Source organism: Aphelocoma coerulescens, chromosome 2, assembly GCF_041296385.1.
Source record: "Aphelocoma coerulescens isolate FSJ_1873_10779 chromosome 2, UR_Acoe_1.0, whole genome shotgun sequence".
NCBI classification, from domain to species: domain Eukaryota; kingdom Metazoa; phylum Chordata; class Aves; order Passeriformes; family Corvidae; genus Aphelocoma; species Aphelocoma coerulescens.
The window spans coordinates 77,114,032-77,243,811 of record NC_091015.1 but is presented as its reverse complement, the minus strand read 5'-3'; the positions used below and the strand labels follow the sequence as shown (position 1 = coordinate 77,243,811).

Genomic DNA, 129,780 nt, shown 5'->3' with positions numbered 1-129,780 from the left:
TTGATTAGTCTGGATCCCATACAGAACAGAACTTGATTCTTTGGTGGACCACTAAAAGGTCATATTTCTTGATTGCTCCATAGCTTCTAAAATACAAGAAATATTGAACCAAAACTGCTTTCAATTATACTCATGTTATCTGAGGCCTGGGAATGTAACCAAGGGCAGCATTTGGCCCATTCTGTTAAAAAATGGGGCGATACTCAGCATTTCATTTCATTATTAGCAGAGACGAACACAGCTCTGCCTACTCTAATTGATGTCATGCCCTAAAGTTAATTCCAAGGTAAGCAGGTGCAAATCTGTTTGATCCAAGGGCTTAATTTTTGATGGATCTGACATAGAGTGCTTAGTGTTATCTGAAAACTGTGGTTTGGTTTACGTATTCATACATATTTCTACAGAATGATATTTACAACTGTTTATATACCTCAGATCTCCAAATTCCTCACTTGACCTGACTTTCACAGAGAATTTGGAAAGTCAGAAAACAACTTCTGCAGTGCATATTTATTCTAATTAGTAGACCAATTCTGAAAAAAATTACGTTTATTTTTATGTATTTATAGTGTTATTTATTTATTCCTATTTCCAATCCATATTGCAATGCTTCATGCAGAATGCAATCCCTTTGTTACCCCTGATCTGCTTTGAAAGTTGTATGGATTTGATAATTTCTCTTTTCTAATGTTTTCTTCTCCTCACAGGATGAATACTTGAAAGTAAGAGAAATTTTTTCTCATCATTTTTCATTTTCCCAACTTTCTGAATACTGGGCTGGGTTTCTTATGAGATGTGCTCAGAAAAGGATTTAAGGACCAGCATTTAAAAGTCCATATTCTCAGAAGTTGCCTGTGATTTTTGGAGACTTGGCTGTTTGTGAATCCAGTTTAGATTTTCAAATACTACTTGATTTTGAAGTATTCAGACCATCCAAAAAGCCTTTTGGAGCACAAACAAGGCTTTCAGTGTACTTTAGGCTTATTCTCCTCATTAACTCCAAACTGATATACGTGGGAACACTCTCATTTTTTTAAAGCTATGTCCTTTGAAGAAAGTCAGTGGAAAGACTGGATTAAGCCCAGACTTCAAGATTTCCTGATCCATTCAGAACTTCCTGTCTGTTGGACAGTTCTCAGAAATCACAGCCATCTATAAAATTCAATCAACAGTGAAAATCAATATAGCAACATTATATATTATAGTAATGTTTATAATAATATTTTATATTACTATATATAATGGAATGCCATCAAAAATGTTTTGTCTGGTTTTTTAAAAGACGAATAATGTCTTATTTAGACTATATGTATATATATGCTTTTCTTTTACTTTGTGAAAAGGATGTATTATAAAAAGAAGGTTTGTAAGACAGAAAATTCTGTCTAAATGTATAAAATTCCAGAATAGAATGAAGAGTGTAGAGAAATATTTGCAAAAGATTACAGATCCACTGACACTATCTTGTTCACAGAAACACATCAAGTAATTTCATAGACGAAAGCTTTCAGCTTGTTAGTGTAAAATGTTCTAATGCAACATTTAGCTTGCAATATTACTGTATCATATAAGGGCTTTCATGTGCTTTCCAATATAGCTTCTGACTGGAAGCATTAGCTGATGCAGCAGCATAAATAAAGAAATGTCTAGATTTCTATGGTTCCCAAAGGTCATTTTTATGAAAAGATCAGGAAATATGTTTCATTGAAATTAAAAAGAAAACTATATCAAGTTTAATAACATTGTTACTATAGTGACATAAAATTCAGTGAGATGGTGTACTGTTTAATATTTGACTGTCAAGTTTCCACAGTGGGCCTGTGAGGTGTGGAAACATTTAAACTTTTTAAACTGAAATCATTCTCAATTTTATTTCTGTTTCACTACCTGATCCATCGTTTTTCTTCCTTGGTATAACACAGCTTTTTTTTGGTTGAACCTGATGTTTTCTGTGAAGTACAATGAAAATTCACAAAGGGCTTTACCTCTACACCCAGGGAGACTCGTTGTGAAAATGCACACCCAGATAGACAAAAGCTTTCTACTCCATTTCCTCAGTTGAGATAGAACCCCAGCAGTGATATAGGGCATGGCAAGGGGGCCACTGTAAGGACACAGCTGCCTTCTGGGATTTCTTAGTGATGGCATCATCTGAGATAGACTGATATCAGAAGCTATACCAACCCTCAGCCATTCTGGAAAGGCAGAGGGTCTAGCTGGCATAATGCCTTTACTCCCAGGCCTGCACTCACCTAAACAACTGTAAAGACAACCAGAGCCACCACCTTCAAAGTCAGAGCAGTCTCTGGCTACACACAGCCTTTCATTGGACATGATGTTGAGTGCTAGGATTAGAGAAACGAAAAGTTTATAGCTTGGCACAAATCTGAAAAATCTGGGTTTTCAGATAACTAAACAAACCAACCCCTGTCCCCACTACTGGGACAGAAATGAGTTAATGCACATAAACAACATGTAACATTTTGAGATCAAACGATCTCGTTTAATTTTTTTAAAATGCAAGCTTGGTTTAGCACATTTCCCCAGGATGGATTTTAACAGATTAGCTTAAGAGTTGTTTGGATTCATGAGTGTAAAAAACAGATAGCTGCATATGTACTTGAAACATTTATTCACATTCCTGACAAAGCAAAAGTCTGAAAGAGCACACAAAAGGGGACACAACAGCTACCAACATCCATCTCCATGTGCTTACATCCTTACTTACAGGGCTGTCTAGATGGCAGGTGAGAGTTGTCAGCAAAGGCTCTATGTGATATCTACCCAAGGCCATCTGTCAGGGTACACAACACAGGTGTATAGGGCATCCTTCCTTTCCCCTCACCCCTCTTCAATGCTTCCTCAGGACTCATCTCACCAGCCAGGCAGACCTCCATTCCTTAAAAGGAGAAGTTTTTTTTTAATTACTGCAATAATGGGCTTTCAGGAAAGGTTACTCAGATAATGGGCTCAAGGAACCTCTGCAAAGGAGGTTTCAGAGATGAGAAAACAGGCAGAAAAGTTACTGTCTCAGGATAGCTACACAGAGCCTTGGTCACAGATAGCATAAAGCTACCTATGTTAGAGGCAGCTATCACCCTGTTAAATTCTGCTCTCTCTTTTCCATAGGTGCATATGTAGTCAGATGTGTGTCCACAACACTTGTGAGGGCAAAATTAACTGATTTGAAGAAAGATAGGCGTCCAGGGGCAAAGGGAAGGTATGACTGTTTGGTGAGGTCAGACGGAAGGGCCTATAGCAAGGGACCATGACTTGATGAAAGTTTGTGGAATGGTGTAAATTCACCAGTTCAACCCAAACACAGGAATTTCTATTGGAAATAGAGGGTCATGAAATGAAGTATTTGGTTTTCAGGGAGAAAAATGGAGCTACTAAGTAGTCATACAAACAAACTATTTGTTTGTCACGACAAATTACCAGGTTTTAATATTACAGAACAAAGAACACTGCACAGCTATGTAATGGTTTCTTTAGCACTGATCTCTTTTTTGGATGGAGTATTCTCTGTTATGACATGATGAAAGCCACTGTGTTTTGGGAAAGAGGTGGCTCAGGGGAACAGAAATATAAAGAGTGGGGAAAGGACTTATAATAGGGTGCCCTGATTAGCCCCTACCTCCTCCTGTAGACCATCAGACTGTGGTGCACTAAGCCAGAAGGTGAAAAAAAGGCCAAACCTCACATTAACAATGAGTCCCCTGGCTGCTAAAGGTACAAGTCATCCTGGGTGAGGTCAGTTTTCTGTGGTGACTCAAAAGGATGATGTTGCTTGTGTCAGCAGAAGCTTAGCTATGGTCACAGCCACACAGGTGTGGACACTGCTCCTCTTAGGGAACCACCTGGAGAATAGACAGGTTGCTGCACGTAGGGAAAGAGTTCAAGAAATCTGGGAAGGTAGATGGAGTTTGGGGCATCAGCAGGAACAGTGACTGCTTCCAGCCCAAGGTTACAAGTGAAGGGGAAGCTGCAGTCCACACTTGGCAAGGACAGGCATGCTCTGGAATAATCTGGGCAGCATCACGTCTTTTTTTTTCCTAGTTCAAAGGCCTAACCAAAGCATTCTGGGCACCACCAGAATTAACAGGGAGAGCCCAACAAGTCACTGCCAGCGCTCCACTGCTCTGAACCGTGGCTGCTTTTTGCTTACAGGCACTCTGTTGTTTCATGTTTTTATGACACCAGAGTACCCAGCCCTTGACAGGTGCTCCTGGGAACTATTATAAAGAAAATAAAAATGCTTCAGCTTTCAAAACTTCTGAGAAAACTCTTGGGGAAAACATACAGAAGTTTTGGGTTTCAGTGGGCTATCACACAAAGTCTGAAAATTAAAAATAATGAAGAAAAAGTTGGGATTTGAGTCCTTGAAAACAAGTAATTTTAGAGTGGTCTTAGTGATTAAGTCACTGGCGGCTATTTCTTCACAGCAATGGATGTGCCAGGTACCATGCCAAAAGCTCATTTACAGAACTGCTACACCATGGGCAGCTGAGTGTTGAATGGTCCTTAGGATTCCCTCAAAAAAAAAAAAAATTAGGATTCAGAGTCATACCACAGAAAATGTGTCTGGGTCTGTTTTAGTGAGGAAACAAATTCGTAAAAATAAAGCATAAAGCAATGGATGTTAAGACACCACTGAATGGTGTCTCCTAAGAATAAGACACCAGGTAATGCAGACCCTTGATACTGAACGAACCTCAAAGCTCTGTAGTGGCACTTGCTTGTTGGGATTGTTTTTCAAAATATAAATGAAGCTGGTAATCCCAAGAGGAAGCTACAGAGAAGTGGCAGCCTAGCTGCCCTTCCATATACACTGCTCACCAATACCTACCACGGTATTGCTTGCTGGATTTATTGCACAGACAGAATCCAAAGACAGGCAAGACTGCCAGCATGCTGCACATTGGCTGGATACCTGATTTTCCTGTGTCACTACTCATCCAAGACCTGAAGATAGATTATCAAGAAAAACTGAGGGCTTAAACAGAGTGTTAGAAACACATTAAAATACATGCACTCTGTTGTTACTTACCATGCCATGTCTTTAAGGAGTGGTGTGTTGGAAACAGCCTTCTTTGCTGCATGGTAGAGAGGTCCAACTTCAGCACCCAGGATAGGAAGAGGAGTCACACTCTTTGACCATTTAAGCTATTTCATATTTCAAGTGTTGTCAAGTGTTGGTGGCATTTGCTGGCCAGAATTTCTTCTGCTTATTGGAGAGACTGGTTTTGTAGTACACAGGTGGGTGATGCCAAGGTAAATTCTGGAACTAAAAAGTCAAAGTTGACTTGACCTATCTGTGAGGTGGGACTTCCACTGCTGGTGTCACAGGAGTGGAAAAATAATAGAAGCTATCAGAGGAACATCACCCAGTGTGCCAGGTCATGTTACTGCAAAACCAGAGCGCTCCTCTTCTCCATCTCACTGTAGTCCTTTCTTTAATGAGGAGTGAGTTATAGTCAATTAAAGGTGAGTGATAGGAACTATAGGGAATATATTCCTGATCAAATATGAAAAATTACTATATACCTTGTATACATCATGAACAGAAAGTAGCTATGGTTGATTGGAGCAATTAAATGTTTTCTTTAAGAAAAAAAAAAAAACCTCCAGTGAGAATATTTTAGAAAATGACTTTTTAATCATCTGTAGAACTGCTAAAATTACCCTCTCCTAATAGTTTTAAAGTGTTCCTTAGTTAGAATTAACTGCAATCCCTTTGCAGAACAGACAAATACTTCCCCAGGAACCTGTTTAGAGGAAACTTTATTTTTAATCACAAGATCACATCCATATGCTTTTACATAGTTTGAATAAGACTACAGCAGCTCTAAGCATGCTTCCCTGCTGTGCAAACACCCACAGATTTGGGAACCATTGCATGGGAAAGAACACGTTCTAGAACCAGTCAGGAGGACATGGCACACAATAAGATTCACCCCTCCAGCAAGAAACATTAATACTGATTGAAAAATCAGTTTTTCAGCGCTATCTGATGTATAATATACAGCATCCTGCCACATTAATAAACCAACTAACACCTTCAGTCTTGCCTGTCTCCTCATCTACGATTATCCCTGCAGATACTGCTGGTTCTGCATGGGTAAGGAAAGATTTGGGGAGGGGAAGGGCTGTGGTCACCTCGCTGCAGATGAGCAGTCTCTGCTCAGCAGCATGATGAGAAGGACATGTGCCCTGTGGGCAAATGATAGGGAACTGCTTGGAGTAAAAAAAACCAAAACCTCCTGGGTGTGACATGCCCCAGTGTTCCACTTGTGCCTGCCCTTGCATAGGAATGCTGCCTGTTTGCACAGCCTGGGCACAGGGACAGGCATGGGCAGCCAGGGACTGGCCCCTGCCGGCAGTGCCAGCCTGTACCTGATGTGGTGTGAAAAAGCACACCAAATGAAAGCAAGGGGACCAGAATCAGACTCTTAGAAGTGGCAGACCTAACAGTCCTATCCGAACTGAAGGAACACATGCTCTAACAATTGTCGAAATTAACATCGAGAATGTTGCCAAGACTGCTGTGAGAGTTCAAACCTCATCTCAAGGAGGCTGGGAGAACTAAAAGAAAGGGTAAAAAATGCTGAACACAGCCTATTTGGGCAAAGAAACAGTGCAGTTTTCATATAAATGTGATCATTTTTAAACTTGGTGGAAAATTCACAGTATTACTCCTTTTTCTGCCAACTTCAACCATACCTTCCCTTTGTGCCTGCAAAACAAAGATAATTATTTTTTACTCACCTGCATAAAATGCTTGAAGAACTCCAGATGATTGAAGATACAAAAATGGAAAGGAAATGTGTGTATATGCATGTTTATATATAATTGTTATTATTGTTACAGTCTGGCAAGAAAACAAAGATTATTTCTAGCAAAGCTTTGGGATTTTTTTATAGCGTTAGAAGCTGTTGAATAACTAGTGATCAGATGAAACCCAACTGCTTTTGAAATCAATGAGAACTGGATTATACATCGGAGAGAAGGAAGCATTAGCAGAAAATGTTTATATTACATAGTATTTGTTATCTTAGATAATCACCATTTCTGCCTACATCTTCCAAGAAACTCATTCTGTTGCTCTGAAAAATATGTAGTGATTTCAGGATAATTTCAGAGGCCAACTCCTCTGAAAATCTAAAGCCATAATTGAAATACTTCCAGTGTGTCAGATCAGTAAAACCAGGCTGAGGAGGAGAAGGGGAGAAGCCATTTAATCATCTGACTCAAGGATTGCGGTATATTTTTTCTGTTTTCTTCTCCCACTTTTCATCTTCTTTAGATTTAGGATTTCAAATTACTTCTTTTTTTCATGCATATTATATAAATCAGTCAATGTTAATAGAATGTCTCCTAAACATAGCTTAATTGTTTGCCTTTCAGTTTCCTCCACTATAAAAGTTAGCAGCAACTACAGCAATTCCCTCCATGGACTAAATCCTGGCTACTGCCCATTTCCAGGAAGGCTGGAACAGTGTGTGTGTTTCATGTAGAGACAGTAAAACAGACATACCATTGAAGTGAACATTGGGATATTTATATAGTCATACAGTTTGGCTCCGAGCTCACTCATGACATGAACCATATCCCTGCAGCCAAATTTTTCTGTGATTCAGTTCTTCTGTGACAGATCTACTGTGCCCATCAATGCTGCATTGGAGATGTTAAGAGCTGAGCTGGTCCTTACCACTCCACAGCTTCCTGAACTCCCTCTACTTCTCTACAACAAGGAGAAAAGGAGATGTTGCCTTACACCACCATCTCTATTTTTAACTATCTACCTTCTGAATCAAATGGAATCACCCAGCATTTCTCAGCAGCATTTCTCAAGTGCATGAGACTTTCAATCCACACAGCACAAACTCATCTGCACTGTGCGGGGGACTAGGCTTGTTCAGCTCTTGTTCTTCATGCCTCTTAGGTCGTGGTGATGTAAATTATTTTAGCCCACCAGTTTCAGTGCTAGACCTTTCCAGACTGTAAGGGCATAGTCACTAACACTGTGGGAAAGATTTGATTTCAGAAGACTGCAGTAAAACTCTCAGAAGGAAAGCATTGGGCTAATACTGAGGCATAAGAATCTGGAAGAGTGCCTCAGTTCAGAAGAAAAAATATAGTTTCCACTACAACTTGTCAATGAATATTGAAAAAAGATGAGTGATGATTAAGAGTTTAAAATAATCTCCTTTCCACCCTTTCACCTGCCTCCAGTCAAACCATAAAGCCAGCCATGCCCCTGGCTTACATTATAATGGAATTATTGTTTATGGAGGTTTGGCCAGTCAGCAGTCAGTAGTGAAGAAATGACAAACGTGTGTACAAGGGAGAGACTTTGGAAAAAAAAGAGAAAGGAAAGAAGAAAATTTATTATTGCCAGTCTACTGATGAATGCAGGCATTAGAATAGCAGATGTAGAGCCTATAAGGGTCTGGAGAGTGAAAAGCTAAGTGTTGCCTTAGAGCACCAGGAAATGGAGCCAGGGTTGTGAAAGCCATCAAGCTGCCTGCGCTCTGCATTCCTTAACGTACAATGAAATGCTTTGATAACCGAAACCAAAAACCCTAAAATGGCAAGCCCTTCCTGCAAGGGCCCTTGAAATAAAGTTTGCTGCTAATGTGGGGTAGTTGTCAGTGTAAGGGAGAAAGATGGGGGAATTGGACCTCTGCATGCTGGAATGGGGACATTTGCTTCAGCAGGTGGGACTGTTGCTTGGGATACACTGAACAGCAAGAAAAGTACTAGGAAGGATGCAGCCTTAGCTCCAAGGTAATGGATAATCCAGAAATAGCTGTTTCTCTTCCTCAACCTTTTTAAACTGCCACAGGAGACCTCTTTCCACTCAGAGCTCAGTTATTCTTCAGCATCGACTTCTCAACACACCACTTTGGCTTTCAGAAGTAATCTGTTGGACAGGCTAGAAAACCTGTGCTGAATTCCCTCGCCTCCAATGTTTGGCTTCGGTTAGGAGAAGATTTGCCCCAAGACTAAACATGTGTAATATTAAGCGTAACCTTTTCTTAGCTTTATTGTTCTTGCTCCTAAATCTGAATTATGTATACCTTGGGTGTGTTTATGTGTATTTGAGTGAGGGAGAGAAACTCAAATGGGCATGGAAAATGTGGACTCCATTCACCCTACATATGCTGTAATATGAACAGACTCACAGAGGTGTGTGGGCATATATAGACTTAACCACATCTACTGTAAAGAGGAAAAAAATGCTGAGAAGCATTTTGTCATGTTTTCCACTTGGAATGTGTGAGCTGTGGAAACTCAAAGTGATCACATTAATGTTTCTTCTGGTAGGTTTTTTTCTGATGCTATTTATTTTTCTTGTGCTATTTGCTTGTTATCGTGTTTTGTTGGGAGCTAGACAAGTTTGTGAGGTGGGTTTTTCTCCCCTTTCCCCATATCTTGAATATATGCACACATTTGAATTATGACTTTCCTACAGGAACTAACAGCTGTATGTGCAAATCATGCATATAAATCAATTACCGAGGCCTATGTACTATAAATGCACCCATTAATTAAGCAATGTCAGATGCTATGAACCATGAAGTTCATTACATCTTTAGCATTCAAACCAAGGATTATTTGAAGAAGCAATACTACGTTTACCTAATAGTTAATGAAATTAAGCCGGGTTGTTGCCAACATTCTTATTTTATACCTAATTCAGTGTTTAAATGTTTATGAATAAAACACTAACTGCTGAAAGCAGAAATGTTGAAATGTAATTACTGGTAAGTTATAACGCACTTGAGGACTCATTATACCAGACTTGGGAGTTTTAAGATCACCAGTGTAACACAGTCTCCAAAAACACAGATTTTTTATGGGCTAAAAGCTGGAAAGACATAAATGCTGTTGAATTTGTACTGGCTGAGTGGAAATTTTGATGATCGTGGTAGTATGATTTATGGGTATAACATTTTCCAGTCATTACGTGGTTGCATTTCACCATTGTGACATGATTTGCATATGTGAATATCTCTGCAAATTAACTTCTGATGGGAGCTACATCTGCCTGGATTAAGAAGCTCCTATCTGAAAACCAATCCAGCTGCTACCCTGAAGGACCTACTTGATAAAAGGCAATCTGCAATGTCATCGTATACAGTTTTTCCATATGTATGTCCTGGTTTAGATTTAAATGTAAATATTGCATGACAGTATTGGTTACTTTGTTGGGGTTTATTCTGCCAACTACGAAGCACTCAGTGATGTCAATGTGAGGATTACTTCTGCTGTGCAGCACTCTTACTTTCCTCCATGTCAATAGCCTATCCACAGACAGCTACATATCAAGAGCTAGGCTGGTATCCATCACTATTGTTCAAAGCCATTCTTAGCCAGATGCATAAAAAAAAATCAAATTTATAAGGAAGCAATGCAAAGGAAAGAAACAAAACCCTAAGACTCTCCAGAAAAAACCACAAGACACAAGAGATAAAGTCAGACAGTCAGACAGACGGGGGAGCATGGAGGGAAAATGAAATAATATTTTTTTGCAGAATAATAGTAAATTATTATCAGACGCTTCCCGAGCACTTGGCAGAGGCCAGTAATTTTTTTGCAGCACAGTAAAATAGGAGCTTGAAGGAGGAATTTAAAGGAGAATCATGAGGCAGGGTTAAGTAGGAATTGTGAAAAAAAGCAATAGTGTTTTTGAGCACTGCAAAAAAAAAAAAGGCAGGGGAGAATAGGGGTGTGTAGAAGCCAACATAATCACTCGGTGTAGAAGACTGAGGGGGAGTGTGGAAGAGATACTTGGAGAGTAGTAAAGCAACTAACAAACAGACTTCTCCTTGGGGTGGCCTTCCAGCTGTTTACCAAAGCAGTTGGATTGCTTTGAACAGGCTTGGAGAAAGCAGCACCTTCTCCAGGATGTAGAGTTGTGTATCTGCAAGGCTCAGGAGGGAGCAACACCATGCTTTGGAGGGTGGGCAGCAGTGGTGAGAAGCACAGGGATATGCTGCACATGGAAAATGAAGAGAATGAGAGCCTTGTGGACTTCAGAGCAGATCTGAGACACTTCAGAGACAGAAGAGAGGGAGAGGAGCTGGTATTTTTGAGTAGAAGGAAACAGGTCCAGAGGTGAGGTAACAATGGGAGTCAGTAGCAGAGCAAAAGGAGATGCTTTTGTGTTCTTGCTGACAGCACTCAGAAGAGAGAGAATCAAGAACTGGAGCCTTTAGTGAATAAAAAGAAAGGTAAGAGAAGAACCAGAGAAAGGAAGCAACATTGACCTTAGAGAAAAAAAATTTAACATGGGATTTGTGTGCTTTTTTAGGAATAGAAGAAATCAGATATTTTTATTTTGTAGGAAGCATTTTGATTTTTACTAATACCAAGATTTTAAGATATATTGCAGTTATTGCACTGAATGTATGAGCTTATCCTTTCTTCTCTCCCAGAAATCTACTAACACTGTTGCTGCTTGAACACACTGCTTTTGTTAAAACAATTCCAATTAAATTTTAAAATTATGACAATATAGATAAATTTATAATGAATTTTACTTTTCACATGAGTTGAAAGCTTGAAATACAGAAGCAAACAGGCAAACCCCAAGTAGTAACTGGAAACTGTTCCAGCAGTTCATATGGATAGTCTTAACTAAAGCTTAACTATGTAGAAACCAAAGCCACACAGTAATACACATACCACAGTTGTAAGTGCATTTGGTCCCAGTGTTGTAAACTAAAATGTTAGTGGAAGCACAGTTCAAAAATGGTTAAAAACAGGAAAAGTGTTCTCCCACTATCATTCAATAAGAGGCAGTAAACCGCAGTGTGTTAAACAACATGAAGTCTAAATGCTAGAATAAATTCACACACATACACACAAAAAAAAGTTAACAAAATATCTGCAGGCAAAGGCATAAATAAGCCATGCCCCAGCAATTAAACACGTGCAAGTGTATGAACCCACCCATTCTTAGACTGAGCAGTGACTTACCAAGTCTTCATGTGAATGTAGCACTAAACAAGAAAAGGATGGCAGAGTCAATGCCACAATATATTTGTATATGCCATTTATATATGTGTTCTCAGACTGGAGCTGGATTGCTCCTGCAAGGGCATGGAGGCAGAGATATTGCCCTGCCTTCAATCCCCTGTATAAATCTAAGTCTGTTGCTTGAAGCCTCAGAACCTGCAGCTGATCATTGCCCAGTACAGCAAGTTACTTCCTCAATGGGTTACATCCAAGGATGTTCAGCACTGCTGAATGCAATCACATGTGAAAAGATTAACAAGTGAAAGACATATACTTAATCTAACCAGTTCATGAACAGCAGTGAGATTCATTCCAGTGCTGGTAATTCTTAAATCAAGACCTCTGATAGCATATATGAATGCAGACTAAGGGAAGGCAGAAAGGATTCTCTCTCTAAAGCACATCTGGTCTCTCAAGTTAAGGAGGGGTAGAGAGCAGCATGGGGAAGACTGTGCAATTTTTATCTAGTCCAGGCTTTGTTTCCTCATAAAGCAGCCGCTTTCAGATCCCACAAATTAGAAATGCAGAGTCAGCAGCACTGAGTGAACACATTGCCTAATTATAAGTTCCTCCTTATCAGAAAACATTGGTTTTATTACATTTTGAGATGACTAGAGGTAAAATTCCAGATATTGTGTGTGTATGTTGCCAAGGAAGTTTCATGTACTGATTGTGTGCAATAAGAAATGTAAGAGATTTCTCGCAGTAAGCAAAGTTCGCAGTGGCCATATTCACATATCCATCCCAGTGTAATTCCCAAATGGCTTTGTGAAGGTCTGAAGAAGAAAAGGAGTAAATAAACTCATTCTCTGTCAGATTTACAGCTGTGTCTTCAAGAAGGTCTGCCTTGATTGCTGTCTGTCTCTGTCATTCCCAGGTGGGTTCACACAGAAATCCTTAAATGATGTCAAGAGCAGAGGGAGCTAGAGCAGTGACATATATTGGCTCTCAAATTATTGGGAGATATCTTGATTTTATTTCATCTGGCACCAGGAGTCACTCTTCTGTTCAGCACAGAGAAACACAGCACAATATGTCCTCACAAGGGAAAGGTGAAAAGAAATTTTATTATCTTGGAGCATCAGGTGCTCATTATAGCCAGCAATTAGAAAATCTCAGGTGTTAACAATGCTTATTCAAGCCTTCTGATACTCCACGCTGTTACATAGGAAATACAGCAAATATCAGGTGTGACAACGCCAAGATTTGTGTTTGTCAACTGAGCTCAAATTAAAAAATCAAAAACAAACAAAAAACCTCAAAGCAAACAAACAAAACCAAAACCCACAAGCAAACGAAACAAAGGGCAACGACAACAAAAAAACAATCCACACCAAAAAAAAGCAACTCTTCCCCTATCACTTGGCACATCCAGGTTAGGAAAGAAAAAAGTATGAACCAAGCATACATATTTACTTTTAGAAAGGTTAATTCAGTGGATTTAAGTGCATGTGATCTTAATGTTTTGCTTGCAATCCCTATGTAACAAGTTGGCAAGACATTTTTCACCATTTTAAGTAGACTTTGAGCCTTAGAAGGCACTTTCCATGTTTACAAATATGGACTAATGTTTTGCATATTGTATAGTTTAGATAGGTTTTGAGCACAATAAATCCCTGTAGCACAGGGATTTAGTTACAGTTTTGCCACTCAAGTGTCTGTGGAACAATTTTAGGTAGTTGCTTCAGAAGGAACACAACTATTGCAGCACAGATACACGTTTTGTTGGTTTTGGTTGATAAAACCTAGCCCAAGAGCACAAAGGGCCCAGCTGAAGCTAATGGAAATATTCCCTCTGTCTTCTGTGGTCACTGTGTTAGGCTCTGTGTGCTTTTACTGTTTCATGATTACCTACTAGTCAATGATACTGGTCAAAAATACTGGTATTTTAGTCTCATTCCCCAAAATTAGGACACTCAGTCCTTCTCCCATTTAGTATTTTGGTCCAGAGTGGTCTAGGAAAAAAGAATGAATTATCATCCTACCTTTAGGGATGCATAGAATAGTAGGACAAGACAGAAAAGCCTGCACTGGCAATATTTCAGCTGTACTTGCATGGTGGATAAAGAGAGCCCTTTTATTTTTGCTTATGTTCATAAGAGGCCAGAAAAAACAATGCAATCTTTGGCATTACAGTGTAAGTCCTTCAGCAAGTGCTCTAGATATGCCCAGATGGGTATGCGGACTTGCTTTAAAATTAGATACACTGATCTTTTCATGGTCCTGTTTAAGGTCAGAATAAATTTCTTTTTCATTGTTTTTAAACAACGGAAGAACATTTTCATTTATCTCTTCACTGCACTGACTTCCTCTAAGACCATTATTGAATAAACAAAAAAAATTGCCTTGTATTCCTTCAGTTCCTGCTCAGTAAGCTCAAGAAGTTTCAACTATCAGGATCCCATTTTTCATCTAGGAACCCACACATCCAGAGAATTGTTAGCCTCTGTCTCTTCTTTTTTTTCATTTTCATGGGATCTGGAGAAAAAATGGCTTTTCTCAGAATATTACACCAGCAGCCCTATCTTATTTGTCTTAATCACCAAAGAAGTTTATCTCTGCCTCAGTTGCTTGAGTAATAACTGATTATTTTCCTGAGTGAGGTGAAGGGGATCACATCCTACAATATTGTCATACCCCTTTTCTTTGGTTGCCATGCAGCACTTGTGACAGCTCCCTGGTGTAGATGGTCAAAGTTCCAGCTGATTTTAGAGGGAGCAGTGTTTCATCCAAGGTTGTACAGTGAAATGCACATCCAGGTGTCAGGCACTGTGGGCATTCACTACTCCACAGTTTGAAATAACTCTTTCTATACTTTGCACTCTGTAAACTTCAGCCTGATCAAAGGCAACTTTGGCCCTAAGGCCCTGAACCCACTTACTCATGTCTCTCTAGATCTCACTTCTCTTGGCCTTGCTTCCCTTGTATTTAAGTTCTTGGTGTTGTAGTCAGGGTTGCATTGCATTTTTTCTGTCAGGTCCAATGTCTGGGCAGAAAGCTGATCTGGGACTGGTGAAGGAAGGATTTGGCAACTCTTTCTGTAAAGCACTGGGGTATCTGGAGGGTTTTTGATGGAAAATTAAATTCTGTTCAATGGCATTCTGGGGTAGCAGATAAAATATAATTTGTTCCTGGGATACCTAAAGTATAGAAGAACCTAAAAAAAACTGTGAGCATTTCAATGATAGAAAAAGTATAATATTTTGACAGAAATTGTTCTTGTACTGTCATGAACAGCCTCATTAGTTTTTCTTTGATAATTAGCTGTAACTGTTTAAAAATTATTAGCCATACTGAAACAAAGACTTTTGAAAGAGAACCAGCATGAATACTTATTGTTAGTGAATTAATTCAGAAAAGCCTTGATTAAGCAATATACACCTAATTTCACATAAAAATGCTGATTTTTTTCCCTGAAGATTAACTGTGAATTCCATTATTATGAAGAAAGTTATGTCTGAATATCAATTAGAGCTTTCAGAAAGTATACTCTTGTGCTGTGTTAGAGACAGTCTGAGTCACATATGCAGAGGACCCAAAAAGAGTGGAGTTAATGGCTTCAGCTTGTCTTTGTTTAGGTAGGACCTATGTTAAGGCTCAGGAGTGTCTGTGATCCCCAGTTACCTCTGTATTTTCCCCTGGTTTTGGCAGGTCACTTTGTGCTTGACTTCTGGAGCACAGAAGGACCAGTAGCTGAAAAGCTCCTGCCAAAGGCAGCTGCACCAATAGGTTGATTTTTCTCAGGTCTTGCCCATTTTGTGGTCACTTGTACCCCAGATGCTACAGAATTAGTACAGTCCCTTTGTGTGGCCAGCACATGTTCCTCCACAGCCTCAGGGAGTCAGCAAGCACGGCAGCATGGGAGGATGAGGATGGGCTAGCCCCAAAAGCAGGAAGGCACCTGCCCAGCTGCACGCCAAGTTCCCCTAGATGAGAGATTCTGTGACTCTGTGCAGCATTGTCACTGCTGGAGCCTCCACCACTGCCATGAACACTCAACCACTGCCATCACCCCCCATGACAGCAGCCAGGCAGTCTGTGGTGCACCACCAGAACCCCAGGACACGTCCCATATGGCACCACCCCTGCTGGCTGTCCCTTGCTCTCCTTGCACCCTGGCATCAAGTTGGCTGTGTCTCTGGGTGCCCTTTGCGAGGCTTTCTCACAACCAATGTGCATGAGAAGGGCAACAAAGTGAGGACTTTCATGGGTTAATTGCTCAGCTGTCTGTGTTTCACAGCAAAGGCTAGGGTTATTGTGTCTGAGTCTCTTACCCAGGTAAAATAACACTCAAACATTTCTTCCAAAGCAACCCTTGGCTGCCTAATGAATCAGGATATTCAAAAGACATAGGTTCAATTTTATTATAAAAACAAAATAATATAAAATTGTGAAAAGGATATGATACAAAAGTGTGCAAGACAGATTTGCAATTAATTCTCCTTTTTCTTCCCTGGAATTCAAACATACCTCTTAGAACAAATGGGCTGAGGCTTGGGACAGTAATAAATCTTTGATTTTAATATAATTTTGAAAGAATCACACATCTCTAAAAGATTAGGGAAATATAACTTTATTTTAATGCGAGTAGTATTTTACTGGACCCTGGCAGGGTATAAGAGAAATTATCATTTTCTCATTAGTCTAACTGCCAGCTAGCTCTTCTTACTTTCCTTTTCTTCACAATGGAGGGTGTCTCAGATAAAATGCTACTTAATCAAATTAATTAAGAGGGAGTAGATTTCTAAAGAATGAGTTTCAGAAGGAATCAGGCCAGAAACTTAGCCTGTTCAACACTTCAAATGCTTTTTCAAGTTCCAGGCTTCAGTGGTATTTAATTGTTTTCTTGGGTCAGGTCGTAATAGTTTGGCTTTCAGATTAAAGCAGGGAAAATTTTTATTAGACAAAAAGGTGCCATCAAATGGATTTATGAAAATATAGACAAGTTGTTGAACTTCTTGTCAAAATAATTTCTTTCAAGAAATACAGCGCTGTCAGTGCATTCATTTTGTAATTAAATGTTTTGACAATTCAGGTTGAAAGAATCATTTGTTTGAAAATTCCTTTTTGCTATACAGTTGTGAAGTGTGAAATCAAAACCACATCTGACTTGATTCTTTTCTAATCAATTGTTCAAAATAACTGAGTTTCATGCCAAACTGAAATAATTCTTTTTTGAGCTGTCAGAACTGCTGATGAACGCAAAAAAGGAAGGAGCTGGAATAAAAGCAGTTTGTGTACACAGCTCAAAATCTGTGGGCTACAAATAGAACATCCTTCATGGATAGTCTATTATTAGTTTGGTTATTCAATTGTAATCTGCAGTTATGTTAACTGCTGTGAATCCAGAGTAACTATACAGTCCATTTTAGTATGTATATTGAAAACAATAATTACTTCAACCAGGACACATTCATCTTCTAGAAAGAACTGTCTAGTTGTTAGTCACTTGTGACTAATCCTTCATTTTTGTATGATGCTCACTGTAAAAACTCACACAGGGACCACCTGTTGCATCAGGCTCTGTACAAATCAGGATTGTGAGATATCACAGCCCGGTCCAGATCTGCTGGCTGCTTTGTTGCAATGGGATCCCACTGCAGTGTCTAGCATGTTACAAAAGACTGGAATAGGAACTAGGTCCAGACCATTCAGAAACCCTCTCCACAGGCAGACCCTTCTTTCCCTCCTTTTCCTCAACAAAAACCTCTCTTTGTGGTAGGCTCCTGGTAATGATCTACCACAAAGTTCTCAGCCCAAAGCTTTAGAAGGCATGACAACATTTGGGCCTCAGGACAGCAACTGAACACAGGCTGAATTCCAGGGTGGAGGAGATGCCTTCTTGTAGGGCATCTCAAATGTGAGATTCTCAGTGTCGATCTCCAAGGATTGGTAACCATCCTGATTTGGTAACACCAAACCTTGGAAGAGATATGGCAATACTGCTCCGTACTTATGCTGCTGCAGAAAAACCTCAGGCTAGACACAGATGCACAGGTCTCAGACTGTCTATATCAGATATGACAGATCTGCCATACCAGAATCCTGCCCATCCACTTGCTTGTTTGAACAACCATCCATCTTTGTCCCCCAGGTATGTTTTTTAGGGACAGAATGATAGTAAAATGCAGAGATGAAGGTGTATCACACACCCTCCTGTCTCTTCAAGGGTAGAACAACTGTGTAGACCTCTGGTAAACATCATGAGGCTTAGAGCAGTTCCCCTTAGACTGATCTCACCTTCCATGTTCAAGTCCTTTGTGGAGACTCAAGGTCTCACCTCTCACTTTCAAGTCCTTTAAGGAGAGCAGGTTCCATTTGCACTTACTCAGAGTGATTTGATTCTGGCAAAAAAGACAACTTTCTCGTATGAAGAAGCACATCTGTTTGAAATGGTTCCTAACCCTTCTTTGGGAAACAGGTCAGCTAGGGAAAACGTTGTCTGCTCTCTGGTGGGACATTGAGGTGAGGGCATGGGGAAGGAGGCATTAAGGGGAAGAGGTATATCCACAGTTAACAGTCCTTTTCTCAAGCTGAGTTCCTGAAGAGAAAGACAGCAAAATTAATGAGAATAGAGCTTTGCTTTGCTCTTTCACAGATCTGTGATTCAGAGGGTGTAATATGAAAATGTGTGATTTTCTTCTGAAGGGACAGCTATGGCATATGTGATAGACATGAAAACCACTAGAATCTTGCAACAACCTCTGAAAGCTCATCCATCTCCATTTACCAATTTTCTCCCTTCTTCTGCCCCATATAGCATAATCAGATTGCCAAGTGTCTAAGGGGAGGTGCCAAATACGTTGGAATAAGTACTTCCATAGGGAAAGAAGTTGTGTTTTTAAAGCATTTCAAGAGATTGCTTTATTCCTTTGTTTTTTTCCTTAAGTAATATCAATTCAGTAATGACCATGAAGTGGAATTAGCTGAGATAAATGTGATACAGACCAAAAAAAAAAATTGAACAGAAAATTGGACAGAAGGGTTTCTGAAACTAGCCATACAGAAATGAAGAAAGTCATGTAACCAAGGGCAACATACTGCAGATTTTTGTTCTAATTGTTAAAAAATGTTCCCTCCCACTCTTGGAACTTCCAGTCCAAGTTTAAGCCTGAAGCAAATTTTTACAGTAAAGTTATAAATCCATAAAACCAGAGGTTTATAATGGAAACACTGGCACAATTCTAACTAAAGTGTTGTGCCATGGGGTGCCTCTATAATAAAAAAAGAGTCTCTGAGCTTGTATGCCAGCCAGAAATCTAGCAACACCCAGAAAAAAATGGACAGAAGTAGAAGAGACATCAGCAATACCATTTCTGAGATAAAGAAAGCACACAAAGTCCTATGGAGTAAAGGGTTACAAACAAACAATTTGTCACAGCTTTGAATAAATACAGAATGGGAACCACGCTTTGAGAAAATGATGGGTTATTAAGGTATGGAATTTAATATCATTGTCAATCTATAAAACTTTTACAACCTAGTCTTATTTGCACAGAGATTACATCCCCAAAGCTCAGTGCCAAAGACACATGTTAATAAGCTCACAACTTTTAATTAAGCAATATGTATAAGTAGATTCCCATTAAGCCGTGATTTGTGGGCTAGTTCATTACAGTGGGTTCCAGCCACCAGACACATATTCAATACAAATCAAGCAGCCTGCATATTATCCAGCTTAATGTGAGCCTACTTGGGATATTTTATCACCAGTTCAGATTGGTGGTTCAGAGAACTATATTTTTTTCTAAGACTTGGGGCAGCGACCAGAACCTTATAATGACCCCATGTTGTTTTCTTAATGAAACTATCCATCTGAATTGTTTAGTTGCAACTGGTAATTAATCACACAGTTAATCATAGTTCTGTTATATATAACATGTATATGACATTCAACCAGAACACATTTTCTCTCATTTAAATTAAATGTGTAAACTAAGGCACAAAAGAAGGAAATATGGACACTAACAAATGCAACAATAAAAAAAATTCACACATTTTACTCCAAAGAGAGTGATGACATTTTCCAGGTCTTGCAATAACTCTCTTTTGAGTTCCTGAATTATGCTAAAATTTCTGCCCCCAGTTTGTGACACGGTGTCAAGTGGAATTTTTTCAATCAGCTTTACTCATGACAGTGTGGCATGCCATTTCACATTTTTCTTGCTTAGATGGATTTCCCATTGATTACATCAGCAGTGAGGATTGTACAGCAATTTGATGCAACAGTCTTAAAAATAAGATGGATATTCTGCAATATTTAACACTTTTTTATTTTTTTGCAGGAGTTATTAGTTCATGGATCATTGGATCATCATCTAGGAGAAATTACTACAGTCAGATATTTGGAAAATAATACTTTATCATAGCATTTTCTTTTGGTATTCCTTCCATAACAATAAGTGGATGAATTAACTTTGCTACACATTTACAGTTATCAAGAGTGACAATTGTTTTTAACAGCCCTTTGAGTAAGGATTCTACTGTATTTCACTGTAAGGAAATACGCATTTTATTTACCGACTGACCTTTTCTCTGTAACCTCTCTTTAGCCCCCATAAAATATACACAACATATTTAGGGTTGATTTTTTTTTTTAATTTATATTTTCTATATTGCTACTGAAATATTCTCTAAACGACCAATCTTAGATAACGTAATGATACTACCAAGAGCTTTCCAGTATTTATTTAGAAAGCAGAATTTGCCATTGAGCCCCAGGTTCCTCTTATTCAGTATCTTTCTAACACCAGCAGCTTAGCCATGAGGTTTTATGAAACCAGGGAGGGAATAAGACCCAGCAGAGGAGACTCCAGGATGAAAGAGAAAAGAGTGAGCTCCTGAAAAGATGTGAACTACAAATCAAGAAGACAGGGAGAAGAGAAAGATCATAATTAGCCATAGCTCTAAATGTAACAAGAAGAATTTTTCAATCAATATGGTAAGCTGCTTGTAGCCAATTAAAAGACTGTAAAGAAGGGACAATGCCATATGTAGATTAGGCTAGTCTCGTAAAAAGAGCCTTGAAGCAGTGTTGCATAGTTCATGAATTGATTTTCCTCAAAGGCTGGAGAAAAAGGAGCTGCAATAACCCAGTACTATAGTAACAAAAGTGGTACCTCAGAAAACACATTTCAGTGGCAAATGAGTCAGAGGAGTTTTACACATCCTTTTCATACCAAACTTTTGCCTCACCTAACCATCTTTCCTAAGATGATGCTCGTGCAAAACTATAATGGAGAGGACTTGGGGTTTGGGTTTTTTTTTTATGATTACACTATTTCTGAATAAACTAAAGCAATGCAGACCTGGGAAAACCTGTGCCTCTGCTTTCAGCTTTAATTCACCCCTGAATCCTAGCACTTTGCCTTTGCCAACTCTATGGGGTATTGCAGCATACGGAGGAGTGAGGAAACTACTACATTTGCCAGAAGCTAAAGTGTTAAAAACAGTCTCCTGCAGAGGAAGCATGGAGTCAAGGAAAACACCCAGACATATAGCTGTTGAGACAGGAGCAACATTACAGCCATTAAAATCAAATGTCAAAGAAGGAACAATGCCTATTAGTTTTTAGAAACCAAAAATGAACAGTTCAGCTTTATCAAACAAATGGGTTGCACTATCCAATTACTAACTTCTGATAAGCACCATGTCAATTTTGAAATTGTACTGCTGAGTCCATGGAGAAAAAAAAATAAGTCTGAGTTATCCACATAACAAGGATAAAAGGAAGCCAAACTGCTACAATCCTGACCTAATTACCCAGGCAAATCACTCCCCTTTCTGGAACCTTGTAGAGCCGGTAGAAACACTGCAGCATTAGCTGACAGAGCTCTGACCTTGCATGAAGCCCCTTTTCTCTCCTCTTCATGTCCCATCTGATCAGAAGCCTTGAGAACTCCTCTGACTGGGTCCCTCACCCAAAGCAGTATCTATCTCAGCATCTTTGTATTGCATCCTACCCAGGAGCATAAAATCTGGGACTGTGTATGGCTCTGTTGAGTGGGCTTTGGAAGTCTGCGGCCTGCAGAGTGAACGTGACTCCTTATCCAGCACACAGAATTTTGCACAGCTTCACAGAGCAGCTGGCACATGTACTAGAGGAAACCACTACCCTATTTGCTTCTTAAGGCTGGAGTCCATTGTGTTCAGGGAACATACAGAGGCTTCCATTCCTTCTTCAGCGTTGTTAAGTCTGAAGCTGGTTGGCAACTCCCGTTTTAGTGCTATTTTTTACCCCAAGGTATGTGAGTGGTAAATTAGGCATGGGTTGAGTTTCTCAGCAGCAGAGTATATAACTGAAAGGATAATGAGAATAATAATAAAAAACCCTCATAAATTATATTTTATGTAATGTAATATGCACACACTTCCTGCTTTCTTTTTCATCTCAGTCTAAAATGAGCATTAAAGTCCATGTTTCATCCTCAGCCAGTGGGCTGTCTGTAACGACTCCTAATTCAAGGTCTGTCTTATCACTCACAACATTCATAATCAAATAAGAAACACAGGATTTCCAAACAAACCTTTAAACCAGACACACACACAGCGGGCAGAAATCCACTTCAGTCACAGTTGCGTTGGATGAGGGAATGACAGCATCACTCCCACCTGTCCTCACCACCCTTCTCTCAGAGATGACTGCACTCAGAACTGCTGGTAGAGTTGCTTGTGTGAATGCTCTCACACCTGCTTTGGCTAAACGTGGCCCTGTGAGGCTTGAGCAGCTGGAGCAGAAGGTATTTGCTACTCAATCTGAAATGGGTGAGGGAAAGCTCCCACGGGAGCTTCTCCTGCATGAAAAAGCAGCTGTAGATGATCTCTTCAGGTGGCACAGCTGTGCTCAAAGGAGAGCATGTGTCCACAACAATAGCAAGGGTAGAAGAGGAAAGCTAGAAATTACTAACCTGAATGTAACATTTCTCAATCTGTGCTCACTATTTTCTTTTGGACCAAGCCATGCCTGTATTGGCTCTTTTGACACCATTTCTAAAATCCCTCAGGCTGTCAGAGGGGCAGAGACAAGCCTTCACCTTATACATTCAGCCCCAGACTCAGGTAAAATGTTGCATTCCTGATAAGGTAGATACATGTGCATAAGGCCATTGGTTCATAGAGAAAAGTCAGCATTTAAGTGTTCTTGGTATGCCAATGTAACATGGTAAGATTTTCAGTGCTTGAAAAAGAGCAGGGGGGAGAAGGGGGAGCAGAGGAGAATAGGGGGCTGCAACCCATTCCTGTCCACCACTTGTTAATGAAAAAAAATCATGTGTTGAGACAATTTAAAAATTTAGCCTTTTTCCTCTCTAATTTGAAAGACATTATGAAAAAAGTAATGCATGTTGCCTGATAGTTCAGAGACTCTCTAATATATTCACAGATAATATCTGTGGAAAAAAGACAAAAGCCTTTTAACAGTGATTTTTTATTCCAAGATAGAAAATAAAGACTTCAACAGCATCAACAACAGACTAAACTTTTGAAAGGTTTAAAATACAGAGCCCTTGCCACTGAAATCTGTCCTCCTCTCATTCTGTACACGAGCACACACATACATGCATATTCTTGCACAGATTTTAGACACAATCACAGCTGTCTGCTGCTCCAAATTCACTGTGAATGGTGAATTTCTAAAATTCATCTGAAACAAGAAGAGAAAAAAAAAAATCCTTTCTTTTTTCATTTCTCTTATTTTATTATGTAAGGACTCCTTGCCTTTGAAGTAGGAGGCCATTATAAATATATGTCGTAGTGCAGATGAAGAAGTTTTCCAATTTCATTAACAAGTAGCAAGATCTGTGCATATATCTCCCACACAATGTTTTAGAAATATGCCCTATTAGGTCTAGTTAAGTCAACCTTGTGTCATTATTTCGTATTAGTGTATATGACAGGATTGGCATACCCAGGAAAGATGCATCAGAACCATTACGTGCCAGCCAGGAAAATGCAAAAAGAAATTCTATGTTTCAAAAACTACGTTAATTATAATGTCCTCAAATATTTTGAGAAGGAAAGGTTCTTATGGTAAAAAAAAAAAAAAAAAAAAAAAAAGGTCTGTTGTTTTAAGGTTTAAGGAAGTACTTTGAATAAAGTTCTAGTAAAACAGAAAAAAAATAAAGGGCCAATTTTGGAGTGTATATTTAAGTAGAAAGACAGGGAAATGAGAATGAAAAATCTACTGCATAAAGAGAAGAAAGCATTGCTTAAATGCCTTGTTTTTTTAACATATATTTTTAAAAAAAGATACATTTTATTTTTCACAAGGAAACGTTTTGAAACACTACTTTCAGGTCTAATACCATTATCCTACACTATTAATGGAAAGACTTCTGCTGTATAACGCTACTTTGTTTTCACTAAAATGTTAAGCACACATTAAGCAAAAGTGGAAAGAGTACCTGTTTTGGGAAGATCACATAATTTCCACAGAACCCCAGAAATGTAGGGCCAGAAGAAAACTCAAAACACCTCCACCCAGCATTTCTACTAAAAATATATTAACTACATCACTTTCTATATGTTTCTCTTTATTGCTGAGTTGACCTTGACTGGACATCAGTTGCCCACCAAGCTGCTCCATAGCAGGATGGGGGGGAGAAAATAAGATGGAAAAAAAACCCTCATGGGTCAAGATAAAGGTAGTTTAATAAATTGGAAGCAAAGGGAAACAAAAGATTTTATTCCCATCAGCAGGCAATGTCTGGCCACTTCTCAGGAAGCAGAGCTTCAGTACTTGCAGCAGTTGCTCCGGAACACAAATGTCATAAATAATGAATGCCACCCTGTTGTCCTCCTTTCTCTTAGCTGTTATTGCTGAGCAGGTGCCATATGGTATGGAATACCCTTTTGGTCTGTTTTAGTCAGCTGTCTTGGCTGTGTCCCCTCCCAACTCGTTGCCCATCCCCAGCCTACTGGTGAGGGGGAGAATGTTGGAGAGAGAATGTGAGCGTGTCCCAGCAATGGCCATAACCCTGGCATGGCAGCAGCATCTTTCCAGCTGCCAATAAAAAGGACAGCACTGTGAGGACTGCCATGGCAAAATGAACTCCATGCCAGCCAAACTCAATACACTTTACAAAGAAAACAGCTTTCAAACGTAGTCATAAGAGAAAACTCAAAACTGAATTCCCCAAAGAATGACACTACATGGAAAATGAAGGTCTCAAAATAGCTTCATGCATAGGCTCATTGATCTTGTAATTTTTATATGTGAAATGTAATTTTCTCTCCTTCTAACATTTGATCTGGATAGTGAAGATGCATCTGTTGTTCAGACTTTGGACCATCTCCTGCATGTGTCATTTCCAAGAATTTTGTTGTGTAGCTCCTGACAAGTGACTCCTGTTTAGGAGGAGGCAGTGGCTTAGGAATGGTTTGAGACTCAGAAATGTTTATGACTTCTCACATCTTCCACCTCTTCAGACAACAGATTTGATTGTTTTCCAACACCCATTGCCATGGAGGAAAAAATGTTGCTATGTGATACAAAGGTAGTCTTCAATGTCAAAACCTCTTGTGCTGTAAATTCTCACATCTCCATTGTCTTTGAGCAGCCAAGAAGTACCTTTGCTGAAGATCAGGCTCCCCATCTTTAGATTACTGGATAATAATATCCTATCAAGGAGATATAAGAGGGAATCAGAAAAGCTCATCAAAATGTTCGGTGACATGGCACCAGATTTATGAGAAAAAAAAGATGTCATTATAAAGAAGAAAAAAAAAGGAAAGGTCATATTCATTAGTAAGAAAGGAAGACCTAAAGAAAGTACAGGAAATTATAGATCTACCAGTACTTTGGAGTTTTGTTGTTAAGAGAGAGGGAGGATTTCTTAGCACGTTTATTAAAATGAGGTACTACTTCTCTTTACTTTTACATTTTCAATCTTTTTATTATCATAGCAATACATCTTCTACTGCTTCCTTAAGCATTACAGTGGATTTATTTAATAAAACTGAGGACTGAGCATCACTGAAAATACTGTTTCCAATGGAATACTCTCATGCTGTGATTGGTGAAGTGCTAAGTAATTTGCATTTAATGCTAGCACATACCACTTAGCACTATATTTAACTAAATGATGAAAATCACTCATTTTTCATCCCCTTGCTTAACTGGTGCTCAGTGTAATCTATCTACTGTACTGTGAGCCTAGCGCCAGATATATTCTAATAGACCCTGCTCTCCAATCTACAACAAGCATTTTAATTTTTAATTCATAGTTATGTCTTTATCCTTTAATAGAACAGAACTACAGATGGGGAGTATGTTTTAGATAATAAGAGCACAGTAGGTACCCAGGGAAACTACACCACTAAAAGGATTCTTTATTTACACTTTTCAGTAATGACTACATATATATAGCTACACAGGAGAAAATTGTTGCAAAGGAACACTGCGTAGACAGGCAATTACTATCCAGCTATAACTGAGCATTATGGATGATGCTGCTGATAAGAGCACTTCAGAAAACAATTTCAAAGCCAATACCACCCACTGCATATTGACCAACAAACATGGGAACTCATAGGATGCAAGTAATCAATATTAATAGCTAGGATGCTACATTTAAAAAAAAATTTAGGTAAATTTACCTAATATTTAAACATAGTTTAAATTCAGCTTTCACAAATATGTAATGTACAGAATTGTACATCCTAGATCAAATGAAAGTCAGTTGAGACATTCTAATATAACTGGAGGAATAAAAGTAGTCAGTCAAGTCCTTCATGCTGAACAAAGTTTCAGTACTAGATCCCCATTTGTTAGAAAAATCAACACACTCCTATCAGAATCAAGCTATGGTGGTTCCATGGTTCCACACATAAAGTCAGTCCTACCAATCAGACTAAATTCTGACACTGTATTACCAACACTGAAGTCAAAATCTCACAGAACCAGACTGGGATATCTTAACTCAGTGGTGAGAAATCCGGGGTATAATATAGCCCAAAGAGATTTTTACCATTATAGTCAGTCATGTTGAAAGGCAAAACTGAGGCCAAGGAGATGCACATTGTAAGATGCTGCCCACAGCATCTTGGTACTGTTGCTCAGAAACTGCAATAGGTTACAGGGTGGCTTCTCTTCAGTTAGTTTCTTTTCCAACGTTATGTAGAAAAGTTTAAACAGACAAAGCAAACATTAAAAGGCAATTTTATTCCTGTTATGAGAGAGGGAAGTCATCCATGTAATATCTTATGCAATAAAAGCCACAAAAATCACATCAATTTTTGTAGATATTCAGAAGATTTTTAACACCACTTCTATCTGGGTGTAAGTCATAAAATAATCACGCACATGCACATGCACACAAATAAACTGGAAAAAAAACAACACAAAGTGGAAACCAAACCATGCACATCCAAATTAAAACTGTGCTCAGGAGTGACATTTAAACCTTTAGATTACTACCTAAGGTCATTTAATATTTATTCAGGTGGATGAGAACTATAGATAAAAGTAATACTATTAATCAACAGTGCTCAAGATATTGGGTAAGATCTTACAAAGGTAAATGCATTTGAAAAAGTTTTACCATACCAATGTGAACAAAGGGACAACAGAAAATCATAACATGCTAGAAAAATGTCACTGATTGGTATGTTAATTGATTACAGAATACTACATAAATGATTCAAAATAGCAGTAAGGTAAATTTCTTCCCATTTCCAGCTTCATTTTCAGGACAAAAAGGGAAGACTGAATCAGGATGCTGACAGTCTGCCCTGTATTTCTCTCTTTGACTTTGATGGCCTTGAATGAATGATTTCGCTTTCTTGCCTGTGTTCCCCTTCCCACCTTCTTCTGTTATCTCTCATAGTTCCTGCCTTTGGGACATGGACAGTTTCTGATACATTTGTATGGAGCCAAATAGAATAGGCACTGATTGATTCTAAATAAATAGAACTGCCTGGTTCTAACTTTAATACTACTAAGAAAGCATGAACCTAACCTCCAGGTTGCTTTAAGCTGCTGTAGCTCACAGGGAAGCAGGTATGGCCACCACGAAAACCTCAGCAAAAACGGTCTCTCGGATCTTGTAAATTTTGCAGCATGTTGGGACTTGGCTACAGAACTGGTAGATGAAGCCATCATTGCTCCTCTTCTGGGCATTCTCACAGTCTTGCAATTACAACAGCATTGTGCTTTGAACAATTACTGAAAACACTGTCAATGTTTTAGTCATGAAACTTGAAAAACAAATCAGCAACATTTTCTCCACCACAGCTAACAGGTACAAGCAAAGCTGAAAAAGCAGAAACAAGTAAAGCTGAGAAATCTAGGAACGTCCCATAGCTGGGAAGGGGAAAAAAAGTCATATGAAATAATTATGTTTGCATGATCCAATCTGTGATCTGATCCCGTGAGTTCACCACACTGCACAACTTGTTGAAGCCACAGAGGAGCTACGAAGGGAGCATTCACAGGACAACACTGCACGGGCGGAGATGTGGCCATCAGAAACGTAAATCCTATCAGGCAGTAGCCATACCAGGGATGTGGATCATGATGTAAACAACTCCACGGACCATGTGTTACTGCAGGAACTAGCTCTTGTCAGAGACAATGGGATTTCCTGAAGATTAGAAAAAAGGATGTATAGAAAGACATGATGCAAAGACACCAACGACAGGGTATGACCTCCCTCCCCCAGTAAAAGGGATATAGGAGCAAGAGCCCATACACTAAATTTACCAGTTTTCCTCAAAAAAAGTGTCTTTTGTGCTCATGTGAACTTTCCAAGGTTTCTCTGTTAGCAAACAAGATTATTGTGAATTTAAGAGTAACATAAGGTGCTTTTAACTGAAATTTACTTCTTAGAGGGCATTAGAAAACTGACAGTGATAGGACTCAGCTGAGTGCAGATCTTGTGCAGCCAGGTACAACAAGCCTGGATAAAGAGCAAGAGGAAATTGATATCTCACAATAACAGTGATGCCTAAGGACACCCAGCGTGTTCTGTAGCACTCTGTTATCAAAGACCCTGATACTACCTTTGGTCAGGAGCAACTTCGCTGAAAACTTGACATAGATGTTCCACTCTGCATGTACTTCTCTAGGCACTGTGAGGGGCCAGTGGCTCTCACTACACAGTAGAAAACACAATAAATGTCTGAGAGATTGGGACTTTTGCACTTAGACCAATATGTCTGGAAACATACCTAAATATATATACAATAACTGATTTAAGCCTGCCCCTAGCATACTTTAAATGCTGGTCCTTGTCTAAGTTAGATCACTCTGGATTGCATTACTGTGTTGAGATTCTGAATGGAAAGCGTGAGACTGTTTGGGTAAAGGACAGCACTTCAGCCTTCAGGACTTTTGCAACTACCCAGGGATGAAGACACATTGGAAAACACAGGTGTGAAATTTCAGCTCTCCCTGATAGCACCCTAGCCTTCCCAAAAGAAGCTATGTTTTAAAATTATTTTCTTTTTTTATCCCTCCTATCATTTTATATTTAGGTATCAGGATTGTTTTTCAGCCAGGCACAAAAACTGAAAATAGTACCTTGCCACCTTGCTGTACTCTTCTTCCTCTCCCTCAGCTCGATACGTGTAGATGTACGCAGCACACTGTCCTTCCCCCTTATGCTCTCCTGGTCTGTGCTCACTTCATTACACAAAAGACTTTCCTCGCTAATATCACCAAATGCCTGAAAAACAGAACAGACAAAACCAACATATTATTATGGCATCGTTCAGTGAAATATCAGAGGGAACACAGATGACTTTGAGTACCCTTCCCCACCCCTCTCTTCTTGCTTTCAAAATATTAGAGCTTAGAAGTTTTCGTGTGTGTGAAATTTTATTCTGTCATACTAATAACTCAGCTTTGCAGCAGCTTACAGTTTAGCTTTCATGGTTCAGTTCCACTCCTGGGCTTGTAACAATTTTTCTAACAGTTCTGCCAAAATATTATAAAGTAAAACTTACTGTAAATGTATTCACTAACACAGATAGAGCAGTAAGATTAACAATTTAAACACATGTGAAATGTGAATTCCCCTAATTTTTCTCACTCTAAATGCTTTAGTAAAACAGTCAAATGGGGATTTTTACACCCATTGCTTTTCCTAATTTCTTCTTATGATGTTCTTGACACATGGAGAAGATTTGAGTGAATAAAGAATATACACTCAAAGAGGAAATCATAGCCATGAGGAGGAGATGATGTTATAGGACTGGAAATTGGTTATAAAGCCAAGGCACTGCATCAGATACCACATCACATGTCAGATCCTCAGCTTGTGTCATGTGGGTGGCATTTTGCACAAGAGTGACCTGACTCCAATTGTTTTGATGTTTTGGAATGCCCATATAAGGAAATTTTTCTCAGATGAATTTGAGCAGAAATCAAATTTCAGATGCTGAGAAGTAACTGAGCTCAGCTCTTTCTAGCTGCTGTTACTCAAATGTTAGCATGAAAAAGCAGGTTGATCCAGTAATACAGTAATGTTTTAAAGAATTTTGCTATTCTCAATCTAGTTTAGTACAGCTACAATAAATTTTACAAACACAGGTATGTGTAAGGGAATAACCTCTAATTTCTATTGTATTTTTTTGTGTATTCTTATTATCTGTCTGTTGAAGCATCTTACAATCTTTATTGTATTTCAGGTTTTGATACACTGTGAAGCTAGCAAGTGCTGTTACCTCAGGAACAGAGGGAAACAGGCAACGTAGCAGCTTTTCCCCACCTCACATGAAAAGCTGAGACTAAATATTGGAGTGGTCTTTTGTATCCTACCGCCTAGGCAAGTTTCTCTGTACCAGACTATTCTTTCTTCTCACCTAGATACCACTTACACAGAAGAAGCTGCCACTTTCTTTTTAGTTTTATTCTTTCAAACTAGGAGATAGTCCAGTTTTAGGTTGTCCAAAGCTATTTCTCTCATGGCATAAACAATCATCAGAGCAGGTCAAAAAGAGATACAACATCATGGCAGGACTTCATAGCAACAGTTTTGCATTATAGGAGATATAAAGGGGGCCTACAGCATCAGTGAGCTAATAGAAACAGAATATTTTTCCACTTGCAATAATCTGAGAAAAATTTGTGGAAATATCACCAATGTATACCTGGAGTTGCAGTTTCCAGCTTCCCCAGAGGCTGGAAAACTAATTTCATTTTATAGAATCATTCAGGTAGATTTGGAAAAGACCTTTAAGATCATTAGGTGCAGCCATAAGCCTAATACTGCCAAGTCCACCACTAAACCATGTTCTCCAGTGCCACATCCACATGCCCTTTAAATGCCTCCAGGTATGGTGACTCAACCACTTTTCTGGGCAGCCTGTTCCAGTCCTTGAAAACCCTCTCAGGCTGTCAAGAAATTTTTCCTAACATCCAATCCATTACTTTCCTCTTGTCCTGTTGCTTGTTACCTGGCAGAAGAGACCTGGCTACAACCTCCTTTCAAGCAGTTGTAAAGAATGATAAGATCATCCCTGAGCCTCCTTTTCTCCAGGCTATACAACCCAGCTCCCACCTCTGCTCTTTGTAAGACTTGTTTCCATGCAAAAGAAAAGAGGACATAGGGGACATTTAAGAGTTCACTGTAAAAGCCTTTCCTTTGGTGCTGGTTAACACATACCCAGAGCTCTTTCAAACCTGATCATTCGCATACCCAGCATGTCTGACTGAAGCAATAGCAACCTTTGCTACAATCAACGTGCTATCGTTTACTTGTGTACTTTAAATTGAAGCTTGTATAGATATGTAGGATTTTTAAACTTGATCAGATGTTGTACAGAGTTATGTTCTTAAATTAAAGTCCAAGTTGTTGTTTCTGAGAGTTACTTAATAGCAGTAACCTTATGGTTAATCAACCATGTAGTAAAGTTCACTGCACATTTACTGCAGTGTAATTATAAAGTGAGCAAAAATATAATTGATGCATTTTGTCAATCTGTGTAGCTGCAAGGTACTTTTTCAAAGGTTATTTTTTTATTCAGATAAAATAAGTTAATGCTGTTTTGGCAATTATCCTTTGACTTCAGAGATTTTACTGCTGATTCAGGTAAAACTGTGTGATAGATGAATAAAGATTATAAGCATTTAAAAGTACAAAATACCTTCTGCAACAATCAATGGTTCTGCCCTTGCAGCACAAAATCATCATGAAATCACTGAAAATACAGCAAATCTTGGTGTCTAAAGTGGGTTGAAACTGAAAGATGTATTTTTTAATACAAAATAACACTTTTAAAGTACCCCTTAATTATCATCACTGCTGTTTGTTATACAATATAACTAGAGAGCTATGGCAGCATTTTTCCCTTGAGCGCTGGCTCAGACTGAATGGGTGTGCTTGAACTTGCTTCCATTCCTTCTGTGAACAACTGACAGAAACAGTTCTAACTCTTCAGGACTCCAAGCAAAAATAAATGAAAATTTCCATGAACGTAATGTATTTGAGTATGTGTTGATTAAGTAGATAACCCTTGCTCCTCACCCCATATTCTCTCCAAGTAAAAAAGAAGCAAGTATAATTTAAAATTGAATATTCATATAAAGAACAAGGCTATAATGACATTTCCATAATTTTTCAGTTATCTGAAAGCCAGTGAGTCCTGCTGACAAGGTCCAGTAGTGGACCTGTCTCATTCCTTTCCTAGTTCTCCTATCAGAGCACAGACACCACTATACATAAGTAGGACATGGCCACTTGAAGGAAATAAATCTTTTTCCACATGACTCTGTGACTTTCTGGGGTACAGAGTATATAAAACCTGAGATTTGTAGAACACTAGGGCAGGGGGAAATGGCCACATGCTGCAAGGCTGCCTCCTGCATTTCCATCCTGTTGCAACACAGTCTTGACTGCAGTTGATAATAGATTAACAATTAATAGACATGGCTTCCATTTAAAACTATACCACAATTTACTGAAAAAAGACAAGGACCTAATCTCGTGCTGACAGGGAAAACAACCTGAAACAGAAGATATGGAGAAATAACTTCTGCTCAGCTGAGACACGTTGTGCTCATCCACTTCATCTGCAGCAGATGGATTGGCTTAACCTCCACAAGGGCAAGGAGCAACAGACTGTGTCCATTTCAGGACAGGGTTTACATGTGAGATGAGCTGGATCAATTTAAGAACAAAGCATACAAGCACAAGATTTCTCCAGGAAATCTCTTTTCCTCGTTCTCATCTTTTCAGTGGGATGGAAAGCGCTGCCTGGACAACTAATTTCTTTCTTAAACTAATTATCTTTAATTGAATTACAACATTAAAGGAGAAATATATACTGGTAACAGTAACTTAAAACAGTCTGGTTTACTTCTTATTTGCAGTGAAACTAGCTCTACTGCCATGACACTGAACAAAAGGGCTGTAAGTTTGCAGGCTGTACTGATCCGATTGCCTGTGTCCATGGCAGTATCCCTTAGCTGACTTGGTAAAATATATGATTCCCAACTGAACCTCAATGCATGTTGAGAGAGATCATTCTCCCACTGAATGCAGATGCAAATTGTTTTCAAAGGGACAAGATTAACCCTCTGAATTAGGCAGGCAGCATGTGGTAAAGCCTATTCAGCCCAGGAGTATGTACACACCTGCATGCATTAATCACTCTTCTGTAGGACAAACCTTTGCTATTAATCCTTGCTTTTATAGGGATTTCCAGGAGACCAGCTCATGGTTGGTTTGAACTGGCCATGTTTGTGGTTGACCTGACATGATGCTGCTGAAGCCAGCCAAAGTGGGTCAGTTTACACCAAGTAATTACCTTTGCCCAGCCTCTCCCCCAGCCAAAAAGTCCTCATCCACTCCCTGCAGCTGACCCAGCTTACAGAAAAGCCAGAGCTGTGCTGTTCCTTCCTGGTGTCTGGTGAGATGAGGATGAAGTCATGAAGTAGTGTACCAGCCTCAGGTACTGAGCTGAAGCAATCCTCCCTCTTTCTCTCCTCCATAAACCTCTAATGACCACTGAAGTGAGACTCTTTATGAAAACAGCATGTGGGGCTTTTGCAGTAAACGTGGCCAAATTATTCCCTTAATGAAATTAGAGCCAGAAAAAGCTGCACTCACATATATGCATAAACTGTGCTGGAGTCAACTGCATGGCTTATGCACACATGGGAAAAAAATAGGGCCCAATATTCATAGCAACACTGTGTATATAAAAAAAGAATTTGTGGAATTAAGAATAAAACATGAGGCAATTTGTTGATTTGCCCAGGGAATATATGAGAGCAACAAATGTGTAGATTATTCTAAGGTTGTTTTTTAGTGTCATTATCAGATCCAAGAACTGTATATAAAAGCATGCGGTCCTTCACATGCTAGAAGTATAGTTTGCTCAAACAATTGTAAAATATTCAGTATTCTTAAGATTAAATATCTGAATATTGCTTCTGAAGGAACAGCTGTCAGCTTAAATCTAAAGTCTAGTTTGTTTACTGGCTGTATTTTATATCTGTTAGAAAATGACACCAAATGGCAATAAAATTGTTGTAAGTATTCTACTGGGGAATATAAATGCCCTTTGGTTACAGTGTACATATCTTTATACATAATTCCAGTATATTTTCCCTAGAATTATGTTAAATATGTAAAAAGCCTTTTCTCATAAAGGTAAAAATGCTAGATGTTTCCAAGCTGTAATTTAGCATTAGTGTCAAGATTGCTTCAGAAAATAAGCTATGGTTACTGTTTCATTCTTTTTAAGTGTCACTCAGCATACCATATCTGATCTTGTATTCAAAATAAACTTATATGATTTTATTCACTTTTCCAGAAGTGCAGGAGGGTTTAGACATAATTTATAGCATATGGATTGATGTAAATAGCTTAAACTAAGTAATTGGCTAGTCACCTACGCTGTCTTATCCTATTACTGCTAGGTACTTTTCAAGCAATTAGGGAAAACAGATCTCTTTTATCCAGTGAGTTTAAATTGGATGAATCCTTGACATTTGTGAAGGCTTATTTGATAGATAAAATCATACAAAACTTTCTCTACAATGCTGAGGTTTACTAGGCCTATAATAAGAAACTGATTTTTTGTTGAGTTAAAGTAGCTTATCTTTGCCCTTTTAATAAGAAATCAACTCCAGTCAGCAAAAATCAAGATAAAAATCACCCAGTTGGTGTTATCACCATGTAGACGGCAAACACGTACCACTATCATTAACTTTTCTGTGCATGGATTTCAAATACATTTAAAATGTTAAAATTCAATCATTTCCTGTATATTACAATAACATCAGATTAATGAATACCGAAAAGCATGAAAAGTGATTTATTTTGGGAAGGTCATTCCTTGGTTAGCCAACACTTAAATTGAATTACTATAAAGGGGAAATATATTATAGGTAAAAAGGAAAATGGTTTTTACTGCATGTGAATTCTTTGAGTTTTACAATGCTTATGATAAAAAGACTGCACCTACAAGTTTAACCTCTATAATTTTTATGCTGCACATTTAAAAAAAAATCTTATTATTTAACATTTCTAAGGCAATTTATACATGTCACCTTGTACTTAATGTTCCTTTTAAAACAGTTAGTTTTACCTCATCCCTATGAAACCTATAAAACTACTTTTCATACCAGACGTGAAATTTCTAGTTATACCAGGAAAGCTGAACCTCTAATGGGAATACCACACTTAAAGAAATAAGTATTTTAAAGAAGCTATTGCTTAGAGAGACATTTATTCCTAGCTAGTGTACTTCTACACACAGCACTTAAAAACTGGCCTTGCTTACTGGGAAAAAAAAAAAAAAAAAAAAGAAAAGAAAAGAAAGGTAAGTATTATTAAAGTGAGTTTTGGCTCCTTGAGTAAAATTAGGTTCACACTGAAATGATTTGCTGAATTAGGGCTATGAGAAAATCGTGCTTTCACTGAAATATAAAAGAGTAGGATGAGGCTGTAAATATGAAGTGAATTCCTTACAAGCATACCAGGACTTCACAGCAAGATTATGCAAAATTCCTCTTATGCCTGTCAAAGAATATCTGCAGATACAGAAACATATCTGAAGTTAAAGTCACCAAGAGCTGAACACATGAATCTGAGGTAGAATTCAGCCTGGTGATTTCAGTGCTGTTCTCGTGCTCGTGTGTTTGGCAAGAGAAGCACTGCCCCAGACCTCCCCAGCCTGCACACACACCTCAGTTAGCTGAGTGTTAAGAAGCTACTGCTTGTGCTGGTGGTGCCCTCTGAACAATGCCTATATTTGCACATGCTTTTTCAAAGTTTTTATCATTTCTGTGTTGTTTTCTGCCAAATTGCTAATTTCCTCCTATTATACATATTAACTCTGAAGAACACCCACCAAAACCAGCACCCATCATGCTGTAAATGGCACAAAGCATTAAATATCTGATGGACAGATCTTAGTCCCCAAATGCCTGAATTCATGATGTTCCACTGCAGTATTTAGGAATAAGTGTTATGGCTCTCTCAGGTATGATTCCTGAAACTTACAGAAATTAAAAGTTAAAGTCTTCATTTTGCTATCTTCAGAGTTACACGCCTTCAGAGTTTCTTAATAAAAGTGAACAAACAAATGAAAATTTACACTGAAATAATTACATTTTCACCTTTGGTATGTTACTGTAATAAAAAGCAGGATTGTTTCGCAGGAAGAAGGTGCTTGTAACCCCCACTTCCTCGATGCTGTTGAATACTCCTTGCATTCTGCAGTTGTACAAGAGCACTAGCCCATCCAGAAGAACAAAATAAGTGAAAAGTGTTTGTTTTCTTACTCTGTAGACGCTGCAGACCAGGTACATGTATATACAATGGTAGGACTCATCACAAATGCCACAGACCACCCCTTTTCTTACAGGTTGTGTTCCTACAGTCCCAAGACAACATTTCATATAAATATCCTCTCTCTGGTGAGGAGAAAGAGGCTTGCTGGTCATGGAGAAAGAAGAAAGGCAGCTGTCATTCCTATGACAGGGAGAGAGAATAGATGACACACTCTGCTTTTCCCACTGTGGAAGAAGAGCCTTCCCTCCTTCACCAGTGCTGGAAAGGTGAGGAGAGGAATGAAAAGCAAAACAGGAAGCCACCTTGTTTCTTTTGGTGAGGTGTTGTACCCATTCTGGCATAAAACAGGTAAGATTATGAAGTTATATTATGTAGATAAATTTCCGGTAAAGAGAAATCTTATTTACACTAATGCGTGATCCAATGGAAGCTGATTAAATTTAGAGTAAGAGGAGTCTTCTGACCAAATAGACCATAAGGATCCAGAAAAATCTTTCCATTGTGTCACTGGGAGCAAAATACCTAAAACAGACTAGGGTTAGGCAAACTAAACTACCCGAGTCTTTAGAACTAGCTCTAGATACTCAAACTGAAAAGGCTTATACACAACAAGCTGTCAATAGAGGGAGCAGACTGAAAAGATTATTCCAAGAAGCCCAGGTGCCTTTCATCTTCTACACTCTTAAAAACTATACAGAGATTTGCAATGCACCCTTCAGCTCCAAAACAATTTTCTAACCCCACTCAAGAACCCCTGCTTGTCTAGCTGCAGTAAAGGGGGAAAAAAAATGTTCCTGAGAGGTGTTAACAACAGCCAAGTGGTAAAGCTCAGGTGTATTTTTCCACATGGCAGCAAACTTCTCACTTGTCAGTGTATCGTTTTAAAATTCATTAAATATTTCTAATTTGGAACTGAAGTAGAAAGCCCTGACCTATAAAACACACAAATGTATAATTACATCTGTTATCAGCTAAATGTAAGATCTGTATACGGGCTTTACTGCAATTATTAGTTAAGCACATTTCTTACATGTAATTGTATTTAGATCCACAAGTAAAAACGCTGTAAAGCACGCATTGATCTCCTCAATTAGATGTGCAGCTTTCAAGACAATGAGGTAAGACTCAGTCATGGATTTTAGGGATAGGCTATGCTATGATCTGGTCTGGGAAACTACAGAGAAGTGGCTTGAGCCATCCACATTATGCAGTTCTCACTTTATGGATGCTGGAAGCTTCTCAAAAGCTCACCTGGGAAGACAAAACTACATTGTATGAGAATGCATTTCTTCTCTCTCAGAAGTACAAAACAGATTAATGAGCTGAAACAGAGCACTGGGTTAAGATTGCCTCGGGTGTTCAAAGACCCTCCTTCCAAAGCCTGATGGAAGTTGATTGAAACCTCCCCACTGAAAAGCTGAGAAGAACTTAATTGGGAAACACAACTCTGCAAAGAGCTAAATTTTAACAGGCAGAAAGTAGGAGTTGGGCTGCCTGGTTGACCTCCAACATGGAAAAGGTGTTTTAGCAAAAGTCTAGGCAATTACTCACGTCGGAGTTTCTTCAAGAGACTTGGGCATGGACCTGGATTTGCTAGTTTCTTTGTTCCAGTAATTAAGTTCTACTTCATGTAGGCCACATGCCTTCTCTTGTTTTCTTTGGCCAGCTCGAAGACTCTGGTGTCTTCACCCTGGTGAATCATAAGTTCCCCGGGCAGAAAACTATGTTTGGATTCCTTGAGGACAGTTTCCTTTAAATTAAATTTTCTTTAAAAAGCCAAGTAGGGCAAAGACATTAAGAATAAAATCTTTAATGAAGAAAACAGCCTTGAAACATTAACCAAAGGAGCAGAGGCAATGTTTGCCTCATGCTGGAAAGATGTACTTGAACCTTCACCTTAGAAGTGTGCAGCTGAAAACATTGTGCTTCATCATCATTTGTGCCAGTTTTGGTAAAAAGATCTTAGTGATGATGCTCCCACTCCTTATCTGGGTAGGTAAAGTAATATTCTTTGAGTCTACTTTCTCTCAAATGACAATCTTTTTTTAAGAGTCTCTCAACACAAGACCAAAGGCAAAAAGGAAATGTTCTTCTTCAAAGCACTTAGGAAAAAAAAAACGGTAAAGCAATGAACAAAATGCAGCCCATGAAACAAGTAATGGGTGATACATCTCTTTAATAACATCCTGTATTGAATTTTAGTGCACAAGCTGCTGAAATGCTGACAACATCCAAGATTCAATCTTAAACATGCAAGATGCCAGTAGGTAATCTAACAGTGCCTTAGCTCTGTGTATCTGAGTACAGACTAAGTGAATGACCATACTTGCAGTAATAGCTGTCCATTAAATGTCCACAGCACTCACCCTGTATATTTATATATATAATTCCTGTACAGAATAACCTTATGTGGTTCTAAGTAATATATATTTATAAATAATCTCTATGTGTGTCGTTTCAATGTATATCTTACATAATTGCCTTTAAATGGCTCTATAAACAATCTGAAACTGCCACTTTGCACTGCAAAAGCATTAACTCATTGATTATACACTACTATTTAGGAGTGAGGTCTTCCTATTGAAGCTTCCAATGTGTATTTCGGGCAGGGTCAGGCACGGCCTACTTTCCTCTTTTGACTGTGACCTAGTTCGGAAATGCACCCCTTTGCCTTCAAAATCTGGCAGCGAGGAGCCTGCTCGGACCTACCTCAATGACAGCCCCATCAGGTAGCCTGAGGAAGTGCCTGTAGAGCTCCCGGAAGCCGCTGAGGTGAACCGTGTAGACACAGACGTGAACAGTGGTGCTACCCTTCCAGCTGGCTGCAGCGTCAGGGATTTCATCCTGGTGCTGGAGGTCACAGCTGGAGACACCAGGCTGGCTGGCGTGGTCCTTCCAGATGTAATCAGACACTGCCACCTAGTGAAACACAGCCCCCCCGCCCCCCGGACACACGCACACACACAGAGCCCCCCGCCCCCCACCAAAGGAACATATTTAATTAACTTCTGGCAAGAGCTTAACCGATTTAAAATGATTTTACAATAAATCTGCAAAGCCTGTACCATATGCAGTGCTTGCACACAGTTCTCTACTACATATTTTTTTATGACATAGATCTAAATAGAGGAGATAGACAAATCCCTAGTGTATATTCTATAAAGTTAATTCTACACAGATGAAGCTGTAATTGACTCCCATTTAACCAAAAGTAGGGAGATCAAGCAGGGTAGGTTAAACAATAAAATGGCAATGCTGATTAAAAAAAAAAAAAAAAAGCTTCCCAAGAATTTTGTGAGCGAGTATTTGTATTTCTCTCTCTTTGAGAAGCCTTTGCTCCTGTACCCACAAGCACTTTTTAGTCTCTGATCTCTGTATAATATTAAAATAACCTTGTGCTGCTAACTGAATTGTAGATGAGCAGAGTAAATAAGGTGTATTTTAGTGCATTGTGTAAAGCTAGTTTATTAACAGTTATCTAGCTTCCTAGTTTGCTCTAAACATGTTTGCTTTGGTAGGTTTGGTATCCCCCTACATGAGTCAGAATTTCCATTTAACCTTTTCCATGTTAATTCTTTACACAGACTGAGCAGAATTCAAGACTTTAGACCCAGGATCATGGCACAAGGCTTAAGCACTCTTTATCCTTAACTAGAAATTATGAGAAGCATTATTTTTATACTGTCCCTGTAGTGCAAGCATGAGGTTTTTAACCCTCCACTTTTGCAAGACCTTTTTGTCCCTCATTTTCTCCCATGAGATGCTACTCCTGTTTGTGGAAGGAAGGGATTGGTGATGTTGGTACATCCTTACAGTGCATCAGCGTGTTCTTCCCAAACACTTCTATATAATGTAGACAAAATACCACTTTTGCTGGCCTAGCACATGCTTTTCTTTCAAGGATGTGTATTACCCTGGAAGAAATGATTGGAACTTACTCACAAAGCTAGCTAAAGAAAAGCTCTCATTTAAGATAGGTACCTCAAAACCTTCTTCTGCATAATTTTGTTTTTACTTTTTGCTGAAATGAAGAGCTCAGATTCTTATGAGAGATCTTAAAAACCAGATACAAATTTATCCCCTCACTTGGGAAAAGTTAGATTTAGCTCAGTTAGATTTAGTTAGATTTGCTTGTGTTCCAGTTCACAGTTCCTCAGCTGTTCTTACACATTACGAGGAATCCCATTAACTAGCACAGTGTGTCAATGCCACGATTCTGACGTGCCTTCTGCTATTATGAGCCACTGCCTTAGGAGAGAATTTGTTTTAGGTGAATTAAGAAAGCAAGAACACATATAGGAAATTATCTCCAACTCTTTTCCAGGAATGACAGAACAATAGGATACTTCATTTTAGTGCCAGCTTCCATTTACATCAGTCCTAATCAATTTTTTTACATTTTAAAACAAGGAAAGGTCATCTGAAATTTAAGGTAAAATAAGGACAGTCAGAATTTTCCACACCAAAGTCTCTGGGGTTCAAAGGATTTCATTGAGGACAACCTGTTAGGAACATACAGCAGCCATAAGGACAGGACAAGCCCTGCGTTTTCTTCTGTCTACCACACAAGCATGTTTTACATGTACTTTTCCAGAACAGGGGAGAGCATGGACCTTCCACTACTGTCTCACAAATAAATTACCACCTGTTTTTTCAGTCAGTGCCAGATCTAAGTGTAATTTACAACATAAAATTACTGTGCAGGAAGCCAAAGCCATGTCACTCTCAACTTTGTGCCTGAGCAAACCTTCACCTTACCAGGGCAAAGATCTTCTTTGGAAGTTCTTGACTCTGGGTGCCATGCCTGTGACACCATATCCATATGGGACCAGGTATGGCATCAGAAGTCTCTGTCTTGCCGCCTCCTCAAGAGCAGGCAGTTCTGCAGGATAGTGGGAGTACACAAACCCATCTGACCTGCTGTCACATTTCAAGATCTGATGCACTCCCTCTGAGGACACTTATGTGACTAGCCTACCTTTCCCCCACCAAAAAAAAAGAAATAGCAGAGATTGATCATCTGACAACTGAAAGAGAAAAGGCACCACCAAAACTGATGGTGCTGTGGTGACTTGGGTAGCCTTGGTCTGGGATAGGCAGAAGAAAGGAAGGAAAGGGAACACTTTGCTGGAGCGTCACTCATTAACCCTTCCTCAAAGTCACCTGCTAGTGTGAGTTTGCCTGAAGACACTCTTCAATATGTGGAGGCATATAACACTTGAATAACAGTTCCAGGAGGGAGGAGCAGCTCTGTTTGTGGATGAGGATTTAGAGACCCCAGCACAGAAGGACCTTTCCATTCCCTCCTTGCTAGCACCATCTGAAAGTATTTGGCAGACAGATGTCCACTGCCTTGAAACTCTCAAAACACATTTCTGTGAAGTGATAGGTCACTAGCGAGCTGCTGTGGCCTACATAACCTGAAGTAAGCTCCAAAAGTAAACTCTACTGTCATCTGAAATTTCTATCATTAAGTTAATCAAAACTGTCCATTCATTTCTACAGGAATACAATATGAGTTAATAAATCCACTGAGACAGGCTAGTCAAGAGACTGTGCATATAGGACATGTCAGAGAAACTGAAGTTAGCAATGATCTAGATTCACAAGGGCTGACAAGAAACCACAAAATGCCAGAGCAGGGTACAGTAATCCTTAAATGAAATTCATCTTTCAGCAGAAAAACACATTAAGGATGGTAATTCAATGATAAAAGAGGCAGGCCAGAACAGGTTCAAATGCTGAATATTTCACAGCATAACTTAATTAAAGCCTGAGTGTGAGGCTGTTAATCGCTTTATAATAGTTCAGCTTGAAATGAGGTCTGAGTGCCCTTATAGTTTATTTGTTTATGTTATTATAATCATAAAAGGTTACACTGACCTAATGCAAATGTACAGTTTTCACTGGCCTTTGTTATGTTGGCAGTTTTTTCTCCTTTTGGTCCTCCTATCTTCGCGCAAGTATGTGAAGGGAAGAACTGGGAGGAAGGGTCATGAATTTAGGTCAGATCAGATGATTCAGTAAGTCTCATGTGGGTTTAAGTCTTATTAATAATTTTAATACATTCTTCCTTGACAACAATGATTTCAATCACTGCTCCTTTAACGTACACTGTGATGTAGAAATACACAGGTTTTAAAAGAGTAGAACATGCTTCTCCTACAAAAAAGGTAAATTATGTCAACCCTTTGGAAATTGCAGTGCCTAACCTACAGAAAAACCAAAAAAACTCTTGTAAGTACAAATACAAATGTATTTTGTTGTATAAATGTATTATGCCATACCAAGTGTAGAGAAATATGTTATCGAAGTAGCACACATTTTAAACACAAATATATTGATAAATGTATATTTATAAATATGTTACACAACTGAGGCACAGCCAATTAATATTACCAATATTTCCTAGGTCAGGGTACAGAAAATGCCATGATAGTGTGTAGTGGTACTATGATGTTTTCTATTGTTTGACAGCTTTTGTGAGAGAAGAAAGGAAAAAGTATTTCCTCAGATTTTCTGAGCTGCAGTGGGAATGAGAGGAAGACTGACTTCTAGTGTCTTAAAAAACAGACATCAGCATAAAAAAAGTTCTTTTTAAAAAGTTGAGAAGTATACATGTGTGTCTAAACACTTGATTATGATTAGTTCTGATTCTTAACTGTTTGCAGCAGCATTATTACTAGCAATGTCATGTGAATCAATTCCAGCCTCATGCATTGCACAAAATTGTACAAAAAAAATTGTTTGAAAACAGTATTAAAGGAAAATACATAAAATGAGCAAAGTGGACCAAATCGACCAGTTGAGAATGCGTGGAACTGAGCACTGGTCACGACAAATAATTAGCAAAAGTTACAAGCTGTTAACTTTAGTCATAAGGGCAAAAAAGTGTTGAAATTATAGAAAAAAAAAAGACATCAAAAGTCGAGGGTGCTGTGTTTACTTCAACTTTCATAAACATGGTAAGTTCATTTTCTGTGGTAAGAGTTGTAAATATGGGAATTACTGTCCTGGAGGCAATCTTTGTTAAACCAGCGTAGCTTTACAATTAAAAAAACAAAAGCTGGCTAGTGCTGACTTCTGAGAGAAGCACAGTACCCCTTAAGCATTACAAACCCCATTTCTGACAAACTGTTGCTAAAACCTTGCCAGCAACTCTGGTAAAAGAAGAATTTACATGGAAATATCTAAAACCATCCTTCCAGTCCGTGTCGAGGGCACCTTGGTGGCATCCAGGTTCCAGTGAGACTATCACTGGACCTCATACAGAACTAGATGTGACAGTGGGGAAGGTTTCCAAGCCACTGTAGGAAGGATGGGGTACTTTACAAGTCGTGAAAATGAACTCGGTTTGAATAAATCACGAAATTGGAGAAATGGCAAGCAAAGGCACGAACAAGAAAAGCTATTAGGACTGCCAAAAATCATACCATCATGAGCAAGCCACACCAGTGCTCCTCGTATTTAACCCTTACACACATGAAGCACTCACACACATTTACACACGTGCAGCAAACTTTGGTGGGGCAGCAGCGTGTTCTCGCACTCCTGGGGCAATAATGAGGCATGTGAGTGTCTCAGGTTAGCAAAGGCCTTTGTGGGCTCCTGGCAGATAACCCTTGCCAGGCACACATGGAGTATCAGCCATACCCTGACCTACAGAGCCTTCAAACCAGTGTGATACCCCCACCTCTGACTGCCCACAGTAACTCTGCAGAGATAACTCGTTTCTAGATCATCCTATTTATGAACGTAATGGACCAGCATAATGGACCAGTAGTATCCAGGAATTGTTTGTTTCAGTCAAATTATGAATGCCTGAAGCATTGTTGTTACAGTCTTCCCTGATTTATTTAACAAACAGACATGGACAGACTAAATGATGAAAAAAAGCATATACAGAGGATAACCTCTTTGTAAATGACTAAGGAGAAATCCCAGAATAGATTTACAGAAAGCGGCTTAGCATCATAACACTAGGAAACAGCAGCAGGTCTTTTTGTTTCTGATTTGCAATAACATCATATTTATGGATATGTCCAGTGAACAGCAATGAAGATCTTTTCTAGGGGATGATTTTCATCTCCTGTTTTTAGATATTACAAAGTGCAGCCACATATTCCCTGGCTACTGTGCACCCATTGCTTGTGTAGTCTGCTGCTTACCATCCCATTTTTTCAGATCTAAATCTTTTTCAGCCACCCATAAAAAATACACAAATGTAGAAATAGTCTCTTCCAAACAATAATAAATCTGGGGGGAAAAAGTCATTTGAAGAATTAAGTCAAGGAAAACTGATATTCAATTCAGCAAAAACCTTAGTGAGTAAAAATTAAAGGCCACAGCTTTCTTGCATTTCCTTGTGCATAGCAGTGTCTTTGTCCATTGATTTGCCCTAAGGAAAGGAGGTAAAACACATTTCCTTCCTATTCCAGAGAATCCTGCTATATTCTGAGCCCAGAGTGGGTTTGGTTCAGATGAGCAAGAGAAATCTCTCTCCATGCCTCATTTCCCAAATTTTATAAGGGATGCTGGAATCAGTTACTTAGGAAAGCATCTTCAGTAACTTCCGACAGACGGAATTTTATATACAAAAGTGTTTAGTAAAAGTTATTTTCCCTATGGAAGTCAGGATTTTAATGCATACAAGGGCATATCTGTGTAAATAAGAGGGTCTGCTGTTCATTATCTGTTCATCAACATTTGTTATTCATTACTCATGTGTTTACAAATGTAATGCAGTCAGAAAGCAGAAATAATACTATATGACTTTGGTGACCAAAAATACACCAGAAACAACAAATGGTAAATAGATCCATGGAGCAGTTTGTCCTATGGGATACAATTTGCCCACAGAAGATATTCTGTGAAAAATTTGTGAAAATAACCCTGACAGATCTGTGAGTAACAATGCAGTACAAAAACAATATGTAAACAGAAAACGAAGGAGCTAAGATTGTCGATTAATTGTTTGGCAGTGAGCATTTTATTTTTACTGTTTGGAACTGATTAAATTCAGAGAAAAGATAGTTAAAAGAAACAAGTCTGTGTTCACAGATTTCATTCAATTTGTCCAAGACCATGTGCGTTCAAGATGTATGTCTGGGAATGAGACAGGCTTTTACTCACCTGTGACTTACATCAGATGGACAGATCTGTTCCTGGCAGCTAAATAACATTTTTAAACCTGGATCATTACATGGAGAGTAAATCAGCTGACAACTTAAAACTAAAATACATGGGACTAGTGGCTCCTAGTTGCATCTTCTTCAGCTTCAGAAAATTTCCTGCTGTGCAGGCAGTGGAATAGTGTGTCCTTGTGCTAGTGGGGTTGAGCATTGTGTGAATGGTGCTCTTGTGGAAGGCGCCTTTTGTTGGGTGTCTGACCAAGTCTAAATTTTAATTTCTATTTTTCTTTCTTTTATTCAAACAATAGCAAAACTGCTGTAAGGTTTTACTAAGAATCAAAATTTCCCAGTTTGCCTGTTTAGATCCCTTGTTTCTTTTCAAGCAGATGGAAGGGGGTTAGGAAAATGAGGGTGGAAGAGAAAAGCAAATTTAAACACTTTTAGTAAAACATATCTGAACATCTGTGAAGGGTGATTGTCCTCTTTTAGCAGTACTGTAATTTTGCTCTGATCTTTCAGTAACCCTAATAAGTATCCTGACTACTCCAGCACAGATGTTAATTATTAGCAAACATTTACCACAGAAAGTATCTAGAATCTCTCACTCACACTGCAGCCCCATTGCTCCAGCAGCTGTAGAGACAGGTAGAAATGGGCTGCCTGCAGAACAAGGAGTTAACAGCCTGTGTTGAGATCAGAGGACATTTATGGGGCTATTTGCTTTAACTGTCCATAAATTATCTCATCTGATTTTCCAAATTATCACCAGCAATCAGCTGCTTTCTTGCAGACATCACTGCAGAAATAGGCCATGGAGGAAGACCTGAAAGAAAAAGCTTTCACAGACACCTCCCTGGTAGGGTGGAGAGTAGTGGAAGGGCCTGACATATTTGTGTAAGTTGTGGTGTTAAAGCAAATGCCGATTTCATTATAGAAAAGAAGGGAAGAAAGAAAATGAGGGTGGCAGAGGTTTGGGTATTCCTTTGTGATCAAGGCTGACATTCTCCATTCTCATCTCATCCCCTCTGCCATCTTCACCCCAAGGATGTTTTTTCTGCCTCCACAGGGCCAGCATCCCAATTGCAAGCTTATCAGAAACCAAACCAAAAGTGCCTCAATTGCTAAGGTATTTCCTTATTGTCAGTTCTTTTCCCATGCCAGGGTTTTATTTTTGGCTCTTGCAAACAGTTTAACCATGCTTGGCACTGATGCTTCTCTAGAAATCTAGGAATGTAAGTCCACTGTAGCAAGTAGAAACAAAGAGTCAAAGGTTCAGGGCAGTTTGCATGAGCCTTCAACGGGGTATGCAAACCAGTTGGGTCTGCAAAACTTGCAAAAGATATTTGCAAAAGAGACTTGCAAGATCAGCCTGTCTCCCAGGGCTGTCTGAGTGTACCAAGAGCCTCTCAGCAATGCCTTCTTCCCTGCTTCAGTTAAGAAACCAGATAGCAAGAATTCTTTTCACAAGAATATTTTCCACTTGTAGCACATTATTGCAAAAACGGCCCCTTTGTGGTATTTCAGCAGTTTTGTCTTCAGTTCAAGCAGGAACCATTAAATATAAAAAAAAAATAATTTACAAACAAAGCAAAAATGACTGCTAGGAACTCTAAGAAATGGTTTATGGTACAGCCTAAAGTTTTGTGCAAAGGTGTGGCGTGATTTTATGCATGCAAGAAAGATTCTGTTTGCATTTGATTTTACCTTAACTAGTTTGCTTTTCCTGAATTGGAAGTTACTGTCTGAGATATCCAGAAACAATTGTTGTGTATTACTGAATTTGATGTGGTTTTTTTTGTAGAAAAATGGTTTCGTCTACTGTGACCAATTGTCTATTATAATGAAGCTTATTATTAATGGAGTATACTCTTATATCCTTATTTTTTCCTTCTCAGAAGATAGCAGAGTTCAGCATCCGATAAACATATAAATTGCATTTTTCTTTTCACACAGGACAGATTTCAACTTCTGAACCAGCAGTCAACAAAGATTCCCCCAGCTGCTAGGAAAAAAAAAAAAAAGTAAGTATTTGTGAAGAAAGGCATAATAAGATCAGAGGGAAGCCTGTCATAAAAATGCACATTGCATAATACATGATGGATCAGTTCTATTATTTAACTTTTGCATAGATATAACAATACAGAGATATGCTAACCATCATAGTCAGCATTAATTTACAGTGGGAAAAATAATTAGAATCTCACTTTTTCTGAAGAATGGAGTGAAAATGTAAACAATGCTTCCCTCCAGGCAAGTGCTTTATCAAGTTGACAGGTGCATTTGAATTTCCATGGGTGGGGGACATAATAGGTTATTTATGTGTCATTTTAATAGAAAGGCCCAACCATCAAGATGGACAGGAGACTTTATCAGTACTGCTGTTTGCAACTAATCCACCAATTTAATACCCCATGAAAATACCTGCAACAAAACCTGGACATTTTTCTTTTCCACTCCATTATAGGCAAATCAATATGGGTGCTATTCATCTCAAATCTTTGGCTCAGCAGGTGCCTACTACACACAGCTCCTAACAACACTGGTGCACTGGCACAGCCACATAAACATAGAAACTTTGACCTCTGGTGCCATCAGTGACTCCACAGCAGGATCACAACAGTGCACTTGGATCACTAGTTCACAAACAGATAGAAGTAAGCAAGAAAAAAAATCTTTTTCCTAGGTTGTTTGCTTTTTATTTTCTTGTTTTGGTTTGGTTTTGAGAAGAAAAAATCCAGCACAAATTTTTTAAAGTTTTTGATTGCTATAATTTTATCTGAAGTAGCCACTCCCTAATTTTCACTAACAGTATATTCGTGGCTGGAGAATAGCCACAAGCCAGAAAAACATTATATGTCTCCTAGCTGTAACATGTTTCTTTACACAAATTTGCCATGAAAAAGAAAGATGCTAAAATGTGTACTCCAGTCACACCTTCTTGTGCAGTAGCACAGCTAAAGGCTGCCTTTTTTGTCCTGTATAGGGCTGTGATGTTGAGTGACACATAGCCTCAATGTGACCAAGGGTAAATTTGGTAGCTGTGCTCCAATTTCTTCTTCATCTTCCCTCTTTGATACTGTCACCTGTATGAGCACACAAGTTCCCCCTGTACTTATCTACACAGCTATTGCTGCCACATTTTTAACACACAGCATATGCAGACAGCCCCCCATGTCCTTCACTGGGGTGTGTGTGTCTGCACAGTCAAAATCAGCCTGAAAAAGTACTTTCCATTAGGGAATACTTAAAAAACCCCAACCTTTTTCAAGAGCTGAAGGTTTCCATTATCGTAAGTCCGTCCTCATCTGTGTGCAAAATTTCAGTTTCCAGATTCATGACCCACCAGGGTCTGCATGGACTAGAAAGACAGTCCCCAATGAGCTTGAAAAGCTTTAGAATAGATCTAGGGAGGATAGAGGTAATGAGATCATCCACCATTCCCATGTCCACTCAGAAGTGTGCTCTAGTTCTGTAGAGATAATTCTTCTCTAACTCACACACTATGGCTCCAGAGATGTTTCAAGTATGTAACTGGAAGTATCTTTACACCCCCTGGGTAATTCCTCAAACTAGCTTCTCCTGAAACTTTTTGCAAAAGCAAACAATTCATAAGGACATAAATTTGATTAAAAACAGACCTGAGACATTTCCTATGCTCAGTCTTTCAGTCTGCAGAGCTCATGAATCCCTGTGGTTAATTAGGAAATATTACTCATAGTAAGATCTAGTTATAATAAAATGTATGTTGCCTGAACATAGCATCTTAATAAGTTTCAGAAACAGTTACTCCCCCATTTTCCTCCCACAATTTCTCTCTTGGTGACCATGTTTTCTGGTAGGAGGACAATGCCCCTTCTCCCACTTGCAGAGAAGGACTGCATGCTGCCCTCTCTCCTAGGGGTCATTAAGGTGCTTACAGCCGTGAGGCTGCAGGCCAGATGTAATCCCCTGGGAGCAGTGCCAAGCAGTGCTTACACGTGGGACAAGGGAAGAGAGCCCCAGGAAAACCACAGACTGGGAGGGCATAACTTGAGCCCTCAGTCCACAACTGGGGGAGGTAATAGCTCTTTCCTATGTGAAAGCACCTTATAGTTCACCCATATATTACCACAAGAGGTATATCACAAATTACGAATGGCAAAGTATGGAAAAGAAACCCAAATAAATTAATTCATCTCAATTAATATATTAAAAGGAAGCTCAGACTGGGTAGAAAGTTGCAGTATCAAGGAGACAAAACTGCAGGCTGTTGGGTTGGCAAAAGGAACAAAACTGGAAGTCTAAATTTTAACAAAGAATTTTTACAAGTATCTATTTTTTTATTCTGCTTGGATAGCAACTCCTTCCACAAGTCACGTAAGGAATGTAAGCTGAATGTCACTTCATTACACCAGATAGTGGATACTGAGCAGGAAGATGTCTGTTTGCTCCCTAATAATTTTGCTTCAATTTTGATAGCTTAACATAGGACAGGTTTCTTACCCACTCACAGAACTAATGAGAGATGTTCCTATTTTATACTAGATTTTTATTATGTAGTGAAGATAGAAAAAAAAAGCAAACATTGAAAATTACTGTGGTCTGAATAAAGCTGGCTAAGCTTATGCTACATGGAATACAAAAAATAGCACCTATAACTGACATATTTTCCTTCAAAAGGGCAAATTTTGATAAAATTATTAGTAAAGTTAACAATAGATCTTTAAAAATATAGATCTAATGTCTTTTCTTCATTTTTATCTAAGAAAACTTTATGCCTCTTACAGTGGGATTTGTATCACATTATATAAATCTTAAATTTCAGTGGAAAACATAAACTGCATCATTGTTTAGATAACATGCTGAAGTTATTTAATATCTCATTAAAAATACGTTTTCTGCTGTACATGTGTGCTTGATTCACTGCATCTCTGGTGCTTTTATGCTGGTGTAGCTACTTTGATCAAGCAAAATTTTAGAGTATTGGACAGCAACACAGGAATGTATCATGCCCATACATTTTATGTTATTTAACTGTGACCAGAACATTTCCCCATTGTCATAGAAAAACATATCAATCTGCAGAAAACTAAGCATAGAAAAACATCAATCAAATTAGTGTACTATTCAAGAAGAAAAGTGGCAAGTGCACCCAAGAGTAGTGTAATGCCTTCTGAAGTTGGCAGAGCTAACAAAAACTTGGCTGATACTTCTCAAGGATCGAAAGCACCAAGAGCTGGTTTCTGTGTACTGAAATTGCTTTAGATTGATTTGACTGTTCACACGAGTTTTTTGGTACATGCAGAAGTGTGAGTTTCCAATCAGAGCATAATTTATCAGCTCTTTGCTGGTTCCTTTTCTCAATATGTGGGGTGGGGTTCTTGTATGGTTATGGCTGAACTCCATTCAAAGTAAATCAGAAAACACTCAGCATATCTCTTACTTCAAGCACATTTTGATGGTTTGGTTTTAGGGAAATACTTCCAAGAGGCTGTTGAATTCCAAAGTCTTAGCACATAGAAAATGGGGATGCTCCATCGTTTTCTCAAGTCAAAATATATTTTGAGAAAAAGTAATGAAAAAAAAAGTATTTTGAGACCTTTTTTGGGAGTTAATCTGGGAAAGGGTATTTACAATTTTTTTTCTTAATAAGGACTCACTTCTCATCATTGCAAGAGGATCAGCAGTCTTGCTTGACTCTCCTCTTATTTAAGCAGTTTCCAGCCAACTGTAACTTGCATTTCCAGTTAAGATTACAAATTAAAGATCTGGCTATGTAAGTATGCAATCACCCATTAAAGCACTCTTCTCTTTGCCCATACTATTTGCTTTCTTGAAGCAGGACCAGCTCCAGGCATAACTAAAGCAGGCAGATACCTGGGACATGAGTTTTTCTTCTCCGTCTCTTTTGCCTGCAGCAGTGGCCCAGGAGCCAGACTGATGCCTGCTATTGCAGCCAGGGAAGATCACTGTACTGGACTGCTCCTCTAGAGACAGCAAGACCAGAGGCAGCTTGGGAGTCTCCATCATAACTGTGATGCAGCAGCTGAAACCACTCTGTCCCTGTGGTAGCAGCATCCCATTTTACCTGTGCTGCAAAGAAATCTTGAATTTGGCATGGACTGATGACAATAAGGTTTGTTCTTCTGGATGTAGCTTAAAGCAGACAAGTGCTGTAGTGTCCTGTCTGGCAAAAGCCATTTCAACAGAATGCTAATTTGACTCCCAGAATTCGATTGTGTGTGGTCCCTTGGAACCTGAGCTATCTTAAACCCTAAAGTGTGATGTTTAATAACCAATTTCACAATCCCATTTCTATTTCCTGGGATAACACTAGTATTTGTGAAACAAATGGCCTCTCCAACTTCCAGCGTAAATGGATTTATATATACAATAATTCATCAAAATAGAATGGCTGGAAGAACTACTTTCATCTTCTCTGCCTTGAGATGTTGCAGCTCCATTTTCTAGTGTTTTCCTCACAGTTTGTTCATACCCCACAGATATATATATGACTCTTTACTGATCCATTTATCCTCCTGTAACTCTCAGAGATAATTTTATCTATTTCCCTTCAATTTTTCATCTGCACATCAGTATCTTCTGCTTTTTGTACTCAGGAAGATGACAAAAGAAAAACCACAGAATCACAGAATGGTTAGGGTTGGAAGGGACCTTAAAGGTTACCTAGTTCCAACCCCCTCTGCCATGGAAAGGGACACCTTCCACTATACCAGATTTCTCAAAGCCCCATCCAACCTGGCCCTGAACACTTCTAAGGATGGGGCCTCCACAACTTCTCTGGAAAACCTGTTCCAGTGCCTCACCATCCTCACAGTAAAGAATTACTTCCTAAAATGTTCTCAAAAGTTCCTGAACAGATAGCATCTAAGGGAGAAGCAACTCAATTAGGTTCTGGTGCACCATGCAACTGCATGTCCTCACATTCTTGTTGGTGGTTTGGAAATTTCAAGACTGCTAATAGAGTCAGCCACTATGTGGGAAGGAAAAAGAAACCAAAATAGGCATTGGGCATTGTTACAGTCCAGTTGGTCTCAGGCAGGAGGGAAAACTTACAGTGGGTTGAAACCTCAAAGATGTTGTACAAGAGACTATATCCAAACTAAGAGCTATGTTATACAGCAGGAGGGTATCAGGTGATAAAACTGCATCTGCACAGCAGAAGAAAGATGCCTGAACTTAAATGTTTTGAGATAATTATTATCTTTAATGTTGTAAGTTTATTTTTGCCAATACCTGATGGAAAAAAGAGAACATGCTTCTTTCATGCCTAACTTCTACGCTGTTTTAAGTTCCACTTCTATACTGGTTATATATGTAAAAAAAAGAAAAGGTAAATACCATAAATTTACTACAAATTTTATAGAGAGTTTAGACAGCATTAGCTGCTCAGCTACCTAACAAATTACTTGATCTTTGTATCTTGTTCAGATAAAGGATTTAGAAGTGGCAAAGAATAAGGAAAAAGCAATTGAAGTGGTATGAAAAAACTATGTTGATTTAGAAACCAAGACAAATAAAAAACATTACAATAGAGTTTCAAAAAGTTATGTTTGCAATTTAAAATACCCATAGGGCAGATCTGACTTACATGACCAACACTTAATGTATAGTACATGATAAGATGACACATGCAGTTTTGAAACTTGGCAGTAATTCAGAAAAAGAATACTTTGCTGGCCATTAACAATTTCTGAGCAATGTATTCATTTGTTATATACGCCTGTAGTTGAGTCCCTGAGTGATTATAGTTATAACAGGGTCTTCTTGTGTAATCTTAGGACACCAAAAGCTGTACTGCAAAATGAAACTAAGGATTAATAAATGAGCTGTCTCCTTGCTCATGCTAACAGTACACTAAATTCACATCCTGAGTTTGCTTTCTGCTATTAAATGCAAATGAAGAGAAGCTGCCACAGATCTACAGGGGTGCAAATGGTAAAAGAACTGGGCTTGCATTTTTGTAAAGGGCCTTGAGGGGTGTGTGGGTGTAGGCGTGTATGGGGGAGCAGGGAGGAGAAGCAGTATGAGCATTGTACTGAAATATTTTAGCATGCTTTAATGCACCTAAATAGTCTCATACAGGGAACTCAAACTAAAATAGTAGGCAACAATGAGAAATCATAGTTTCAGTTTAACACTGGCAAAGTTTAAATAATAATTCAAGAATCAGGGTTGTTGGCTTTTGTGTTTTTGTTTGGGGAGGGCTTTTTGGAAATGCATGCGTATTTTTCAATGGAGCTGGTACTGACTTGCAGCTGTTTGATATTAGACACAAGACCTACCAGCCTTCAAACCTCACATTAGAAACAGACCTTAGGCCAAGTTGTGTCTTCATTTAGACCTTGGCAACCCTGCTTACATCAGTAGGGGTAATTTGACCTCTCATTTGAATAACACAGTGCAGTGATATGGTTCTGGTTTATATTTTCTGTGATTGTTTCAGTTTAAATGCAACAACTCCCTGGACTGTGTGCAAGATGAAAATGCCTTCCGGAGGTAACAGAGGCACAGATACGGGAATCATGTCTGATCGGACAAATCATGTGGCAGGCACAGGTGACAGCACCTTGCTAGTCTGGCAACAAACCTACCTGCTAGAGCCACTCCTTGCAGGGAAAGGATCAGAAAAGGTACTGTGGGTGATGGCAAGGCAGCAGGAACTCAGAGCAGAGGGATCAGCTTCCTGGCACAAGTGAATTATGTGTGTGTACATGATCTTTACAACGAAGAAATATCCCTTCTGTCTCTTCCCCAGACACAGTAAAGTTCTAGAGTAAGCAAAATTCAGCCCAGACTAGAGAAGAAAACTTTCAGTTGAAAGAACTGCATTAGAACAGGATTACTGTGATAGTAAATATGCTTTAGTAATCCACTGAAGACATATCCTAGTTGATTGTATCATTATTTCTCTGAATTTAGGGAAGTTATGAAAATGGTTGTTTGTGCTCTAAAACAACTTTTACTCCCTTATGGAAATGGAGTAATAGAATCCTTCAGGAAATAAGCAAAAGTCTATGACCTATGGTAGCTTTCAACATCACATGCTTAATACAGATATGTAAAACAAAATGTCATGGGGTTGCAAACATGAAAAAAATACAGTGAGCTCTCTGTTTATTTTTGTTGTTTTGTTTATTCCATAAAATATCTCCTTGTTCAATTGCAGTGATAATGATTCTCCAAAAAAAGCCTCGGCTGAGAGTCTGAATCCTAAGCTTTTAAGTTAGAATCTCTGCCTGACTACACATCAATCAGAAAAAAAACCAACAAACTCTAGTCATGATGATGCCACATCACCATGAAAACACAATGAACAGATTTGAACTGCAGTATCTTTGCCTTTTTCAAGAATTTTCATTAGATTTTGTTTAAACTGTTCTACCTTTCTTGTGCAAGCAGAAAAGAGGCTTGTTCCATGAAACTAAAGAAAAACAAAACAAAACAAACTTTTAAAGCCAAAACATTTAGCTTAATCCATCTCTAAATCCTATCACACATTCAACAAATTACAATAGTAACCCTTACTGGCCAGAGATGAGGCAATATGTGGCAGACCAAGCAGAGTTCCTCCACAATTAGCTTAAAGGGCACTGTCAGGTTTGAAAATCATAAATCCCTTTCTCTTTGTACACTACTTAGGCCTTTTCACGCAGCTCTGGCACACCATTAGGCCCAAGCTACAGCTTTTCTGAGATGCCAGAACAACATGAGCAAGAGTCAGACTCCAGTGCAAAAGCAGAGTTTTTATTTTCTGGCAAGTCTGACTTACATGTTTTTATGGTGTTTTGCATTCAGCTTGGACAATAAGTAAAAATTTAACAGGCATTTATAGTAAATAATAATGATGGAAGTATTGTCTCACCCTTGATCTCTTACCCTCTCCAGTACCCCAGCATCTGGAGTGTAAACACTGCAGAAGAATTTTGTATTTACAAAAAGATGCCAGTGTTGTGATTTGGTTTTAAGGCATTTTGCTTCTTATTTGCCATTTTTGGTTTTTTTCTCCTCCCTCCCTGTCACCTCCCAAAAGTCCATTCCATTTGCCTTTAGTTTTCATCACAAAGTACTCATTTGGAAGCTACGCAAAGGGTTGATTTCAAGTATTTAATATCACGTACAAATAAATTAACACCAATGAGACATTGAAATCAATGCAAAAACTGCTCTTAAAATGTCTAAAAGCTGTTTATAGCTTCTCAAGCTGGATGTATACGAGTGGTATGAATCCTGGTCCACATGCATGCTTTTTATAGTGTAAATGCAGCCAGAGGAAATTGAGGGTAAAGACTCAAAAACAGTCATAATCCGTTGTCATTCTTGTTCATGCACATGTGTTTATACTTTTACTTACAAAAACTGATCAAGAAAATATTTTGGATACTTTATTATTGCTGGGCCTCCTTTTCTTTTAGTCACTTTGTACAACATCTAACTGCATGCTTCGAGTTTCTTTGTAAGACCCTCCATGGCCCGGCGTTCTCCAGCCATGAAACATTCCGTACAGGGAGCCATGGCACCTTGGTCCCTGACCCAGCACAGCCAACGATCTCTGTCCTTAGATGAAGAGTGATGAAAAGTGATGAACAGGGGCCATTTCAACCTGCTAGAAAGCTCTGCAATAGGTTTCTGCTCTCCCCATGCAGGCTAAAACACCCTTTCAGTCACTGGCGGCATATCTGGTCAGTTTAAAGACATCATGAAAACTTGCAGTGCTTTTCTGATGAGCAGTATGCCTGTGCCACAGTGGGTGCTCATCATCCTTCAGATATGTGATTACACATCTATTTTCTTTCAAGAATGCTTCTCAAATCCTAAAATTGCCTTCCTCTGCACACCCATGCTGAGCTGGCACCACCACAGTGGTCAGACTCACTTGTTCAGGTAAGAACAAAAAGGTTATCCTGGCGCCTACTTGTCGCAGAGGTAGGGGGCCAAGAGATGGCAGAAATGGTCAGGCAAGCACAAGGAAGCTGTGATACTGAGAAAGAAAAAGAGAGAAAGAAAACCCTGGGTTAGCCAACCATGTTCTGGGGAGCATCAAGCACAGCATGGCCAGCTAGTCAAGGGAGAGGATTGCCCCACTCTGCGCTGCACTGAGGTGGCCTCACCTCGAGTACTGAGGGCAGCATTGGGCACTGCAATATAAGAAAGATAAGCTCTTAAAGAGTGTCCAAAGGAGGGTGACGAAGATGATGAAAGGCCTTGAGGGGAAGCAATATGAGGAGTGGCTGAGGTCACTTGGTCTATTCAGCCTGGAGAAGAGGAGACTGAGGGGAAACCTCATTGCAGCCTGCAACTTCCTTGTTAGGGGAAGAGGAGGGGCAGACGCTGATCCCTTCTCTGTGGTGACCAGTGACAGGACATGGAGGAATGTCCTGAAGTTGTGTCAGGAGAGGTTTAGGCTGGATATTAGAAAAAAGTTCTTCAGCCAGAGGGTGGTTGGGCACTGGAATAGGCTCCCCAGGGAAGTGGTCACAGCACCAAGCCTGACAGTTCAAGAAGATTTGTGCTCTTGGGCACGTGGTGTGATTCTTGGGGCTGCTCTGTGCAGGGTGAGGAGTTGGACTCAATGATCTTTGTGGGTCTCTTCCAAATCAGCATATTCTTTGATTCTCTGATTCTGTGAAGTTTGGAATGGAAGAAAACAAGAATGGATGGGGCTATGACAGAAAGAACAGAGCTTTTGAGAAGGCGCTTTTAAAGTCAGACATCCCAGATCTTTTCCCATTCCAAAGATCTCTTTCTCTGCCACTGGAACAAGCAATTTGGTGTTGTGGATACCACAGACTCAGATATTCTGAAATGGGGGATGCTGACAATACCAAAAACCATAAGAGCACCTCATCGAGGAGGGCACTGAGGCTGAACCAGGCTGTGTACAAATACATTGCTCCAATCCTGGCACTGCTCTTTGAAGGGAGGAGTGATCCAGAGAGGTCTGCTGCATGCTGATGGAGGTTCTGGCTCCCTCATCCTGTGGAAGGGCCTGATGAATTATGCCGGGTTATGTCAGCATCACACCTACCTACCGAGCCAAGGGCACCCTGTGCTATCTGTAGCCCTGAAGGCTTGCATACATCCAATGGATGCTGCCCAGACTTAAGCATGAGGTGGGATAACTTTTGCTGATAAAATATTTCCCATCTGTCTTAAATACTAACAATTACCTGAACCCCACAAAAACCACTTGAAAAGACATGAGTTCTCAAACAGCAGATTAACTAACATCCTCCAAGTTGTTATTCAAGCTGCAGTACACACTGCTTCAAACAATGCCATTTATAAAGCGATAATGAAAGGAACTAGTCTATAAACCTTTCCCTAGCGGCAGGAGGGCTTAGGCTCCCAGGTTCACAAGCCTTCAGTTTATTTGAAGCCCATCAGACTTCAGCAAAGAGGAAACAATCAAGGTAAAGAGAAGAGTAATCCTGAAAAGCTTAACAAGGCACTACCGTGTATGTTTTTTTCTCTGCCTATATTGACTTTGAGACAGAAACCAGCTTTCTACCTTTACTACATTATTTCCCACTTGTTAAATGGCAGTGCATAGCCCAAGTGTGTTCAATAAGGCTAAAATAAGCATCCTTCTTTGTGAACTAGTGAGGTAAGGATCCAGTTGGCAGGCTTGCTCTCTCAGGCAAGACTCATTAATACAAAAGGGGGTTTATCTGAGAAAAGTCTAAATTACGAGTTCGAAATGGATAATCTCAGCTGCAAAAGAAAACAAGACTGGGGAGGTTTTTATGCTGTGACTGAGCTTAAGCTTCAAGCCTGCAGGCTAGCGCTACTCAGAGTGTTTCTGATGGGATAATTTTCTATGCAAAAAGACTGATTCATTGAAGAATTACTCATGTCATGGCCAACGTGCCAATTTCAATGGCCGTTCATCTGACAGGCGCAACAACCCCTTCTGAAATGTTTTAAATGACCAGGTGCAATTTTCCCATTTTTAAATAACCTTTCATGGTTACTCTAGCCAGACAAATGCCCTGCAAAACCAGATGAGCTACTCCCACTGCTGTAGTCTAGGCAGGGTTCGGGAGGAGCACAGCTCCCTAAGGCACTGACTAGCTTTGCCCTTTCCCTTTTCCTCTCTCATTTTGAGGAAACAGGAATTCAGTCCTAGTGCCTGACTATAGCACAGAAATGTTATATCAATAAGTTGATCCTAGTCACTGGGTAAATTATGCACTTTTGGGCTATAGTCAGGGATCCTGATGTGCAAATAAGTCCCTGCACCCAGTCACTGGAGGAGTAAACACCTCAGAAGAACTGTCAAGGTGATCCCTAAGCCTTAGGTTAGGAACAGTGAGAAGTATTCAAAACCAACAGGAGAGGAAGCCCTAGGATTCATGTGGAAAGTAGATTGTCTGAACAGTGCCCATTACGATCAAGGTGTTATGAAGCTCAAAATTTTGCTCCATCTTCATCAGAACATACCAAAGTTAGGAGCTGCCAACTTTTTCTCTTGATCATTTCTTGATATTCCTCTCCAGAATGGTAGTATTTTATTCAAAAAATGTAGATTTTTTAAAAGTCTATTCTGTTTTGGACAAAACTAAGTTTCAAAACAATAAATCTGTAAAACCTGCTGTATTTACATGTCACCTGAATGGCACGATTATTCCTCTCTGGCCACCCCACCTGTCAGATTTTCCATTAATATTAATACACAAACCCTTGCAAATGCAACTCCCATTTAACTGTTTAGGCTAATATTTTGCAAGATGAAAAGAACAGCTTTCAAAATACAGGAAAAATCCAGAGCACGCGACCACATTTCACAGGTCAGTGGCTGGGATAGCAGGAGCTGCTGAAGGAGAGCTGAAGGAACAAACTCGCTCTGGGGCATTTTAGCACTCTTGTGATACGATACCCGTATTCATCAGCATGCAACAATCCCCTCTCCAGATGAAAAACGGTACAGATCATGTTCCTAATAAAACAGCCAATTTGCCTCCTTCTCTTTTTTGTTGTTGGAAGGAATTCCTTACAACCTCACCTCCCTGGGGCATGTCTTCCTCTCCCTCTTTGTCAATCAGGAGAAAACAAGGCTCTGTGCCACAACAAAGTCTTGCTGGCTGGCCTCAGAGACACTCACACCAGGTTTCAGACAGACCCAGGAAATTACTGTTGGTTTAGATGCCCTGATTTTTGCTAAGATAGGAAAAATGATGTAGATGGGAAGCATGGTGAGAGCACATTTGTGCCCTGACAAACACGTCAGGGTGAAAATTGTGACCCCCTTCAGGAAACTTCAGCATATAAGCTCTGGACAGTGCTTTCAGGCTTCAGCAGACAAAGGCTAATCCTTCCCCTATATTTCTAAGCTTCAAAGGGTAGCTCTTTCAAATCTTGTGCCAGAGCTGGGGTTTGTAGCCTGCTGAGACCACAGGTTTTAGCACATCTATAGCAGGAAGGACAGGTATCCTCGCTGAGTCCTATGACCCACATTCATTCTGCTTGCACTTGGCTTTAGCTAAGACAAAACTCATCTGTAGGCTCAGGCACAGTTTACTTTGCCTTCTGAGCTCAGGTTAAGACAGAAAACAGAATGGACCTGTTTAGGCTTGAGATCAAGTGTGTATCTTTGCTAAACTCACTGCTTAGCAAAACCTCAGCCTTTCCATTAAGTCTCCTGGAGCTGTTACACACAGCCAGACCACAGCTTTCTATATGCCACCAGCCCCATTCAGTGGGCAAAGAGATTTTGCTCTGCCCTGTGCGGGTGTCTTCAGTAGTCTCTGCTGTGTGGAATTTTGCATTTAAATATCATTAGTTCCCAGAATATTTAAAGGTCTTTACTAGAAAGCTTCTGAGGCTTCAGTTTTGTAACGTTGCTTGAGTGTTCTCTAATGCATCTAAAGTAATTCAGTCTTTGTCAGCAGCCTTATGTGTGAAAATCACAAAATGGTAGTAAATTTAATTTCCTTAAAAAGAAGTAATAAAGAGCCCTTGTGATGTGATAACTGCAAAACCATGCTTGCAGTTGCGTACACAATTGATAATATGAACTTCATGCATTTGCATATGCAAGCTCACACCTACATGGTAATTTAGATGCTAAGAATTTCACTTATCCCTAACCTGACCAAGTCAATGGGCATTGACAGTACCCTGCCCAAGATCAGAGGATGTCTGATGCCAGAGTTGTAATAAGATGAATTACATCTTAATTAGAGAATTTAGTAATTAGAAAAGACTGAGATCTTTTAAAACCATATCCTTGGAACAAAAGAAATTTGTTTAACACTGAGGAGGATAAATCAGATATAAGCAATATAACAATTAGCAGATAAAACAAATACTAGTTTTTAAACAGCTACACAAACCCATAATGGACAACACAATAATTTTTCCATAATGTGAGTTTCTTCCTAAGCCCCATATGTTAGCGATTATGTCTTTAAATCATGAGTGTTGATATTTTATATAACATTTTTACTCACTATTGTAACATTGAATGTTCTCATTATTCAGATATATTGCTAATTCTTTTCAGAATCCTGCTAAGTTACTGGTCTTGAGATCTTGTATGTGCCAAATGAGTTACCTGTATTAAACACTCCAAGAGAACAAATGAGTGCAGGGAGTAACCTTGTTTACAGCACTAATGTAATCATGTTTACAGCACTACCTGACAACCATATGAGAGACCTATTGGCTAATTCTGTTTTGTGCAAAAAATGAAGAGTCAGCTGATTTTTGTTACAAAGAGTAGGAATCACCATTGTTAAATAAGTGACTGTCCTGGGGGTTTTCAGAACTGCTCACATCATACTTCAACCTACCAAGGGGAGGAGGGAGTCATTGTATGAATTACTCCTGCAATATTTCATGAGCTAGTAAATTTTCTATGGAAATTATCCAGCTTGATGAAAATGTCTGTATTTCAAACCTCACAAGAGTCTGATTTAGAAGAGAAATAGTGCTCGTTTACTGCAGCTTCATTGAAGACAAAGATGGAGAGAATCTGAAGTGTTGAAATGTTAACATTCCAAGAAAACTAATTATCATATTTTCACTTGCAAACTTCAAGCCTGCTGCTAATTAATCTCTGTGGAAAGGCTGTGTATGAATCAAATTATAATGTAAGTCAGATTATACAGGATGAGATGTATAACATACCCTGCCACTGAGGAGAAACAAAATGGATTGCTTGCACAGAAATGACAAAAAACCCAAAGAGCTTGCTCTTCATTAGTGCACCGATCTGTACCAGCCGGCTGATGACAGATTCACCCCAACGGAGTGTTGCAAACCACCTTGGATTTTCAAAAGTTTGCCTGTGGTCACAAATTATCTAGATGCAAGGAGAAAAAACTGTTTGACTGAGCAAACCTTGATGTGGCACTCACAGAGTTCTGTTGTGAAAACATCTTGAGGGCAATCAAGTGCCATTAGCACATGTCAATGAGGCTTCCCATGAATTACTACAAAAATTACAGTTAAGTGTACTCCTCCTCCATCACTGTCCAACCTCCCTGACAAAACAGTTTGGATGTCTGTTGAAGTATTACAGAAATTAACACCTTTCTGCCAGTGTATAATCAGAAGGATGTCAGCAGACTATTAGTTTGGTTCATCTGCATTAATGCCTTTATATAATTCATTTATTGATTATAGGATTAAAACTATTTGTTACCATTTACTCTGGAAATACTATATTGTGCATGTAATGGGGATAGTAAAGGAGACTTGAATTAATCAGTTCTCATTTAAAAGGGAAACAAAATGCATGTTGAAAGGGGAAATAAAATACATGTTTTCTAAACAAAATATAATGTTTACTACCTCTCTACTTAAATTCCATGGAGTTTGACTAAATAATTGTGTTTTCAATTTATAGACTTACCATGAACATGCCAACCAAAAAAAAAGAAATGTTATAAGTAGCTCATAGCACTTGCATCCACATAGTTTGCATGGTTTGCTTTTCTTTTTATCTGTTATTCTATCAACTTATTGTCATACAACTTTCAGATTGAGAGAAGCTTGCATAGATGTGGGGGTTTAAATCCCTTTTTTCTCTTTTTCTTTTTGTTCATTTGTTTTTGGTTTTGGTTTTGGTTTTGTTTTTCTCTTTAAGATGGGATACAACATGGAATCAAGCAAGTTCTGTGCAGTGTTACTCTACCATCGCCATTTCTAATGCTGTTTCCATTAGTTTACTTGTTGATTATATCTGTTCTACCATTTTTATAATTTATTACAAGGCCTCTTTTTGTGTGCACATCTGTTTAAGCAGTTCCACTCGTTAGACCTATCCACACAGGCAAAAGAAAGCTTTCCTTTACCTAGACAGCATTACCTTGTTTTCCACAGCTTGCACATACACACTTTCTGATGAATTACTAATCAACAGTTGTGAGGTTTAATGGCATGCCTGGGTATGGTCAGCATAGCTGGCTATTCCAGATGCTTCCAAACATCCACACTTTCCCCCTTTTTCTTTTCACCCAACACTCCCTGTGGACTAAATACTCTAAAAGAATAGTAAGAAAAGTGTTTCAGAACCATATGGCCAATTCAACCCTACACAGTTCAAGGCCTTGTCTTTTCATACAGAAATAATTTTGGTTTAAATCTAGGAGTCAACAGAGTGCTACCCTCTTTTCTGACCTCACATTTTGCTCTGTTTTCTGTAACATCCCATTACTGGGCTGAGCCTTCCCTCTGCTCATCTCTGACTTTCAATCTCCATTTAATCTTAAAAAAAAAATACAGGCTCTGCCTTCAATAATATATCCCAGATGAGAATCTGACCTTATGCACACAGATCATGAAGAAGTTCAGTGAGACATGGCCCTATTTCCTCCCCTCTCCTTTGCTTACACATATAGATGGAAATTCTGGCCCTAATAAAGTCAGTGCGAGTTTTGCTGTTGACTGCAAGGGGTCGAAGTTTCCCTCCTACAATTTCTGTAGCAGATAGGTGATTACATGTCACCTTAACATGCTGAGCTAAATTGTTCTGGACTAGCAGGGTAGCTTGGTTGTACTGACTGAAACAATTGTGCATTAACCCAGAAAACACAGGGATTTATTCATGCTGGCACGTAAGGAATTCAATTCTATATTACTCCTAATTTTTCTAGATATGCTCACAGTCAGCTTTGCTACTGCTTTCTACTCTCCTACGTTACTCTTACAGCACAGATCCTTCATGCAATCTCAGTTGCTGGAGACACTGTACTGAGAGTTCCAGTGAGCAACTTCAAAAATTTTTGCAGTAGGGGTTAAGGTTAGGAAGAAGAAACCTAATTGTGAACTTGCAAAATGCTAGGTTTCTAAAAGATCACTGAAACTAGTTTAGTGAAATCGACTGAAATTATAAAACCTTATCAGCAGCAGCTTGAGAGATGGCAGCCATTTGTTATTTCTAAAAGATATAATACAGTGTATATGAGGTAGAGTTTATATGCATAAGGTATAGCTCATAGTCACAAAAAGTTTGCGAACAGAAGAGTGAATGAGTAAAAAAGAAATGTACATTTTGTATACTTTTGCTTTCTCAACATGATTTTCTATCTTCATTTGCACATCAGTGATACCTAAATCAGCAATTTGAGAAGAGTTATTCTATGGAATCATGATTGTAAAGTTATCTTGTATAGCTGTCCTTTTCCATCAGCTTCTAGTACCTTGCATTTCTTTCAGTTTCCTTCTATTTTCTTTGGCATGGTTGTGTCTTCTGCCCAAATTTCTGAACCACTTTTGCTTCTTTTCTCCTATTACCACCTTGTGCTTTCTGACTTTTTCTTTAGGCTTCCACAATCTGTACCATGATATTATACCTTTCAGCTCATTTCCTCAATCTTTTTTATATTTTTTCTATTTTAAGTCAAATTATGCCTACCACTTTTCTCCTGTCTTTTGGAAATTGGTCTTCCTGAAAGGCAACATCAAAATTTCTGTTTGTGTTCATGGGAAAAATTCACCCTACAACTTCAAAAAGACCAAATTTAAGATGATCAGATCCATTAGATTCAAAGAAACAGGCTGGTGTTCTTGTTCAAAATTTGTCCTAGTCTCACCATTTTTTTCACCAAAAAGAGGCAAGAAATCACACTCAGAATAGTGCTAAACCTTCAAAGAGAAAATGTACCAATTATGCTGTCAGTATATTCTTCTTCAGCCTTTTTTGATCTACACTACAGTCACGTTACACAAGGGGATCTGGAGAGCATGAATCTGGGGTTTTTAATTAGAGCACAGTCAGGGATTCTGCTTTTTCTGTTTCCAATATCCAACAGCAAGAAAGCAGCGTACCTATTTCCATTTCTCACTACACACTATGTGCCACACTTTCCTTGGTCTAGCACTGGCTTTCAGATTACTTCAGTTTTTTGCCCTTCACTTCCCTCTATCCATTGTCCTGTATGTGCAAGCAAGCTCCAAACTCCAGTGTTCAAGCAAGACCGGGGCCATAAGAAGAGACAAATGGCAGCAATCTCAGGTGTGGTACCACCTGCCTTCATCAGCCTCCACCCATGGTCCAGCAGCTTTGCTGCAGCACAGACTAACTGGAGGCTCATGAAGCTTCCTCTAAGACAAGATCAAAAGTTAACCCCCTTGTGCTAAATGAGTTAAATTATTTGCTCTCCAGCAGCCCTTGTAACGCTGCCACGTCCAACATCAGTTTGCTCTCCTGCCACTGCTGATTCCACTAGCAAGGGCAGGATTTTGCCCTCAACAATTCACAAGTAATTAATGCATTATTGAACAGGAATAAATAGATAGCAATTAAATAACAAGTATTAATGACTTATTTATTAACATATTAATAGTTGGCCTGAGAGTAATAAATGCAAATTAGTGTAAAGTGGTACCAAAAATTGTGTCGATAATAGGCCCTGAAGTAATCTTGTGTGTTCAAGATAATTACAAATATATTTTCCTTTCAAAAATCTACTGCCGGGTAATTTTTTATGGTTTGCTATAATATAATTTTAAAATTAGAAAATTAGCCCTAGTCTCATTAAAATAATTTTGCAGTGCATCAGGCTTTATTTCAAGTGTAAGTTTCACATTATCTTCTTGCCTACAGACCTTGCAATTTTTTTCCACAGAACCTCCTCATGTGCCAGTGTTTTTGGCCTATGCTTGGTATACTAACAATTTTGTTTCAGGTTATGTGTTGCACAACTTTTCTCATTGTTAGTGTTACTACATAAAAGTAGTAATACTAACAATGCAAGCAGGGGTGGTACTTTGAGGGCTAAGTCCAGTAAAAATCTCTAAGTGCCATATTTTTTGCTTTTCATTCCTGCTAATAGCAATTAATCTGATAAATAGTTCAGAGGCTTTAGACATGACCAAAGTGATGAGAACATAACACCTAACAACCAATGCAGTCGCAAAGAGCCATTTTTGATCTGCAGTTTTACTAGAAATATTTCCCCCCCCCTCTTTTTTTTTAATTCTTATTTGTTTAGACAAAAGAAAACCCCACTTCATACCTTGGCTCTAAACTGTTGCTTGACATTGGAAAAGTGATTACTTGGTGAGGACAGAAAGACACTGTCGTTTTTATCAGTTCTAGAAAAAAAGAAAAAGGCTTGGCTACAATCCAGGGTCCTGACCTCATCACTGGTCTGCTAACAGTAGCAGATTAAAATATTCCAGTCTGCCACCAGTCCTGATTTTACCAATTCTAGAATCTGACACACATTTAACATGTGAGTGTCTCTAATAAAAGATCAGCAAATATTCAGCTCTGTCTCCATGTTTGTAACAGGTTGAGGAATGGAGGCCCAGTCTTCCTCCTAGCAGTGGTGCACAGAACAGTGCTTCAGCACGTTTGCTTCTAGGAATGTTTCTGCCTGCCTCTGTAGGTGGCATTTTTACTTCTTTGCAGCTTTCCTCGTTAAAGGCATTGTAAATGGCTTCTTCCAAAATAATCGAGTGCATTTCTGTAAGGTACAGGGCAATGGTGGCTCTCCCCCCACGGTGCCTTCCGAACCACTACGTAAATGTGATTGGGGCCGTGTAATCTGTGTACCTGGAAATATAATTCGTTTTGTTGCTAATGAAGGTCCTACGGCACAAATTTATTAAAGGTATACTTTTCCATGGGATAATAATTGGGTCGATAATATTAAACTCATAGGCTCATTATTTAATTGCAAGGGCAGATTATGAATACAGCTTCTAAAATGTATTTTAATGAAAAACACTACATCCTGACCTAATCATATCAACCTTATGCTATCTAATTAAGGATGCAAAAAATCATTAGAGTTGCAAAATATTAGTTCCAGCTCCATCAGGCTGTTAGCTGCCCCTTCATGAATATATATATTTTTTTACTCTATGATAAATAGTTAATGAGGTAAAAATGACAAAATTTGCATGTAGGCAAATTAGTTTAATTGAGTGATGTCTTCCTGGTCTACAGAAAGTGACCTTTTTCCTATCAAAAGAAAGACTGAAAATACTTTTAAATGATGGTATGGATGTCATTCCACAAATGACAAATCACTTCTCTGAACAATATAAAAATTATAAAATGCAATAACCTTAAATTCTCATCATATTGTAAATGTGTCCTCTGCTGCTGCATTTATCAATTTAATAAAAGGAAATTAAGCATATTATAAAATACCCATTTATGGGGCAATTTTTAATCCAGAGAATAAAAATGAGAAGCACATGGTTAATAGCAAGAAAATATTGCAAAAATGTAGACCTATTTCTTCCAGAAGGTTTGACTGACTATTTACTTGAATGACCTCCATTTAAAATATATTTTTTATATGGAATGATGTAAGATATGGCAGTCTCATGCTTCCCTTTATAAAAATTGTTCACAGTTAATTTCGTATTTTATTTAAAAATTAACACATTAATAATGCACGCAATAAGACCTAGTGATGTGTCTTCCATACTGATTACTTTGTACAATAAGACATACAAAAAGAAAGGGACAAGATAAATACCTTATGCAAATCTATGGCAGAAAAAAGGGTCTTTCAGTATCTGCAGTACCTAGGAGCATAAAAAGACCTGCAAATACAGTTCGCAGTCTTGCAGGGAGATGCTCCGTGTGGAGAACATATTTCTAGAATGGAGCGAGTCTTTTTTACAAAACTAGATTTGCCAGAGAGCTAACAAAATTTCCTTTGATGGTTCTCTTTTTCATCAAAATAATACAAAAAAAAAAAAAAAAAAGTAGATGGGAAAGATTTATGAAGACTGGTTCTTTTTCCACAGTATTTATGTTTTGTACCAATAATTCAGGCGTTTTGAACAAGTCTTCACTCATAAATTTCCCCCATTGTAAAGCAGATCCTGGGCCCACTGAAGTAGATGGTAGAGATCATTTCTAGAGATGCCAGTGTTGCAAATTCCTGTGCTCTTTCCACATTGCTCATATCTTCTTCCATCATATAGTCTGCACCAGTATGTCCCCCAGAGAACAGGAATGTTTAACACTGTCACAGCCTGGCTTTTGGCTAGGCATGAAATTCATGCAGATGTAGACAGAATAAGAACCAGAAACTTAGGGACTTTAGTAAAGACAAAACTGTGCATGACTTTGCTTTGTTGAATGAAATGTGTGCTGCTCCCTGTGCGGCATTGGGATTCTTCCCTCTACTCTGACTTCACTCCCTGAGCTGCTGGATCCAGCTGAGGCTGGGTCCATTTTAAAGGATCTCACACTAAGGTTAGGTAAACACATTTCAATGTGGCCTTTTATGCAGGCTGGGCTGCATACTGGGAGCAAAACTAGGCGCTTACACGTGTCTATAGCTATGGCTCATGTCTTTCAGTGTTCTGGCCCTTGAAGGATGTCTTACTGTAGCAGTGGACAGCCCATGTTTCCTCCATTCAGGTACAGACTATTTGTACACAGAGAAATAATTTTTCTTTCCATTCTTTTTCATTTGTCTTTAGCCCCCACACCGCCTCCTTTCTTCCCACTCTTCTTTTTTTCTTTTTCATTTTTTTTTTCCCCTTATTCAGCCCTGTCTGTACTGCTTCAAGAAATTATATGCTGGTAATAGCATTAGAAATGTATTCAGTACTTGAAAAAGAAATGTAGTTGTTTGCAGTTCTCTCATCTGCCACTTTTTCCATATGGCATTGTTGGTCCTGGCATATAAAATGAGGTCCACTATATGTATTCTTTGCTTGACCTTACTTAGCTTGTAACAGAGATAATAGAAACCAACTGTCAGTGGTTATGCTTTGACTTGATGTGGGAAAAAAAGTGTTATTTTACTTACTGGGAAAAACAAAATAAGTTTTATCTGTATAAAAAGCGGGAATGTCTGAGGCAGGTGGTTGTGGAAGCTTGTTGACTCTTTCAAACCTTTTCCCTCCCCTCTGCTAAAATGCCATGTGGTGCTCTACACTTTCCCACAAAAATTAAGCTTACTGAATATCTGCTTTTTCATTCAATTTTTCCTTTCAGGGTCCAAACTGTCATCACGGGGGAAAAAAAATGTGAAAAATAATTACATCTGTGGCAGATGTTTATAACAGTGACAACTGAGGCTATATATTTATATAAACTGCTGATCTTTCAGAGGTAGCTATAGAGACTTGAAAAGCCTGCAAACCCTAATCTTAAGTCCCTTCTTCCAGAGGCTTAGAAAAGACAAACAAAACAACTCATACATGCTTAAGAGGACTAATTTCCTTCCTATCTGGAATCTGTTCTTTTTTACATTGAAGCAGGAGAGTTACTAAAGAAAGCATTGTACACAGAGGCACTCACAGGTGTATAAATCAAATTGATGAGCACTTTATCAATTGTCCAAGAGCTGGTTTGTAAAATAGTCCTATGGGAATTAATAACAACTGATGCAAAGCTAGAAAGCAAGGAAGAATAAGTACCTCAAAGAAGGAAGACAATGTCCCTAAGAGACTATTGACCACATTACTTCCATTTTCAACTCTGTGAAAGCAATCATGACCAGAAGCCTCATTTGTGGATGGCGTCTCCACCACTGGACCCTTTGCAAACACAGAATGTATCTCCTATACTTCACAGCTTAAGGTCTGTATATGAGACTAGAGGCTAGGGCCTTAACAGAAAAGAAAGAGGAATTATTTTGATAGCCAAAGTAGAGTACCTTCCCCTACAGATTTCCAAATTTCCACTCTTCTGTGCAATCCTGGAGGGAAAGGGCCAGGGAGCAGAGCATGGCTCTCATATCTGACTCACCAAACGCACACCCCCTTCTCAGGGCAACCTCACCTATACCCTCTTGGAATGAGTTCTACTTGTTCATGGAAATCCTCCATTTGCTGAGCTTCATGAGAAATTATCTGGGATGATACTGACATTTAAACCAGCAGTAAGTCTCTAAGACCCAGTCAAGAACCACCAGATGGCACAGATAATTTTTGACATCACTGATGCCTCTAAGCCTTTGGTTACTAAGCAGATTGTAACCCCTCGGGATGTTCAGCCAATGCACATGCAACATCACAAAATTCTCCTGTACGTGCTTCTTCTTAGCTTCTCCATTCAGTGAAGCACCCTAAGAATAATTTTCTAATATCTAGGTTCTTTTAAATAATACACAGAAATACAAGGCATTAATTTGGACCACAGACTCTTTTTGGAGACTCTGTTCACCACTCACCATCCGTCTTTCACCATTGATTCCTCTCCATTGCTCAGCCCTCTTCATAATGTAGCTCAGCTCCTGACTGGAAATCTCCAAGTCCAGTGGAACAAAGAATGTGCCTTCCTCACCATGAATACGTCGAAATACATCCAACAGCCAACCTTCACTGTGTAGCCTAAGGATAGAAATGACATATTTGGTTCATCTTTGAAAGGACTGTTCACGTAAAAAAAAAAAAAAAATCATTCTTCTATAGACTTCTGAGTCTTGGTTTTCCCTTCATGACTATGCTCTCTGCCCATAGGTAAGAAGCTTCTTTCCCACAAGTTCTCCAACATACAGCCCTCCCTAGCCCTCTGGAGAATTTACAGTACCTGAATCAAATCACATAAATGTAAGCAGCAATTTATTTTAATTATTTAAAGGCACTGACCTCCCAAAAAAGATCTTGATCTTCCTTCCCTTAGAAATGTCTAATGTCTGTCCTTAGCACTGGGCTGGGTAACTAGTTCCAGTAGCAAAGTTAGACAAGAATGGAAGTCCTGCTGTGCCAGGGTTCAATAACGGGCAAACCACATCATATAGAAGGGAACTACTCACCATTTTTTTCAACCCCAAGCCTGAAGCCTATACAATCTAAACTTCTCTTGATGTTAGAAAAGTCCATTCATTTGTGGGCTTTGTTTTTCAATGATGTTTCTATTCCATGGTAAGGAATTGAATAAACACAACACAGTAAAATTTTCTACCACAAGAAAGGCTTGCTGTGTGGCATTTTGATGTAGGTGAAACCAAGAAATATTGTGAGGCTTTTGTAAAAGCCTGGTGTCACATTTTTATCCTAAGATGAACTTGAAAACATCAAAACGTTGCTGTTTGATTCAAATGGCTCATCGTCAATTAATCTCTTTCTCACTCTACTTTTATTCCAAAAACAGGGGTTCAGTAAATAGAGATCAGAAAATCTGTAATCTCAGTTTTGGATATTGAACTGAGGTCTTTCCTTTTGTACCCTTTTCCAAGCTAATGTCTTACTCCAATTCAGCTGTTTCTTGGTGCCAATTTCAACATTTTCATCCTTCCTAGAGACTGGCTGAGTAATCATATGAAGTGCATGGATTGCTGTGGCACTGCAACCAACAAAATGCCTGGATTTCTGTGGGGCTATTCAGGTCCTTCATTTCTTGGCAGGTGAGAGACAAAGCCCAGGCATAACTCCTTAGACCCTCTGAACTCTCACCCTTCTCATGTACAGCAGCACCAGTGACTGGTCCTTATCCTTGGGTCTTGTAGTGGCCTGTGTGTGGTGAACAATGTGTGTGCCTGGGAGAGGCAAAAGGATGTTCAGCTAAACCAGAATGAAGCTCACATTGATATCAGCTCTACATCACACCTTACAGTGCTCACAGAAAGTGCAGAGAAGCACACTCAGTAGGCTGCTTAGTACAATTATGCCCACAAGTGAGATTTAGTGTGGAACCGAAATAAGGAGGTGCACCAACAGACAATTTTTCAACTTGATCTCGGGAGGAGTTTTAGCTCTCTCTTCGACCAGGAATGTGTACCTTAGGATCAATCACCATATATAAGAGTTTCTGCGATGGAGTAGCTATTCTGATCCCAAAATCTGGCAGCCTGACTCAACATCAGATCAGGAATTTATATCTCAGGCTTTCCTGTAAAGGTTCTCTCTGTACTTTTTTCCCTGCCCTTCTTTTTTGAAACATTCGTTTTTGAAGCTGCAGCCCTAAATTTGCTGTAATTTCCAAGATGTCATTTTAGAATTCTCTTATCAAAAGGGGAGAGCAGGTGGAAGATAATCTAATCAAGATGTAGGTAGTCAGGGAATATAAACAAACTGGCTATCAATAAATAATAGAAAATGCTCTAAAGTGTGAAATGCAAATCAGTGCTAAGGCAGAGCAGGATACTAAAGTAGCTTAAAGCACACTATAGAAGAGATTATTTTTTATATATTAGTAGTGTCCTTTATGTAGTAATTTACAAAATTCCACAGTGTCTTCAAAGAAAAAGTTTTTCTCTTAGTCTCAGGATCTACATCAGATGTTCTTTCGATACAATAGATACATTTGTGCAAGAATTGACTTATGACTTGGAATTATCTTGTGCTTGGTTGAAAAACTAGCAATCAAGCTGGTGGTCTTTCTGACCTTCTGTTCATGTTGAAGCAATATCATTCCATGGTGTTCATGTTTGACATTCCAGGTCAGCAATTTAAAAGGCTTGCCACTTGTCTTTCTAAATAACAGAAAGACCTTGGCATTTATTTAAGCTCACTTAATGCAACATTCTTATTTCAACTTAAGTAAAATTTAATGCAGTTAAATTACTATTTGCTGCCATAAACATTTTCTATATGAAGATTTTAAGCACATAGTCATAAACAATATAATTAACTTTGAATTAATTAAGAATCATGAAGCCTGTCTTTCAGCTTTGTTCTTTTCATCCAAAAGTGCTCAACCTGCTCCTGTTACCTGCTTTAACTTCTTTTCTTTGTCATGAAAACTAATAAAACACTTCTTATACCTTAACATAGCTTGTTATAAGCATGAGAGTAGTTATTTTTATTGCTAATACAATAAAAAATCAAAGCACAGATTATGTTTTCTAGGCATATGAGAACCAGTATAGTACCCTACAAGTTCATTTACTTACCTATCAGAAAGAATAGAAAACATTGAAATTATTTCCTACCCAGAGTCTGATTTAAAAAATGCTCTTTTCAAAGAATTACACAAACCAAAAATTAAAGGGTAGATTTAGTGGTTTAAAACAATTTATTACATCTTAGCTTGAGCCTTTCTCATCCTTTTTGGGGAAACCACCATTAAAAATACAGAACCAGTTTTGCTGTTAACACTTAAAAATGTAGATTTTTAAGCTTTTCCCTGAAAAATGTTTCAATACCAGGAAGTTCAGATGCTTTCCACCAGACTCTTCATTCAGATGGGTCTGCATTTTCTCACAGTGTAGGAAACATTTCACCAACAAACTCCTGTCTGTTTCTAATGTCTGGTAGAATTAAAAGGAAGGAATTGCAACTAGCGCTTCTTCATTGTTGCAAAAAGTAATTAGAATACCTCTCCATGCTAGTTGTACTACAGACTCCCAAGACACCCAAGGGGAACCAGATTTATTGAGATATTTTGGTTTATAAAGAAACAAATAAATGCCTAATGCTACTTATCCCCTGCCCATTATTTCATTAGCTTCCTGGCTGTTCATCAGTGCTACCATGAAGCTTTCTATTTGTGGCAGAAACAGACACAGCCCCTGCTTGCTTTGGTGGTCTTGTGGGTTCAGTGTTCTTATCCCTTCTTTTACACAATGCCAAACACTTCAGTTTAATGGCAAGCTGCTGAGTAATTCCAACAAATGTCACCAGCTCCTCCATCCAACAGCCAAAGTCTCCCCTGGCATTTGGGGTCTTAAGATGCAGAAAGTATCGCTCAATATTTATATTGGTTTACCTTACAAGAGCAAAATGTGGTGAATGCTTATTTAAAAATAGATGTTTTCTGTGCTGAGCAACATTCCACTTGAAAATATTTGAGATATGGCATCTGAGAAATATTCATACAAAGAAATGTTACTGCCTTGGCAGTAATACTATTTTCTCTTGAAAACAAATGCTGTTATGTCAATATTCAGGAAACAGTGTTATGAAATGCAGAGATGGTTTCCCTAAAAACATTTTTGAAGCTTTTAATTCTATCATTATTGGGCTGATAGTGTGCTGCTCAAGAGTCCTAGCTAGGTGCCAGTTTCCCACGGAGTTGGCTACAGACGTTCAAGGAAGAGAAAGTTGATCCAACAGTAGAAGCTCTTTATATAACTTTACTCTGCACAGACTCCAGTATTCAAAATGTTTTCTTTTGTTATCAAGCAAAGAACTTCAAAGATGTTATGCACTGTAACAGATTTTGTTATCTTCCCTTTGCTTTTGTATTTTGCTATGAATCATTTTTAAAATGTGTTATGCTAAGACAACTTTTTTTCCCCTAGTAACATTATTCTCCCACCCCTTTATTGGAAAACATTATGGGAAAATTGATCCAGAAGGAAAGGTACCTTTGATGATCTTGCACCTGTTCCCCAGACAATGAAGATGTTGGTAATATTCTCATAAAAACCTGCTTTACAAATGTTTTAATTTAAATTAATTTTCCTGAGTAATAAACGACAGCAGCTAAAACTTATGAAGCTATTCAAAACTATTAAGTCAATGATTAAGAAGGCATTAACGTCTCAAAAACTAATTAACTAGACTACCAGTACATTGGAGTTGTATACAGCTCCCAGGAATGTAGGAGCTCTGAAATACTTTGCAGAAATTTAGAATGCCATTTATCTTTTTCTGCCTGCTGCAACAGATTTTGTGGAAGGGGGACCGAAGGATGATACAATCAGGTGGAGGGTGTGTGCTGAGCTTTTCTGTTCTTACACCTGCCTGCATCTTGCCTTTGCATGTGGCTTTTTATTGGTGTTTGCCAGCATTCATCACTGGGTGAATCGAGGGCCAGAACAAAATTCCTACTGCATTATTAATTATTCACTTAGGAAAAAAATACACTTTTTCATTCAATATATTAGACAATCTATCTAATTAATTTTCAGTGTCCCACACCTGTCCCTATTGACTGTGCAGCTAATGGTGTCTACTAGAAAGATGGCAAGAAAGGTAGTTGGTCAAATTTCATGAGGAACTGAGTTTAAAAAATGGGCTAATGTCATGGAAAAATTATTTGGATTAAATCATTTCATGACAACTCAGTCACAAGAAGTCAAAAATCCTATATTTTCAAAAGGCTGTAAGGCTCTGGAAGCCACTGCAGACTCAGAGATTTTGCGCTTCATATTATATGTAGCTTTCTGAAATTTTTCCTATTTTTCCGCAAAACCCTTTCTTGTAAGAATAAAGACAACATCTTCCAAAGTACCTAAATGAAAGGTATGCACACTTTACAGCTTAAGCCCTTACACAGACATCATTGCCTGAAGCCAGAGAAGCAGAGGCTTCTAGAATCTATGAAAAATCATTATATCAGTTGTGCTCCTGTTGAGGAAATAAGTGGCTCTGTCTCTGACTTGCTGTGCCCAGCAATCTCAGTGCATTAAAAGTTAAGCAGAAGCAAACCCCTCCTTGTCTATCTACAGTTCTGGGCTCTGGGCATGTGACACTGATATATCTTTTCTGATGTCACCTTATTTTATCTAATTGGAGAAGAGGCACAAGCCTAAGTTCTTAAGGGAATAATACGATTAGGAGACATACCTTAAAAAATACAGGTACAACACTGTTGATGAGATCATGAACAGGATGGTGTAAAGCATCACCGTGATTAAGGCACCAGGAACTCCTGACTCCCCTGCTCTTAGAAATACCCAGGAGAGTTTTGCAGCATCAGCAATGGGTTTCTCTACACTGTTCCCAAATCGCTGTCATGGAGGGAAAATCAACATAAGAAAATGTCACACCTAATTAGACTATAGAGACAAAAGAACATGAATCTCTGTATAAGAAGGATTTAAATGTAACTTTTGGAGCACACAGTCTGAAACTTAGGAGTCTGCTAGGCATAATTTGAAATTAACCACAAGATGTGAAATAAACTATTTGCTGGCTTATTTTAGTAAAATTAAAATCTACCCTATAGAGGTGGCTTTTTAAACAAAACCCATGTCACAGTGAAAATACTTAAAGTGAACTCTGTTAGTGTATTTCACGGCAAGTGGAAGGGGAAGAAGGCTGAAATTTGCCTTAATGCAATGACCAAGGAGGCATAATGTTGAATTTTTTTTTTAATTTTTAAAAAATCTATTACTTTCCTTTTTTTCTTTTTTTCCCTCATATCTAGTTCTTAAGAACTAGCTACTGTATTGACATATTATTGCCCTCTGCTGGATCAATTTAGAAGAATTCAACTACATATCATAGGTCTTCTACTGCTCTGAACTTAAATAAATTCCTCTCTCCACTTTTTCCTTTTTAAAGGGACTTGGTGATGGCCATATCCATATTAGATCATGTTGACATGTTTTGCAAGGATGTGAAACTGCACGACCAAAGCATCCAGTGCCCATCATTCAGAGAGGGACCCTGTGACCTTTAGGCTTCAAGAAACCTGCACCTTTCTGAGCAGCTTGCCTAGATTAACCCTTAGGAAACGTCAAAACTTTCTGCCCATTTCTGGCTACCTTTGCAGTGATGTGCATAGTAAAGGAATGACAGCTGCAAGTCCAGATACAGAAGGACTGTGATTCTTGAGCACATTTTTGTTCTCTCTTCACCATTTGCAATGCTGCTAGGTTCTGTTGTGGAAGTTGAAGGTCCCAGGAGACTGGTAATGACATATAAAGACTAGTCACTAATTCAGATCCATCCATATTTGTTACAAAAAGAATTAAATACTCTGGTTGTCTTCTATGTCCCTGTTTCATCTCCTCTTTTTGGAAAAAAAAAAAGTAAAAAAAAAAAAATTTGGCTGCTTCCACTGCTTTCTTACTGAAGCAACTGTCTACCAAGGAAAATCCTCTGCACAGCAGTCACGTCCTGACATTCCTCCAGAGAGGCAAAAGTCTGAATGGCGAATAAGAATAAATTTCTCTCTTATCCGAGCGGTTCTTTCTGGCAAACCAAAAATGGTGTGGGAGAACTGTAGTTTTCTATCCTTTTTTTCTGACAAAGGTACTCTGTCATTCTGTATACCTTCTGTGCTCCTCAAAGACATGATCCAAGGAAGGCGTCTTCATTTTAAATAACTTAAATAACATTTGTCGACTTCTCTCTCAGGTACTTATCACACCACCACATGTGGTGGTCATGTGAGCCGTTTGCAGTGCCCACTGGTTTTTCCGATGACACACATCCCTGTGGCCAAAGAGGTGTTATTCTTGTCTGCATTTTGGAAGCCACAGACAGACAAAGTGAGTGGGGTCCCAGGAAAGCTGTGTCAGAACTTTAACTTGAACTGCATAGGAATGTTTCTTATCCCTGGAACATCCTTCTACAGGCTGACAGTAAATCAAATCTGAAATAACACATTTGACACAGCATTTTGGACTATCATTTGAAACCCCCCCAAATATGCATCTGCTCTCTAGCCTTTCCTTAACAATAAAAAACATTAGTTAGTAAACACAGAAACCTTTGTCTCCAGGGCCATCTGTCATCTTTTGTAAGTATTAAGGCTATTTAAAATACTAAAATACATTCTAGCACTAAAATAACTTATATTGCCACAACACAATATTTTAAAAAGGCTTGATCTAAAATAGATTGGCAAGCAAATCTGAAATAGCTGCTGAAAGAATGCCAAGAGTAAAAAAAAATTACAAATGCAATAATGAAAACACATGTAAGAGATATAGTTTCATTTTGGAAAGGATACATGCAGTATATTGTGTAATATTTGAACAAATGAGTTTCTACCAAAGATAATCTTGGTGGGTAAGATTGCCAAATTTTCAGTATGAGGTACAGAGAGGTGTGTACATTTTTAACACATTAATGAAAAGCTAAGTTACTTTACTTGTATCTCACGTTTGCCCCTGACCTAGTGCTATTTGAAATTGATAAGTAATCCAGTCTGTGTAGAACTGAGCACAATTCCACTGAAGTCAATGGCAATGATTTTCTCAATGCCAGTGTGGGAAAGATAAGGCAGACCTCATCCTCTCTTCCAGTTTTTATGAATACATCAGTATTAGAGGGGAGAAAAAAATCCATTTAAACATTCTAATATTTCTACCCTGGTTATTGAGGAAATACACCTTTTTATCTTAGGGGAAAAACAATCTTAATACAAATTACAATTAAAATTCAATTCTGTGCATGTTTTACATAATGAAATTTTAAAATAATTAAATAAATAAATAAATAAATGCAGGCTGCCCAAGTGAAAACTAGAGCATGTTGCCACATGCTTAAACTATTGCAATTACCTCTCAATTGAGCTCCAACTAAATTTCTTGAAGAGCTGAATTTTAATTTTCAAAACTACTGCAATAGAAAACGACAGGTTAAGAATGAAAAATCACCTGCAGAGCACAGGTCAGATGATGAAGAACCAAGAGACCTGAGAAAACCTGATCCACAGCAAGACCTGTGGATTAGTGCTTGATCTGGAGTGAGCAACAGAAACATAGATGACTTTGAAAGATCAGCAAGGGCAGAAGAGCAATATCACAGCCCCAGGAAAACTCTCAGCATCCTGCAACCATTGACAGGAACCGGTGTCAAAGACACAGTGAGACTCAAATTTGATATGTGTGCTCTGGGAGACTGAGCATTATCTCAGATGTGATAAAAGTCAGGAGCCACCCAAGTACAGTCGGGCTACACAGCTCATACGTAGGCACAGATAGAGTTGGGAACTTTGCTCTCCTGATGTTACGTAAGATGAAACTCTCTCCTTAAAGATGTCTGTCTTTCGATCTCACAAGCCTTTTTAGGTGTGCCAGTAAATTATATTAACTACCTTGCCAGAGAAGTGCATGATAACCTCTATTTTTTTCATTTTGTCTGTTTTGATGCTTAGAAAAATCTGAAACGTTAATAATCAGGATTGCTCATTAACCTATCCCCATTAACATCCAAAACTGCCATAATTCTTTTCAAAGCAGATGCAATCACTCCAGCAGTGGATTTACTTTCTTATCTCCATATATGGCTTTTACAGTGCTCTTAATTTTATGCAGAAACACAGTGACTCCATTAGATGGGAATTTTGTTAATAAAAAGGTAATGTATAACATTATTATTTAATTTCTTTTTAACTTTCATGTTCCATTGCCGGGGGTGGAATTTCATATCTTTCAGTGATTCACTGAATAAAACAAACTTCTACATCAAGTTCTCATGTCCAAGTTATTTTAAGTGACTCACCCCCAGGAATGAATCCACTACAAACACTGCCAAGGGGTCTAGCACTGTCCATAGTCCCATAGCTATGATAAATTTTGACAAGAAGGAAGGGAATGAGTCAAATAGCTGCTGACAGCCCCATCTGATCAGGACCATGAGAAGCAACCCAGCATTCAAGGTTAGTGGTCCCACCACGACCATGGCCAACTCTTCACTGGTGTGCAGCAAGGAGTTCTGGTAGCACAGTTCCACAGTGTGAGGGAAGAGCTGGAACCTGTAAACAAGCAAAAGGAGAGCATTTGTGCTCCTGAGCAAACCATTGAAAGAAGGTAGAATCATGCACATTGCACTGCAAAGTTGCATCCCTATCTGGGTCAAAATACTAAGACAAAAGCTGTATGAAGCTAGTCAGAAAAATAAAACTTTCTCCTCCTCCTCTTGTTTCTGCATCCTTGGATCCCCTCTGACTCTCAGTTCACTGGGTCCACGTCCAGGCTCTAGGGACTGTGCAGGAAAGGCTATAGGAAGGTGTTACCTCCCAGATGCACCAACATGAGCACAGGCTCCAGGAGCTCACCCATGTCTGCACAGCAGCACCTTTGGGCAGTGCACAAAACAGAAAATATGCAGAAGGCATAGCTTTTATCATGCCTAAAGTGATTGGAAATGTCCCTCTTCCCACCTTGAGATGGTGGGATTTGCAAAGCTCATATGATGAGCAAGTTTGCTGGCATGGTAAGAGACAAGAACAGCTTGGCATTGTGAGCTACACACAGATGCTGAAATTTAAGGCAAAAATTTCCATCCAGTTGAAGCGGCCTAAATTCTGTTCCTAACTTAAGGTGAAGTGGTTTGATTCTCACTCTGTTCCCTACTTGTGAGTGCTACCACTACATTTGATAGGACTAGAGAGTGCTCAGCTCAGTCTCATTGTTCAGACACACAGCTACAGACTGGGATGCTGATCCAGGGCATCTTGGCCTGAGAACATTATCCTTTATCTAGCTGACTGCCTGGGACAGCTGTGACTAGTGGCTTTGAACATGACCACCACTCTCTCATGCATTGCTTCCTTCTGTTGAGTTTCCTTTGTTTTCACAGACTCTCGATGCTTGGCCTCCCAGAAGTTTTACCGCCAGCTGGCCAAGCCAACACAGGCTGTGCAAGGCCAGAAGTGAGAGATGGCTGGCTTTACATTAAGATCTAGAAGACCACCTTAGCAAAACCCAGCACTGTACAGAGTCTGCTCAGACACCCTGTTCAAATTTCAGCCAATAATCAATACCACTACCACACCAGACATAAGTCAGAGAGTTGCATGTTGCTGGCTCCTACTGACTGATTCAGGTTTGTGCAATGATTTAAGGTGAATAAAAGAAAAAAAAAAGTTTCTATTGGAGAAATATTTCCTTTACTAAGCATGACTGAACCTTTTTGCTCTGTAAAACCCTTCTCTATCACACAGGAATATGCATAGGATCAGGTATATATCACCTAGTGGACTTGTACTCCATCTTTTGGTTATTTCATGCCAGGTAATGACAAGCAATGATTTTCCTGCAACACTCTAGAGAGGTCTAATTCCTGAGCTAAAGTCAATGTATCATAGAGTTAAAATATGTCAACTCATTGCAGTACTCACAGTAAAACTGATATATCAAAGTTAAATTCCTCTAAGTATTTTACTCATAGATCATATTGGTAACATGAATTATGATTCAAATGCTTCTTCAGTTTTGTGAACTCCTGAAGAATGTAGAAATACTTTATCCAAAATGATAAATTATTCTTCTGGAAGGTACATAACCTGCTGAGTATCTCAGATGGGAGAGATGTAGGCGTGACAGAAGATACACAAATGGACACATCATGTTCTGGGTTTAAAGTTTGCATTACTAACACCTTCACCTGATATATACGTTTACATATCATCTCATCTGGACTCTGGGTGCAGTCCTTGTTGTCTTAGTTTCTGCAGGGGTTCCTATCAGAGCTTGCATGTAGAGCTCTCAGCAGGAATCTGAGTCATCAATTCTCTTCATCGTGAAAAGGACATGCTTTGAATCGAACTATTAGGTGAAATATTCTGACAGAGAAAAGAGGATAGCAGGACTTACTTTGCAACAGGAACTGAGATGGTCTGAAGGAAGAGCCACTGACTCAAATAATGCAGGTAGAGTCTCAGGAACCAAAGCAAAACTACCAGCAGTGTGAGCAGCCAGAAGTCCCTGGAGTGCCAGCATGCGGCTCCCAGCTCCGAAAAAGCCGTGTATACCATGAAATGGAAATGCTCGACAACCTGCCTGGACAGTTTCACATCAGCAGCAGAACGGCAGCTAGAAATACATGGAATCAAAACAAAGAGTCATTCGTAAAAACATGTAAGAAACAGCAGTTGCTGAAAGACTGCAGAGTCCTGCTGTACAGATAATGTTGCACAGGTTCTGGTCACAACTTTTGATTAAACAATGTATCTGACATTAAAAAAAAAATAAATGTTTTTTCCATGGCAGTCTAGGTGAGAGGTGGCTTCCTCCCAGAAATCATGCTGTCACTTTTATAAAGACAACAAATCACATTTAAAACTAAGTTTTTAAAAGCCTTTTGCTCTCATTTTGATTTTAATTTTTCTCACAAATTGTTCTCTGAGGAACACTTTATCACTTATTTTCCTTCTGAGAAAATGGTAAGATAACTTGTCATATTTGTAACAAAAAGTATTAATTTTACTGAAAACCTGTGAACAGCTTTTTGGCATTTGGGTAAGAGCACTTCAGTCAAATATTTCCATACACAATGTGGGATAAAACTCCTCTTTCGTTTCAAGTAAAAGGGGAACTAGAAAGGAACTTGCTCTTTAAAGGATTCTGCTACTGAGTGTGGTGTGATTTTCCCTTTAAGCTAGTTACTGTAGTGCTTCAAAGGAGGTGGGGGGAGGAAATGAGATGCTGAGATGCAGCCTCGGCATTATGTTTCCCAGAAACTGGAGTCTCTCAGCTGATTCAAAGCTGAAAAGACAGTAGCTTCTTTGACCTTTTGAAACTTCTAACTGCTGTGCTTATTTCCACTGATTTAAATGACTAAGCAGCTGAGATGCGCAACTCTAGGACTGAACATGATGTCATCATGCTCAAACTGTTATTTATATTGATTAAGGCTTCTGAAAGTTCAAAAATATAAAGGTCTTTTTGTGGAAGGAAACATGCTGGCTTTTTAAAGTGTAGCATGTGACTGAAGAAGAAGCGACTCTTTTAAAAAACTTTTCTGTCTACATAGATTTCTTAAGTAGCTGTGTACATTTCTTCAGCATTCACAAAGAGAACTGTGAATAGCAATAGAGAAGAAACTTTAAAAGTTTCTGCATTTAATCTAGATTTGAATGAGAAGGAAAAACAAACCCCCCAAACTTGCCAACCATAAAGCTGGATTTTGAGACCCGCCTTGGCAGCATGTTACTCCTGATTCTCAGTGTTGAGCAGGACGCACATGGAGGAGACGGCATGCTGTCAGCCAGCCCCTTTGCTCATGAGAAGGCTCAGACTTCAGTTACATGGTTGGAGAAGGAAAGGACAAGAAGTTGTCAGGGACACAGCACAAAAAAATAGGTTTTGGGTCAATGAAGGCCTCAAGTACAAACCACTAAAACTTCTCACAGAAACATCTGTTGGGCTAAGAAAGCTGATTCTTGCAGTGACTATAGGCTGATCTGTCAGGGGTTTTGAAGGTTTTTTCAAGTTATTGTAGTCCATTTTGCTTATGTCCTAATCAGTCACAAAGTCCTACTTTAGAGGCAGGGCCACATCATGAATGACCTTCCTCATGTTGTAATTATTTTCCCACAGCAGCCTACAGGAACATCACAACACATTTCATTAACATTATGAATTCATAGTCTAGGCTTGTGTGAGAAGGAGACAAAGAAAAATGTAAAATAAGAAATATAATTGACTGTGGTATTATACTACAATAACCATGGAATTCTAAATGTTCTGAACTCTGCGGCTAGATTGCACTACACTTCCTTTCATATAAAGAAATTTTTGTCATCCTTAATAGCTTCCATCAAAATTTACTCTTAAAGCATTCACTCTTTGAGAAAACTTAATAGGGCAGGATTAGCCACACTGTATTTTAGCTAGACCAAATTGTTTGTTTGTGAAAAAAAAAAAAAAAATAGTACTATCTTAGCTCATAATACTCATCTCATCCTTCATCAAACAAGCAGAATTACATAGATGTCCCACCCAGCCTCACCCATGTCAGAAATCCACATCCTACAGGGATCACTGCCAATCTTCATCTCTGTGCCAAGAGCACCAGTAACCATATATATTTCCAAAAAATCTGGATTTAGCTCAACACTTCACGTAAGAATCATGTACTACTAGGTCATTTAGTCTCAATTTATTAATTGAGGCTATCTCCAAATAAGCAATGCCAGAGTGAAACTTTCAATGGACCACCTGTAAAAGATTTCAAGAACATAAATCCTTCCTCTAACCCAACACACAAATGGAGAAGGAGAGCACACTGCTCAGAGCACTGAAAATACTCAGTCCTCTTTCATTCACAGCAGTCCTAGAGCACCAGAAATAATGAAAAAACTGGGTTTAAATAATGAGAAGCTGGGTTGGGAAGGTGAGTAAACTTCTTGCTCACTGCAGCAGGACCTCACAGTGCAATCACTACTTTCACAGGAGCTCCATGAATGCACTTGCTCCTGCTCTGTCCCTCAATGTATGGAAGCTGCTTCTGTACACAGTGTGAGCACACCATACAAAGTATGGCTGTGGAACTGCCCTAAGGTTTAGGCAGCAATGAAAATATTCAACATGTGCCTCCAGCACTCCATTGCTCCACACACTACTTCCACTTTCAAGAGGTAAAAAGAGAGATGATCTCTGCTGAGATGCTGGCTCTCTCAGCCATGGGAATCCATCTGCTCAACAAACTTATAAATGAAAGCAGAGAAATTCAGAATGTTCTCACTTATCAAACCCAAAAGCCTTCCACTGAATGACCCTGCTTAAACCAGCTGAACAACATCTATGATGTCTTTCCTTAGTTGCACCTTTCCTCTGAAAAAAGCAATAGAAGCCCAGAAACTCCACAGAAACCCAAGCTTGCTGGAAGTCAAAGAAACCAAAAAAAAATATGTCCATTGGGTAGAATCAAACAACATTCGTTTTTATTTTTGTAACAGCAATTATCCTTTTCAAGATTTCATGGTTTTCATCAAATGCCTTGATCATAATTTCCTGCTTTCAAAGGGAAACTAAACACTTTATTGTTTAACTTGTTGGAAGTCCAGATTCTGAGTGTCAGTTCTGTGCTAGGTTATACTTCCCTGTGACTGTGTAACAGCTTGACATGAGCACCATCAGCCAGTGGTAGAAACTGGTGGAAAATGTAGCCTACACAGTGACTCAGTGAGAGTCCCAGCCCATAACTGGAATATCTTCATTTACTTTAAACCAAATTCAGTTGGCCCCAACTTACTTGTAAGTTTCAGCAAATTGTTCCAGAGTACTCATTAATCATGCTGTAAGGCTGTTTACCGGTTGCCACTTCAAAACACTAGGCTTAAATGACTTCTCTCATTGACTTTTTTGAAAAATGAAGAAAGGAAGAGGGAGAAACATGAAATGAAATGCACCAAACAAGTGGAAACAGCCCCTTTAAATATTTTTAGCTGGTGTTAGTAGTAAAAGCTTGGGGGAGGCGTGACAGTACTGGCAGATACAGTTTTCAGAAGAGATTTATATAAAGTTGCTGTAGGGCAGAGAGCATGAGTATTACCTTTCAAAAACAAAACAACCCCTCCACCCACAAAATACCAAACCTTAACCCTTGGGTGAAAACGATATAAAGTTCCAAATGAGAAGCCACTTGAGCATTGGATTTATCCATGATTCCTTGGATTACTGGTTAGTAATTTGGCTGAATGTTTTTGTTCTAGGGCATTAGTTTTGCATTTTTCTTTGGGAAATGCTGCAGTAACAAACAGCAGAGACCGAATTACCATAAAAGCAAGTCAATTATTTCTATGGAAATTGTTCAGAAGGGAAGAAACAATGCACAGATTCTCTTAAGCTGCACTTGATGATAATGACAGAAAAGTAATGGCTAATAGAAGGCAGTGTGTACTGTTGGGTGACAGCTTTGCTGCTGACAAACTACAGTGAACATTTGTATAATGGACTGCAAGGCTGGCACTTAGAACTGACAGTGGGGTAGATCCTCAGCCCATGCAACCCTGCTTATTCCAGAGCTACACTGGTGCACACCAGCTGAGGTATTCAGGATCTATCCTGAATGTATCTATTATTTACATTGCATAAAATAAGGCAAAATAAATGTTTCTTTGTCACCCATACAGACAGAGAAGATTTAAAGAGCAAATGCAGACAAGAATTAGTTTATGCAAATTACCGTCAGGGAGTCATACATAGTCCTTACAGCCCAAGAGTCAGTGCAACATGTTTACTCAGTTCACAAATAAAAAAGACCCCTCCCCCCCACCAGCCTAAATAGTAGGTATTTAAACTTAAGGCTAAGTCCTTTATCAACAGAAAAGAACATGCAGGAAATGCTGCCCAGTGTTACTACAATGAAATGTTATCACTTTCAGTGTAAAATCACACCTGTATCTGAATGCACATCTAAAATTAGTACACTAATACATGTAACCCTTCAAATGGAAACCAGTTCAAAGCACCACTGATGAAGCATGAGGCTGAAAGGGAATATGGTTCATTCCATTGTGCCCAACATAAACATATATATAAAACACATAATTTTATTATCATGAGAAGGATTTTATTATTATTACCTCTGCATAATATTTTTCCTTTCCAAAGCTCGTGCTGCATCACAAAGAAACTGTCTTTATCCCAGGCTCTGTGGTGATGACACAAATGACTTTGCCCAATAAGCCAACGGCAGAGCTGCGAACCGACCTCTGCTGAGTTACAGTCCATTATTGTATCCACTGGATTCCTAATAAAATATTACTTTTTTGTTTATTTGTATGCAAAGTGAATATAACCAGGGAGAGCGTTTTCCAAGGATGGAGACACTGTTTTTTCCTAGATCTTTCTAGGACACACCTATGCTTCACATTCTTCAGTTTGTAAGCAACCAAGAAAGCAGGTATCACAAACAGTTACAAGGGTTGCCTAGGGGCTATCTGCTGTGAGAGAGGTGACAAAAGACCTGAGGGGACATTATGTTCCTTAACATAAAAATGTCCATAAGAGAATTTGACCTACAGCTTACTAAAAAACCCAAAGACATGGTACTGAAGAAATGTTGGAAATCATGGCACGTTTATTTTTCAGGTGCAGCTGTGGTGGAAAATGAAACTGCCAGGACCATGCAAAATCCAAAATCAAAAAGCAGGACTTTTAGGAATTAAACATTCTCACAAAACAGGGAAAAAGAGTAATCCAATAACTGCAATTGTTTTGGTTTATTGCAAAGAACATGGCACAGGTACATGACTGCACCTGTAAAGTCACATGCTGCCCCACCAAGCTGGGGAGGAGGAGGCTGATGGTGGCTGTGCTCCTTCCAAGGTCCAGGCTGTGCCAGCTCGTGGGAGATGGCCAGCAAGCAGTAAACTCTGGATCAGCAACAGCTTAGGTGTGTTTGCATTACAGGCACAGCCAGGAGCCAGAACAAACACATCAGCTGAACTTTTCCCACAATACACTCATGGGGTTATGTGCTGGCACAGCTGTAGCCTTGGAGGAACCACTATGTTCTTCCATGCTGGGGGAGGGGGGGAGTTGAGGGGGGGAACTCTGGGTCAGTGGGCCAAGAAATATTCATTAAAGAGAAAGGGAAGAAAGTGCTGACAGCTTCATATTCCTCTGGATATAACTGCGCTAGTCTGAAGATGGTGGACAGTCAGCTTTCACTATGAAAGAGTTTACGACAACAGAAAATTGGCAAAGAGCAACAGATTCATGTCCTCAGCAGTCCCTTTACCCAACAGTGTTAGGCTGGCAGAGGAGCCCATCTCCTGACTTTAGCTAACTAAGAATTTCCTAAGGGAATTGACTGAGGCATTCACAAGAAGAGATTTCTTACCCAGCTGGGGAAGAAAGCATTGGAAGAAGAAAGAATCACAAAATTTAAGCAGAGTGGCAATAGAGCTGGAGGACAGTGTGGTTCCTTGTAGAGAGCTGGCAAAGCTTTGCACATTTCAGCTTTGAGCAGCATCTGACAATGACAAAGCAAAAATGACAAAAACTAAAATTATTATCGTCATGGCTGCAGTTTAGGTAAGCAACTAAAACTTCACCTATTTCATGCTTAACTGCATTTTCAAGAGCTTAGTGGCTTGGCAAAACAGTCTGGAAATCTTACAGGAACAGACTTTGTTAAAATATTCCAGTCTGGTTGCTTCCAGCTCTGGATGGGTACAAACATGAAGTGAGGAAACTCGAGTGCAGCTTTCAGAAGTTTTAAGCAGCTCTGGTTTTTATTTCATTCTAGAAAGGAACAAAAGGCAGTAGACAGCCTCTGTTATTCATCCTCATGACATGACTAAGCCAGTCAAGAAGCAAAAGAAAGCATGTAACTCCTCCCCTACTTAGTGCCCTCTGACTGCTTTAAGTAAATAAGATGACAGTGAATGAATGAGAAAAAAGGCACAAACCACACAGGGGAGGATGCAAGATGTCAGAAAAGGTATAGATCTTAAAAAACACAGCAGTATCTGTAAAGCTGTTCACCCACTAAGTAATGCTGAATGCTCAGCCTTGTGCATGAGCAATAAAATAGTGTTTAGGACCTGGAGAAGGAGTTTACAGCATCACATTCAAGCTCATCTCAGATAAAAAATAAATGGAAAACTACAGAAAGTGAAATGTTAGACTTAAAACATCTATAGACATTCAGGAGAATCAAGATTTCAAACTTCTTGTTTATGTTAGTAGGAGCATTCTTCCCTATCCAGAAGAAAAGAAATACATATATATTTGTAGGTAGTACTTGTGCCTAAGCTAGGAGAGTCCCCTGTACCTGATGTGTGGAACGGTTTCTACCTTGACACAGAAAACATCCCCAAGGACATTTGCTCTGTCTGGAGGAAAAATGCAATCTTCCTCCTGACCAAATACATATCTACTTCTGAGAGCCACTAAACACTCAAACACCATCTGTGAGCTGTGCATTCATCTGTAACACACCAATTTAGCTGGCAGGCCATTGGGAAACAAGACTCTGAAGTTGCCAAGTTAAAATGGAAATCCAGTTCCAGTTGAAACTCCACCAAGCAAACAGGTGAGATAACCAACAAACATTATAGCAGAGAGAGATGAAGCTCCAAAATAAGAAACAGCCTTGTGGAGTGGATTTTAATAAATAAATAAATAAATAAATAAATAAATAAAAGGAAGTGGGGGGAGGGAAAGACACAGCTTTGATCTTTTCCATCCTGTACTTAATTAGCAGCAGCATCACGCTAGGAGCATGGGTCTGCACTGCTGGAGACAAACATCCACCTTCCTTCAGTGACAACCAACAGACTCATGGCTGTTGTGGGCAGAGCAGGAAGAAGGCACACAGCACATCATGATCCTCCACTTCAGAAAGACCTTTTTCTGTCTGGCCATACAGCGATTAAACTTCATCTCACACAAACACACACGAGCCACGAGTCAAAGCCCTTTGCCTTCTATCTGGTGTTCCCAGCAACAGCCTGAAACAAAAATTGAATTCCTGCCTGCTTGCATTGCTTCCCTTGCCACAATTAAATTGTATGTGTGCGTAAGTGCTGGAGTTAGGATGTCAATTGTTAAACCAAATGCACCATTCAGTTCTTGTGCAGATTTATAATACTGATGCACCATAGGAATCGGTGGGTGTAAGGACAAAAAGAGAGAAAAAAAAGTGAATTTATAGGTATAAGCCTGTAGACAAAATGCTTCTAAAACACCATTAGTGTTATTCCAGTCAGATCTCCAGAAGCTTCTGTACTGTCCTGACAAAAATCACTTATCCTTTTTCATAGCAAATTTACAAGGAAGAACTAGGCAGGAAAAAATAGCTGGAGTCTGTGGGAACAATGGAAGATGTATTTAGAGAAATCTTGACATTGGAAATTATTTTTTTACTGTATATCAATTTTAATTTTTTTTATTTTTATTACTTTGTGCAGCAACATGTTCATGAACAGAAGTGTTTGACTCAGGAATAGCAATCCATGAAGAGAATAAAGTATGATGTGACCCAGGTAACACCAATTAGAGTACAGCTAAAAATAAATCCTTGTAGATTTAAACATGGCCAGACAATTCAAATCATGAAACTACAGCAAAAATATAATACATTAACAAAAGAAATCTCACAACCAGAAAATTGCCTGAAATGTTTAGAGTAATTATTAGGCATACATTTTCCAAAGGTAGCTATAACAATTTTGGAAGAACTCTTCTTCACGGTTTGATGAAATAGAACAATCTCAGGTGTGAGCAGACAACTGATGCTATAACACTACATATTAAAAAAACATTTTTGCTTTAATACAACATGTTTTCTCAAAGAAGTAAACCTATGTTAGGCCAGCTTAATTAAATCTTTAAGGGCTTTAAAAAAGAAAGGACTTATGTGCATGTGCAGAATAGCCTAGGACAATATTATATTCAAAACACCATTAACTAGTTATCTCAGAAATCTGAGATACTGTACAGATATCTTAAATTCAATTACATTATGAAAAACACAGTTATAGGAAATGTTAAACTGAAATATTTTTAAAAGATCTTTGTAAACACCACTGAAATTATGGTGGAAATTATCCATACAATTTAGTCAAACAAAATGCATCACATAATAACGGTATTAACTTTTTCTTTTCAGTTTAATGCTGTGTTATTATATTTGCTGCCTATTTTAGAAAGTAATTTGTGTTGATGGCTCTGGAGAAAAACCAAGCATTAAAGAGCTAATTTAATTCCTTCTGAGCTATGTTCAATTCAAAAATATTTCTTTCAGAATGTCCCAGTACTGCAGAATCTGACTAGAAATCCACCTTGAACTATGTGCACTTTGACTAACTCTCTGCCCAAGGCAAAATGATCCTGCATTCAGCAGGGTTTTATCCCGGTCTTCTAAAGGACTTACACAGAATGTACCTGATATAACTGGACCAGAATGTCAACCATGATAGAAATTATGATCAAGACATGGAGGACACATAATGAGAACCTTATCCATTTTACAGTGGGCTGCTATTGGTGGGGGAGTACCTTTAGGGGGTTGTTTACAGAAATCAGGTCTTCAGCCTTTAAGAAAAAAATAGAGAAAGAAAAAGAAAGAATGAAAAAGAAAGAAAACTGTGTAATTCCTTGTGCAGTGCTCTCCTTCCTGCTTGTTACACTGTATGACACAATGGATACCAGCCGTGTTTAAGGTGTTCAGGTAGTGTTATAATAGGTTGCCTGGCTGCCTTTGGAAAGAAATGTCACAAATTTTCCTTCAGTGGCTTTATTCCTCTAGTTCCACAGTATAAAACAGAAATTTAAAAATTGCCACAGCTTGTCTCTCAAAAATCAATGTGTGATTGCTAGCTGCACTGGGAGTTTGAGGGATATCCCCTTATCAGAAGCAATCTCTAGATAACATACTTTCCTCTATTGCCCATAGCTGCATGTAAGACATGGCAAGACAAATGCCAGCTTCCTTTTCTGTTGGTGTCATCTATTGATCCAGTGAAATGCTCTTCATCTGAAACTTCCTTCCCAAAGGGGACATTTGCTATGAGAAGCAAAGCTTTCTGCCTGATGCTAAGAAATCCTAAAACTTTCTGCTAATTGCCACACAGTAACATAGTAATGCTCATCTCTAAAAGTGTAAAAAAAACCCCTAAACCAACAAAACAAGCCCAAGGGAGGCAGATGCCATCCTTTTCCAGTTAGAAATGTTGCTTTTCAATACTGAAAATGCAATATAATAAGCTCATTATTTGTTTTCTGTGTGCTTTAGATAAAAATGCTCTCTGAGTCTATGTTTTCCTTTGGGTGCATTTCCTCTCAGACACATTCAGAACTCCTATCCCAGATGTGACTAAGTGGCTCCAGTTTGTGCCAAAACACAAAAGAGTGTCACCATGAGAAACAACAGTATCAGAGAATAACAAGAAGCAGAGTGGTAAGCAGAGGATGCTGGGGTACAAAAAGGACACTAGGCCTACAGAAAAACATCCCAGCAAAAAGAAGAGCTACATTTGTGCATCTACAGACAGAAGAGAGAGAGAGACAGCATAGTGTGCTGGCCTAAGACATCAGCACCACCAGAAAAAGCTTTATCTAACAAGAGAGCAGAAAATTAAGATGTAGAAAAGACACATTCCTTATAGAACAAAAACCGACTTGTAAAAATGCTAATCAACATCCATGTGGATCTTTGCACTTTCAAAGAGGTTTTTGTATGGCCCCTAGATGACTTCGATCCATTCATCAAACTGAAAAAGAACAACCAAGAAAAGCATTTATAATGAAAATAATCTCACCGGCACTAGAATATTTTGGACATCCCCAGCCAAAAGAAGGTTTTTGTTCAACAGTAAAGGAGGGGCACACACTTTACAGATGTTGATAAGCTTGTTCCTTCAGTTCAAATATAAAGAAGTATCACCCCACTTATCCCCCCCCCACACGATGTCTAAAAAGCAAACATTTAAAAGACTCAGTTGTGAGACTTCACTCGTACAATAAGGATTTTCAGTAGCAAGGGAACTGACCTTCTAGTAGGTCTGAGCCTAGACTGAGCCTTTCTTTCTGTGAGGACAGCAACTGAGGTACTTCCCTTGGCCAACAGGTTCAGAAGTTACTATGGAAGACTGACAGACTTGCTGCATATACCTTGCCTTCCTAAGGTACCTGGCTAAGAAATAAACTCCAGTGTTCAGGAGCCATTAGACCAAAGGGTCCAAAATAGGAGAATAATTCATTTGGGCAGAACAAAAGATTTGTTATTTTGCTGTCTCTGATAAACAACAGTTGGCAGGTACTGAACTTACCATTCAAATTAACTTCTCTGTTTGTTTGGTTTGGGTTTTCTTTCCCTGTGTATATTTGTCTGAAAGTGTATTTGTAAATAATACTCTTTGTTGAAACTTTTTTTTTTTTAACGCATGGAAAATATTATTTTTAACTCTTTTTATAAGGATGTGATTCTTATTTTTCTTGGAACCCCTAGATTTTTCATCCAAGAACTCCTAACACCTGAAAAACATATTGCAGTTTTTCTAAGAGCCAGGTTCATCCAGACAGTAAAGACAAGAAATACTTAAATAACCTTCAGGAGTGACCACAGAGGTGATTCTGAATTTAGGCTTTAGTTTCCTCTGCTGAAAGGCTGGATTACTGGGGGAAGAACAGGGAGGCAATCAGTTTGTCAATCAGCCTTAACACTTATTAATTTTCTACCCTTCTATCTACAATAGAGACTATCACAATCACGACCCTAGAGGACAAAATCCCATTTTCTTTGACCCATAAGCCTTCCCAATACTGGTCTGAATTCAGACAAGATTTCACTAGCTTGTAGTACACAGTGCTCCTCTGAATCCATGTGATTCATAACTCATTCAAACAGAAGCACCTACAAAATTGTCATACCTTCCTCAGCTGGAAAACCTACCCTTGTCAAAACTCAGTGTGACAGATTGACAGGGCTATGGGGATGATGCTCTTTCCCCCTCCTATAGCTCTTGACAGGATGTGTGTAGCAGGATCCTTATTACTCCTTCCTTCCTATCTAGAACTTTTTGTTTAATTGCAAAGCCTAATAACCACATGCATTTATACAGCGTTATTTTTGTTCAGCTAAGTAGCCTGCTCACCTTTCTATGAATTCCCTTACGTTTGGTGGCAACATATGGATGCAAAAGCCTCAAGAAATCAGGGGGCAGTCAGGGTGAGATTTCCAAAGACACCAAAAGAATTTAGCTGATGAAATGCAACTAGAAAGAGCACTGTGGTTATGGGATACAGGCTACTCTGAAAACCTCTTCTTCAGGTCAGACAACAATGCTCTTGCAGATTCTCTGTATTTTATAGCCTCTTTTTCATGCTCAGTATGTAGCTTTAATAATCTTTATTTCCTTAAGGATCAACCTAAAACTTACGTGATCCACATTGCATCAGAACTTATATTTACATTAAAATTTTAGTTTTCAAATCTAGTATCATGATGGTGGTGTTTTAATTGTATAGCCTCAAAATTTTTTTTAAACACTTTACTATTTTTTTTATTTTGCTTCTGTTTTAACCTGAAGGCATATTGGTTCAGGTTGTATTTGATGTTATTCTTCCAGCTTAAAGACTTCAAATCATCACAAAAAAAGAGAGACAGAAGGTTTTGGTGGCTTAGTTGTTGTGTTGCATGGGTTTTTTTGTGTGCTTGCTAAATAGTTTTTGCTTGCTGTGCTCAAGGTTTGAAGGTAAAATTTACAAAGACAATGCTTTTTGACAGTGAACCTTCTGCTACATTTTTAGAAGCACTCAGCAAATTCCAGCAGCGGGTTTCTAGACACAAACGACAAATACAACCACTCCGTGATTTAGATTGCCTTTCTGTTTGTGGGTCATGAGACTCACTGCTGAGCATGTCAGAAGTTGGCTGTGGCATTTAATGAAGGTTGTCAGCAACTTCATAGTTCCCATAGCAAAAGAAAGACTGTGCTCTGGCTTTGGTTTTGGGGCATGGGTTGTTGGGGGTTTTTTCTCCCTTTCTTCTTTTGGAGCTTTGATTGGAATTTGGGACTGGAGTTAGTGGATAAACTCAGTTACTGCTGAAGAATCAAATTAAAAATATGGAACAAGCTGGTGCTTTGAAAAACATTGAATTGCATAGGTTTCCTTTTTTTCAGAGACTTCATTTAACATTCAAAATAAATATTAAATTTCCCTTCAATTTGAAAGTTTAGAGTCACTCACGAAATTAGGAACAATAATCATACTCTATTATGCCCTGTCTCACGTGTGTCTCGAGAGGGCTGTGACTTGTCGTAGCATGAAGGAACCTAGAAAAATGATTACTTGCTGCTTCACACAGAAGATGCATAGCTCAGATGCTCATTAATGAGGCAAAGGAAAATTAATTGACATGTCTAATAGTTCTTTTAATATAGCCTCTAAGCCTTGATGTGTCAATTGTCAAATTACCCCTGGCGTTCTTTCTTTGTCTCAGTGATCTTGTGTTGCATTACTAGGAGAGAAAATTAACATTACTTTCCTTGGCCTCTCTCAGCATACTTTCTGGCCAAGGGTGTTAGACCTCCAGAAAAATGAGATGCGTGCAGCCCAGCTGCCTTAACCTCTCTCCAAATCAGGTCTAACCTCCCAGACTACAGAACTGCAGCTTTGGCTCTGTGTCAATGATGCACCTTTCCTGGGGCATACAGTGGTTAAAAAACCCACAAGCTTTAAAAGCCTAAATGTATCAGCCTTTCTACATGCCCTTGCCACTCTTCTGCACTCTTTTGACTTAGGTTAGAGTTCCTTTCAGCAAGCCAGAATCCTCTCTGCCTCCGCTTCCCCAGCAATGCTTGCTCCAACATAGGCAGTGAAAGAGCATTCCTTTTAGAGCTTCCATTCTTTTCACATTATTATCACCCAGCCCAGGCTGGAAAAAAAGCTGTTTCCAATCATTTGCCTGTTAGTCAACTCTCTGCCTGACAGCAAATCCTTTGATCAAGACTGTTATACTGTGTATATTAAGCTCATCTAAGTTTATATAATGGAACTTTATAATTGTCACAGCTATTTCAACACTTGGTGTTTCTGTTCTACGTGAGGCTAGGAATAAAAGGAAACACAGAGAAGGCATATGGGTCATATATTGCATCTGCTGTTTGTAGTCCAGGACAAAAGTCCATGGGACTCCCAAAATTAAACAGCATCTGAGAACTTCATATTGGCAAATTCTTTAAGCCATAATTCCAGAAACTGAAGAAACCCTGATTTCAATGTGATTTGTTTGGGGCTGGTTTTTCATATGTAGATTAAGTGATTTGTTTCAGAAATTAGCCCCTTAGCAGATCATAGCAGTAAATCTCCTAATACAGAGCCATACTGGAAAATGCTGCTCTTTGTGCAGAATGAAAATCACTGCAAAACAGTATATCAGATCTTTAAGATTTTGTTAAAAAAAAAAGAAATGAATTAATTAAAAATCATTAAGATATTTTTCATTCTATAATAAATAACCTTTGCCATTCTGCTTAGGGTTTTCATATCCTTGGGCTTTTTTGTAAGGAACAGATTTGCACGTGCTGCAGAGCATAAAAACACTCGATCCAGTAGTTAAGAAAGTACTACGGAAGTACTGTCCCACAGAGCTGCAAGTGTGCAGTAAGCCCGAGAGCAACAGATTTCTTGCACATTTGAAGGCTATTAGTCCACACACAATAGATTTAGCATGTCTCAGGCACAGAGGAGTCCCTTCTCATGTGCTGTAGAGCAAGACTGTACAGCCGAATGGATGCATCTGGAATTGCCACATGGGCTGTCAGAGATCCAGACATCTTGAACAAATGTTGGAAGCCTTCAGCTTTCATCCAGGCCCAAAAGGAAGAATCTGGGAAAAGCCAGGTTCTATGAAGCTGGGTGAGAAATGAACATAAAATTCGGTAACATTTCTCTGAATGTCTTTCTATTATGTGCTAATTTTTGAATAATCCAACCAATCAGCACTAAAAATTCAGGGAATACCAAAGCTATCATTGTCCTGAACACTATTGATTTTGACAGAAACTGAAAAAAGAAGGCAGGGAAAATACAGGAGAAGAGGCAGAAATGGCAGAGAGAGAGTTTGCAAGCACAAAAAAAAGGCGTGTAAAAACCATCCACGTTAAGAAGAATGACCGTGAAGGTCTGTATCTGTAACATTTTTCCATTGCAACAAGAATATAATAAGGATGCTAGGCACAGACAGAAAGAATATTTTCCGAGATAAAGCAAGCCAGTAACAAGCTGGGGAAATGTTCCTATTGTCCATTTGTTCTTCTTTCATGCAAAATCTAATTCTTTTTTGCTGAGATCTGGGAGTTACACGAGGTATTTGCCAATGCAGGCAAAAACCTTACTTATTTCATGCTGCATGGGACCTCACTTTAACTAATACATGAAGGTCTCTTAAAGGTTTTTAATTGCAGACTAGAGATGCATGTGAAGTAGCTTCCCCTTCATGTGAAGGTTTCCAAAAGACAACTCTGACCCAAAACTGCGATGAAAATGTTGAGAACAAAAAAGTTCATGTACTGATATTTTGGTTAGTGAAAGGACCTGTTTTGATAATTTAAAGTGGCTTGAAATTATTTTGACCTTTTCAATAGAAAATTAACCCATCTTATAGATTAAAATGTGGGAGATAAACAGTCATTTCAAACAAATGTTCTTTTCAAAATATCAAGATGGAATATTTCAAAAGTCTCCAATTTTTTGTTTCAATTATCCTTTCCCACAATTTCATTTTTTGAAATTCACAGTTTTCCAGTGCAAAGCGCTTTGTCAAAAAAACCCTCTCAACCACGGCAGTAATACCACACATTCTTGATTCTGTGGGGTCGTATGGTTCCTTCATTTCAGTGGGTAGCTTGAGACAGGCTGTAAAATACTGGCGTGTCACCCATTCTGGCACTGTTCTGGCATGTGTTGTGGCAGATCGTACAGGGCACTGAGATTGCATTCATAGTGAGAAGTGCAAATTGAAAATACATCTTCCATTGTGTGTGATCCAAAGGATCTGGGGACTGATCTTATGCTGAGAGACTGTGCTGTGCTCTGGCTTGGACAGAGGGCTTCCAGAAGCTGTGCGGGAAGCAGGGAAATGCTTGGCCAATCACTGGCAAAGACAGAGAAGAGGAGAGATCCACACTGAGCAAATCACCCCTGGTATGCCACTGAAAGGCAGACCCCAGTTTTCACTACACAAATAGAGCAGCTAAAAGGTGATTGTGGATCTGTCTAATCAGTAAACAGTGAAGTACTGAAAACCCTGGTCAGCTGTCTTCAGTGGGTTTTGGAAATATTTTTCCCACAAATCTTGCTTTCCTCCTTAGCAGCAAATAAGCTGGGACTCAATTGTAGACAAGGGCTTGGTACAGAGACTTGAACAATAAACTGGTTAGATTCATTAGGAGTAGAGTGGAATGACACAATATTGGACACCTAAGCAGCCAACCTATGAGACCAGCTCAGTTAGAAAAGCATCCGCCACTAGTCTATTTAAATTCAGAATGCCAGAGGTAAGGAAAGCTTCCTGTGAGCTACAGCTACTTGGGCTCTCTCACTGTAAATATGAACAAATCAGACATACATTGCTTTTCACACTTCCTTTCTGTAAACAGCACATACTTCCTCTTGTAAATAGTGCAACTAAACTCCAGTTTCTCAGCTGACATTACTGCCCTGCTGAAGCCAGCAGACTTGAAAGCTAATTCACACTGTCGAAGTATCTGATCTGTTTTCATTTTGCTTATTTTCTTCATAAGTACTTGATGCTTTTTATTCTACCACTACTTCTGAAGATTTTAGAATTAATAGTATGCTATCTTTCTAGCGCTGTGCAAGTACTAAAGCAGTACATTGCTTTTATCAGAATTATCAATTCTGATATGTCAGTAGTAGGGCAAGCAACAAAAGGGCTCTTCCAAGTACAAACTTATTTATTTGCCACTTTTCTTGTGTGCATTCTTATCCCTGAATAAAAGTCGTCTCTACTGGGTAAAAACACACACTCTGTAGTCTTTTCTTGAAGATTTCTAATGAACACATGGGGTGAAGGCGTGCTCTGAGTCCAAAAGTCTTACACTATCCAGACCAGCAGACTCAGACCCAGCAGGAGAGAAGGCAACACTCAGTAAACCTGGTTCATGTGGAGGCTGCAACTTTATTAAATGTAAACCACATTATGGGCTTATTTAAATTAATGGTCACAGTGGGTGCTCAACACCTCTGAAAGACTCTGCACTAGGACTAGCTATAAAATTTTCCATTGAGACTCCTGTGTGAAGGGGAGCTGAGACTTCTGGCTAGTAGTGCTTGCCAGAAAACTGCCTTTCTGTGGGAATTTTTTTCTTGATAAAATGTTCAGATTTGGTGCTGGAGAAATAGAACTTTTCTCCCCAGCAGTCATTCTCATCAGAACCAGTAACCAGCTGCTAATTTCCACAAGCCCACATGCTCTGTGAGGCGTTCTTGCCAGGTCACCTCATTTGGATATAGCAGAGTCCAATGTACCAATGTGCAGTGCAAGGGCTGACAGATCACACTTGAACATGGACATGCACACAGCCTGCCTCAGGAGCCTTGGATTCCAAGGAGCAGGGGGAGATCAGACCTGAGCGCCATCCCCTACACCCACTCCAAATGTGCTCAGGTCTCCACCAAAGAAACCCAGGAGGACAAGGAGGGTAGGAGACCCCCTCTTGTCCCACTTTGGTCAAGAGGACCAGAAGACAGGGACCACAGAGGGTGTCACGGGACCTGCCTCTGTCACAGTCTACATGCAACCAAGTGACAGCTTGTCTGAACTAAGTCACCTAATTCTTCTGGACTGGTTGTTTCAGCTTTCAAAAAGATATTGCTTTCTAGGGGGTGTGGAAGTCCCTAAATTTCGTTAGCAAATTAGCACTGTTAAGAATGGCTAAGGGAAAGAAGCAAGTGGTTGAACAGCAACTCATTATGCTTATGGACAGTGAAAATCTCTGCAGAATACTAGGCTGAAAACCAAAGGAGACCCTTTTCTGGTTAAACATCAAGAGCACTGTATTGTAATTCACTCTTGCAAGAAATAGAAACATTTTAACTGAGTCAATGGTGATTTTCTGCAGTATTGTAATACTTAAAGTGTCACTGTTCAACGATTGCTTTCAGATTACAAAAGAAAATTTCAGACTTTTAAACTTCCAAACCAATAAAGCTACATGGAGAGAATGCTTGTCATTGAAATAAAAATTATCCTAAATATAGAGCTGGAGAATCATTTGAAAAAATAACAGAAATATTGCTGAGACATTTTAATAGCAAGTAAATAAATATGGGAAGATCATGGAACTGTGACAACTAGAAGTTTAAGATACTAATTAGAAACTAAAGAAATTAAAATAAAGAATCACATAAATTAGCACATTGAGCAGTACCAAAAGTAAATATATTTCTATACAAATACTTATATCAGTCTACAGTTATGCTTTCACATTTTGTATAACCCCCAATTTTGTAGGTGTAAAAGAAAAAAATATTGAGGATGACTTGGGATCACATAAAAAAGTCTTTTGAGTTGTAGTATTTTATTTTCCTATTTCTCTTCATTTACAATGACAAGATAATGATTCACAGAATCACTGATAAACAGCAACTGTGTCCTTTTTTATTTGTTTCCTAACACTCCTGGAAAGCTTTATAGTAAACAGTTTAGAAGATAATGAAAGGTAAAACTTCCATCTGAAAAGGTTTGATTCAACAAAATTATTGGGACAATCACTTAGGTTAAGTGTTTAGCCCAGAGGGCAGTATAAAATTTCATCAAAATTCAAACCATGCATAAATGATCTCAGACTGCAGTGTCTATTTATACCACACAACATGTTAGTCACATTTTTCACTGACGATTGAAAGTAATGATGAAGCAACTGATAAGGATGAAAGACTGAATATGTGCTATGCCACCCATGTATAATTCAGTTAGTGGCAAACATGGATTAGAAAGTATCCTGCAACAGCATGTGTTTTCCAACTGCCTGAGAAAAACTGTGAACTACTAACAAGGGAAAGGGGACAGCAATGAAACCAAAAATATTTCACACAAAAATAACACACAAATTAGCCAGGTAAAGAAGAGAGAGTTATTAAATCAGTGGGTTAGGGATCCAAAGACAATGAGAAATGCAAATGCAGATCAAAAGAACATTACAATTTTATATCTTTTAGGTTTGGTGTTTTCTAAAAAAAATATTACCGCTCTTTTAAATCCAGAGAAAAAAAGCAGTGGCAGTGGTAGTGAAAATGGTGTCATCTTTCTAAAGCTGAAATCTTCAAATTTCAGTGAACAAAATATGAGGAAAACTTCAGTGCAGAATCTCCATTTAGAGTGCAAAATACTGTCCTCAACCTCTAGGTAGAAATAGTCATAGTGGAAAAAACTTTACACTCCTTTTTCTAATTGAAAGCTTTGATTTTGTCATTCTGGAGAGAAGCTGTGAGTTAAGGATTAAGAAAAAGGTCTGTGATTTTTCATTTTAATCCTAAACAAAGACAGAATCTTTAGTTGATGACAACCAGTGAAACAGAATAACAGCTATGGTACATAATGTTATTCATCAGCTGATTAGGGATCACTCCACTGACTGTATCAGCTATGCTCAGACACCTGCTGCAGATTTTGTCTGAACTATTGGAACCAGCTCCATGCATTGACCTTCAGCTGAAGTTCTGTGGTTGTTAAATGATGAGTCCAAATTCCTTGTTTTGTTTTTCTATAAGCATCTAAGGTACTGCACAAACTAATAAAATTGTCAAGTCATGCTTCAGAGAGATTGTACTGCAGCATTGAAACTGCACAGTGAAGGATTAAACACAAAAGTAAGATGAAAACTATGTACAGGGCTGTGTTTTTTGTACAGAAACATGTTAGTCTCAGCAGATTCAGGTTATCATCACTCCAAGCAGAGCTAGGTGTTAATGATTTGGACCTGCCTTTTTGGGGAGGATGGGATTGGAGGAAAAACTTCACAGATATCCTGAGGAGTTATCTACAAGTAAAAGTCATGGGTTAAAGCTACACATGAGATGAGAAGTGATATCTGTGGTAGTAGGGTAACATCAGCAGAAGAGATGCCACTGAAGTGTGGAGGGAGGCTAAATGGCAGAGGACCTTACAAATGACTGGGAAAGATTATAGTATGACAGATGCCTCCCATGATAGCTAATTTAAATGCCATTAGGTGCATTATATTTCACATGCAGACAGTCTACATGGTGATGGAAAGTGTTACAGCAGGTTAGCATGAAAGTTTATGCTTCAGTCAAAGCAAATTGTTATCACTTCACTGGAAATGGCACTTGAACAGCTTACCTCAGCTGAGGATCTGCCCCTCTGTGTTATTGCAGCATTTGCTGTCTAGCAAAATACTCAGAGCAGATTCTAAAGGTAGTGGAAGTTAAGCAAGTTTCTGCTGACTCATTGCCCCCAAAAGAGAAATTATAACAAAGTTAATGAAAGTTCCAAGCATTATACAGTATTTTTAGTTCATTTTGCTCTTCTACACTTTCTGATTTTTTCCAAGTGGGTAACATTAAATAAAACATTTTTCCCAGTTAGCATTATTACATGTTATTATAATTACGTGTTTTACATTTAGTGTATTGTTGCTATTCTTCCAACGAAGTCTAGGAAAATGGCAGAATGAAGCCTGGAGTTACGTTATTTTGAGCTGATTTCCCTGTAACATTAGTAAACATTTTGATGCATCACATCACTAGTAGCACTATTCTCTCTTGTCTTCCCCCATTTAATGAAAATCTGTGAAATAAATGCTACAAGGCAGTAGTGCTGGCATGACAAATTCCGAGCCAATAAGTCTTGCAGTTGCCAAGATGTAAGCTCTGAAACTTGGCATTTGGCATTCAGAACTAGATAACCTCACTATAGTAACTACATTCACTGTATCTACAAGAGGGATGAATAAATCAACAATAATTGAACTACTAAAAGTGTCTAATTTCCAGAGTAGTGCTTCAAGCAACAACTGAAATTAAAAAACTGTTAAAACACAGCTACATACCCATACAATCTTGTCATGAATGCACTGAAGCAAAGGTTAACAAAAAAGAATGAATATGCATTCTTTGCTAAAAGTAGCGTTCCTTGATCTACAGTAGTGATGAACTGTATAAATGTCAGGTCTCGTCCAAGTCCCACAGAGCCTGGCATTCCCAGTAGCAAGAATTTTTTATTGTTCCTGTAACATTACTCAAAGTAGGGAAAAGGCTATTCCTGCTGCATGTGGAATGCAGTCCCTATTCTTGAAGCCTGGCAGTGTTTCCAAAGTTAGAAATGACCATAAACCCTTGAAATATTGTTGGTATCTCCAGGGCCTGATCCAAAGCCCAGTGAAGGCAAATGGGAAGATTCCACATGGCTGCAGTTTTGTGTGTTAAAATATTACTTCCCTTGCCACTTGATTTCATAGTTCAGAATTTCTCACATTGTCCACGCCATACCTCATTAAATTTGCCATCCACTCATCTTTTCTTCTACTGTTAATTTTTGTTAGAAAAATGCAGATCTGGAAATCTTTAGGACAATAACTAGCACAGTAGGTTAAATGGACTCAGTGCTTTAGAGAAACAGGATAGTCTAATAAACAGAGCTTTTAATGTAACACGTTTCCACACTAATACACAGGAGAGAACCTACCACTGGGACACCAGTCTGCTGTACGCCGCTTTGAAAACTGTCTCCTAGAATTAATTCAGACTGATTAGCATAGCATGGATGCATTCACCTGGGGAACTAACTAAAAATAATAGCCAATTTACAAATGAACTAGAGTAGGCTTTTTAATCTCCCATGACTCCACAGATCGGTGGCAGAGTCACATCTCTGTGACTGCCACACAGCTGGCGTTAAGCTTTTGGGGATACACAATCAAAAGGAATTGCTGGAAGGCACTGAGATGCTGGGTGGAGTCATTCCTTGGGCAACTGTTTGGACAGTCCTGCTACGAGGAAGCATATTTCCATCTAAAGCCACTAGATGTCCATTTGATTTCCAGGATCAGTTATTGACTTTCTTTCAGGACCACAAATCTGGAAATCCAGTATTTATTCAGTGTTAATCTTCAGGAAAAAATACAGGCATTCTGGGTTTTAAACCTTTACTTTATCATATCAGGTTTTTTTTCTGAAAGCTGAGGTGTAAGAGAGACACTACCACCAAGGAGATGCTGGTTTTTATAACTATCCCAGGGAAAACTGGAAAGTGTTTTTATGTGTTTATGAATATAAGGCATGTACAGATAGGGAAGTGTTTCTCCCTATGCACTGTGCAGGATGGTGAAATGCATGATAAACTGGACTGAATACATATCTTTCACCCTCTGACATTTTGTAGGTCGAACTCTGTATCTGATGTATGTATTTTTAGCGAGAAAGGCATATTCTAAGAGACAAGAGAATCCTTTAGTTCCTCAGAATTCCTGGCACATCTAAGGCTAAATTGAATATTTGTGGTATGAACATACATCCAAGTGTCTTTTAGAAGATGAGGATCATGATACAATGTTTAGAAACAGAAATTATTCCAACTTTGAAATACTATAACTTACCAAGCAACCAAAGATGCTCAAAGGCTCCTGTGCTACATTTAACTGAGATGCAAGGCAAATAAAAACAGACAGTTATCCAGCATAAAATGATACACATAATGGTTAAGGGTGGCATTGTTTCCTCTACATAAAGCAAGCTTCAAAGGGAAAAGTAATTTTTGGATTAATGGGCAAACAATGCAGAACAAATTACATTAGTAGTTAGTTAAAAGCTCTGTAAAATAGCTTGCCCTCTATTTCTGAGTAATGGGACTGATGAAGGAATGGGATTTTTTTTTCCATCCTCAACTCTCTTCCCCTGCAGTGGTTTAGACTGGAGAATTAACAGCCGGGAAGAACATCTCTTCACATTGTGAGAAAGACATAGCATTCAGTACAGCTGCAAGAAAGAATAGCTGAACCAGGAGTTTCACCACTGTTAATTCCACAAAACAGTCTGGCATGTTTTCAGTCATTAGCCCTCAGCAGATACCTAAACCAAAAACTGGGATAAATCTAGATACCAGGCTGAAAAGCTTATGAAGACAAAGTACACCAGAGGATTACCTACTCTGTTTAAAAACTAAGTTCAAGACAGTGATTCACACTGTCATAAGAATTAAGCATGGCGACTGTAAATTCCTCACTGGCTGGACTTCCTCTTAAATCACAGGGCAGATAGATGGCATTTTATTCAGAATTTTGTAACCAGACTCCCAAACCTGGCAGTTTGATTTGAATATTCAGATCCAAGGCCAGGCAAATGGCAGATCCTCTCTGTTGTCTCTGATTCACCTTCCTCATCTCCACCCTACCCAAATTTGACTTTGCCAGAGAGGGAGATACTGTATTTTTACCCAAAGAAGGACAAAATAAAACACAAGAAATATTGGTTCCACTAGGTGATTGAGGAGGAGCATGTTGACTGTCATCCACACTTTTATCATCAGCTCTGAAATAAGAAACAAGAGTCACAGTAAACAAGGCCCACATTTGCCCAAAGTTTTCTGCTCTTTTCAGCTTCACCATCACAGCTTCTTGTTCCCACCCTTTGTGAAGCATCTCAGTTTGTACTGAAAACCTGTAAAAGCAGAAACCCTGCTAACTTCTCTGGCTGTTTTGTCACACATCACTGTATATTTAATAATAATTATGCCTCTGCAGAGGTATTTTATTCTGATAAAATCAGAACTATCCCACTAGGATCTTCAGCTACTTATTCATTTTGCTACAGGCTACAACAGAAAGACTTAGAGAATTTACTGAAATAACAAAGTCATTTTACATACATATGGTCTATGCTTCTGTGCCACAGCAGTGACAGATAAAAAGCAGCAATCTATCATATTTTTCTCTCCACACTGTATTCAATAGGATCCAAAGTGTGGTACCTATTTTGCTGCTAATGCACATGTATAACTCCCACTTATTTACTGTAGTGCCCTGAAGATGTGACAGTTAGCTATGTAATGCACTTATTATTTTTATTCATTCTATTCATTAGAGATGACCATGTATGGCACACTTACAGCTTTGCTTTTCTCCACTAGTCATCAGTAATGTCATCTTTTCTAGCTCATGAAAACAAAATGTTTATTAAATGACAAACAACAACCACCTCTCTCCTGACTCCACATTTCACAGCCAGTTTCCCAAGTCTTCTACTCTCCTATGAGTCTGAACAAACCAAAGGGCAATTCAGCTAGGTCAAAAAGTGCTTTTGTGCTGAGCAGGAATCCAAGCTGAATTGTGTGAAATGCCTGTGAGAGAGAAAAGCTGGCTGTGCTCTCTAGAAGGTATTTTGACTGCACTCATGGCAAAGGCTCCAACAACATTGTGAGTACACATTGCTTGGTAACTGGAGACTCAGCATTCCCCATATTTAAGAAGATAAATTAGCAATTTATTGTCAAAGAGCTGCATGGTAGTCATACACAGTTTTCCCCCTACTATTACCAAATTTGGACCATATTTTTTTACTTTTACCAGACAAGAATTCTCTAAGATGGAGGAAACAAGCAGAAAGTGTGTTTTGGCAGGCAATTATAAATGCACAATCCTGGAGAGGTCTAGGTCAAACTGTGAACTGCTCCAGCACTAGGGAGCATCTTCCCTGCTCTTTCAGCCCCATTACTCATAATCAGATGGCAAGTACACAATTCCCTTGACAAGATCTCCAGGAAAACTTTGTGTTTGTACTGAAGTTGCTCCATGACTGAGCTCACTACTCGTTTCTGCTCAAGAATGTTAATGCCAGCAGAAAAGAAAAAAAAGGAACACCAACCAAACAGACCAACATCTCCCTTAGGTAAGTGTAATTGTAACTGATCAGTCACTGATGACTCTCAACTGACACTCTCAACTGATTTTTTCTATCACTAATTTCTCTTCTCAATTGCTAGAGGCCCTCTCTCAGCTGGTGGAGTTCTGCAGGTCTGGAACCTGCAGGAGGAAAGACATTGCCTCCCAACTCTTTCCCTCACCCTGAACATAAAAATAAAATTATAGTAATGTATAATTGCATTGAAGTCCATAGGTAACTGCAATAGCACATGTTTTCCATCACCGTAAGAATATCAAACCCTGGCAAAATTAAGAGTGTGCATAGATATTGGAGGGCTTTGCAAAAGATTCCCAGAGAAAACAGTTCTTAGCAAAGGCTCATGTTTCATGTATTTTCAATCCTTAGAAGTTTGTTTCCCATCTTTCTTCCCACCAGTTAAGATTAATTTTAAAATAAATTTTTGTTGATTTCAAATTTGTTTCCAAACACTTTATTTCTCATTCAATTTTCATTGGCAAAATTTTACCACAATGAACCAGAACAGGGAAATAATTCTTCCATTGCACAAGAGAAAAAAGAAATGAAATCTCTGAATATGTGCAGTTCATTGGAATTTGCCCAATTAAGAATTACAGTATATAATAAAAGAAGAAACTGACAGCTTCAGAAAAATTAGAGTGCATAGGAAAGATGCCATAGTCATATTAAATGATTTGTCCATAGAATTATTTTCCAAAAAGTAAACTTCTCCTCTAACAGAAAAATCATCCGTGAAACCAAGACTAAAGCAAAAAGTCCACAGAAATATGTACTGGTCTGCTGTAAAACTCAATCCTCAAAGATTTGAGAACATGTACCAAAGTAAACACCACGTTAAAAAAAACCCAAACCAAAACAAAAACATGAGTTATGTACTGCTGAGACTTGCCTACAAAAAAAAGTCCCACAAAAATTCCAGAATCAGGGAATTGTGCTCACACAACTAAATAACATGTGAAAGATTTGAAAGCATTCAAAGAAAACAGTGGGACTTCTGATTTCTCCTAAGAGTTCAAGCTTGGCCTGCCTTTATTTATATTTCAAAATGGCATTAGAAACAATGAAACAGGGTTTAGGTGGACTATCAGAAGTTAGTGAGAAATTTTTAAAAGATTAACACTTTTTAAAGAAAGCAATAAGGGGTTATTCTGCTTTTCACAAAGGAAGTTGAATGTCTGCTCTTAATGGCAATATCTTATATATGGCGCATGAAAGAGATCCTACAAGAGCAGCTATAAAAAACTGGTAAAATTTGACCTTTGATTTTAGGTAAATGTTACATATTTGAATAAAAGGTTGCATTTATAGGCAGCCACAGAATTCTTTTTTTTTTTTTTTTTTTTTTTTTTTTTTTTTTACTTTAGGAAAGCTCAAGGGACAATCCAGGGAAATTTTTTAATAGGCAACACTAATTTTGAACAAATTCAAAACATTCAGACAAGGATTTTCCTCTAACATAGGATTCATCACCCTCCTAACTTGGTATAAATTCAATCTGTTCTATTTGTATGACATAAACAACAAGCAGTTTCACAGGAATGAGGCAAACCATATGTGAAGGTGTTTTAGAAAGCACAACAGGGAATACACCAAGCAAAGAAGCATCTGCATTTATTTCAATGTCAAATCACATGTGTATTATAAAGGGAAAGTTTATTGTCTTTATATAAAAAACAAATTTACTATATTGTGCTTTTTACAGTTAACTCTTCCTGCCCCTCAGTATCCTTCTCAAGCTGGAAGAAAAAAAATAATAAAAATCATGAAGTCTACAGGGGCTGAGCCAGGTTTGTAAAGGGGTTCAACCTTGTTCACCCTACCCAGGCTGTCACATGCCGCCAAGAGCCTATTTTGTCCTCACCCTCTGCTTGCTACCTCTCTTGTACAAGGGCTGCATCTGCTTCTGACGGGTGTATGTGAGAACCAAAGCCTGGCCCAATGCCTTGGATTCCAGAAATGCAAGAATGGGACTCTAGATAGGATTTATTTCTGATTGATGCCTGTGTGAAGTGGGACACCAGCCTGTTTCCTTCATCAAGATGCTGTCTGGTCCTGCACTGGTGCTGGACTGACCAGCCTGCAACCAAGCCACCCTGAGCAACACATGGCACTGCTGCGTGGGGCACTGGGTACTCCCCCACAAAAGGCAGTGCCCTACAGTTAATTGGTTTTATAGAAGTTGGCCAGAGTCAGCTTAACACATTTGGAGTTGAAGAGAAAATATTTCAAAGCAGCATTTAGCCTGGGTATGAGCTACAGGCACGTTGTTAAAAAGCTAATTACATGGAGACAAAGGATGATCGTTACTTTTATATTAGTGTGTAATATTAACCCTTGAGAGCTGTGTTTGATGATAAGTCGTTGGCAATTGAAACTGCTAGTATTTATATCTAAACTCAAGCCTGAAGATTCAAAAAGTCACAGAAAGTGTATATGTCATTATCTTTTTTTGTATTAAGAAAAGGGAGGTTCTTGAAGTCTTGAGTCTTTTTCACATCTCCTCTAGAACTATACATAAAAAGCAATGTTAAAGCATTGAAGCGTTGAAATTATTTCTCACATCTGGTTTTTTATGCATGTTCAGGAAATCTGGCTTTACAGTGACAAATAGTCATGAAGAACATTTTTTTTCCTCAAATTTTGCTAGTTTCAGGGAATAGAAGAAGAGAGCTAGAGAGCTTCTGACAGCAGGTTTTGGGCTGCAAAGTCAAAATTCCTCCAAACTTTCCTCCTTTTCTCTCAAGGTTACAGATCTCACCCGTACTATTCAGACAATAGTCACAAATGATATTGATCTTCTGTTGCAGGTTGCACAGGCTTTTAGCTCCAGGAACTTAAATCTCAGAGAATGGAGGTTCAGCGATGCTGTGGTGCAAGGCAAGGTCCTGGGGTGGGCTCTCCAGGAAGGTGAGCAAAGCACTTGGTGAGCCTCCAGCATCTACCAGGCTGTGACTGCAGCTGACCACCTCAGCAGCACGGATGGCCCTGCAATATGTGAGCACATTTGTCTGTTGTCTTAACCTCTTTGCCCTCACCTTATCTTTCAGATTCATCCTCCTCAGCCTCAGCTGACTGGACCCAAGCAAAAGCTTGCTGCTCTCAGCAAGGCTGTGCGTGGGCACAGTGGGAGAATCACTCGTGTAGGCTGCAAGATCGAAGCTGAAGCCTGTGGGCTTCTGCAGCCAAAATGATCTTTTTATTACATATGTGTATAATGCCCACTGTAAGGAGGTTTGACTATGGCCTACGGATGTGAGACACCACTGTCAAATTAATATGAATGGAAAAGGACAAGCATGCTATAGCAATGGAAACAAAACAAAACAAAAAAAAATCACAATTATCAGAAAAATATTTGTGATCACAAAAGAATATCTTGTTCGTACTCACCAATCTCCCCTTTGGCAAGCCTTAAAAGAGAAGAGAATATGAGAGAAAGAAAAGAAGAGAGAAAAATCATGGGGAGAGGCAAGGAGTGGGGGGGGAAGAGAGAGACTTAGACAGTGGATACTTTTAACTTGTCACAGTACAACACTAGCTTTTAATTAATACAGGGTATGTACAACTTTGAAGACTGTTGGTCATGCAGTATTTTATGATAAATACATTTTATGGGATTTTTTTTTTAAGAGGATTTTGTAAAATAACCTAGCCCAATAAATGATTTACCAGCTGCAATAAAAGATCAAGGAAATTGCTCAGATTGCATCTTGGAGCATCTAAAACTCTGAAGTTTATGGAGATCTAAGCTGCCCCCAGATCTACAGTGCTATTAAAAATTTTTGTAGTAGCTAATTATCTTGCATTGCATTTTTTAAAAGGTAGCAATTGTAGTAGAGAGGAAGGTCTGGAAACAGACAAAGAGGAGTTGATGTCCTTTGATGGAGAAAATAAGACAGAAGGAAAGGAGGAGAGAGACAGAAGTGAACAACAATTGGAACATCATGCTGGTATAGTAACAAATGGAATTAACAACTCACAAGGTATCAGATTTCTGGGGAAATTACCTGCATTAACTCTATATTTTAAAAATATATTATTAAGGACACATTCTTTACATGGCATGCTATGTGTAATACCTATATTACTTGACCAAGAGTGGAGTAATTTGATTTTCCTATTTTTTTTTTCTTTATGATAAATATGATGACCACAAGTGAAGCAGAAAGCAAAGAGATTCCCTCCCTCTAAATTCTGTTTTGTTCTAACCTCATGGGACCTGAACATAACAAATAAGTAAATAAAGCAAGAACTGGTCCTTATTTCCAACAGGATGACAGATACAGTAAATAGAATGGCATATTGAAATAACAAGATGATGGCCTCACCTAGGACAGGCAGCACCCTGACACATGCCTTGTTTCCTTTGTTTTGTACCAGGAAGATCTGGTTCATGCCCTGTAAATTCCTGTGCTTGAATATAACTCTGCCTGCCCTGGCAAATTCAGCGTCCCTGCAGGCATGGGGCTCAGGGACAGCTGAGCTGCCTAAGAAAGGACAAAGAAAATAAATAGAAAAGGAAATGGAAGAGAAAGCAGTAATTTTTTCGTCTTTCCCAAATCAGAAGGCAAGGTGCATGGCAACTGAGACAAGAGCCTGTCCCCTCTGCTCCTCCAGATACCTTGTGCAATCACAAAGGCCATGGGCTTGAAAGCCTGGGACCAGGCTGATATGGGTGGAACTGGGCCCCTTTCCCAACACTTTCAAGCTGCACAACTTTGGAAAGAATAAAGGATCAATGCTGCTGACTTTAAAGGTAGACAGAACCACAGAATGGTTTGTGTTAGGAGGGACCTTAAAAGCCATTTAGTTGCAAACCTTCTGCCATGAGCAAGGACACCTTCCACCAGAGAGTTCAGGGCTCCATCCAACCTGGCCTTGAACGTTTCCAGGGATGGGGCAAATACAATTAAATATTAATTTTATCACTGTAACTCTACAAGACACGGAAGAGAGAAAGTGAAGTTCACCACTACAGAAAGCAAGCACCTTGAGATAGATAATTGATGATAATTTGTTTAATTTTATTTGAAAATTGAGGTAGGTAAAATGAAACAGTGGGAGCTGGCAAGGATATTTGGATGAGCACTGCTACTCTAAAATATATTCTTATATTATGGCCAGGATGGGGGAGTCCTTAATTGTCCAAAATAACCATAATTAATTCAGCAGAATTATGAAAGCCTAATTATATGAGTGTGTGTTATTTTTCTACCTGATTTCTGCCTTCTGCAGCACTCAGGGTCAATCACCTCTAGAGCTGAATGCAGATTACTACAGGGAAAATGCACTCTGTGTCTGTAAGGTCTTTACCTGACTTCCTGCCAATTTTAAAGGCACCAAGTGAATGTGGCAAGTGAGAGCAGGGCACAGACAGCACTAGTGAGGTTGAACGCTGCTTGGCTTGCCCGTGAGATAATCCTGTCTCATGTTTTGATAGGGAAGTAATTTAAAACTAAATTTTCACATACATACACCCTATTCTGATGTTTGTTTTCTGGATGCTTCATTTGAAACTCTAGGGGCTGATTTGCAGAAGATCATGGGTGCCAGAAGTGTACACCTGGGTTTTGAATATTCAAAGCACAATAGGGAGCTATATGAAATATTATCAGATCATTTCATTTAGTGCAGGATTGGGTCTTCATTGTTTTTTACTAATTACAAATAACTGTCCAACTTTTGCAATTACCTAGATGAAATTCCAGGAAATATAATTATAAGTAAATGAAAAGATTTCATTTTGATGTAGCCTTTTTAATTTCACTTTAATTTATCTATTCATTTTAATTCATTCCCCATATGTGTATTTTATTACAGAGAACAGTAATAATATTTAAAGTAACATCCAGAAAAGGTAGTGTATTGCTCTTACGATGCTGAAAAGATTATGGTAGAAATCATCCTGCCTTTATTTCCGTGACACAGCTTCTCAAAGCAATGCAGCAATGTCAAAATTGCATTCTCAGACAAAAAGTGCTTCCAATTTTTTTAACTTAACTTCAATCATAAATAATACTAAGAAGTCAAAGAAAATCCATGGGGGTTTTTTGGTTTGGGTTTTTTTTTTTTTTTTTTGTTTGTTTGTTTTGGGGTTGTTTTTTTTTTAGCCTAATAACTTTCATCTAAATGTAGGTACCTCTGTACCTACATACACATATAGCACATATAATACACATATAGCAAGACAAACTTTTGGATTGTGAAACTATTTGATGCTGAGATCACTTACCACACAGAAAAGGTATATTTCTCCAAGTCTTCCAAATAAAAATTGCTCTCTGTGGATGTTTTCCCTTCTTCTCGGTTGTCATTGTTCTCAGGACCTGATTTTTCTTCATAACATTGGGCAGGTGGGTTATTCCAGCTGACCTTTAAATGAAAAGAAGAAACAAATTAGAATACTAAGGTAATTGGCTGGACACAACCAGCAAAGTAAGAGGTGCTGGCTTCTCTGAATTCTAGCTCTGTTTTCACTCTATAACAAATGTGGGAACCAGCAGTGGCAAAGTTGGCTCAAAACACTTTGAATAGACTAGCCTATTTCAGTTGGAAGGGACCTACAACAAACATCTGTGTTCCAATTCGGGGCTGACCAAAAGTTAAAGCATGCTGTTAAGAACATTGTCCAAATGCCTCTTAAACACTGACAGACAGGCTGGGGGCATCAACCACCTCTCTAAGAAACCTGTTCCAGGCTTTTGGCCACCCTCTAAATAAAAAATTGCTTCCTGCTGTCTAGTCTGAACCTCCCCTGATGCATGTCCTATCACTGGAGACCAGCAAGAAGACCTCAGCACCTCCTTTTCCACTTTCCCTCCCCATGAAGCTGTAGAGAACAACAAGGTTCCCCTGAGACTACTTTTCTCCAAGCTAGACAAGTCCTCAGCCACTCCTGACAGGACATGCCTTCCAGCCCCGTATTTTCCCCTCCTCTGGACACATCCAAAGGTTTACAACCTTCTAAAATCCTGGGGCCTGGAGCTGCACACAGAATATTTTTCTGTGAATTGATTTATGGTCCTATAAGGCTGTGGTTTGACAAACCCTCTCAAGGAGATGCAAGCTCACAGTGATACCAACAGTCAGTCAGTCTTCCTACATGTGCTAGTTTTTCCTGTGTTGCACACCACAATCCATCAGTGCAAAAATCTGGATATGTACATAGTAAGCCATATGGAGGGAACTGATCTGGGAATGGAACTAATACTGTTTGGCTTCTCTTTTTTTTCTTTTTCTTTAATTAACTGTGTTAGCTCTCAGCTGGACCCATTCTTATCCAGGCCACCCTGCCCTGCATAAAGGAGAGGGACAGTACTGTATCTTTCAGTGCTGGTGATAGTTTAAATAAACTACCCTTTGAGCTACAAAGTAGAGAATCCTGATCTGTGCTCATCCCTGGAATAACATCTTTGCATGCACAGGGTCTGATTCAGCACTGGCATCACCTCTCTGAATTGATTGCCAGATTCCCTGGATGTCTGGCATTATCACCCCTGGACAGAAAGCCAAACATCACTTCCACCAAGAGACACAATGAAGTTGTAATTTACCAGACAAACATCTGCAGGTGACTGCAACAAAGATATCTATTAATACCTTCCCAGGCACAAAACCAAACTCTAAAGGGTTTGTTAACATTTAGTGAACAAGTCCAGAGAGGACAAGGGGATGGATGCATTGTTGCAGTCACATCACTTTACTCTTTGTTAATTAGGAAAACTGCAAAGATTTTTTTTTTTTTTTTTGACTCTGTAAACCATTCTGCTCTAAAAGGTAAATTTGTATTCTGAATCTTGGATTACACAGATCTCATGCACATTTTGAATTTCAGCCACATGACTGTCCAGCCTTATTCCCTAGAAGTCAAGGTTTCAGAATGGGTAGTGTGTGCAAGGTACCTTTCTTGCACTGACATTGTCTCCATGAAACTATTCCTGTGCAAAGCAGATGTAAAGACATTATTTGGGACACAAATCCCAAAGGTGTTAAAGAGTATTACGAGTTAATTTCTCTGAGACTGTGTTTGCTTTTTTCTGAGGTACAAAAAGCAGAAACTAGTCATCTGCATGAGGATGGCATTATAACCACAGAATATATTTTACTTCTCTGAGAAATCACTGACCATGAGCATTCTCTCTTTTATTGCTCCATTCAATATCGTAATAGATGCAGTGGTTTGCACACTCATTACAAAAAAGGTTAAGTTGTTGCTAATGCCCACCACTCAGAATACACTCAGTGAGAGACCATTAGCAACTCTAACATAGATGAATTTGGGGGCAGGGAGGGCAAAGCAGAGACATCCCCAAAAAGTTGAGATCAGACTCAAAGATCTTTCTGATTCCTTTTACTACAAGAAACCCCATAAATTTAAAATATCTGTTTACAAAATAAAGGGACTTTTGAGGAGAATAAACCAATACGTGTACTTCTGTACACATTGGACTCCTTGAGTCTTTTCTTTACATTTGTTATTGTTTCCTATATATGATTGTTAAGCAAAATTATTTTAGAAGATGGTATCCAGAGACACAAGTAGACCCAAATCATAGAAATCAGGCCAAATGCCCAAATCTTGAACATGCTAAAACAAGTCTCTCTCTGAACATTAGGGTACACTCATCCCATTAAAACTGAGGGGCCCTCACAACCTCTGAAAGCAGATTTCACATGCTCACATTTCTTTTGTGCAGAAGATTCTCGTAAGAGGCTCAGTTCAGAAATCTATTCAAACATGTCAATAACTGTAAGCTTGTGAGTCATTTCACTGAGTCCAAAGGGACTAGACAGTGCTGAATTACCCATGGATTTATGCACCTCGCTGAAACCAGGTCACTTTAATGTGGCTTTGAGAGCCACCCACAACTGAGGTTCCTATAAGACCATGGCATTTTGTTCAAAGGCATTGTGTTATTATGGGATTGTAGGAAATGAATTTCACTCTGCCACTCCCATGGGTTGGGTCGGGTTGCTTTGCCCATTACACCCTCTCCATTGGTCCTTAAATCATCCTTCCTGTAGATATATGGCTAAACACACACACGCATGCACACCTCAGTCTGCATCTACATTTATATGTAACTCTGTTTTCTTCAAGTTATCATTACCTTCCTGAAAAAGCAAATCACTTGGAAACTTAGACATTGAAAAGACAGGGAATTTCCAGTTGGCCAATCTGGTTTTGCTCACAAAATATAGATCATCACCCTACTGAAGTTAAAAGGTGCAATTATAATCCCCAGCCATTGAGTATTTGTGCTACACTACACAAGTCTGTGGGTACTCTGACTACTGTGGTGATTTTTTTCCTATGGGCAATTAAAAGCATTAAAAATGCTTCAGAGTATATCTAGAACAGGGTGAGACAAATTACCAGAATGATTAATTTGAATATTCATGCTTGCAGTTCATTCACCGCAGCCACGCTGATTTAAGGATAGAAGTGGAGCAACACTTACAGAGAAAAAATTGCAACTGTCATTGGAAAATACCTAATTTAATAATACAGTGCAGGGAGAAGCAATTTTTAGGAATACAGAGTCTTCTTTGTGTCTTAGTTCTCAGGATTTACATTAAATCTGAAAGGTTCGGTAGAATCTCACCCAGAAAGCGTTGTCATGTTGCAGATAAAATTCCATGGTAACTTGCACTGATGACACAGTATTTGTCCACAAATTAATGATGTCCTTGACCAGGATACTACAAATACCTATACTAAAAGCTTCTGATGGTAGAGGTCTTCTGCACACATACACGAGAGCTTGAAGCTTATGGATGCTTAGGAAACCTATCTCGTGCTTACACATCACTGAAATAATATTATCCAGCAGCTTGATCAAGCTTCTGTTGTTCAATTACTCAGTGGGCTTTTCTACTACTCCCTTGAAGTTTCATTGCTGGAGAGATTAGCTCCCTACAGACCTACACGGGAGACAGCAATACACCTGGACATGTGAAGCCTTATTGTGGCTATAAAAAATTCACAGGGATAGATTAAAAAAGCACAACAACCTCAGCAAGCAAGCCCACAAATCATTCTCAAATGGCATATGTAGAAGCTCCAATGGCTTCTCTGTGAGCTTTAAGTGAGATGGTGATGTTCATATCAAGACCAGTACCTTGTGATGTTGTCCTTGGACTTCCTTCAGCCAAAATGAACCACAGTGATTGTCTGCACTGCTGTGGCAATCTTGCCAATCATCTGTAATTTTAAAAAAAAAACCAAACATAAATTATTTTTATATTGGCACATAAGATAAAGTTCTGGAAAGGAAGCAGCTGGGTTTTGGTCCCTCTCCCAACAAGATCCTGACTGACTTCAGGCTGATCATTTTTCCTCCTCCATCTGGGTTATAAATAGGTGGCTATTTCTCTCCTGATTTCCGAAAGTGTCAGTATGATAAATGCAGAGATCTGTGGTGTTGGAAATAACAATTGCATAGACATAAAATGGGGGGAAAAGTAAAAATAAAGAAAGAATAGAAGACACAAGAAGAATTACTGGAAGCATTCTTCAGAAGACAGAAGGTTAATCTTCTTATATGGGCAGAGCTGTGGATCAAGAATGAGGCACAGAGACACAAAGTTCTCAAATAAACTTTGCTTAGAAAACACAATTCACATGTCCCTCAAGCTCCTGAAAAGCAGTGACCTGTGGAATGAACAAAAATGTACTCCCACATCACAGCAAGCAGTGGTGTGGCAGAAATAAAGGTCTATATTACCCTTTTTAATGTATGACACATGGAGGATAAACCAAAAACACACTTAATAATGATTTCAAGTTTTTTCCTTTTAAGTTGAGTTCCACGTAGTAGAAGACAGTCAAGTGTATTTAAAATCATAGTACTGGTAGGATCTGCTCTTAGGTGTTACAGAGGATGATACACAAGATATGCATATACAATGTCACAGTTTTAGGCCTGTGTATTTGTGTGCACACCCATGGATATCTTTCTTACTTTCTACATATATATACACACAGGTACAGGTTGAGCATTCATAGTGATGGAGGGATTTACAGGTATTTACATCATCTGGGGTGAAAGAAGAGGTCTACTGAAATCAGTGAAACAGCATAAAATGCAGCTGCTGGGTATGTCACGTGTGTTGCACACATGCTGTTCAAACTGTGTCTACGTATTTCGTGTATGGGATACACATATGGACCCATAAACATACATTAAAATATAAATATACCTTTGTAAAGATGGTTCCTGTGGTTTTCTTTGTTTAATTTTTCTTCTTCTCCTCCCCCCCCCCCCCCCCCCCCCAGTATACAAAAATGGGTTTCCAAACAGTCTTGCTGAAATGATGAATATTTTAACAATGTTTTTGGAGTCAAAGGAACAAAGCAGTAATTATCTTGGCAAAAATAATGGGACAATAAAAAGAATAAAGAAAACAATAATATTCTACATTTAAGAAATGGGAGGGAGAAGGAACTCAAGTCTGTTATTTAATTATGACAAGCTCTTTTTATATTTTATTTGTAAGGCTCTGAATGCTCTTTTCTTTCTATACCAGTGAGCTCATTACTTTAATTCCTCATAGATTTCTCTGAACAATTTTTGCTAAGTAAAAACACAGTGTAATTCTTCAATGGCTGTAATAGTAAGAAGCTGCTCAAATTAAAGATCAATAAAAAGTACAGAAAAAATCTGTATGGAAATAAATAAATAAAAGAGGAGATGGGAAATGCCTGCAATTAGACAGGATGAAAAATCTAAAAAGACATTAAATTTAGTTGTAATACATTTCCCATTCTTTTCTTCATGAAAATTACTACTGAAGTGGTTTTTTTTCCTGTAATTTAAATGTTAAGCTGCCAGATGTGTGTCTCATGCTTGAAGAGTTGAAGCTTTGCATTATTTAGCATATTAAGATTCACAGAATTTAAAAAAGGGCTCCTTTATTGCCTGGAGGTTCTAATTAAGTAAACCTTAGCCTGGTACATTTAAAACTTGCAATACAAGAGATTTTACTTCCTTTTTTTTCTCAGTAGCCAAATCTCATCAATATAATAAATATGGAAAATACTTAAGATGATACAATTTTTCTTTGGCTTGAGGAATTAAACCTATCTATTATTTTAAGAAGTTTTTAATAGAGGCCAGCAATCAGAAAGACATTTAAAGACTCCAGTCTGCTTTTTAATCATAGGAGTTGCTCTTACTTAGAGGGGGGAGGAGGGAATGCGTCTTATAAAACTGAGCTGTATAGAAATTGTTTCTTCCACATGCAAAAAACAAAGCAGTTCTGAGAAACAATGACCACATAGTTCTTTATTATTAAATTGCATTTTACTTTTTTATAACTTTTTATAATTGACCACAGAAAACTAATAAAGCATTAATTAGCTGTGCTATCAGCAATTTATTCATTGAAGGAGTGGGATTGCTGCATCAGAAACTGTAATAGCATAGAAATTCCTTTGACATACAGTACCCATAAATCATACCTTAAATACAGTTATTTTTGCCATTTTAGAAAATGTCAAAGGTGTCAACTTTGTCCAAATATAACACTTAGCAGTGACTATTTTAGTAAATTGACTCAAAATACATTTTGTTCCCTGACAGGGGAACATAATATCATTCATGATAAAAATCAACAATTTGAGGAGGAGAAAACAATACCAAGAAAGGATGATCAAAGACAGGTATCATAGCTGTGATAAAGGCACAGTGGAAGATGTAGACTCTCTGTTAATAGGTTTATTTGGGAGTCAAGAAACATATGCATAAAAGCAGGAAAATATGATTACACCAGGGCATGGAAAAGACAGTAAGATTCTTAATCCAAAGTTATAAATCTGTGATCAGCTATTAACAAGAAATCCAGCAGAATAATTTAAGTGTCTACATTCTTATAAGACAAATAGGAAAAATAGGGTGGCATTTTTTCCCACCCTTGTGGAATGGGCATGACAATAGTAATGTCTGGATTTGGAAAATCATGGCAGTATGAAGGTTATTTCCAGACCTTGACAATGCTGAGAGTAGTCATTTCTGGGTGGTATTAAGCCCCAACCAAATAGTTTAGATACCAAGGTATACAAAGAAAGGGTTACCCATACAAAATCCCTGAGTTCCACTGGCACCTATGTTTTTAAAATACCATGGAGAGATGTTGGAAACAAAAACATTATTGCTACCCTGTTACCTTTTTCCACAACGGCCTTCTCAAGGCAATAGCCAAGCATAATAGCATGACCTTTAAAATTAGAGAGTATCTTACTGCTTCCTAACCCTTGCAGAATAAAACTTAATCATTTTTTACCCTCTGCATTCAGTCTGGAAGTTGTCATGTTTGGTTATGTATTCTGTAATAAGTACTGTGGTGCAACAGGAGTCAACCGGTAGAATGAAACCAAGGGCTGGGGGGACACCACTGAACAGTGGGGACCCCACTGTGTGTTGAAGACTTCATGTCAGACCAGGTTTTTGGTCTGGTCCTAGTAACTGATGGCCCATTAATACCTGATACACACATCTGAAGCACATCCCCTTGCTCAGCTTCACCCTAAATGCATATAGGGCTGATAATGTGAAATATTTATTATTTATGTATGGGGGGCATGGGGAGTCTAAAAGATTTTTTTTAAATATGGACAAAAAGAAATAGCACAGCTAGGAAATTACCTTACAGATTTTTGATGGGAACTACTTCTGATTTATACTGGGCCAAAGAAGAGAGGGAAAGTGCAGTCCCTTCTGATAGCTGCAATCTCTCTTTAAGTCAGTAGGAAAGGACTTTAGAGTGGTGCAATCCAAGAGTAGAGCAAGAGACAAAGAAATCACCACAGCAGGGACAGAAGATAAGATGAAGATCCTATTTGGACTCCCTTCCTAGTAATGTACTATCCTGTGGGAAATCAAATAGCATGGCAAGAGTTGGAAAATTGAAGAGTTTGGATTTTGTGGCTTTCAGAACTGTTAGTGGGATCTGAATTTGATCCTAATTGGAAAAATCAATGTAATCCTTTATTTAGTCCTGCTCAGGGAAGGAAAAGACCAGCAGAGAAAGAGAAGGTTCAGCCATATGAGGCTCTGCCTCTGGGGCTCTACCTGTATTAAAAAATGAGGCGTAAGCAATCTTCATTTTAAAACATCATTTTGTTTCCTTTAAAGTGGCACCCATGAGGAATTATCCATGAGAACAGCTTTATTTTTTTTGTTTAGGTAATTATTTTTGCATCTGCATACAAACGTTATGCAGAAGCAAACAGCACCTCAGAAGGAAAAGAACCTCATTGAGGTATAAAGAGAAATATTACAATGAAGATTCACTGGTTTTCATAAAATTGTTTCAGAAGTGCTTGTGAGCATAAATATAATCCTCTCAACAAAACTATTTGTCACTTATATAAGCACATTTTAGCAAATGTAAAGCCTCCTCTCCAAAGGTAATGATAAAATTAGAATGAAGCTGTTTCTGTTTTATTTTGTTATGGAAGTAACATCTTAATAAGTTCTGAAAACAGTTTTGAGTGTTATCTGGTGCTACTGTAATAAGCACCTTGGTTAGCCTGATGCCATCTTAGTTTAGATATTATACTGAAGCTTTGCTCTGACAGAAATGTCTTTTGATGTCACAAAAGGACACTTCCCAACGTTTAACATTTTTCCACAGATGAAGGAAGGTTGTTGAATTTGAGATCTTAAATATGAACAATATTTAACGTGTTATTTTCAATACTCAGTTTGTTTTAGAAGACAGACATCAAGCAAAAGACTCCTTCTGAGCTGAAAATCTGAAGAAGATTTGAAAGTAGGAGCTAAAACTTGATCCTAGGTGCACCCTAGAAAGGTGATAGAACAGAGAGCTGAAGGAATCACAGGGATTCTGTCAAACCCCAAAAATGAGCAGAATGCCAGCTGCTTGTAACAGTCTGACTAAAAATACTTACAATAAATATTTCATGTGTTTCCAGGGGTTTTACTTGTGGTATATACATAACTGAGGGCTTTGAAAAAAAAAATGGCCTTCTTGTGAGAGAAAGACAGGAGAACAGTTGCCTGTTGGGATGAGCATTGTTGGGGACAAAAATGCACTGTTGAAGCTTCAAATTAAACATCAGGAACAGTGTAAATCCTAGTTTATATGTCATTCTACAGAAAGTATCTGGGGAATTCAAAATGAAGCTTTTTTTCCCTCCATATCTCTAAGAGCAAATAATGAGTTTAGTGGTGGTATTACTGACAGTGTCCTGTCACAGAAAATCTATGCTTTAGCCATGTGACTTTTGAAACAAGTTTTTCATTAAAATAATATACAATAGATACAGCAAGTACCCGAAACTGAGCTCATCAAGGAAAATTTCTGTTGTACTGTGAACAAAGATAAGGAAAAGCTTTTTTCACCTAATTCAAAATCCATGGATATTTTGGAAATCTGCTTATAGTTCAGGTAAACTTAGAATTTATTTTTTTTAGTCCTCAGTCAATTATAGTATTATCTCTTAAATATACCTAGTCAGAGCTGATGATAATAATGCCCTTTGAACCTTGCTTTGTTACAGGTTGTGGTAATTCAGTACCTTTCTGAATCAGGCCACTTCTGTAACTACATTGTTTCAGGGTATTTGTAAGAGACTGTCTTGAACTGAAAATGCAGGTTCTAAAATGCTGTGTTTGGCATTGGGCCTCTGCCAAACTCCACATAAGCAATTTGAACAAAAATTCAACATACTGGCTTTAGATCTAGAAAAACATTGGTGATGGGAAGAGGGAAGAAGGAATACCTGTCTACCTGCACAACTAATAATTGGGTTTCGAGACACAGTCTAAAGGTGGAAACATCCAAATATAGTCTAGGAAAAGAAATCAGAAAAAAAATTAAAAGTAGACAAAATCGAATGTCAAACACCATTAAACATTATTTTAAAACCCTTTTGTTCATGCAGATACTTGTGTTTTTACTGTTTTGAGTATTTTAAGCTGCTTTGCACAACTAATGTTGAGCAAATGAACAAAATAGATTTCAAAGTAGATTCTACTAACGTAGAAGTTTGACAAATTTTCTAAGCTAGGGCTCTGTTTATATTCTTAGAAGGACCAACATCCAGAAAAGACATGCTAAGTGCTGGTCTTATCAGGACATGCAATGAGAACCCTTGGAAGATTGAAAATTTTTATTACTTTTTTTTCTGTAATATTCTTAACCTTTTGTCACAAACATCCTTTTAACAAAAAATGACACCAGCTCTGTATTCTACTTCTTACACATCTGTGATGGTCAATTTCAATATTCAGCATTTATGAATCCTGACTTGGCAGTGCCATACTAGCTCCTACCTCTGTCTGTGCCCACTTGACATATTCAGCACACACACCTATAACAGCAGATGCATAGTCATAGCCTTCTTGGACAGTCAGCAGAGAAGAACAGCACCAATGAAATTATTTTTGGATGATATTTCAGGGGTTGCTGTAAAAGGGAAGCTGGCATGTCAATTGGCTTCAAACTGACGTTCATCCAAAATTCTACTGCATCATTTTGTGGAGCCCACAGACTTGAAGACAGCAAGCTACTATTTACACAGATAAGAGGCAGTATCAGACCTCAGGCAGCTCTCTGTTACCTAATATTTCACAGTTCAGTGTCTAAACATCACCTATTACAGCTTCCTGGTACAGAAGGAAAGTCACCCTCTCCCTTCAAAAGGTGGGATTAATTTATTTCCACTTGCACTTTCATCTCTACGCACAGGCCCGGGTGATGAAGTGGGAGTAGGTATCCATATCCTTGGCACCTTCAAATCCCTGTACCATGGTAAGTCTGCCTCTGGCCATCACGGCAGTCTTTGAGTTTAGGAGAGGACCTAGGGGTTGTATTACTCAATTCTCAGATAAATACTTTTTACCTGGGACTTAAAAACAAAACAAAAAAAAACAAACTACCAAAAAAATCCTGAAAGCAACCAATAAAAATGAATAAAAAAATGAACAAAACCAAGAAAAAAATGCCATCATAGCAATTTGCAAGGCTTTGCCTTCAGAAATCCTACATCCCAGAAGAAAATGTTACCTGATGTAAATACAGACAGGCACTTTCATGCAATTTAGCTCAGCACAATTAACAAAGGATATTGCTATTAATGTGCTGCAGGAAGAAAAAGTACTTCCCAAGCACCTAACAGCAACATGTTGTGATCCATGGGTATAAATGACCAAATAAAATGAAAGGATGTAAAAATGTCACAGAAACACCAGCCGTAATCTAATGTTGTCAGTGCACTGCACACACACCTTGTAATTACTAACACATTTGGCCTACAAATATATTTTAGACAGGGGAGTCCACTGCTTGTGCACCTCTTTGCCTAAGCTGCTTTTGATCCCTAACAATTGATTTAAACTCTTCCATCACTTCCTTTGCCCAGTGAAATAATGATGAGATGATATCACAGGGCTAGGGGGAAGGCGCACGGGGCTACTTACACACATGCCAAGCAGATCTATTTGCAAACTTTCGGTAAATTAAGAAACGCAATAAAAGTTCTGACCTGCTGGAAGCATTTTAAGCTCTTCTCTTTTCCTCCCAGCTTCTTCTGACACACACTCTTCTCCTCCTTTTGCAGCATTAAACTGCTTTTCCACTTCCTTTACAACAGTGGGAATACTTCCCTTATGGGTGTCGGGATCTTTCGGGGAGGTCAGAGGTTGCCCTGCAGAGGAAATGACAAGCTGTGAAATGTAAAAGAACAATTCCTTCCACATGTTTCCTTGCTCCAGGAGCAGTAAGGGGTTGTCGGCTAGCATCACGATGGGATGGGCCAGGCCTTTGTCTTAGCAGTCCTGTCAAAACTAATTTACAATTAAAGACCTGCACAACTGTTTAAAGCTTTACAACCCTGGCGAGTTTCAAGGACTGCTGAAGCCAAGTGGTACAAACCAACCTTATTATTAACAGCCAGGCAGACAAACAGAAGGAAGACAGACCAACAAATGTTCTAAGCTGTACAGTAACCAGAAAAATTGTGTACCTGAAAATGATCTCTCTGTATAATATTTATTTCTTTTATAAGCTCATAGTCTAAGAACTAAAGACATTTCAGTGGTTCTAACTTTTCCTCTGGTTGATGCCTAGGGCACAGGAGCCACATGCACTGCAGTTAGGCAACAAACCTTGTAAGGGGAAAGAAAAAAATGTGTAGGGGAAAAATGAGATATTTGTTCATTGTAAAAAAAATTAGTATCCTTAAAACCATTCTCAAGCAACTGGTTTTTTTTTTCTTTATGCTCCCATAGTAGAGCGGGGGAGGATAGGACAAGCAGACTTTCTGGAAAGAAAATGCTAGACACAGAAAATCTGCATGTAGGTGTTTAGTCCAAAGACAGCTGAGGTAGTGGAAGTATTTCTATGTGACAAATCTACCCAGAAAAGCAATAGCAACAAACATCTCTGCTAGTCCAGACACTGGGAGCAGGGTAGTCATGCTAACGCAACACTGTACCAGTTCTAGTACAGCAAAATCATCCTGCTGCTGGGACCAAACTAGCCTGGCTACCTTTGAACACTTTCCCTCAAAATCTTGTCTGATAACACCTCTTCCCCAGCATAGCCAGGCTAAGTGAAACTCCTTTCTTGATTTCACACTCCAGAGGTTGGGATAATTACTGCTTAAAAAAAAATGCACAGTCGGTCATGATTCTTCAGGTTCACCAAAAATACAGAAAACTTAGCACTAAAAAAAGAAAAAAAAATACTGTTTCAGTATCCTAATCCTCAGTGGCTGTTCCACCTTTTAAGCACCCTTTTTAGGTCTTGAGTGTGCATCAGAATATGCTGGTACACTGCTGACCATAACTTCAGGACTTCAAAATGGCCAGCCTTAAAGTGGCATGAATAAGTCAACTGAAATGAAAAAGGTTTTCAGTGGATAAAATAACCCCTAGCTTTCCACTTGCCTGTTTTATCTGATCACAAGTTCAGATGGGCACAAACAGGTGTTTGTGTGTCAAGTCAGATCAACAGCGCAGCTGGAAAAGCAAGAATTTGGAAGAAGGTTCCCAAGAAGTCCAGAGTGACACTTCCCAAATGAGCCTGTGTCTGACCTAAAAGTGTTTGAGCTGGAGAACTAATATATGAGTGCTGTCCATCCACTTTTATGGGGATGAAAGAGCTGCCAATTCCAAAAACGACTGCTTTGCTGACATTTTGCACATGTGAATCCCCTCTTCCTGTGGATACTAAAGCCAAAAGGGATCTTGCTGGATTTCACTGTAAGAATATTTCCTTGATGGATTCGTATATTGTTTTTATATGGAGACTCAAAGTTTTGAAGTTTTCATGCATTTTAGAAGCCTGTGTTACTTAGATCCAAGCCTACCAAGTCAACATTCCTGGTAGTTACATCAAATTTTCTTACCTAAGCTCCTTCTACTAGAGTTGTTACCACCTTTCTCACAACAGCAGATAATGAATTCCACTCAGAAATTGTCATTTATTCTCTGACAGGGACTGTTGATCCTGTAAGGAGCAACAGATCAACAGCAGAATATTTTTCTCAGAAAAGCAAAGGATGGTGGTGGTGGTGAAAACAGAACCTGTCTTCTGCCACAAACCTCTTGGAGAACACCACTTCAAAAGAAAGGAGAGAAGATATTGTTTGGACTAAGAAACACACCAGATCTGATAACGTGCATCTGTGATCTGCAAAAGAGGTAGAATGGGAGTCATTATGTTGCGTTTCCCTGCACTGTGCTTTAGACCAGAGAGCCTGTGCAGAAGGGAAGAGCCTTACCTAGCCCTGTGTAGAGCTGTGGTTTAAAAGAATAATGTAGCCTGGAGTTAATGGAAATAATATGAAGGTTCTGTTTTAAACTTCTAAAACCAAGACAAACTTGAAGTGAAGGTTAAAACACCATCTCCTAACCTGCTTTATTTTGCTTATATGTTGCAGTACCACATATGGCATTGATATAAAGATCACTCACTATTTAGACTACTGCAGTAGAGTGAGTTACAGAGCACCCGTCTTCATTTAGACTGTTCTTGCTTTCTCTGGTTTGTGTCTCAACCTTAATGTCACTCTAACAGAGCTTCCCCCTCCCCACCCCTGTTTTTGGTGGTTTAACAGATATAGTACTGTATTTATAGGGCATATCAATGTGCAACAGCTCGCCACAGATCATAAACACATTTTTCTGTTGGAAATGTTGAAGTTGGGATTTTCACCACGTGATCTCCTGTTCTCTAAGGTTCGTTCCTTTAATTGTAAATAGCCAGAAAGTCATCAAGCTAGCATTTAATAAACTTTTAATTTGAAATGGATTACCACATGTTGTGTTTGTTTACCCATTATTAAATCTCTTAGCAACATATCACCAGCAGAAACAGCATACTGTAGCACTGCATAGATACATTAAAAAACAAACCCATGGGGGATATTGGCAGCTAATAATATCTTTAAAGAACATTCCAAGAAAAATAAATAAATATAAGCAATATCAAAAATTACTCCTAAAAATTTTGTTAGTGCAAATCTGCTTGGCAGGAAAATTGCAGATCTTCCATGATTGCCTTATCAGCAAATTTCAGAAGTCTGCATGCAAAATAGGACATACACTAATGCTCCTTCCCAGTTCTTAAAACCATGCCTTTCTTGACTTTTCAAACTGAGCATCACGAGTTTTCCAAGTGTTTCCAGAAAGCATGACCTATTTAGCTGCATCCTCTATGTGCATTTCCAAATGCATGTGAAGACTGATGGTCAGATCAAACAAGTTTGATCCATTAAGAGTTTGTCTATAATTCTTCAGTTGCCTGCAGTTCTACCTTTTGGATCTGCTATTTGTGGTTTGCTGCATCTCAAAGTAACTTAGCAGATATGTAGAAGACATATGACAACAAAAAAGACCTTAATCCTCTGTACAGTGTATGTTTACACCTCCATACTTCTCTTCTTTGGGTGGTTATATAAAAACCTTTTGATCACAGTGTAGTTGCTACTTAGCCTAAAAGCATCCCAGGGCAAACCTCATTTTCCTTATCTCTTAAATCACCACTAACTGTCTGAAAAATACTTCTCCTCGACTCTTTTCAAGTTATGCTTCCAACCTTAGCTGCCCATTTACCATGCTAAATGACTATTGCTTAGGTGTTCTCTTTCTTTCCTTTCACTATCCTCTCCTTTCTCCTCCTGTCCCACTACAGTGCATCACTACTGCTGTTCTCAAATGCCTAAGGAACCTCTGTTCCTGGAACTAATTCTGTTTCAGATCTGCACATAATATTCACACATATGCTACAATGTATGGGTTGGCTGAATGCTTCAGTTCATTAAACAAGAGAACAAGAGAGAATATAGAAATATCTGTACAGCAAAAACAAATTTTTTTTGTTCATGGCAGTCTGATCCCACATGCTGAAAAAAGAAAAGAACAAAAGCAGCGTCCTGCCATTCTTCTCATGACTGGATTTCTACCAGTGGAGGAGCAAAGTGTGAGCCCATTGCAGTACGGTCAGTTGTGTCCTCAGTGTAGATACACCAGAAGGCTCACAGAGGCCAGGGAGGATCAGTCTAAAAGGAACATTCAATGATTTTTTAAGAAAGCTTCTGAGGAAGTCTGCTGCACACAAGAAAATTATAATCATCCTCCCTGTGGGTTACCACTTGATTGAATCTTAACAGAATTTCATAGGAGTAGCATAAGGCATGCTTCTGAGGCCAGAACTACCTCGCTGCCATATCTGAAGTCCTATTACAGCCCAGGGAGGTCCTAAAGTTCTTCCAGAAGTACACAAAAAAAGCATCTTTTTCTTTTCTCTTCCTGTAAGGCTAGTGCCTTAAGCAGCTGAGCTGTTATTGCTGTGACATTCCAAGCATTATTCAGCCTTAAGCATAGGCCAGCATGGCCATTTCATCCTCAGAAATGAAGCCAGTTTAAATTGCTCACACCTGAAAACAAAGTTAAACCACCTTAATAAAGAGTCGCAGTATTCCTGCTATAACACATGTTGGACCCATATCTGAATGAAGAAAATCTAGCTTAACAAGAACAATAATGACTAGCCAACATTGAAATGAAACTATGGGTTACTCCAGTGAAAACCTAAATGTAAACATCAAAGTTTGAATCCATCACCTTGTGGTCCAGCCTGTACAACCTTCTCTGAGACACCATTCTTTCCAGCTGTGCTTGAATACATGAGAAATTCGGGTGGCAGATGAAGATGCATAGCACACTTATTTTGCTTATCTGAATCCTGTGGTAGTTTAATTATCTATGAAAAGGAGAAAAAAAATTTTAAAAAGCAGTTCAGAATTCCACAAAGGCAGAACACACTTGCTATAAACTCTTTGTGAAGCCTAGCAGTCCAAGATGTTGCTAGAAGAATTTTAGGAAGTTTTTGTTTCTCTGTTCTCTGTTTACTACAATTTCCTCCCGTATAATTTTCCCATGTATGTCTTTCCCATGCTTACTGATTAAAGCAGACATCCCAGTAAATGGGGGATGAGCCACAATCCAATTTCAGAATCATATAGAAAAATATAGAGGAAACGAAACAATTTTTTAAAATACAAACCTGAAAGTAGAGATTGCATAACCAATGATCCAAGTCCTGAGAAATAAAATTTTCAATTTTTTTGAATCGGTCAACTTTGGAGTCATAATGGCCTCTGAGGAAGGGACACTTAAATTTTCCTTCCAAAGCATTAAAATTGTTATCACATAAGGGAAAAGCTCCCCATCCCACTTCTCGATCAATCCAGGTATAGGTACCACGAAGAAGGAAGAGTTCAAAGAGGAGTACCATGCCTGGCTTCACAGCTTTTCTATGTGGTAGAACCTAGAGAAGGAGGAAAAAAGATTTATTTGTTACAAAAACATCACAAGGGAACTGACTTTCTTTTATCATATAAAGCTCTATAAACTTCATACCTTTGGACCAATTATGCATGCTAAAACAATTATCAACTCTTCTTTTCCCGAAAATCATATATTTGAACAATTTCCACTCCAACAAAAAATGCTGTGCTTTTTCTTGTGTGGTTATTTTATGGTTTCTTTTTTTTTCCCCTTGGCTTTCTGAAAACATTCATTTTCCGTCTTTATTTACCAGTGGTGGAGAAACATTACCACTAGAAATCTTTAAGAGAGAGTAACAAACCAGTTTGGAAATCTGAGGTGTCCCTATGAGGGCTTTCTGAGATTTACCACTGGATTCCTCTTGCAGCAACTTTGGAAAGTTTATCCAAATACCCAATGAGAACACTTGCAAACTTGCTCCTCACTGAGTTACAAACTCTTCTCCACCCAGTTGTGGGAATGATGTTGGTACATAATAGCCTTCTTCCTTTAAATTAAAGCTCTTATTGAAAAGTATGTGAACCTCAGTGTAGGGTTTAAAAGGATTTTGAGGTAAAAAGTTCTCAGCATACCAGAGACTGGCAAACACAGTTTGCACTTTTCATAAGATAGGTATAGATGTTCTTCTGAGCAGTTTGGAGCCGTGGAAGAGGGTTACCAATGCCTTGGGCCCTGAAGCAATTGTGTTCCCATGGCAAAGACTTGAAATCTAGTGGTGAAGAAACACCCTGAAGTAATGAACTATGTAAATCCCTCTGCAAGGTTTTGGCAGGTACAGAAGAAAGAAGGGTAAACACAAAGAAAAATAAATCTGGTCCTATGCCACAGTTTAAACTGTTTTCTTTAATTAAGGTGGGCGTTGACTCAGGTCCTGTTGCAATTCTCATACATTCAAAAGGACAAATAAAACAAAACCCACACAAAAGCTAGA

The 129,780-nt window shown here is 38.7% G+C and overlaps 1 protein-coding gene across 1 annotated transcript; it reads right to left on the bottom strand.

Moving 5' to 3' along the window:
- Window positions 1–27,197: 27,197 nt before the first annotated feature.
- Window positions 27,198–115,667, bottom strand: LOC138105187 (uncharacterized). Its single transcript, XM_069004891.1, has 9 exons — window positions 115,632–115,667; window positions 112,259–112,398; window positions 81,496–81,714; window positions 79,400–79,652; window positions 75,788–75,951; window positions 70,504–70,663; window positions 39,480–39,689; window positions 29,546–29,690; window positions 27,198–28,607 (listed from the first exon to the last, which is right to left on the bottom strand). Exons 1-9 carry the CDS (start codon window positions 115,665–115,667, stop codon window positions 28,579–28,581), a joined length of 1,356 nt encoding a protein of 451 aa, XP_068860992.1. The 3' UTR covers window positions 27,198–28,578.
- Window positions 115,668–129,780: the final 14,113 nt, after the last annotated feature.

Excerpts from the sequence above, each read along its gene's own strand:
- LOC138105187 (XM_069004891.1), bottom strand. The coding sequence starts at position 115,667 with ATGGAATTTTATCTGCAACATGACAACGCTTTCTGG. Across the intron at positions 29,691-39,479 it reads CTGATGGGGCTGTCATTGAG|GCATTTGGTGATATTAGCGA; the intron begins GTAGGTCCGAGC and ends TCTGTTTTTCAG. Across the intron at positions 28,608-29,545 it reads GAGTACAGCAAGGTGGCAAG|GAAATCCCATTGTCTCTGAC; the intron begins GTACTATTTTCA and ends TCTAATCTTCAG.